Raw genomic sequence first — 144,179 nt, 5'->3', positions numbered from 1 at the left:
TGAGAAGCAATTGCTAGCTGCTTTTTCTCCAGGGAAGGAGAGCAGCATATGGTGTTCTGTGTGTGACACAAACGGTTAATTTCCACAGCTTTTCTGTAGTTTCAGCAACTCTGGGATTAGAAGGGACAGGTTCTTTACAATTCCCTCCAATTTCTCTGTTACTTTCCAAGTCTCTGCTTTTGTCCTGCTGATTCTCTTTCAGCGGCTTTGTTTTGCTGGGAGGTAAACACTTGGCTTGGGATTGAGGGGGATTTAGCTGCTTTGATTTTTTTTTTTTTTTTGCTGCTTATACTCGAGTCGCTGGAACAGTTATTTCAAATCTTGAGATAGTCTTAAGTGTTTCTATCCTACAGGTGTACGCAAACACCACACACACACACACACACACACACACACACACACTCACACCCTTCCATATAATGTTTATTAATGATTGTGAAACTATATTGGTCCATATGGACTAAGGATCAGCTGGAACAAAGACAAAATATTTGACAGATTTGGAGGTGGGGGGAAGGAAGAGGGAGGGAGAAAGGGATGGAGGGAAGGAAGGAAAAAGAGAAACTATTAATAATAATAGCTGCCATTTATCGGGAACTTTCTATGCACTGGGCACACTACATGCATTCGTTCATTGAATTGTCTCCAGACCTTTCAGACACAGGGGTTATTACTATCCCCATTTTACAGATGAGAACATTGAGGCCTAGATTACTCAAGACATGATCACAGATCCAAGCCAGATTTTTCTGACCAAAAAGCTATTCCTAATCATGATGTCATAATGCCTATCAATAGCACACGACTGCCTCATTTTCTCAGAATTCTGTTTTAAAGAAGATAATTGTATCATTGCTTTTTCATGGTAACAAGTCCTGAGGGTTACAATGATAATGATAATAACTATAATTGTTGGTACTTTTAGGTATCAGACCCAACCATTGAAACTTACATAGAGTATCTCACTTAATGCTCACACAAACTTACATGTATGTAAATAATAATATATATTATTCCCACTTGACCAATGAGAGAAGGAAAGGTAAGACTTTTTAAGTAAGCATCTTGTCTCAGGTCACACAACAAGCAAATGGCAAACGGGAATTCCAACCTAAATCATCTGATTCCGAAGTCCTAAAACTTCTCAGAGTCTGTTCCATTTTTTTCTTGCTGTTTTCTTAGGAAAAGAGCCCCAGAAGAGCACAGTTGTTTAATGATTTTCTAGTTTATCCGTGAGTACCAGCAATCTCATTTCTAATGCATATAGAGATTCATGCATTGAACGTACCGTATAAGTAAATTTGGAGAGATAAATGCTTCATAAAATGAGAAACAAGCATTTATTGAACTTCTACTATATGTCAGGCACAATGCTGGGCTCTAGGAATACTAACATTCAAAGGAACCCTCAGTACACAGATAAGGAGACTCTTAGACAAACACTCTCAATAAAATGTAGTGAGAACTGTGAGGGGCTATAGAGTGCATGCCCAGATGAGGGGCATTTAATGCAGTGCAGGCTCTGGGAGACTCTGGTGCCACACACTCATTGTTTGCAGATGCCCAAGTCTGCAAGGCTAACACAATTTTAGAGGGTAACCGTGTTCTTAGCAGTTCATGAAACTGATAAACAAAAGGTTCGCCATCGCCTCCTAAAAAATGGAACGACTCAGCCAGACCATCTCACAGCGTCCCCCCCGCTCCAACCTCCGCCCGGGCCCCCAGCCCTGCCCACCCACCCCATCAGGACTCTCTTCCAAGGATGCTGAGTAGCCAGCAACCCTGTGACACCTCCCTTCTAGCCTTAGGTGACTTGACTAGGTGGACAGCCTGACTAAAGATGGCCAGTAAGAGTCTCTCCCTCAAAACCTTGTACCACAATCAAATGCACCACTAGTAGTTCATTTCTTAATGTATTTTCTGCTCTCTGCTCTTTAGATCGTTCCTTATTCTCTGTGCCCCGCTCTCAAAAAAGACCTTAATTTTTCTTTTTGAAATGACTGCTAATAATATAAAGTCATAGTACCTCTAGGTTTGTATTAAAAAAAACAAACTTTCTTGACCAAAAAAAAAAAACCTTGTACCACAAGACCTGGAAATGATTGTCTTTGCTCATCTCCAAATTTGAAAGATGAGTGGCTATATTCGCCTGGTCCATGAGAAAAACAAGTAAAATAGAGAAACTCAGTAAGGGAAAGAGAAGAGCGAAGCAGACAAATGATGAGAAGTAGAGACGAGACTTCACAGCCCCTGGGAGACGGAAAGAGAGCTGTTGAAACTTCCTAATTTCCGACAAGTTTCAGTGGGGCTCACTTGTACTTCCCTTGGATGCTGGCAATGCCTCTGTTTTATTTTAATAAATCCTTTTATGTGTTTTAGCTGGAGTGAGTTTCTGTTTCTTCCTACCAAAAGATCCTTGACAAGAATACCTTCAAATCCTTCTCTGAGTCATAAACTTATCATTTTAATCCACCATTTCGCCTCAGCAATCAGACTCAGCCAGAGCTACTTATTATCCGTCAAACGCATTTAGCCTTTTGCTGCCTCCGTATGTTGCTTGATAGGTTCTCTCTGCTTGGAATGCCCATCACCTACAAGTTTAAGTGTCCATATCCCAGCCAGCCTTTGAACCCCAGCTGGAAACTTCCTCCATATGGCTTCTTGGAACCTTTCTGGTTACAAGTAATTTCTCACTCCTCCGTGGAGCCTTTTATGTAGGTTTCCTGGCTCTGACGCTTTCTTACTTACAATAGAGCTGTCAGTACACCCAGCTATTTTTCCTAGTAGAGTGTAAGCTCCTGGGTGCAGAGATTTTGTCTTGTTCTTTTCAAACGTCATCAGTGTTTATTTAGCACACAGTAGACATTCAAATGTTATTCATAGAATTAGAGAATAAATGAATGATTTCAAATTACCAGAAAGCATAATTAACTGAAAAATGTCAATACTCAAATTTTAGAGGGAAAAAAAAGCCAAGTAGAGAACTTAGATCATATCAACTATATAGTTGAAGTATAAATTACAATACTTCAGAGATTAGTACAAATTCAATCAGGTCTTGAACTTAATCTCTAAGGTTTTTTCCACTACCAAAAAATAGCCATGCCTATGTGATTCCGTACTTCATCCATCTACAATACTCCACAGGGAGACCTGAGGTTAATATCTGAGCCTTGAGATGCTGTATATTTTTGGTGACTAAAAGACAATCCTGGTAAAAAAACATTGGAACTAAACAAAGAGTTAAATTTTACTTGACTAAAAAAAAGAAAAAAAAAGGACAATCCTGTTATCCATTCACTATATAACACTGTATGTAATTATTTCTTATAACTATTTGCTTATTATCTCACTTCCACTGGAATATGAGCTGCATGAGGGAATGATTTTTATTTCAATCATCAATGTATCCCATATGCCTATAAGAGTGCTTGGCAAAGATGTGGCACACAATTAATAATTGTTGAATGGAGACTTCCCTGGCAGTCCAGTGGTTAAGACACTGTGCTTCCACTGCAGGGGGCACGGATTCAATCCCTGGTCAGGGAACTAAGGTCCTGCATGCAGCGCAGTGCGGCCCATAATAATAATAATCTCAAACAATCTAAAAAAAATTGCTTAATGGATGATTGAATGATGAATGAATAGGACATATAAAAGCAGGTAAGATGTAGCCTCTGCCCTCAATCAGCATCCAGTTACCTTTAGTGTAGAAGACATTTTGAGTACCCTGCTCATATCCCCTTTACCAACCAGTGCCCCCATTCCCCAGATGTGCCTGCAAACAGCTGGCAGCTGCCCCCTTCCCCTGAGAACTGCACTTAGTATACAGGAACATCTCTTCCAGAAAGACCTGGGAGGTTGCACACTAACTCCAGAGGTAGCCTGTAGCCAATGGCTGACTGATAAAGGGATCTAAAAATTATCCTCCCTTGCTTTGGTGTGGGAAAGTTCTGTGGTGTTTTCACCATCTAGAGTTCCCCATGAGATCAAGCTAAAGCTAGCCTTCAGCTAAATATACATCTTTATCTGGCTCTTCCTCGTCCTGCTTTTCTCACTTCTTCCCTTACAGGCTCACTGGAGAGCACTCCCTCAATAAATCATCGCCATAAAAATCCTTGTCTCAGGCTCTGTGTAAATTCTTGGGGATTATTTATTATCTATTATGTGCCAGGCACTATTTTTAAAATAATATATCTTTTTTTTTTTTTTTTCAATACGCAGGCCTCTCACTGCTGTGGCCTCTCCTGCTGCGGAGCACAGGCTCCGGACATACAGGCTCAGCGGCCATGGCTCATGGGCCCAGCCGCTCCGCGGCATGTGGGATCTTCCCGGACCGGGGCACGAACCCGTGTCCCCTGCATTGACAGGTGGACTCTCAACCACTGTGCCACCAGGGAAGCCCCTTAATATATCTATTTTGAAATCTAATTTAACTTAATCTTACCTTCACAACCAATTTTCAAGACAGTTATCATCCCTAAATTACTGATACAAGCTAAACATTTGCTTAATATATTCTATGTGGTCCAAGTGGAATTTGAACCCTGATCTACCTAACTCCAGAATCTCTGTGCCTCATACTATACAACATAAGTGCAGGAAGTTATTCATATGTTTTGGGAGCATTTTTAATGACAAAAAGAGAACTACATGAGATTTTTGTGGCTGATCCCCAGTTAACCAGAATATGCAATTAATCACAACTTCCTGATCCTTAAAATTCAAAGTAATCAAATAGTCTCTCCTTTCCCAGACTGGCTATCCCTTCACATTCTAATGAGAGTCTGACTTAGGAGTTGATATGTTAGGGAGTCTTTCAGTACTTTTCACTGCATCAGATCTTTAAGTAAATTCTTGGCCCCATGGGAAAGTAGATATCTGTTGACCTATTCTGTTGATTGATGGAGACTTTCAGACATTGAGTGATGTCTACCAAGTCCTCATAACACATCTTCATCAGAACCAAGCATTTCAAATTCCTTACCCATGCCTCAGATTTTCAGATTGTTATCTTGCAAAAATCCACAGCTTTCACCATTCCTGAGAGAGAAGAGTCCCTGATAAAAACCTGTTTTGACTCTAGTCTGATTCTACTAGTCAAGAATGGGGGGAAAATATGTATATGTGAAGAATAATCATCTTTCCAGGGCAGAGTTTACAGCCTCATAGACCAGATTAAATGGAATTGGGGAAAGATAATATGTAGAATTAAATTCTTCAAAGTATTTAAAATTAAGAGAAATAGATAATTCAAACATTTCTTTTCTACTGGAGATACTTGGACTGCTTTGCTTCCAGAGCCCATCTCTTTCAAAGGCGTATTATATTTTTATAAAGGAGATTTTGAACTTCTAAACACTTAAAAAATTTTTTTTGCTGGTTTGAAAAAGGAGGGATAAATAATAGGTAGAAGTATTACAAGCCAAATGTGGGCTAGAATGATAAAACACAAACATAATACTCATAGAATGGGAAATTATATTGACACTGTGGCTCATGGATGTTTCTGATGCTTTCAGTGGAACTATTAAAAAGGAATATAAGTTAGATTATGGAGTTCTGTATTCTTCTATCATGGGTATTTTTTGTTTCTATGAAAGCAGTGCTCTAGATCTTCAGACCCTATCTAGATTTAATTTGCACTTGGCAACAAAAGACTTTGTATCAAAGAAGAAAATCCAAAAAAGAGATTTCATATAGGTCTTCTAGTATAAAAAAAGGAGAATTGCAATGTAATCCCCAGTATAAAAAAAAAAACAAAATTTGTAACTTCATTCTACTAATGAGTATGCATTTTTACGTGTTTTTGAACATCTCCTTTCTCTACAGCTGAATCTCCCCAAACAAAGATTGGCAAACATCCATTTTCATTGTAATAATGAACACTTGGCTATCAACATCTCAAGTAATGATTATAGCGTGAAACACAAAAATAGTGTCATCAAGTGGAGAGACCAGTGCACTGGGCCTGGGAACCTGGATTCCAGCCCTATACAAACTAACTTTGTGATACTGGGCATTTACTCATTCTTTCTTGGTTTCGTTTTCCTCAGTTGCATATTGAGAAGATTGAACTAGACAATCCCTAGGGTTTCTTCCAGCTCTATCTTTATGTGAATTTGCATTTATGAAATTAGTTTAAGTCCTTTGGAGAAAGATCTGAAAACCTCTATAATCATTTTCCCAAATTAAGTGAATTATATTTCTCAGAGCATTTCTTTCTAGGTTACGGTAAAATGATGAAACATAGCTCTCTCCCCAGAAACGTATGTCATGTTGAGACCAGCTCCTTTGAAATATATTGGTATTATTGAAATCATGTTGAGGTCAGATACGCGAACAAGGAAAATGTGATGGACGTAGGTGAGAGGAAATTATACAAGAGCAAAGATCTGGGTAGTGACTCCAGACTAAAAAGTCTGGACAGACAACGTAAACCTAGATAAGTCAGAAGTCAAGTCCAAACAGATCAGCCAATGCAATAAGAGTGGAGCAAATACGGTAGGTCAGAGCAGACAATGTTCAGAGTCTGGGATCAAAGAATGGGTAGTAATAGCATTGAAGAACAGAAGACATCAAGGAGAGATCAGACTTTAAGGCATAGCTTATTTCCCCTCTATGCTATTTATATTTATAAGTAGCTGTGTCTATGGGTGCTCACTGTAGTCAGGATAATGTGAGAAGTTGTACTGATAGAGTAAGATACTGGTTCAAGTAGGAGATTGACAAAGATTTGGGAAGATTGCTTTCCATCAGAAAGCATCAGAAGATTCAGATGATCTAAGGATACTAGAGAGGAGATGAGATAAGGAAGGAGAAAGCAATATGTCTCTCTTAGACACTTGTTTTGTCCTGGCTCTGTATGGAAGGAAAACAAGCTACTCCCTACTTCCCTTTTGCTCTCATACCAAGATGAACCAGTAGAGCTAGCACCAGGGAACATGATCTGGGTAATGAAGGTAGGGCCGTAATCCCCACCCTCACAGAGGACTCCTCACAATAACCGGCATAACCTTCACCTCTTTCAGAGCAACCCCTTGGGTTATACACAAGAGAAAAATGTAGAAGGCCACTCTGCATAAGGACTCTCTTATCCATCTCTATCTGGCTGTGTGTGAAAATGCTCTGACTCATTCTTCATTCAAATAGAAAAATTTAAGAGAGCAGTTGTTATAGAAATACATGGCAACATAGAAGGTTCTGTAGACACAATAAAAGTTCCTTTCCCAAGAGAGAAATCTTCTTCTGTACCAACTGACTAGTTGGAGAGGGATATTCTGATTTATATTTTCAATAAATCTTCTAGCAGCTCTATGGAGAGTATACTTTCAGGGCCGTAAGAATGGAAGCAGAAAAACCAGTTAGGAGGCTTTTTAGGAATCCAGTGAGAGATGATAGTGACTTAGAATTCCAGCATTCACCTGTATCTGTTTTCCTCACCTTCCATGCACGTGGAAGAATTATACTTCCTTTCCCCCTTGCAGTTGGGTGGTGCTCCATGACTAGTTCTGGCCAATGGATTGGTGTAGAAATGGTATGTATTGCTTCCAGACTGGAGCATTTGATTTCTGGATGAGACCTTCTTGTGTTCTTTTATCCCCTCAAACTGTGGCTAGTAAATTTCCAGACTGTGCAGACACTTCAGTGAGGGGCCTGGAGTGTGGAGGAAGTGGAGCAGAGCTCCCCGCTGATGTGCAGTGGACATGTAACTGAGTGAGAAGTAGATATTTGTTGTTTAAACCACAGAGATTCGGGGATTATTTGCTACCACAGCATAACTTAGCATATCCTAAACGATATTGATACTAACGGTAGAAATGGTGGAAATTAAGTAGATTTGGGATGCAGTTCAGAGGTTTGATTGACAGGACTTTCTGACAGATTAGAGATAAATGGCAAAACGAAGAAAAACCAAGGATGACCACGACAATACAATAAGCCCATAGCTGGCGTTGCTAATCAGTTATAGCTCTTGTTCATACCGAGCTCAATTCCATTTCACAAGCCTTATTAACACAAGCTCTAGAAATGTACTAGAGTAAGAAGGAGAGATGAATGATACGACTGGCCTTACCTGGGAGAGTATGGTCTCTTGCATCTTCTAATTCTTATAGTCTTTGACTCTATTAGGGGCTTAGAGTCAGTTGGTTAGAATTTTTTATCATTGGGTTGGGATGAAGTGAACACAACCAAATTCATTTCAACCTCCCCCGACAATAAAACTGAGGACATTTCTATACCATTACTAACTTCAGAGAAAGTCAGGAAATAACTGAAGCATTAAAAGACATCTACCTCACAGGCTTCCCTGGTGGCGCAGTGGTTGAGAGTCCGCCTGCCTAATGCAGGGGACACGGGTTTGTGCCCCGGTCCAGGAAGATCCCACGTGCCGCGGAGCAGCTGCGCCCGTGAGCCATGTCCGCTGAGCCTGCGTGTCCGGAGCCTGTGCTCCACAACGGGAGAGGCCACAACAGTGAGAGGCCCGCGTACCGCAAAAAAACAAAACAAACAAACAAAAAAATCTGCCTCAATAAATATTTTATGAAAACCAAAAATCAGAAAAGAAGAACTGACTTCTTGAGTAACAACTATTGGTAGATTTAGGTGTTCAAAAAACTTACCCTAAAATACTTCACCCTAAAGCTATATTTGATTGAACTAGATTTAAAAGGGAATTGACACAACAAACTGGTGAATATAACAAAAAAGAAGCAGACTCACAGATATAGAAAACAAACTAGTGGTTACCAGTGCGGGGGAGAGGCAATATAGGGTTGAGGGAGTGGGAGGTACAAACTATTGGGTGTAAGATAGGTTCAAGGATGTATTGTACAATGTGAGGAATATAGCTAATTTTTTGTAATAACTGTAAGTGGAAAGTAACCTTGTCAAGTTGTATAAAATTTTAAAATTAAAACTAAAAAATAAAAGGGAATTTCAAAAGTCCTTCATTGAAAAACCTTGCCTTCATACAGGACGGTGGCTCTGACACTGATTATGTGACTCTGGACAAGTCACTCTAACCTCTCTGAGGTTTAACTTAGTCATTTATAAATCAGGAGTAATCATGAAGGTTGTTTTGAGAATTAAATTAAGTAATGTGTATAAAACTCATTGTCAACTACACAGTAGTAGTCTAATAGGTGGAATTATTATTATTTTTAAAGACTGAACTACAGGGGTTCTCTTTCTCTTATTTTTGAGCCCACGTAAAACCTGATAAAGCTACGAAGGAGACATGAGAAGTTTAAATCACTATAAATTCGAATCATGACACTGTGGCATTTTCAATATATCACTGCCCTCTGACCCTGCATATCAACTCATGCGGGAGAAATTAAATCACTATTCATTGTTAGTTATTAGAACTAATGAAATCAGTAGAGCATGCTCTCACTAATTCAAGCATTTGTTAAGCAGTTTCTTTTTTTTTTTTAATTTATTTGTTTATTTGGCTACGTTGGGTCTTTGTTGCTGTGCACAGCCTTTCTCTAGTTGCCGTGAGCGGGGGCTACTCTTCATTGTGGTGCACGGACTTCTCATTGTGGTGGCTTCTCTTGTTGCAGAGCACGGGCTCTAGGCTCATGGGCTTCAGTAGTTGTGGCGCACAAGCTTAGCGGCTCCGCGGCATGTGGGGCCTTCCTGGTCCAGGGCTCGAACCTGTCTCCCCTGCATTAGCAGTCGGATTCTTAACCACTGCGCCACCAGGGAAGCCCTGTTAAGCAGTTTCTGGTAATAATCACATAGACTAATCTTAGCTTCATTCTCCCCACCCCCAACAAACCCTACTTCTAAGAGGCTGATAGAAGGAACATATACGAACCTAGCTCCCAAATCACTCCAACACCAATTTCTCAATTCCCTAGATTTTAACAATGGAATTAAAGCATGACAGCTGAACACCAGAGATACAAGGTATTGATAAAAGAAAGGGAGCCCACCAAAAAGAATCTTTGAGTGACCATTAAGTTTAATGCATGCACATAACAATAGCAATTTGGTCATAAGGTTTGAAGACACCCTGTATCTCTATTACGGTGCTGCCATGAAAAATAAAGCAAACTAGTCTTGACAATAATTTAGAAATGTGATTAAATCCAATCATGGGTAGGTACAATTTTAAAGAGTTTCTCTAATTAGATTCTGAACAAATTCAACCACATCTTGACTTTTTTCCCTTTGGGATATCCAATAACTTAGATAAGACGTGTAATGTCTATTCTCTAAGTCATTAGTTTTAGTTAACAGCTAATTGAGTCTTAGTTTTTGATATCAAAATTCCTCTTTGTATCTATCTCCAGGTCTACACAGCACAAAGCAATTAAAAACTCAAACAATTATACAGTAAATCTAGGGAAGTTAACTAATAAGATACATTCAGACTCTGGTTCTGTTTAGAGTGTTTCATTCAAAATTACCTGAAGTTCTGTTTGTAGTATGAATCCACATGCTAGTTTCTTTTTTTTTTTTTTTTTTTTGCGGTACGCGGGCCTCTCACTGTTATGGCCTCTCCCATTGCGGAGCACAGGCTCCGGACGTGCAGGCTCAGCGGCCATGGCACACGAGCCCAGCCACTCGGCAGCATGTGGGATCTTCCCGGACCGGGGCACGAACCCATGTCCCCTGCATCGGCAGGCGGACTCTCAACCACTGCACCACCAGGGAAGCCCCACATGCTAGTTTCTGATTCTCCACTATGACAATAGTTTTAAGAAATATTTATTGAACACTTATAATGGGCCAGATAGTTGTGTTAGGCACTAAGAGTGCAAAAATGATTTACACTTTCCTGCCCTCAAGGTGCTTAGAGTCTAATAAGAAAGACACACGAACCACACTGACACAATGTGATAAATGCTTAGGGAGATGCACAGGTGATGCTGAACTTTCAGCATACCTTGGCTTCCTCAAAGAGATGATACCTCAGCTGAATTATAAAGATACACAAGAGTTATTCACACAGATGGATTAAAGCAGGCACCTCGGACACAGGAAACAGCCTGATCAAAAGAAATGTAGGCGAAAACAACTATACCTCAACTAAACTAAAAAAAAAAAAGTAGGAGCCACAGATTTGGAGACAATGATTTGCAATTCAGCTTGGGATGTGTTGTAGGAGGATGAAGTAAACCTAGCAGGCATCTTGATAGAAAAAAAACAAAGCTGAGAGGAGAGTTAGGGCTGGGAATGGAGATTTGGAAGTCATCAAATGACGCAGGAGAGGAAGACAGGGAAACACACCAAGGGAAAAGATCGTAAGGTGAGCTTGGGATCTTGAGGAGCACCCAGGCTTAAGGGGTGGAAAAAGGGGAAGAATTCATGACAGGAAAACAGAGAAATGATCAGAATGGTAGAAGAACCAGGAAAGAAACCCAGAATGTTGAAAGTTTCAAGGAGATGGCCAACAATGGCAAATAAACACCAAAATGCAACTAATACCAGCCTAAAGTAATATGCATTCCATTTAGCCATAGGAAGAACATTTACAATCTCTTAAGCCATTTCAATGGTGTCCGAGGAGTAGGAAGGGGAGCACGAGTTTAGATTGCGCTTCTTGACTAAGAAGAGGAATGAGCTGAAGGAAAGTTAAAGAAATAAGAGGGCATTCTAAACTAAAAGGAAAGAAGTACTAGAAAGTAAGAGATTGACTAAGTAGAGAAGACAGAAGATAGTGGAAGGGTTGAGGATGCTGTGGAAATGTGAAGGAGCGGGGAGAACGGCTTTAGATAGGCCGACGTTCTTAATATTTTTTACTGTGGCCCACTGTAAGAAATACATCTCACACAGTACACCCTCAAAGATATATGCACAATCATAGATGTAAAGCAAAGTTTATGAGACAATATTTGCCCTTATTACATATTGTGTACCCTGAAATTTTCTTTTCATTCTACTTTATTCCATTAAAAAGTGCTAGTCATACCCTGATAGTTGATTTCATGCCCTCCCGACACATCAGGGCCCACAGTTTTCAAGAACACTGGAATGAATGACTCTTCAATCTCAAACTTCAATCTCTAAATCTCTAAACCTTCCAAAGTTAGAAAAAAAATAAAGTAGGATAGAGATGAGGATAAATATATAGTTACACAGAGTAAGTTGAGGTATTTCAGTCCTCACGGCCTCACTTTTCTTTCCTTTTTTTTAGTTGAAGTATAGTTGATTTACAATGTTGTGTTAGTTTCAGGTGTGCAGCAAAGTGATTCAGTTATACATACATATATATCTTTTTTTTTCAGATTCTTTTCCCTTATAGGTTATTACAAAATATTGAGTATAGTTCCCTGTGCTATACAGTAGGTCCTTGATGTCTATCTATTTTATATATAGCAGTCCATATCTGTTAATCTCAAATTCCAAATTTATCCCTCCCCCCCCTTTCCCCTTAGGTAACCATAAGTTTGTTTACTGTGTCTATAGGTCTATTTCTATTTTGTATATAAGTTCATTTGTACATTTTTTAAGATTCCACATATAAGTGATATCATATGGCATTTGTCTTTCTCTGTCTGGCTTACTTCATTAAGTATGATCACCTCTAGGTCCATCCATGTTGCTGCAAATGGCTTATTTCATTCTTTTTCATGGCTGAGTAATATTCCATTGTATATATGTACCACATCTTCTTTAACCATTCATCTGTGGATGGACACTTATGTAACTTCCACATCTTGGTTATTGTAAACAGTGTTTCAATGAACACTGGGGTGCACGTATCTTTTCAAATTATGGATTTCTCCAGATATATGCCCAGGAGTGGGATTGAAGAATCATATGGTAGCCCTATTTTTAGTTTTTTTAGGGAACCTCCATACTGTTCTCCTTAGTGGCTGTACCAGTATACATTCCTACCCACAGTGTAGGAGCATTTCTCATTGTAGTTTCGATTTGCATTTCTTTAATAATTAGTGATGTTGAGCATCTTTTCCTGCTTCTTTTAGCCATCTATATGTCCCTTTTGGAGAAATGCCTGTTTTGATCTTCTGCCCATTTTTTGATTTTTTTTTTTTAATATATATTGAGTTGTATGAGCTGTTTATATATTTTGGAAATTAATCTCTTGTTGGTCACATCATTTGCAAATATTTTCTCCCATCCTGTAGGTGTCTTTTCATTTTGTTTATGGTTTCCTTCGCTTGCAAAAGCTTTTAAGTTTAACTAGGTCCCATTTGTTTATTTATGTTTTTATTTCCATTACTCTAGGAGACACAGTCAAAATGGTATTGCTAGAATTTATGTCAAAGAGATGGCCTCACTTTTCTTAAAGTAAAAATTGAGGTCATTAGTTGAGTCCAGGGAGAATGGAGCAGGGTGGAGGGCATAATGACAATGATGAAGGTATAGAAAAGTCACTGAGGAAAATGAAACAGGATGCTGAGCAGAGAGAAGGAAAAGGCTGCCCAGTGGTGCTGAGGACCCATTTAAGCCAGAAAGCAAGCATTTGTTGTAGCCCCAGTCTTGATGGTTCTACTGATCAGGTTCTTGGTTCCATCATGTTTGTCAGTTGTATTTGCTACTCTTTCACCAGAGAATCTGGTAAATTCTCAACAAATTGTTACTGAGTGAATGTTACTCTACCTAGGTGAGCTAGTTCACTACCTGAGTTGAAAATGTCATACTGGCCGTTTCAATTCCTGTCTCTTGTGCAGAAAAGATACAATGCACCCTCCTTAGATCCTCCTACCTCCTGCCACCCCCACTAAGGCTTCCCTTGGGAGCTTCTGCGCTCGGAGAAGTGTTGAACTGTCCAGTTGACAGCGCTGAGCATGGCACTTGGCACCCTGTAGGTGCAAGTTGTTTATTGATTGGCATCTAGCTTGTGATACGTTGTGAGAGTGCGCTGTATAACCAACTTTGTGTTTATGCTGTTTGTCCAACAGGACAATTCTATGCAATGAAACTGTGAAACAGTTCTCTGTGTTTGAAGCAATCTAGCTCCATTCATTCATTCAACAAATATTTATTGAACCCCAACTACATGCCAAGCACTAGGGCAAGCACAGGGATTGAGTGTGAACAAGAATGACAGGGTCCCTGTGCTTAGGGAGATAATATCCTCTCTGGGGGAGAAAGAGAGATGACTTTGTTTTATTTGGTTTGGTTTTTGAGTGATGGGGGAGGGGGGTGTGGACCGTACACATGCAGGAAGAGAGAACAGCACGTGCAAGCTTAAGGCTGTGATGACGTGGTGCATGATGCTGGCATGTTCCAGGAACTGAGATGAAGCCAATATGACCACAGCCCAGTGATGGAGAGGACAGGCACAGACTGGGGGTCTTGCAGGCATGTTAAAAATATCCATCTCCTAAGAACAAAGGAAAGTCATTTTGGATAGGGGAATGATGAACAGGTTGCCATTCCTGGATGTACCTAGGCGTCTGAATACTTAACCAATTGTTTATCCTAGTGAGGTATCTCTCAGCTGGCAGATCAGTCGCAGATCTGGTTTCTGTTTTGCTTTGTTTTGCTCTTGTAAGTATTGCTGAGCAGGGTCTGCAGTTTTGAGCCACTTCCCTTCCACCCTCACAATTTCATTTTAATTGTCTAGGAGAATCTTCTTCTTCTCCCCCTTCCAACTTTCAGGCCAAATGGTGACAGGAGTCTTTGGAAGAAATTTACATTATTAAGAGCCTGGGGTTTGCAGAGAAGATAGGACTGAGCACTCAGGAAGTTTTAGAGGCGAGCTTAAATTTCAGTATCACAACAGAAGGCAGTAGGGAAATTTCTCTTTGTCAGAGTGGAGGGGTTTGCCTCCACTCCAGTCCACAATGTTGACTTCATTCCAAAGGGGGAATCTGGGAACTTCTAACTCCATTTTGCGGTCTCAGTTGTCTTCTGGATTGCCTGTTGCCCTGGGAGCTTCGGAATTCACAGGAACAACTCCCTTCCCTTCCCTCAGCTCCAGTGGTGACCGCGGTTCTAGGCTGGGGTGCAGAGCTGACTCGGGGAAGTACACCAGGCTGGGTGTGGCAAGGGAAACTAAGTTCCCAGGGCATGCACAAGGTTTATGTCTGGTGTCTGCAAATCCCCAGGCAGAATAATTCATTCAAATGACAACAGAGTCCTGCTCAAGGTGGGTGCCCAAGATTCAAGCACAGCTGTACCTCAGGGAGGCCTGGCAGTCTTGCCCCTGTGGCCACGGACATGGGGCTGATGCACTGTGTGTATTTTATTCAAAATAACTGCTCCTTGACAAGGAGACCATGACTCCAGTCTTAAGCAACCACCTTCGTTAACTGTGAAGGATGGAAGCTATTGTCGCCTTAGGAGAAAAAGCAGGAGCTGTTAGTTTTGTAATTATCTCCACTCCATTTGCTGACCTTTGACTCCTGCCTCTTATGCATTCTGAAACTCACCCTCCCACCCTGCTAAATCAACCCCAGTTCTGGGAAGTTTCGCATTTTCCCCTCAGCTCTTTGGACCCATCAAAGAAAATTTTCTTTAATTTAAAAAAATGTTCTATGATTGCAATGAAATGCAATTAACTCAACAAACAGACCTGGCTTTGAGGCCGAGCTCTGTGTTCTACTATTTCAGCAATCTAACCCCATAGAACCTTAGTTTCTCAGCTATACAATAGGGGAGATAATAAAAGTCATGTTGATGGGTTGTTGGGGAGATTAAATTCAATGAGATGATGCAGTGATTGGCACATAGCATGTGCTCAATAAAGCATACACTATGTCCTCCACTAATCCAGGCAGCAGTGAGTCATCTGGGGATTGATCTTATAGAGAAATCTTGGACATGAAGAAAATCTGAAGTTTGTCCACTGCAGCTCAGTTCTGGGTCTTCTTTGGTGGTACAGAATTTAGACAGGATTTCCAGCAGCTCTAACTGCCTGGGTGAGGCGGTGTGGGTGGGGATGAACCACCTGCTGGATGCAGCTCTGCGTTATACCGATGTGCTTCAGGACTGCATGCCCTTCCAAGCAAATGGATTCATGTAATGGAAGTACAAGTATTCTTTATGTAGAGTCCAAATGCAGAGACAGACTAGTTCCAAGCCAATAAACTCAGGGTTCCAAAGTCTTAATTTCCTAGAATTTGGTGAAATCCTCCCATAAACTGCTGGTGGGTGAGTTTGGAAACAACAGGCTAATCAATCCCATGCTTCATCCTTGTCTGTAGCTAATTCCACAGCGTGGAACCTTCTCACTGGGCCTTGGGGATGCTCGCTTTCACAGCCCTCCATTGAGGTGACTCATAGCTTGTTTACTGAACCTTGGATGGGCTTCTGGGCTCTGTGCAAAGTGTTCTGGAAACAACCCCTGTCCTTAAGTTCCCTTCCAGTCTTCTGTTTGTGAGTAAAATTGTACTTCTCCTTGCCCCCAAACGTACCTGGTTCTTTGCTACCTCCAGACCCTGGCTTGTGCTGTTTCACTTCCGGAATACCATCTCTGTTCCCTCCTCTCCTCCCTAACCCTGTTATCTCTGCTTGTCAACATTCTTCCTATTTGATTTAAGCTCAGTTCAAATACCACTCCCCCTTCTTCCTCTGAATTCTCAGCTTAAAGTCCTCATCTTACTCAAAGAATTACTTGGAGTATCATTTCTCCATGTATACATTTCTCTCCCCTAATTCAGTGTAATATACTAGGGAGAGAAATCATCATTACTAGTCTTGGTGTCTCCCGTGACATTTACAGAACTTAACAGTGGACACTAAAGGTTGAGTGATTGATTGAGTCAATTCATTCATTCCACAAATATTTACTGACTGCCCACTATGGACCAGGCACTATTCTAGATGTAGAGGATACAGAGGTGATTAGATAAGCAAAGTCCCTGTTCTTGGGAGTTCACATTCTGTATGAATAAATTCCAAAATTGTTTAAAAAGTAAAGGCAAGAGATATTAAAACAACAACAACAACAAAAAACAACAACTAAAAAACCTTGATGTTATCACAAGACAAGAAACTATTGCAAATATCTACTCTCTTTGTTATTCCTATCCTGATTTTCCCATCGACTAATATTTGATTTAAACTACCACCTTCTATTGTTTAGTATTTGCTGGGAACTCTGCTAAGTGCTTCACAGAAAATATTTCATTTCATCGTCACAACAATGCTAAGAAACAAGAACTAGTAATCCATTTGAGGAAACCATAGCCCCTGAAGGCTAAATAGCCTACCCAGGCACAAGACCGTAAGGGAATGAAAACGCTGAGATTAGAACCCCACTCTACCTGACTCCACACAGACTATCTCTCAACCACTGTGTTGTATCAACCTTCAAACCTTAGCAACAAGAGTCTCAATGCCATAAACCACATGACCTACAGTTTGCATTTGTTGGTCTTCTGCTAGGCAAAGTTTCCCTGAAACCAGCCTTCGTTGCCAAAACTTTGCATGCCCCCTTCTGATATACGTTATCAACTGGAAACATTTTCTCCATAAATTTCAACAAGCTCAATTGCTACATTTAGAAAAACATGAGTCCAGTGGTTCCTTTCTCCAAAGATCATGTGTTGGGACAGCAGCCATTGTTAACCTGGGGTTCACCGTGTCACATGCAACAACAGCTTAACCCCTTGGCAGGATTGCCACACCCGTCCACCCAACATGGCAAACTACTCACAACGTGTCCATTCTCCACACATTGTCAATGATTAATTTATAAATCACATTCTAAAGCTCTCATGATTTCAACATAAGATGCCCCTATTGGGATTTGATACGATTCTATCCAATACCATCCCTGTGGGAAGCAGATCCAAACAGAATCAGTTGACCTTACAGGCAGATTCACGTAGTCCTTAAAATAAGGCGTTGCGGAGCCAGCCCCCAGTGGAGAACGACGGTCTTTCAAATTTATTATCTCCACTGACTACGTCTGGAACACACTCCTCATTCGATAAATGTCTGTTGAATAAATGAATGAGTAAATGATTTTTTGAATCACTCTGAAAATGATTTAAGGTAACATGTATAGTGTGGCCAACAGAACATTGAGCTTGCCGGTTTAAAAAAACTAAAAAAGAGGTTTTAATTCCTGGCTCTGCTACTTAAGACCTGTATTGTGTGCGGCATCATGCAAGTAAATGAACTGCTTTACAGTTGCTATAAATTGAGGATATTATTTGGCCCCACTGTTGAGAAGAAAAAATGGAATAACGTGGCAGAGCACCCAACAGTCTTGGTACATGGTAGGTCCTCACTGTTGTTTCTCTCCTTCAAAAAAGAAAATCCACTTGGCTGGGTTGCACTTTTCTGTAAAACATAAATGGAAAGAGTTAGATTAGATCTGGGGTGCACTCTTCTCTTGAAACTCCTTGTTATTTGGAGAAAGGGGTACGGAGTAGGGGTTCTATAATTTTAAAAAGTCATTGACGGGCCAGAGGCAAGTGCTGAGTTACTCTACTTGCTGGGAAGTCGGCAGTGGCACATTATCTCACAATGGCCAGGTTGTTGTGCTGCTTGAAATAGCTGCAGGCTTCACAGGAAGACTGTAAGTTAGTTGAACTTCATAATGGAGGGCGTTTCAAGTAACCAGAAGTTCCAATTATCCCACATCAGTGAATGTTACTCTCATCTTCCAGAGGTTTTCAGTCCAGTGATCTGATCTATCTCCAGATATCACAGAGTCCAAATAAGGGAGAATGAAGTAAGCAAGATCTCAAGAAAACACTCAAGAGTGTTTGAAACACGATAATGTAATGTCAGCTCATCTGACTTGTTCACGCATTTCCATAGGCTCTGCCATCAGGTAGCTTCAAGAACTGTAGGTAAAGCTCAGGGCGCTGGTTCCGGGTACAGACCAGACTCTCAAGAAATGTTACTGCCTCTCCTCACTTTTCTCCTATAAGAGATCCTCATATCACAGACACGGTATTTGGGCAAAAGCTAAAAGTTGATCAGAGAAAGAGGAATAAGAGAGTGCAGGGCAGTGGCTTCAGCAGCTACCAAGCTAGTGGCTTTGAGCATGTTTTTCGCCTGTGTAACTGAGTGACAACCACTTGCAAGTTAATTGTCTCTTTCTACCCTCTTATTGGTTCTTTGAGATAGGTATTGTTATCCTCCTGGTGACAGATGAGGACAACGGCTATCAGAAAGGTTAGAAAGTTCCCCAAGATCACACAGCTTGTGTGTACTAAAGCCTGATTAGAACCCAAGGTCCCTTTGACTGCAGAGTATGGTTCTTATCTCCATACCTCCAGATCTTCAGCTCTAAAATGGCATATTAGTCTTTTCCCATCTCTAAATATCTAGCAATTTATTATTTAATTCATTCAAAAATATTTGAGGTTCTACTATGCTAGGTAGAGTTGGGTGATATTGGGAAGAATAAAACATGAAATTTAAGATCTATGTGGACACACATAATAATAACACAAGATAGAAGTAGAGACAGTCCCCAAGCGGTTTTAGAAAAAGGGCCCAGGGACTTTAGAAGAGAAAGGAATTTGTCTTGCTGAGCAGGCCAAATGAGACTTCCTGGTGGAGAAAGAACCTGCTCTAGACCTCAAATGTCTACTCAGAGTCCAGAGCAAGAGACTCTTCTACTTCCCAGGGACTGAAACTCCTGAGCTTTTTCTGCTTCTCCATTAAAGTTGAGAGAACCCCTCTGTGAATTGAGAGCTTGATGGTATTTTGGACAATTTAAAAGCAAGAGAACTCCGAGTGCCCATAATAAAGTACACTTCAAAATGCTTGCTTTAAAAGGCCATGACATTTAAGTTTCAGTTCACCTAAATTCTTCAATTCATCATCTTTGTCATTTGTTCCACAAATCATGGACACATGGACATCCAAATAATACATATATAAAGCTTCTCCTCTTGGTTTGGGAGGGTACAGGGTTTGGATTTCAAACCCTTGACACTAAACAGAGCTCTGCTTGGGTAGAAGTCATGCTATGGCAACAGCAAACACAAGGACACTCAGTATTTGCCAGGTGTGGTTCTAAGTGCTTTACATATATTATGCTCATTTAATATACACAGTTACCCTATGAGGCAGATACTATTAATATTCCCATTCGCAGATGAAACTCCAAGAGGTTAATTAATCTGCCAAATGTCATCCAGCTAGTAAGTGTCAGAGCCCAGGAATAAACTGAAAAAGCCCCGTTCTGGAGAATATGCTCATCACCGCTATTCCACATGGCTTCCTTCTATGCTTACCCAGGTTGATTTACCTGGTTTAAAAGTAATAAAGGAAGAACAACTAGCACTATTCTAATATTTGGGGAAAGCCAAAAGTGTTTTGTTGTTTGTTCATCTTTTTGTTTCACTGTAAACTTTTGGTTCAATGCATAGTCATAGTGGTCTCAATTTTGTAGGCTTAGATTTGAAAAATGATTGTTAAAATGTTTGTATTGCTATTTTCCTAACTATAAATGTAAATCAAGGTCATTGTAGAAAAATGTTTAAATACAGAAGAGACGAAAAAGAAAACAAGTCACTTATGAAGTAACCCCTGTTTACACTTTGGGGTATTTTGTGGTCAATTATTTTTTCCTACGTAGAGCTTTAGCTTTGCCTTCTAGAAGTGCCTATTGAGGATCATGGTATACCCAGTTTAGTTTCTTGACCTTTGTCCATTTTGTACCTTGTTACTAAAAATTCTTCTGAAGCCTCAGGCTTCAGAAGAGGGCAGAAAAATATTCCACCAATTGGATATCCTATGGCTTATTTCATCAAACCTCTATTTCAAGCATTCAGACTGTTTCCATTTTCCTGATTAAAATAAATGCTTCAATAAGCATCTTTGTACATTTTTATAACTGATATTACTTTCTTAGGCTTTGTTAAGATTATATCAGATTTGCTTAACTAATTCCACAAATACTAAATATCTACAATGTGCCAGCTGCAGGGCCTGAGGACACTATGGTGTTACTGAGTCAAAGGGGAGGAATATGGTTAAGAATCTTGACATGTGGCTCAGGGCTTCATTTGAAAGGTTGTTTGAGTCATTTATGCTACGTGAGCTGTTGAAGAGTTTGCATTTCACTGAATCCTATATGGATTAAGAAACATATTTTCCAGTTTGAAAGATGACAATTATGTTTCATTGTTGCCTTTGTATTTCTTTGATTTTGAGTGAGGTTATACTTTTTGGTATATTTATTATTCATAAATGTTTAATTTTTAAATTCTTGTTCATGCCTAGTCTAATTGAAGAAATTTCTCATTTCATATTTCTTTATAGCTTGAGAAAATGCAAAAATACTGCCTGAAAGCCTTAATGTTGCCTTTTAGTACCCATAAAAGTCAAGGTCAGGCTTTTGATGCCTTCAGCTCTCAGAAATCTGGGTTACTGGAGAATATCAAAACTGGGCACACTGTATGAACTGAGGGCTTAGAATTACCTGGGCAGAGATAGTAAACAAATTTGGGCAGAGGTATAAAATCTGTCTCCTGGCTGAAGGAAGTTAACTGTATTAATAGTTGGAGTTCTTCTTTCTACAAAATAGTTTTTAAATCCTAGTTTTGTCTCTAAGGTTAATTGTTACTTAATATAATAGCATAAATTAGCATAGTCATGTCACTTAATGGAACATGTGCATTTCACTGAATCTTAGATGTATACAGTATTTCAAAGTACTTTAAAAAGATTTTCACAATCTATTGTCAGAAATGATGTCCATTTACCTTTGCCATATTCCATCAGTTAGAAGTAACTAGGTCCAGCTCACACTTAAGTGGTCACACAAGGGCATGAAAATCAGAAGGTGGAGATTGTTGAGGACTGTCTCCGAGGCTGCCACTCACACTCTCTATGTTTTACAGTTTTATTTTTTCATAACACTTATCATTAGCTAAAATTATTTGCTTATGTTTTTATTGTCTATCTCCCTTCTCTAAACCGTAGCTCCATAAGGGCAGGGGCTTTGCCTTGTTTGCCACATTACTCCCAGAACCTCCACTGTAATTGGCACATAGTAGGTTTTAAATAAACATTGTTTAGTTACTTAATTAACTTATTTATTAATCTGATAGACTACAATGGACTGGGAAAGCAGTATTTTAGTGGTCAAGGGCAAAGTCTGTTAAGTCAAACAGACCTGACTTAAATTCCTGTCTTTGCCACTCACTAGCTGTGTAACCTTGGGCACATTGCCTCAATGTCCACATCTGGAAAATGGGGATAACATTATGTACCTTGCTGAGTTATTGGAATTCACTTTAATCATATATAGAGATATGCAATATCATATATATTCACTTTATATCATATTGTATATATGTATTTTATTGTATTTATTTTATTTTGTATATATACACATATATATTTTAATACTACATAGATTTTATACCATATATAGTATATATTTTATATAGTGTATATATTTTATATTTTTATATTTATTTTATATGTAGTATGTATGTGTGTGTGTGTGTGTGTATATATATATATATATATATATATATATATATATATATATATATATATATATATATAAAGACTGAGAGAGAGAGAGAGAACTTGGTACACAGTAAGTGTCCAGTACATGGTCATTATCACTACAATTATAACAATTCAAAAGATGATTCTCCTGACCTGTGGGTAAACTCAGCCCAGCAACTGATGCTTTGCACTGGGCTCCTCTGCTGTGAACAGCTGCCTGAAGAGGATGGTGTGTGTCACTTCCTCACACCCACCCAGGGTCTTGTTTGGCCAAACTTAGCCATAGAGAAGGAGAAGTTGAGGGCGGGCATCCCAAAGGAGAGATCCACATTGTGTGGAGCTCATTTCTAGTTACTCCCCAGCTCCTGGCCTCCGCTCTCAGGTCGAGCTGCTGACCTTCACGGTGAGTTTGTGCCAACCCCTCCACACCCTTTCACTCTGGTACCCTAGTAACGGAGGGGGAGGCCCTGCCCTGAAGTTTCCCAGTGCCACCTGGGGTTTGGGAGCTAGCTGCGCCTGACCCCAAAGGAGGGCAGGGCTCTATAGGAAACCAACCCTCGGCACATGTCTTGACCATCTGAACTAAAGCACCAGGGTCACAGTCTGATGAAACAAGAGAAGTCAATCAAATTGGGGTTAAAATTTTCCACTTACAGCAAATGATTCAGTTTCACACTAATCAACAACAATACATACACACATTTATAGTAATAATGTGTCCATTATGTCTTTGTCCAACTACTCCACAAACATTCATGTAGTACCATGTACCAAGTGGATTCACAGATGGGAGAAAGGATATTATAAAATCATGACAGAGTGCTGCAGGAGCTTGGAGGGAACACCTAATTCAGATAGTTATAAGGGAAAAAAAAACATTGAAATGGGTTTGGAGGAATAAGAGATTCCTTCCTTCAACTCATACTTATCTTACTTACTCTTACTCTATGCTCTATGCTCAGGTAAGTGCAAGGTAATGGAGAAAAACAGTGAATAAGATACAGTTCCTGCCCTCAAATTGCTCATGGTGCTGTGGGGAATCAATCGGTAGGTGAGAAGTCTCCTGGGAGTAGATGGGTGCAGGACTTTAGGAAAGGGAAGTCCATGGCTTGTTTGGGAGACAGTATGGTAGGTTGGCTAGAATACATGAAACGCAGGGTGAGGGGAACTTGGCGGGAGTTGGTGGGAGGCAGCCTGAAGGGAGAGGTTTGGTTTCGATGTGAAGAGCCTCATGCCAAGCTAAGGAGTTTCCGCAGTATTCTGGAGGCAACATCAGGCTGGAGAAGGTGTGTGCAGAGGGATGATGTTACTGGATCCATGTCTACAAACACCCCTCAGGCACTTGTGTTATGTATAGGTCGGGGAGAACCATTTTCCAATTTTCCAAGCAAGAAATGACTGGGCCCTGACCTAAGACATGGGCAAGTGCAGAGAGAGAGAGATGGGGAGGGATTCAAGAACTAGATTACAGGAAGAAAAACTATCACATATTGGGAAATAACTGCCTATTCTCAAAGGATGTTAGAGTCCTTTTGAATCACCTACTCCATCTCTGTTTCACGGATCAGAAAACATTCTTCCAGGAAGGTCAATAATTTGCCCAAGCATACAGATGCCAGCTTTATCCAGTCTGAAGTGACATCAGTAATTTTGGTTAATGCCATATGTATTAGTTTCTTAGGACTGCTGTACCTCAAACCAGGTGCCTTAAAATGACAAGTTTATCACCTCACTTTTCTGGAGGCTAAAGTGTGACTGAAATCAAGGTGTCAGCAGGGCTGGCCCTGCTCCCTCTGAAACCTGTAGGAGAATGTGGTTTCCTGGCAATCTTTCGTGTTTCTTGGCTTGTGGATGAAGCCCTCCAATCCTCTGTCTTCGAACTGCATCCTCCCTGTACATGTCTATCTTCACATCATCATTATCTTGGAAGGACACCAGTTATATCTGATAAGGGACCAGCTCTACTCCAGTATGACTTCACTTAATTTAACTAATTACATCTGTAATGAACCTATGCCCAAATAAGGTTGCATTCTGAGGTACTGGGGGTTAGGACTTCAACATATTTTGGAAGGGGGACACAATTCAACCTATAGCACCATATCAAGTTGTCCTGACACAAAATGGCACTCTCTTGGAATAAATTGGCTTCACCTTGCCTAAATACAGGAAAGGATCTGCTAGGGCCTATATACAGAGGTCCAATCAATCAAAAACAGGCAGGTCTGGACTCTTGGTTAAAGTGCAGGTGCAATTTTACCCATTTCTAACTTCTCTGCTTGGATTTGAAATGATTGTAATAACGGAGATAGGTCAGGAGATCTCAGATTTCTGTCTCATTGTATCCCTACTCAGTATCTCCATTCTGCTGTCCTCATATGGGCTGATCTTTCACAAATCCCTGAGCTTTGCCCACAAGCTATCAGTTTATCTCTCTGTAAAGTGGGATGAAGGTATCTTCTCAATACCTTCTCTCTGGTGCAATAAGCCTTGAGTGAACAGAGAATCTAAGACATTATATCTTAGACAAGCAAATGCATATTTCAAGAGAAAGGTCCTGTTGAAATAATAGAATGTTACCGTTTCTGTAATCTTCTTGACTGCTGACTAAAGAGGAACCAAGTAGTCTAAAATAGCTAATTCGGTCTCGCCCAGGAAGTACACCCCCCCACCCCGACTTCCTCCTGTCTTCTCCTCCGGGCACCACAGCTGCTCTGACCTCTAACCTGCCCTGGGGCTTTCACATCCTCTAAGACTTCCAGTCTGTCCCAGTCGCAGAACGCTTTTCTAAACTCTGGGCACAAGAAGCATGTGCCCTTCAGGGATGTTTAGATGAAGAAGGGGATGAACAGGATGGGTTCAGATACTTGACAGTTCCATCTTTCTTGTCAAGAGTGCCAGGGCTTTAGAGAAGTATTAGAAAGCCCACCGCATTCATCTCAAGGCTTCCAGAAAAGTGAAACTTAGATCACAATAAAGCCACCTTCATTTGGAGTTTGGGGTCATTCAAACAGAGCCTGAGCTGAAATTTAATTTCGTCCTAGCAGTAAGGATTTGCTGAGCAAATTAATGCTAGAGTGTAAACAAGGCTTCCCAAGTACGCCTAAGAGCCTGTAAGGGACGACCCGCTTTCAAGGCTTGGAAGCAATCTTTTTCATGGTAATTACAAACCCTTCGGTATTTGTGAATGCGGGTCCCTCTGGGATTTCTATTTGCCAACAAGTTGTTTATTTCCAGTGTAAAGGGGGCGGTGGGTCTATGAATTATTGAGTAGCTACAACGCGCCTGCCTGTGCTCAGTGAGAGATTGTTCCTCTATATCTTCACAGCCATCCTTGAAGCTAAGCATTGCCCCAGTCTGCACCTGTGGAACGGAGATTTGACCGCAAGGGGCAGAGCCGGTAAGTAGTGGAACTGGGATTCAAACTTGGGTGAATCTGATCTCCAGAACCCATATGCTTTCCTCCAGCAGAACCACCCTTTGAACATGTTAGGTCTGCTTTTCTCTAAAATAAATTCCCAGAGTCAGTCTTCTCAATATTTCAAAATGGCTTGCCCCTAATTAGCCCTAATTAGCTAGCTTTTCTCAACTCTGTCTTCATTTCAGTAATGAGGAAAAAAAGAGGCAGTCGTCCAAGAACCAAGCTGTCGAAGGAAAGAGAGGTTACGGCAGGTCTGGCCTTATAAAATCCTAGTCCGCGGTGCTTCCTGAGACCTATGGCACTGAAGGAGACAAGGTGGAAAAGCACTCCCTCTTTGTTACATATATTTTGCTTTTGGAAAGATGTTTCCACCACTTGCAGGAGAGATGCCTCTGGCCTTAGTGCCGAGTTAGTGCAATTGTCCTCCCGCAGTGCAGGCTGGGTAGGTGAGGAGCCGGCCTGGGAAGTGTAAGAAAGAGACTGGGATGCTGCGTGAGTAGGTTTAACCTTTTGCGCCCTTTTCCGAGTCTGCTGTCACTGTATACTAAGGTCAGAAAAACTAATAAAATGCCAGAAGATAACTGCATGTTCTCAGCAGTACCACAAAGCTCTACCCTCACCAGCGTGAGCCGACTTCTGCAAGTCACCTCATAACCTTCCCACTTATTTTTAAAGCATACACAAAACACATTTTAGTGCAATTAGAGAACTGGAGCTTTTGACCCAGAAATGAAACAGCTGTTGACTTCCAGTCTGCCTGTCTCCCGGCAGAGAGGAGACTTGAAAAATCAGAAGCAAGTTCAAACTCTATAAGGTACAGTATTGAACTTCATATGTAGCTCATGGGCCCAGAGCTGCCCAGCAGCACATAATGCATGAAACGAAACAGGTTTCAAACAATTATAAGGCATGACATATAAATCAAGCCTTTAAAATATTTATTAATGCTGCATTTTTAATTGCCAAAAAGTACTCGCCGGAGAGCATAGCTATGACTCTTATTACCCATAGGACTGGCTGTTTGGACGCGAATAATCTTAACTGCTTGCACGCCCATTGGTACCCTTACAGCTGAGGAGCCATTGAGTCTCAGCTTCAAGTGCAGAGGAAGTGCAAAGAGCGTCTGCACTTCAGAGCTCAGCTTGCTTTGCTAGGAGACCGTTGAGCAGAATCCCAGCACGCTCTGATTCATTCTGCCTGCTGATTGGCGGTTCTCCTGGCCGCTGACGTCATCCTGTTGCTGGGTGGAAAACTTCTGCCGCCCCATCCTCGACACTGACTTCATTCAGATTGTCCTGAAGGGGACGGTGTACCCAGCAGTGAAATCAGATTACAGCTCAAATGGAATTAGAAGGTCTTCTTTTTGTGTGATCGTTTCAGTTACCTTACGCCTCTTAAATGAGAGCGTGCTTCCCCCTCCCCCATAATCTAGCAACCCGTTTTGTGTGGCAGTGTCTCCTCCAGGCCACCCAACCCCCAGCACCCTCTAGAGCACCATTTTCCCTTGAGTGCAGATGGAAGGTGTTTTAAATATCTCCCAGTTGAGGCTGGCTTTCTGACTAGTTTACGTTTCCCTTTATCAACAGATTTGAAGTATGTCCTTCCTTGCCATAATGATTGTGAAGTAGTGCTTTGGACTTTCTATAATAAACCCTTTCTAGCTTTCATTTATTCTCCCAGTATTCTGTGAGGCACAGAAAACCAGGAGAAGTGAGGGCTCACTTGTGTATTGCCTTTTACAGATTGCAAAGCCCTTTTTATGTGCATCATCTATTTGTCCCTCACAGCAATCCCATGAGTGAGGTACTATTACCTCCCCGATTTTGTAGATAAGGAAACAAGCCTCCAAATATTAAATTCTTTGCCAGCCACATAGCTCATAAATGACAAGGTGGGGACTCAAACTCAGGCTTTCTGACCTTCATTTCTGAGTTCTTCCCACTCGGACATAGCATCTTCTGGTCCTGGGAAATTAAGTGGTTTGCAAGAGCCAGTGCAGAGTAAAGAGCTAAACCAGTGCCAGGACCCACCAATCCCCCCTCTCCATACAGGGCCTTTTCTTCCAAACCTCTTGCTAGATCTCAAGAGGTTTTCTTTAGAGAGGTTCTTAGATATACATTTATTTTAGAAATTTCTAGGCTTTCACAAGCTTTTACTTATTAAGTGCAGCTTTGAGGGGGAAAAAAATAGAAGCCTAATAATTTAGATGCACATTTGCATACATTACATAATGCTTCTATAAGGGGTAAGAGTCTCTAGTTGCAGGCTTATTTTAACTTTTAATAGAATGACTTTGACAGAGCAGAAATAGCAGGCTTAGTACCCAGCTCAGGTGCTTAGATGTCAGAGACATTTTTGCCCTGGCAAGTGGGGCTCTTCCTTGTCTCTGAGGAGACACTGGATTTCTCTTGTCGATCTCCAGCTGGGATGATTAACTGCTCTTTGCTTGGCTTTCATCTTGCCTGGCACAGATTTCTCTTTCATCGCAGTCATTGCTCCAAACCCTTTCTCTCTTGAACTTTTCATACCCATTTGAAATAGTTCAGCTTCCCTAAGTTCCTTTTACATAAGCAGAGCAAAAAAACATGGAATCCCTGTTTTGCTCAGGTGAAAACAATTCTCCCTCCCCCATCCTTATTTTTCAGTGAGACAGAATCCTTCAACAAAGGCTGAAGAGACAAAAATGTTGGAGGAGGGAACGTGGGAGTGAGGGGCACAGATGACTCAGACACTAAAGTGTAAGTTTTTATTTTCTCTCTCAATCTCTGTGGCTGCAGCCCCCAAACACATAGCACTAGGACTTATGTTTCACAATTGACATAGCTGATTTCATGGACTTTACATGCTTCTATCATTTTCCCAAGAGTTACCTTTTTCCCTCTGGGGACATTGTGGGACCATGTGTCCCCCTCCATCCTCCTGTCTCTCGCTTGCTGTGTGTGACTGATGCACACACGTCACTCTCGATTTCAGCAAAATGCTCTCTCTGAAACTGGCTTCGTTTCACACTGCTCAGATGTTCATGTTTTCACTGCCTGTGAAAGTACAAACTTATTGATTTTTATCTTTCCGGGTTATTTTAAGGTTACAAATAATTTTTCATATTGAAAAATAGAATCGGTCTCATGGACACTCCAGAGTGAACCTAGACAGTTCTGACATCCAGATCTCCCCTCTCTGTTCTGTGAACACAGCGCACCTTCGCTCCTGCTATCCTTTTGCCTTTAATGTATGTCTTTAAAAATGCACAGTTAAGACAGTAAATGTTTGGGAAAAAAATCCTTGGCCACATAGCTAGTTGATGGCAGTCAAAGCTAAAATGAGATTCCAACCTCACTTAATTATTCAACAAATATTTTCTGCTGAAGTAATACATTAATGTAGGCTTAGAATTTTGTATAATATCCATCCAATTCCAGAGCTTTGGACATGAAAGTCCTCTCCTGGGATCCCAGGAGTTAGAGTCACCCCCCTTCTCCCATTCCACCCATCCCCCTGCTCAGCCTGTCACTCTCCATTGGGAGGGTCATTTTGTCTAGAAAGTGATAGAGAGAATCAGGTTCATAAGTGTACATCATGTCCTAAGCCAGACAGTCTCAAAGGGCACTTCTAGCACAGCATTCTAAGTCTCTGGGCCCTTTGCAGAATTGTGTGTGCTGGCTTAAGGGTCTGGGTGCTGGAATCAGGCCTCATTCAAACCTCAGGTCTGCAACACTTTAGGAGCCTGGGAGGAGGGACAGAAACCAATATAAATGTGTAGGCAATTTAATCTCCCCCATTTATGTCATTTTTTTAATAAGTCAAGAATAGTCATATACATACCTCTTATAAATGAGGATTAAATAAGATAATGCCTGTGAAATCCATATTACAGAACTGGGATGTGGGGTGTAGAAAAGTCCCAATAAATGTTACCAAGAATGTTTTTAATTTTTTATACCATTTTTAAAGGTTACACTCCATTTACAGTTATTAAAAAATATTGTCTACATTCCCCTGTAGTACAACACATCCTTGTAGCCTATCTTACACCCAGTAGTTTGTATTCAATACCTCCCTCTCCTGACCAGTAACCACTGGTTTGTTCTCTGTATCTGTGAGTTTGCTTCTTTTTTGTTATATTCACTAGTTTGTTGTATTTTTTAGTTTCCATGTATAAGTGATATCATACAGTATTTGTCTTTCTCTGGTTTATTTCACTTAGCATTATGCCCTCTAAGTCTATCCATGTTGCTGCAAATGGCAAAATTTCATTCTTTTTCATGGGTGAGTAATATTCGTGGTGTGTGTGTGTGTGTGTGTGTGTGTGTGTGTGTGTGTGTGTGTGTGTATACCACATCTTCTTTATCCATTCATCTGTTGATAGACACTAGGTTGCTTTCATATCTTGGCAATTGTAAATACTGCTGCTAGGAACATTGGGGTGCATGTAACTTTTCGAATTAGTGTTTTCGTTGTTTGTAGGGGATATATACCCAGGAGGTGAAATGCTAGGTCATATGGTAGTTCTATTTGTAGTTTTTTGAGAAACCTCCATACTGTTACCCACAGTGGCTTTACCAATTTACATTCCCACCAACAGGTTACCAAGTACTTTTGTCAAACTGACAGAATTTCAGATACAATAAGAAAAAATCAAGGTAGCAAGGTATTAATAAAAGAAAATTTCAAAAATGAGTTATCTGTAGTATCCCATGGTTAAAAAAACACAAGTGTGGGAATTCCCTGGTGGTCCAATGGTTAGGACTTGGCACTCTCATTGCCAGGCCCTGGGTTCAATCCTTGGTTGGGGAACTAAGATCCCGCAAGCCGTGCAATGAGGCCAAAAAATAAATAAAAGAAAATATGAAACATGCAGGGATTATATGAAAAGCTATACATTTGTCTAGATGATTAACATCAAAAAGAAGGATTTTTTTATTTTTATTTTTTTTTGGCCTCACAGCATGTGGGATCCTTGTTCCCCAGCCAGGGATGGAACCCGTGCCCCCTGCCTTGGAAGCGCAGAGACTTATCCACTGGACCGCCAGGGAAGTCCCTGATTGTTGTTATTAATAACCTTTGCCAAATTAAACCATGGCTGTTATTATATTTGGTATACCTGTTAACCAAAGTTCTGTTGGCAAAATCCAGCCAATATGTTGGGCACCATACAGTATTTTTTTTCCTAGAAAGAGTCTTCCTATCTTGTAGCTAGAGATAAGTGTACTCTTTATAAGAATTCATAGCACTTGTGAATACCCACATCACAGTATGTGTGACATCGCATTTTAATTTTGTTACCTATCTGACTCTCAGTATGGGGCTGACATACCCTGCCCATGAAATTGCAGGATTAGTTATGTGCAGAAGGGGTTACACATCTCTTTTCTCCAGATTTCACTGCATCACTTGCAGAATCTCTAGGATAAACGAAAGACACTGAAAACTTCTATGAAATATCAGGAAATGTTCCAGAAAGCAAAGGGTATGATACTGTGGCACCGACTCTGGGGAATGAATGTGAGGCCTTATTACTGACCCGTGTAGAGCTAAACTGGCCACAGACCTGGGAAAGGTCTGCAGGGCTAAACTCTATATTTCAATCCTTGAAGTGTATCAAATAGCCTGGCTGTTTCTGCAAATTCATAAAAAGTTATGCAGGCTAAGTCACTGAATAAAGTGTGTATTGAGTGCCCACCATATGCAATACACTGTGCTTGCTGTTGGGAATATGGTGCTGAACAAAACAGCAGTCCCGTAATGATGGTCAGAGAGGTAACAAAATTAAAATACAATGTTACAAATACTGTGACACAGGTATTCACAGGTGCTGTAGGTTCCCATAAATAGTGCACTTTAGCTACAAGATAGAGAGATTCTTCCCAGGAAAAAATACTATAAGGTGCCCAAGATGTATTGATTAATCAGTCAATAATCACCCCGAAGGGAAACTCTGTTACTACCATGCTAAGAGGCTTAAGGTCCCTCTGACACCTGTCACCAATTTTCAATGTAGGGTCTTAAGTTTTCTTAAAAAGAGGACATATTCATCAGATGGGCATGTGGCATAAAGTTGGGAGAGAGAGCTAGAAAACTGATGACCAAAGCAAGATTCAAAAAGATATCGCAGGTTGGGAGGATGGCCTGAAACCAAGAAAAAATGTGAAATTTTGTATAAAAATATACATAAGAACAGAAAGAGGGAAAACTGGCTCAGAAGCAGCCTATGTGGGAAGACTTAGGGAATGATTAACTGGAAGTTCTTCTTGGTCTGACTGTAAGCTTCTTTAACAAAGCAAAACATCATTACTAAACTATGGTATCCTTGAGGGCAGGAATCACATCTTAAATATTGAATACCCCTCCCTTGCCTTGCATAGGACCTAATACAGAGTGTGAGCTCCGTAAAACTTTCTTAAATGGAGTCAAAACTAAAGAGCCCAAAGTAGTAGACTCCACGAACGAATGGACTTTGGTCAGAACCATCAGGAAAGACTATCAGCTCTCCCCCCATGTACCACCTTCCTGATACCGCTCTGGGCTTTCTCCTCCTAGTTTCTTCTTGCAATAAAAATCAGAATCCTCTGCATGATTGACGAGTTGACCCCATCTCCCACCTGACCTCCAGCCCCACCTCACAGGACCTTCCTCTATCCTCACATGCCGCTCCAGCACTTTTCATTCCTCCAAGGCCCCAGTGGCCCTTCCAGCCTGGTCTCTGATGGGAGATTCCACCCCACCCCCTCATACATATACACACGTGTTCCACTTGCTTCTCCTGGTTCACCCTGGCTTTTCACTGTAACCTATGCAGGGAAACCTCCCCTGAGCCCCCAGCCCTGGGCATGTCCAAGTTCCTGATATGTCCCCTTTCTAGCACTTATCACCATCATCATCCAATGCTGACCATGGAATTCTTGTTTCAGATCTGCCTCCCATGCAAAAGTGTGAACTCCATGATGGTGCAGACCTCAGCTGTCTTGTGTCTTCACCACTAAATCTCAGGTACCAAGAGCAGTATTTCTCAAGCTTTAATGTGCCTATGAATGAATGAATGACCTGGCGGATCTTGTTAAGCTGCGGATTCTGATCCAGTAGGTCTGGGGTGGGGACCGAGAACCTGCTTTTCTTCCAAGTGATGCTGATGCTACGGGTCCTCTGAATCACTTTGAGTAGCCGAGTCTTACAGCACAGCTTGTCCCTGTGTCCTCACTGCCTTTAATCCATCCCCTTCTTTCCATCCTTACAGCTATTGCCTTAATGGAATCCTTTTGCATCTCTTATCCAGATGACCTTATCTCCCAGCTGTTCTTCCTGCCTCAGTTTCCTAGAGGTCCAACGCCTGGATCTTACACCTTCAAAGTGTCTTTCTAATACGTAAACCCATCATGTTGTCCCTCTTCTTTAAAAACTTTAGAGATTCCCTGTCACCTTGTAGGAAAAAAGTCTAAGCTCCTCAGTATGGCATTCAAGACTCTACCCTGCCTACCTTTCTGATCCTACCTCTTTTGTACCCCAATCTCATATCCCACACTCCTGACCTATCAAGGCCTTTGCAGTTCCATGGACTCACTAGGCGGTTTCATTCCTCCCTACCTTTGCTCAGGCTGCTGACTCTTCCAGAAATACCCTCCCCCAGCTCCATCTGCCTGTCAGAAGTCCACACTTATACTCTGAATTACCTCCCCTTGGTAGGAAGCATTTCCAAGGATTCCCCTCTCCAAGGAGAACTGGCAGCTCCCTCATTTTCTTACCAGGTCCAAGCTCGTACTGCTCACCACATGACAGGTCAATAAATTGAGAGACAATTTGTTGGGGCAAGGAGTAGGGACTTTATTTGGAAAGCCAGCAGGCCGAGAAGATGGTGGACTAGTGTCCCAAAGAACCATCTTCCCTGAGTTAAATTCAGGCTTCCTTAATACTAGAAGGAGAGGGGGTAAAGTCCTGGTTCCAGGATGTGTTAATTTCTTCTTTCCTGTAGCCATTTACAGGTGGGCCTGGTCAGGAGGTTTCCTGTGGGCTAAACAAAGGTATTTTAGCTTAACGCTCATTATATGGGAGGCAGGGTTCTCAGAGATGAGCTATTATGTATACCTTAAGCTACAGGCAACATCCCTTTAGTGATTAACTTGTAGCAAGAGCAACAGAATACGAAGGTTAAAGTAATTTGTTCTTCCCTATTACAATTTGGGTTTCACTGTAGCTGTCTATGCTGGACTATCTGATTTACAGAGCAGCCTCCTCCTTCTGGGCAGTGAGTCCTCTGAGCACAAACCTGTCTCCTTCATCCGTGTTACCCTTACACCTGGCACATGGGACACTTAAGTCATGTTTAACACATATGAATGGATGTTATCATGCTTTGCTCCAGATGCCGTATTTTAAAGGTGATGTTTGACACAGTGGAGTCCTCCTAAGGAGGGAACACCAGTACTGGTCCAGAATCCCCGTGACATGAGAAACAGTTCAAAGAACAGTCTAAAAGTAAATCCTGAAGAAAAGATGTGCCTGCACATTGTAGGTGCTCAATATTTATTGAACGGATGAACAAATGAGTCATAATAGCTCTCTTCATATGGAGCTGTCAGGTAGAAGAGAGCACACACGCATCCTGAGTTACCTGTAGCTCCCGAAGCTCCAACATTATATCTAAGGCAGAGATTTCGGTCCATTAAAATAATGAATTTCCTAACAAGACCAAGATGTACCAAACCGCACTTCCTCTAGGAGCCACCTAAATGATTTCTTTCTTTTACAAAGACAAAAACAAAGTAACACAACACATTCTCTGGACCAGTTAGAGTTATTTTTGTGGCAAATGACAGAAAAAAGTTAAGTTGTGGGTGATTTGTTGCCTCTAATGATGTATGTCCTCAGGACCCTCTCTCTCCTGCCCTCTTTCCCTTTATCTCCCCACTCCCCACGTTCTCCTCTGTTGGCTTCAGTGTAGAGACTCCACACACAGCTCCAGCTCACTTCTCCCCAAAGCAAAGAAAGGACACGCTCCTCTGACAGGACCAGCTGGAACTGTGGCTGGACAAAGCCCAGTGGCCCCGGAAGACGGTTCTCTGGTACACACAGGATCACCTACCAGGGTAGGACCCAGTGTACCTGGGGGAGGAGAATAAGATGGGACTGAGGGTGAAGGAGGGGGCAATTTCCTAGACTAACACTGGCTAAGAGTTACCCGAAGTAAAAATAAAAGCTGGAGGACAAAAACAGCACTTAGCCACCGAGGCCTGAACACTTGTCCCTATTCCAGAACTTATAACTGCATTCAGTATTACATTTTCCCATAATATACTTTCAGCTGACAAACACTGGTTATTAAAAATTCCTGAGCAATTCAACCCACATTTTACTAACCTAAAAAGATTTCACTATTCTATAACATAGACTAGAAGACTTTTTCTGAGTTGACTTTCTTTATTCATTTCTTCAAAAAAAACGTTGTTACTGTATTGAGGATACAATGAGTAGGAAAACTGTCCTCATGAAGGCTGTAATCTCGCAGAGAAGGCAGCCAAGTAAAATGACAATCACAAAGCAGGTGACAAGTACTTTAAGAAAATAACTCGTCTCCATATTGTGGTATTGAGATAGAAAAAGATAAAGCGAAAGTTTCATCACACTCCTTTATGACCAAACATCGTTTTCTTTGTTAGCACGACTAGCTGCCTCTCTGAGTTAGGATGTCAGCTGGCAGAAATGTTATTTTGGCTGAAGTAATCTCAATGTTTCCCCGGCATAGCAGCAGAAGAAAAGGGATCTTCTTGCTTGGAGCGCTCAGTTTCAAAGCTGGAAGAACTCATGGATGTAACATTGCAGTCGTTGGAAATCAGCACCTTCAGAGCACAAAAAGCAACTGATCACTTCACATGAAATCGGCAGCTCCTATCAGTGGCTGGGTCTATAAAGAATAAAAAAAGGAGGAAGTGAGGAGATTAGCAATGTCTTGATTCCCACACCATTTAATCCCTTGTGCCACCCATACTTCCCACTTAGTCATCAGTTTCACTTATTTTTCTCAGATTGATGTTTTGAACTTCTATCATGATCCCACAAACTATATGACCTCTCAGATGTCACCTTGGCTGTGGACATCCTTTTCTCTGTCCATAGTGACATGGCATACTACTCGTCTTTCAGAATCTGCAGTAGGTGAAAAGGTTTGGGTGATACCCTTTTCTCAGGCAGAGAATAACAACATTTTCTTTTACTTGCCGCTCCAGCCTTGATCATATATTTCAGGTTATTTAGGTTTTGAGTGATGGCAGTGGTTGCTGAATTACAAAGCTCATCAGAATTCTGATCTCTGCTTCTCACCTTGCTTTTAAAAATTTTCCTGACGCTTATGAAAATCTTAGTTGCTGTTGTTAAGTAGCAACTGTGTTAACACTGAGTTAAAGAGACATCTAAAATAACTGCTCTGGATTCTTTTGCTATCCCTTCTGCAGGAGGCACAGATGTGGTGCACTCAGGTGATCGAAGAGGCAATGGGTTCCATTGTAATTGCTGTGGGCCCAGCTGGGCTGACATTTTAATTTCTGTCTCTTTTGTGGCTCCCGTTATCCTGGGGGCCAAGGTAAGAACGTGTCTGGAATCACAATTTGTGGAAGGTTAGTGAAATTCTGGAACAGGGCCAGGACCATTCAGTGCTTGGGATGGATTTCTTGGAGTCTCTCCAAATGTATGGGTTGTCCATTAGTGCCACGTGGCCAGACCTGAGTTTAGAATAGAGAGTTAAGACAAAATTACGCTTACTGCAGCCTGGTTGTACAATGGAAAAGAACAGAACGGAGATGAGTGGTCTGGAGAGAGTTGCTTCAGTGCTTTAGAAAGCTAGCTCCACAGAGGAATGCTCCCTGGGTGTATAAAGGGTTTAGGGTGCTTAGAAAGCAGTTCTTAAATAAATATAAAAGATGAATTACAGGGAAAGTAATGGCTAAGACTGAAAAGGCTCTGGTTTGGGGAAAATGTTCTGTCTCCCAAAAAGAAGGTAGTTCTATGTAATGAATAAAAGCATGGCATTCTGGTTCAGCCTGGGTGGGTGTCCCAGCTTCACCAGTTATCAGCTGTAAGACTTTGAGAAAGTTAACTTCTCAGAAAAGCAGCAGTCTTGTGAAGTTACGGTTAAATGAGGTAAGACGTATAAAGTGTTTCAGCATAATGCCTGACACATAGAAAGTGTTATTTCAAGCCTTATAAGGAGACAATCTAAAATGTTGTAATCCAGTGGCTTGTAAGGTTTTGGGGTCTCAAACTACCTTGGGAATTTGATGAAAACTATGGATCCTTGTTCCTCAGGGGAAAAAATGCACATATATAAAATTTTTATGCACGGTTTTAGGGAACTCAGATATACAAGGAAGTACAACCCTACACTCCAGGTTAAGATTTTTTGTTCTAGGGCTACACTCATTCCCAAAAGAGACTAAAGACGTCAGTTTTATTTGTTTTTTATATTTTTTGATGATTTATAATTGTAGTCTCAACTTTTTCGAATTGGAGGGAATTTTATCTAGTCTGAAGCCCCCTTGACCCCTGCTTTTTAGGAATAATAATATTAAGGTCCTAGGAAAACTTGGTGCTTCAGATAAACAGGGAATTCTTTATCAATTTCACATTTCTATAATTAAAAAGCTTAATTTTCTCTTTATCAGCTACCCTTCATGTTCAAGATGCTCCTTAAAATTTAGTATACTTCTACTCCATTCTTAGTCCTGTTCTCTGAAATATATTTACAGCCCTCAGAAGCTCACGTTCATTCAAAGCCCATGGTATTTACAACGATCTTTTCTTTCCCTTGTGTATATTAATTAGCATATTAAAATCGACTCTGCTATACCTGTTTGATATTGTGCTATTTGGTGGAGAAGAGCCTTGCTGAAATGCGGTACTAGAGTAACAATTCCATCGGGTGGGAATTCAAATTAACAAAGACTTATCGGGCACCTACAATGGGACAGGCTCCATTCTGTGCACCTGGGATGCATGAATGAAAGGAACTCAGACAGAGATGTGTGCCCTCAGGGAGCCTACAGTCTACAACGAACATGATCTTTGCTTTTGGAAGGATTTGGCTGGGGTTGAGATTCTGTGCGTGGGCAGGACCAGAGCTAACCTGAAAGGTTATTATCTACATGAATGTCACCCACGCCTCCATCACTGTTCCTCAAGGATACTTACCTTCATTTGTTTCAACAATAGCTGACTCAGCACGGGCAGCACAAAACACAGAATGGCCAAAGTGTGCCTGGGCAAATCCCACCATCCCTTCCCCCTGGCCAGAGCATGAACTACATCAAGCAGCAAATAGGCCATGCTTAGGTAAGTCATCTCTAGGCTTTCCACTGCAAAAATAGTTTAAGCTCTTCTCCTTTGCTTCCTGGAAACTTTGGGTGACTTTTGAGGGGAATGTGAACAAGAGAGCAAAGGTACTGGGGTTGGTAGTTTGCTCTAGTGAGAAGGGAGCAGAAAGTAGGGCTGATGATACGGGAAAGAGTCAGATGAAATAAAAGGGATGGGAGATTGGAACATGAAAAGTTGGAAGTAGGTCAGATAAGTGACATGCCAAAGGCAAGAGACATTAAAAGCCTCTGAAAAATCATGTGATCTTGTTGAATCTGCTTCTGGAGAAGCAGAGGTGACACGAAGTTGGTGTAGCTAACATGTCACTGGGACCCATGGGCTCTGAGGAAGCCACCTAATCTCACTCTGAAATAGGGTAGAATGATGTCAATGAAGCCCCGAAGATAAAGAGCAAATAGAACCAAGCTGAGGGGGCGCGGAGCTGGCAGGTGGAGCTAGAGCCGCTCTTCACCCCCAGGTCGTTGTCCTGTCTTGGGGCTCAGATGGCTGGTCTTCACTCTGAAGATACTTTGGGCAGCTCCAGGGCTACAGAAATTAGGCCACCGACACACCCAAGCATCTGCCTTCCCTTTGCTTTTTCCACCTAGAAAAATCTTACCGCTCCTTGTTACCCTCCACATCTAGAACCTTATCCTCGTCTGGCTAAATCTACTCCTTAGTTCTTTGAAAAAGGGGAGAAAATCTTATTGATGCTCTCAGGAGGATCCAACTCAGACTTTGCTTCAGGCCCTTTTTACCTGAGATGTCACTGCACAAGCAACTAAGAACTATAGTGAAAAAGCAAAAATTATGTTCATGACATCTGAGGAAGGCGAAATCAACCTAAATGAGTTACATCATTTGTTCAAGAGAACAAAATCATTGTCTTATGACGTGGTAATGCGGTGACTTCTTTCTCGTGCACTCAGAATCTTCAAGCCGCAATATTTTTGTCAGATGAATTGCTTATCTCTTCTTCCAGTGAATGCTATGATAGACAACAGTATAAATATCCTGTGTCCTGGGCCCTTGGTTTTGTAAACAATCATGAAATAAATAAGGCATTTTCCCTGATGACCAGGGCAGACTCATAAATAGGTTTCTATAAACAGAGGGCAATTGTAAAAGGCAAAGAGGAAAGAATCCATGGCTTGGTCCATGCTTTATATATCCTGCCCATTACACCTCCCAGAAGACCCTCTCAGCCCAGACCTATATTTAAAAAAAAAAAAAAAAAAAGACCTATTTATAGTATGGTTAAGTTCTTCTAGAGTCATACAGAATACATGAGGTATATTATCTTTTGTGATTTTGTCCATCTCCCTAAAGATAGTTACCTCCTGTAGAGTAAAACTGAGAATCATCAGCTATTAGCTAGTAGGCAAAGCTCTTGATGGCAAGAGCCAACGCACTCTATCTTAGGACTCCAGCTCTTAAATGGGATAATACGTCCCGTTCATTAACTGGCAAACTGCAGTTCTTCAGCTAAAAGCTTAAGGAATGGGACTTCCCTGGTGGTGCAGTGATTAAGAATCCTCCTGCCAGTGCAGGTGACATGGATTCGATCCCTGGACCGGGAAGATCCCACATGCCATGGAGCAACTAAGCACGTGCGCCACAACTACTGAGCCCACGCGCTGCAACTACTGAAGCCTGTGCACCTAGAGCCTGTGCTCCACAAGAGAAGCCACTGCAATTAGGAAGAGACCCACACACCGGAACGAAGAATAGCCCCTGCTCGACACAACTGGAGAAAGCCCGTGTGCAGCAATGAAGACCCAACAAAGCCAAAAATAAATAAATAATTAATTAAAAAAAAAAAACAAGGAATGATTATGACTCACTATCTCTAGCTTAGCAAAAAAGAATTTGTTGGGAATTCCCTGGCAGTCCAGTGGTTAGGACTCCACTGCGCTTCCAAAAGCAGGGGGCTCCAGTTCAATCCCTGGTCGAGGAACTACGAAGAACTAAGATCCTGCAAGCTGTGAGGCACGGCCAAAAAAAAAAAAGAATTTGTTGAGAGCAGGACACATAAAGGCATATATCCATGCGTGTGGACGCATACACTCACCTAATACGCGTGAGAGCCCAAGTCCCAGAGAAGATGGTCCTTCTTCATCTTCATCTAGAGAGAGGTTACAATGGGGGTTACATTGTGGTCATTTAATTTCTCCAGACACTTAGGTTCTTCATTTTCCCACAGGCTCTCTGACACAGAATTCTCTATCTTGTAATGTGATTGAACAGACTAACTAAAAGAAGACCAAAATGTACTTTGTGAACACAAGTGCAATAAAGATGCTTTGATGATCAACCTTGCATGTTATCAAGTACTTGAGGCCCTTGTAAATCAAAACAAACAGTGGTAAATGGCATCAGGGAACCCAAAATATTAAAATTCAAGTAAATTTCAATTGCTACTGAACAAATATATTATTGTTGTATGAAAAATTTAAAAAATAATAATAACTAACATTTATTGAGTGCTCATAATAGGAGGAACACTGTTCTATGCACTTTACAGAAATTTTTTCATTTAATCCTCAAAAAACCCTACAAAGTAAGTACTAAAAAATGAAATTTGAAGAGTTTTTGAACAGCAACTTGATTATACAATACCGAGATAGAAAAAATTTCACCTGTACAGAGTTCTTAGGTAATACATTTCAGGTCACAGCTGAAGTTCCACTTGTGTAATATATTTCCATTTGTTTCCATTCCTCAGCATTCCAATTCCCCATAGACATGTGACTCTCTAGATGTTCATGTCTTCTTGAAGAAAGAGAAAATGAAAAGCGACAGGCCTTGAGTATACAGAAATAACTGTAGAGTTATTGCATCAACAGCAAGTCCAACACGACCACAACCCTTCTAGTATGGCCCAGGGAGAAGCACCACTTCCTTTAATTTCCCATCCACAAAGTTTCCAAAGTTGTGGCAAAAACAATCCTCACTGGTCAGGTGAAGTACCTCCTTTATTTTCCAAGGTCTTAGCAAATCCTAAGAACTATTTTACCTACAAGATAGAGAATGGGTTCAAGGGTGGCTGAGCTCAGAATAAGCCCAATATAAATGAGAGAGAGAGAGAGAAGGAGAAGGGGAAAGGGAAGAAGAAGAAGGAGAAGGAGAAGAAGGAGAAGAAGGAGGAGAAGGAGGAGAAGAAGAAGAAGAAAGAAGAAGAAGAAGAGGGAGGAGGAGGAGGAGAAGGAGAAGGAGAAGAAGAAGAAGGAGGAGGAGGAGGAGGAGGAGGAGGGAGGAGGAGGAGGAGGAGGAGGTGGGAGGAGGAGGAGGAGGAGGAGAAGGAGTAGGAGACAGAGAAGGAGGAGAAGAAGGAGAAGAATGAGAAGGAGAAGGAGAAGAAGGAGAAGGAGAAGAAGGAAAAGAAGTAGAAGAAGGAGAATAAGAAGAAGAAGGAGAAGGAGAAGAAGGAGAAGAAGGAGAAGAAGGAGAGGGAGGAGGAGGAGGGGGAAGGGAGGGCGGAAGAAGGAGAAAGAGGGAAAGAGGGAAGGGGAGAGGGAAGGAAGGGAGGAAGGAGGGGAGAGAGAGACTTAGAAAGGGAAGGAAAAGCAGCGGCTCCTGCAGAGACAAGGCATGTGAGGCACAGGAATGGAAACCAAGAATATTCCAGATCTGTTCTGGTTAGCTGAGTTGAGCTCCTCCAAGGCTAGTGATTGGCCCTACGGAAACAGATCACTTGTTGAGGCACATTCCTCACCTGGCAAGTTGAGTCAAATTAAAGCATTTATACCTGTTCATATTTATATGCCTGGTCCCCTTTGTATTTCATAAAGACCACCACAGTGATCTTTAACCTGCCAACTGACACAAAGCTGCCCTTATTCACTTTATCTTTTTCTTGACTAACTACTTAGTTCTTGGAAACATTCAAGGACATTTAACTTTGACTTCTGTTTTTACTTTTTAAAAAAATCTTTTTTGGTTCAAAAACTCTAGAAAATCATTAAACTGGGCCAGCAGGCATGAGGTCTGAATGAAGGATAAAGGGTGGAGAGGGAGAAAGCCTTTTGTCTCTCAAAGTTTTCTTCACAGGCAGTTGCTCACATAGACACATTAGAATCACTTTGACATTAAACTTGGAGAGAAGCAGTTCGGCTAATAGATTACTGATCTCCATTCTCCAACTGGGAACACAAAATGTTCTAAAAAGTTTGAGAGCAGACTTTTTAATGAAACGTATGCTTAATGAAACGTAAAAGTTTTCTATGTGCAAAAAATCAAAATGCGGTTTTCTGGCTCAGCGCATTCCAGTTCTTTCTTTCGAATGTCTGACTTTTCACATCCATTTACTAATGAGAACTAAGAGTAATACTTCATATCTGTAAGTGCTTGACATGTAAGGGAAGGAAGACGGTTTTAGTCTCTTTTGATTGAAAGAAACAGGCGCACTCAAGTTACTTCACAAAATTAGTGGTGGACGGAGATTCAGATAGGGGAACGGGCGGTTACAGGGATACATGGCAGGGACCAGAACTGGAAACACCCGGGATCGAAGGCACTTCTAAATACAAGTGTCTTAGTGTCTTCGCCTTCTTTCTGTGCATTGTCTCTATGCTTCTTTTCCAACCAGCTTCCTCAGCCTTTACTCTCTCTCTGTTCTGCCCCTTCATAGTTTTAGCGTCCATATGGTTCATGGCACCCTCTCACAATCTGACTTTGCTGCCAGCTGGCCTGGTGCCTTAGTTTCCAATTGCTGAATTTCCCAGAAAGGCAACTGATCGGCCCAGATCATCATTTTAAGCTAGTCCATCCAGATGGCTGGCCAGGTCACAGAATGTCTGTCTTCCAGCAAGCTTCTACCCCTTGGTCCACTCATCTGAGACAAGGGGCAAACACACAGTATAGAGCACCACTGTGTAGAATGAGGCCACAAGCAGAAAGGTTTCCTTAGAGGAGAATCTGGATGGGACAGGTTGAGATAAATATCTCTAGTTCGCTGGCAGATTATGTGGAAACCAGTTCATTCACCTTCTTTCTTAGAGGAGCTAATCTCAGCCAATCACAATGGACCCAGATCATCCTTGATACAGCATGTAAGAGGAGCATTGGCAACTTCTTTCCTCTCCCCTCTCCCTCAACTTTATCTCCATTACATCCATCACTTTACCTTCATGACTAACCAAGTGCCTAGGAATCATCAGACTTATATATCAAAACATTTGGCATTTCAACTTAAAGTGTCAACAAAAGAATTTTTCACATCCCAGGATCATTTAGTTTTATTTTAGAGTAACATGCCAGTGGGCAATAAAATATTAGAATAGGGAATAATGCGTATTTCTTTTCCTACTCCCATAGCATTTATCTCAGTAGGAATCCGACTACTGGAGGTGCCCACACTGTATTTGGTGGATGTTGGGAGATCTAAGTCAGTGGACCTCACAGTTTGGTAACCTATCACAGAGAATTAGTTCAAAGAATATTTACAATATTCTGAATGTACAATGCCAAGGCAGGACTGAATAATACTATAAACACTGGCATCGAGCAAATCTGGGTTCAAATCTCAAATGTCTTGTAATAACTGTGACTTTGACCAAACTTTTAATCCCTATAAATCATTTGAAAAATGGAGATAATAATAACCATTTCATAGGCATCTTATAAATATTAGGTAAGGTAATGTATATAGGATATTGCAAAATGACTGGTACATAGTAAGCTTTCAGTAAGTGATAGTGGTTGCTTTTATCACTATATCTATTATGATTATAGTATCATTACCATGGATGTTGTGGGGATTAGAGAAAATAGGTTAGAGACATGAGGATTACCTTCAAATACTTTAGAGTCTTAAGAGAGATAAAATAGATGTACCTCTTAGAAATGGTGCCTACATTTGACTTGCACGTGCACGGATGGAACTCATCATGGTGGTGGCCTGAGTGAGAACTGTCAAGTGTGAAATAATGATGTTAAATGATATTCTTTAATCTGGAAAAAGAAGTTAAATAGGGATAGTGCCTCTTAGAAAAAGAAAGGAGGATGGCTTCCAGCATAAAAGTTTGTCTACTGTACTGTAAGAAGTCAGGATTCATAGGAGTTTTATAACTGGAACAGGAACTATATTAAAAGGAGAATTGAAACAACAAGATGAGAGTTGCAGATGGAAAGGACCTACTGGCTGGAATATGGGGGAGTCACTGTCAGAAACAGTGGACACCCCGCCACTTGGGTTTCCATTTTACTTCCTCAGGGAGGCCTGGACCAGGTTAGATTCCCCTGCTCTATGTTCCCTTCCTGTGTTTTCCCTACTATAATACTCATTACATATTGGCATTACTTGTTTGAAGTCCATCTTCTCTGCTAGATTATCTGTTCTGTAAGACCCTGACTCTCATGTTTATCACTTTATCTCCATGGCTAGCCAAGAGCCTGGCATGTGGTAAGTACTCCACAGACATATGTTGAGGAAATTAATGTGTGACTGCAGGAATGAATTGAGTAATGAACATGGAATTAAAAGGTGATCTCATTATATACTCTTCTGTATTGTTCTCTAGTATTTATAAGGGTTAATCCTATCCTCCTGTTGACATTGTAAATTGCATGGAGACACAGCAAGAATTCTGTATCATGTGTCTCCATCACTACCACTAAGGCATCCAGTTACAGGCATAAATGCTCAAAGGAGCTTTCTGAGTTCTTTGCTAATAATTCTCTTACCCTCTATTCTCCATTTTCTATTTATCTTCTACACCAATGCAGAGATTATACCCCAGTCTCACTATTAGATTATAAACTTATCTTTTGTTATTTTTTGTCGCCAGGACTTACTACTTGCTGAGGGTCCAATAAATAAATGAGCAAATAAAAAACTATCTGTACAGCATGTATTTCACAGCATACTCTTCCAAAGTTGCAGCCTTCCAGAATCTTACAAGATGCTATTGTGATTCCAAGCTTGCAGCTCATGTGGGAATGCCAACATTTTATCTTTGAAATTGCTGTGTTTGTTACATTTATATAATTGTTGGAAGTTGCTTCTTGCGAACAAGGCAAATTTTACCTTTGCATGAAAATCATTTTACAGTTTTAAGACAACTTGGGAACTTCATTTGGTAAAAATATGTGTACTCACTTTCCAGTTAACAAACTCTAATACATCCAACCATTTCATCTAACAAGGTTTTTCAAGCACCTCCTCTTAGGTTCCAAGTACTTGAAATACTCAGATGAATAAGACTCATCCCTGAAGATGCTCCAAGTCTGTATGTAATTGTCACTTTCAGAAGGTCTGAAAGTGGAAGTATAGACTGTTTCCTTCTAAAGGTCCCTTCAATCCCACCTTGGTTCTACATGTTGATTTCCTGCAAATCCTTCACAATAGAATACTATGTCATCTAAGATACCCGAGTCTAAAAATTATAACTCTTCTGTGCTCTTAATTGGATCGTACTCCCAAACTCCTTCACTCTCATGTGGATTTTTGTTTTATTCATCCACTTTCTTTTCTAACACCCAGACAGCCAGCATATTTCACAATGATCTTTCCTTAAAATATATAAAATTATTTCTCTATCTCAGTTTCCTTACATCTGAAAGAAGGATACTGAGAACTGGGGAGAGTGAATTTAGATGATCAAGGAGACGAACAGACTCACAGAAGAAATAAGGGAACAAAGGAAAACCAAGGCAACTTTGGGGATTTTTGAGACTAGAGTTACTTTTACTTTCTCCGTGCTTACTTGCAGAATTCTCCTACTTCTCCTATCTTACTAATCCTGCTTGCACTAGATTCTCATGGAAATCCTAAGACAAAACAAATTCACAGAATTTTAGAGCTTGGAAAGGTCTTTGCAATTCTCAGACACGGATTAACCACAAATTTAATAAAATTTAAAATTTAGTGTCCATCACTAGCACTGGCCCCTTCTAAGGCCCTTGGAGAGGCCAGAGCAATGTGTTCACGTGGTCATATTCTTAATTAAATTTCAAAAGCAAGCTATTTTAACCATTATTGGTAAAGACCACAGTCTCTTTTCACTCAAGTTACCTCTTTCAAACTCTCCTTCATGCTGGAAGCATTGGGAAGCCATGTGTATTTTTGTTATTCTGGCTAAGGGAAAGTTAAGATGCAGACACCTTTAGCTTGGGTTTGGTGGGTTGTAGAGAGAGAGCAAGATCACAGTCATTTCAGTGTGTGGTTGCTGTTTTGAGTTGTCCCAACGTAAGAATGGGTTCTAGGAATATTTCTATCGGCAACCGGGCCAATTCACATACATCAGATCACAAAGATGTAGGTTGGAGGACGTTTCATGGTGCCTAACTATCCTAGGGCACTCGACTAGAGAAAAAAATTGAATTACCTTTCTATTTTCTCCATAGAAGATAACATTTCAAAAATCATTGTCATATGAAGAGGAAATCAAAATATACTGCCCAAAATATGTAGGGAAAAAAGTAATACAGGGTTGTGTCAGGTAGTTAATTAATAGAGATTTGTTATTTATTTGGATTTTGTGATGTTTATAGTATTTTCAACTTTTTAAAGTTTATTGATTCTATTGATGATTTTAAACAAGTATTTGCTTTCATAAATAATTTTGCATCCATAGTTTTATATTCTTTTATTAAGTAAGGTCCCCACATTATATAAGCTTCAATTTTCCTACAATCTGGATTTGGCCCTGACCCTACTTAATCACCCTTCCACATTTAATAGATAAGAGAACTGAGACCCAAAATCACATCGTTTACAGCACTACTGAACTAAACCCTGGATCCTCTGACTTTCTGTCCATTGCTATTTCTACTACCCTACATTACCTTTTGAGAAGTACCTTGAAAATCAAAGATCTTCACAGAAAAAAAAGAAACAAATAAAAAAGATCTCCTGACCACTGTATATAATAATAGTAAATATTTATATAGCATTTCTTATATGCGAGGCATTGTTTTACATGTTAATCTTCAAAACAACTCTATGTCTAAGCTAATATCAATATCCTCTTTTCAGATGACAAAAATCAAGACATAGAACAGTTAAGTAACTAGACCAAGGTCACACAGTATGTAGAGAACATAACATCCTTTGTATTGTGGCAGCTAGCAGCAAACATTTTCTGAGGGCTTGCAATGTTCTAGTCACTTTGCTGAACACTACAGTGCATTAATCTCATTCAATCTTCACAATCACCCTTTGAGGAGGTAGCATTATTACTCGGTCTTACAGATGAGGAAACTGAAGCCTAAAGACGGTAAGTAACTTGCCCAAGGCCATATATCTAGTAAGGGGCAAAGTCAGTGCTCAAATCCATACCTGACTAGGAAGAAACACTCTCATGGTCCTTCTACTATTGCCACATTCCCCTTGGTCCCTTTCTCCTAAAGCTACAATTAGAATGGGGATGCGGGCAGACTTAGAATAAGGAGTGGGGTGAAGAGTGTAAAGGACATAATAGTCCCTTCTTAGACAACTGTCCTTCCCATTTTGTACACACACATGCACACACACACACACACACACACACACGTGTCAGGGTACCTAGCTATCCATCATGATATTCCTTTTTAAATATATTTTTTTATTGAAGTATAGTTGATTTACATATCATGATAATCTTTACATCTGACCCCTTTCCTCAACGTTTGCTATAGCCAAGAGATGACGTTTCTTTTCAATTCATATTCTATAATAAAGTTAAGAGGGACAGTCAGCAGATCAGTAATTTAGGTATTTAGGTGCTGGAGAAAGTTTATAGAGGTGGCGAATCCTTACAAGGATCAAGAAGATAATGTAAATAAAGTGGCAAAATAGAACCCCAAAGAGTGACAGAGATGTTGGTAAACTAGAAAGTGCATGTCCAAACCCAAAGAGCAGGTACTGGGTTCCAGTAGATGGTTGCCATGTGGCAGTATGAGTCCAGTGTGATCACATCTGACAAATTTTCAGGAGACGCCGGAAATCTAGAGTTGGGGGTGGGGGGCAAAATATCCTAAATTATAAATATTTAAAGTAATTCAATGTTTAAAAAGCACTGTGCTGGCTAACATCCTGCAGGCCAAACAAATAGCAACAAACCCACGTCTGAGGGCCTCGCTCGCCTTTGCAGTCTGCTTTACATGGGGTTAAATGCAGGAAACTCTGAAATAGGAAGTTAGAGGAGAAAGCCGACAAAAATTTGGATGTTGGTGGAATATTTGTTCTTTGAAAAATGAGCTTTAGTAAGAATAATTTTCTCAGTGGAGGTGGGCGATGGAGGGGGTGGGACGGGAATGGGCACTCAAGCAGTGGCCTTTTTGGATCAGATCCTCATAATTTCTCCTTTGGAGTAGTATTGGTCTTGGACCGCAGGAATCTAATTAACAGCTCAAAGGGAGCAATCAATTTATAATTGTGTGAAGTACAAATTCCTTTGTGCACAAAACAAATTACAATATTTGCAAATTTGTAAATAATGCAGTACTTTCCCTGAAATCCAAAGGCTTTGGGTGCTCCCAGGGGAAAGAAAAAGAAGTCTGAGGAGGCAAAACGTTAGAAAATGACCTATTGTCTCAAGAAATGGAATTTAAAAAATATCTTAAGTAATTGATTTTTTTCAATCGAATCCTTATTTAGGAACTATAAAGGGGCCTGTTCTTAGGTCAGTAGAATGAGAATATCTAGAGAAATAAACAGTTTCAAGTCCAAAAGTCACAGCACGTTACTAACAGGGTATCTTCTTTCAAAAGCACCGAGCATAAAAATGTGCCTCAGCCCTCCCTCCCTACACCCTTGGTTTGTGGTAGGAAGTTTCATTTTATAAAAGAGATAGCAAGTCCCGGTTATGATCATTATGTACAATGTCAGAGAAGGAATTGGTGACAGATAAGCACACGAATCCAATCTCTCTGCTTTGCAAAATAGTTGTTTTGAGCCATTCAATTCACAAATATGTACTGGGATCCTTTTATAAGTTCCTGTAGCTGTTATTAGAGATTCAAAAGAGATGTTCTAGAAGAACTTATGGTGTACTGAGGAAAGTCAAAGTGAAAACTCCTTATTTTCTCCAAGATTTTTTAAGCACTTCTCTTCAAGTTGGTTGAGCTAGGAGTTGGGAGTGGATAAGTGAATGGAGTCCATCCCTGCCCTTCAGGGGTTCACCAGTCTAATGAGAACATAGAATTTGAACCAATCATTTCAGTATTGAGCTTGATGCTAAGGAAGAGCTACAGGAAAGCACTTTGGATGCTTTGGCAAGTGCTTATTTCTACCGGGAGATCTTTCAAAGAGAAAGAGATGGAGGGCATTCGAAGTAGAGTTAAGTGGACTATTGACTGGCCTTCTATAGGAGGATGACAGATCAGATTTGTGCTTTCAAATGATTCTCTCCCCTGTGCTCTTATTCACTGTGAGTTGGTTGCAAATTGGTTAAACCTTTCCACAAAATCTTTTAGCAAATTGCATCAAAAGCCTTAAAACATATTCATATCCTTTAGGTTAGAAATTCCATATCTAGGAATAAAAGATGCTGCCAGAAACTTATATATGAGGAAGCTTATCAGAGCATTATTATTTATAATCATGAGAAGCTGGAAACAACCTACATGTTCCATAGTGGAGTAATGGTTAAATAATTTACGGTACATCCAAGCCATGTGATTTTATGCACAACTAGGAAAAAAAAGTCACATTGAAAAAAAATAGTTCAAAACAAGCAAAAACTATTTTTAAATGATGTGAAATGTTTCGTGAAGTGTCATTCTCATTTTGTAATTAAAAAATTAAGAAGTAGTGCTCCACATTGGTTGTTAATTTTCACCCAGATCTTACTTTCCTAAAGTTCTTTCTTGTTTTAGATCAACCAGACAACAAAAGGGGCGGAGTTTTTCCTTGCTCTGTACAAAGTTCAAAGAATGGGCTTTTGTTTCCTTCCCTCTTAACTAACAATGTGATCCAGGATTTGCAAGTCACTTATTCTCTAAGTTACAGTCTCCTTCTGGTATCCAGGCTAGCTGGGAAAGAAAGGGAGGTCAGGTGAGGAATGGAAGAGAAAGGAAGTGTCCAGAAGTTGAACATTACCGTGAGAGGGGAGAAGAAGGATGATGGGACTGAGGGTGTGAGAACCAGAAGAAAGAGTGGTCATTGTGTATTGAGAATGAGTTACTGGATTGGAGATTTCAGGGGTGGGACACAGACACATATACCGTGGTTCAATAGAAGAAATGTTACAGTGCAGTACATGGTTGACTGCCAAATAAATGACAGTATAGACAATGTTACAACAGTTTGGAGGATTTGGTGGAGAGGGCCATCATTTGGTCACATACATGTATATGACCATGGATCAATGAAGAGATTCCTCTAAAACCTCCTTTTAGCAATTTTTGTTAGACGGTATAACTGTATAGGGCTGGCCTCTCTTGGCCTCCCTCTTGAGAGATTTAGTTATGGAAGAACTTAAAGGACTGCACTGTGAAAGAATTTTAGCTATTAAATAGAAGGAAAGGATATAAAAAGTATATGATAGAAAATAATTTGAAGTTAAAATACTGTTTGAGAAAACTCAGTCTCTGCACAAAAATTCACTTCATCCTTCAATTTCTCCTTTCCTTTAAAATGTATTCACATAAAATCTGCTTTACAAGCCAGGAACATAACTCAAGATATTTACCATTAAATGGGGACACCTATGTGTTTCAGTTCTTAGGACAACTGAGACTTCCTTTCTCCCTGGATTTCTTGGTTCTCTGCGTTGAAGTGTACGTAGTAATTTCTCCCTTTGCTGAATCTTCTTGCTTTTACAGTTTCTTCTAACTGCATGTTATACACCTTCCCCATGCCATTGCTATTCTAGGCTCTATAAATCTGCACAGCACCAAGAGAACTTTAGCTATCACTAGTTAAATGGATCAACACATTTACCCAACCACATAACTTAGACCCTTTGGGGGTTTTCCAGTCTATTTTAATCTATTTAAACCTGACACTGGCAGATTTCCATTTCCTTTGTTCCTTGTGTAGACTTGGTTTATGCCTGTTGGTCTCTAAAAGGGACAGAGAGGAGGCAGCTGTCGAAAAATGAGGAGATTGGCAGTTTTAACCACACAATTTGGTCTAATAGCTTTGATATGCTAAACTTGCTAGCTCCTCCAAGTGTACCTTTCTGATTTTGCATCACAACACTACACTGAATCCCTAAGGAAACCAGGGTAGTTTTTTAAAAAGAAAGGGAAGAAAAGAAAGAAATGCAAACCAGTGAAACCGTTCTTTTAAACCATCTCCACAGATTCATTCTGCCAACTGCAGGCCTTCACAAATCCTCGTACACCAGAGACCTTTAAAAAAAAGAGAAGCAGAGAATACCGATCGTGTTCTCAACAGCGAAAACAGGTGATGTCATAACGCACAGTCCTATGTGGTCCCGGCCAAGGCCGGGTGGGGAGCTGGGGCGCCAGTGCGCACGGAGCTCCGCGCCAGTGGGCAGAGCAAGTTATCTCCGGGGTCCGGAGGACACCGGTGAGGACCGGGCACCAATCAGGTTCTCGCTCGGAGCCTGCCTTTGTTCTCACTGGGGAGCAGGTTTCGGGGCGTCTCGCGCCGTCGGTAACCAGCATTCGACTAGCATGCGCGCTGCTAGCTCCTCGGGAGACCTCGCTCCCCCACTCGCCTGTCCCCCACACCCTGCCAGCCTGAGCTTTCCCCAATTACATCTGCCTTCTCTCCCCAGAGCGTGAACGCCAAAATCCTAAATCCATTCTTAGCTTCGGAAGAGGCAGGTCCAGCCCAACAGTTTTAAATGGCAATTTGTTCTCTGAACCTTCGCTCCCAGGCAGAGCTCCATGCTCTGCGTTTATCTAACCAGCTACCTCAGAAGGACTTTTGGGTGGAAGACAACCCTGTCTCTTTGGCCTTTTCGTGTTGGACAAATAAAGGAATTTTCGTTGCTGAGAGACTGCGAGAAGGGGCTTTAGATGCAGGAGGAAACCACTCACCCACAGGTTTTGTGTCTTTTCTTCCCTCTAACTCGATTATTGGTGCAAATATACTTAAACATCTATCCCCTACCCGCTGCCGAAGCCTCAGGTAACTGGTCTTTTGCAAAACAGGGCTCACGATAAATGATGCATAAAGTTCTTTGAGATCCTTGGATGCAAAGTGCTATGTGATTGCAGTCTTCTTTACAGCTAAGATTTTGGTTAAGAGAAAGCCTAACCACTGCCCTGACGGTAAGGACGTTTTAGCTCCCCCCACCCCCATCCTCTTTCTCAAGAAATCAGGAAATATTTAGCTCAGTCTTAGACCCACTAGCGAGCTCTAGCTCCCAGTTATTTATCTCATTCCCTCACCATTTCTGCAGAGACCTAGAGCAGGGGCTGTGCCTTGTCTTAGGGGAGGGGCTGGACTTCACGGGGTTATTTGCATATGACACACCCCCTTCCTCCTATTGGTGGAGCAGCACACTGTATTCCCACCCACCCCACTACCTAACTAACCCGCCATCTCCCTTCAGTTCGGAGCCTCGGAGACAAACTTAACTTGCCCAGAGATTCAAGGCGTCTTCGGCCTCTCTGATTGGCCGGTGCAGCTCCCAGCCGGGCTCTAGTTGCTCATTGGCTGTGGGCTAGCGCCCGGGGGGCGTGGCTGGAGCGGTCCGATTGGCGGGAGGGGGCGGTGCCCGAGCGTGGAGGTGGTGAAGGTGGTGGGGAGGCGGGGGCGGGGCCGCACTGAGGCGCTGCGGCGGCGGCGGCGGCGGCGGCGGCGGCGGCGGCGGCGGCGGCGGCGGCAGCAGCGCGGCGGTGGCGGCTGCTCGTCCTAGCCTGGCGGGGGCGGGGGTCTGGAGGATGGGGGCGGGTGGAACAACGGGCCGGTGAGGAGCAGCCGCCACCGTCTCCGCCGTCGCTTCGGTAGCCGCCGCGGTGGTCGCTTCGGGCAGCCGTTCGCTCTCGGGGCGTCGCCTCCCATCCCGACATCCCGCCCGGAGGACGCTGAGGCTGAAGCGCGGCCGGCGGCTGGGGGACGGTCCGGCCCCTCAGCTGCGCGGGCGGCCGCAGTGACAGCCCGGCCCCAGCCCGCCGCCCGCCCTCGCCCTCGCCCTCGCCCTCGGTGCCCGCAGCCACGATGAACCGGGGCAGCAGCAGCCCGTCGGCCGCCGCCAACTACCTGCTCTGTACCAACTGCCGGAAAGTACTGCGGAAGGTACGGGCTCGGCCTGGGGTCCGGCCCGAAAAGGGCGCTTCCTGCCGGCCGCGGCTCGGGCTGCTCGGCCCCGGGGCGCACTCTTGGAGCAAGGCTCAAAGGGATCCCGGGGCACCTTCCCTACGCCGAGACCCAAAAAGGGGGCATGGGTTGAGAGTGGAGGGTTTAGCCTGCTGCTGCTTCTGATGTCTGCCGGGACAGACGCTAGTCCCCAGGGGTTGGGGATTTGGGGCCGCGGGGGGGGCGGGGGGACCTGTGGTCTGTTCCTCCGTTCACCTCCTTACCTTGCCACCCCCGGCCTGCTCCCAGGGCGGAGGGAGGGACGGACCTGTTCGATCCTTCTCCCAGTGCTCTTGATGGAGGTCGGTGTGAAATCAGAACTGCTTGGTCTGGTCCAGAGGAACCTGGCTCCCTCTTTGCTGTGCCTAACTCTTGCGGGTGTTGTTTTTGTTTATTCGGTTGCTTCTGCCTTCCTTGCACGCTTTCCCCGAACACTCCCTTTTTACATTCTTTGGATGGTCGTCTTGTGGCTGCAGTTCGATCCTGAAAGGAACTGGTAAAGCAGCTTGAACTTTATGCCCATGGGAAATGCTATTCGACGTTACAGTTTCTCAAGCTGGGGTTGGGGGAGGTGGAGACTGAGGTGGACGTGAGTTATCCCTTTTTAGCACTTACTCATCCTCAGCCCCCCGGTGTTGCTCCAGAAAAATCAGACGCACAATCAGCTTATTGCTTCCCAGAGTGACTGATAGAAAGTTTACTCCAGTATTGTTTAGCTTACTTGGCTTAGTCGCTCCGTTAAGGGGGGTGGGGTGAGGGGGCTGTGAAAAGATGTCGTTTTAGACCGAGAAAAGCTTTTAATCAGACTTTAACAGCCGCCACTGGGTAATATTATAATCAGTTTATTCTTCTCGAGACTCTATTTTTACATTTCATTAAGTGGAAACAGTAGTTGAGGTGCTTCTGTTTGTCCAGTACAAATGAATTAAAATTGCTGAGCTGTGCAAATGCGTCGGGACTGAAAGACTAAGATGAATACTGCACCGTTTTTAGTCAATTTCTCTAAATACAGTTCAATTGGGATTGTTCTTTATATATTAAAAAAAGAAAGAAAGAAAGAAAGAAAGCATGTAAGTAAGCAAGCTCAAATATTTGCGCTCTTTGTCCAAAAACTGTTTTTCTTCCTCTGTGGGTCAGGCCAAGTGCCAATCAAAGTTGTTTTTCAAGCCTCTTTTCCCTGCAGTAGGGCTGCTGCTTCCCCCCCCGGCCCCCCCCATTTTATTTGAGAGCACGAAGAAAGCAAAGGGGTTGCATATTTGAAGTTAATCAAACAGTGAAATATGCCTTAAATTGTGTTTATCGGATATGTTTTTCTTGAAACAGATTTTTATTAAATGTGCATGTTGAGTATGTGCAGTTATTTTTTTCCATAAACTCTGGGATCAAATTACAGTTGATACTTGCTCAGCTCATTGTAGGGCAGCTCGTGAGAAATGTAATGGATCAGAAGCGCAGAGCAGCTTAGTTGAATGTTAACTCTTTCACTTCTGGGCCAGATGGCATCTGAACTTAGCTTTTTAAAAAATGATGATGATGATGATTTTCCAACTTTAAAAGTGATGTTATGTCTTTAACATGAAAAAAAAAGTGTTGTTGAGACATGTTTGATTAAACTAAAGCCTGGTTTAAAAAAAAAACAGCTAATTTTTTTTTTTAACTGAATAAGGGGAAAATGAGCTGTATTGACTTGGATTTTTTTTAATGGCTCTGGCAATTTGGTGGACTAATTAAATTTTTGGAGGTAGTATTAAGTTTCAAAATCTATTTTTCTTTTGAGAGAACCATGGCTGTGGATCCATGACCCTTTGCTAGCTTTCAAGACATCTTTATATCTTTCTCTTAGCTTTTAAGAAACTATTTCTATTTACCTAGAAGGAACATCCTCATTTCTAGCTATTATTAAAAGACAGAGGTAGTATATGGAAAATGGATAGTCACCATTTTCATATCTTATAATTGCTATGCACACCTCTGCTAATTCCCAGTTTTCAGTAACTCCAAGGTATTTAATATTGATTCATGCAGTAGCATGAAATAACTTTAGATGGAAATGGGATTGTTTGAGCCAGTTATGGCATGACTTGGCAGACATTTGTAGCTTTTTAAGAGTGCCTTAAGTGCTCTTAAAAGATATCGTTTAGCATTTTAAGTTCTTCATCATTCTAAAAATAGCATGTAAGAGTTTTCTAATAAAGAAATGGTTTTCTTTTTGATAGAAAGTATATAACTCTAAGCAAAATTCATCTATAATGCTCAAAATGGGATTCTCTGGATTTATCTTGTGTTTTCCACTTAATAAAGTGTTCAGTAATAACCGTGTGAGTCACAGCATTTTGAATTTTAGTTCAGTGTAGTTCATGATGGAAGAATGAAAATCATGCACATCCAGTGTGAATTACTCTTTGCTGTTATAATCCTAATTAATGATGGAGGAAGAGTTACCTTTATTTATGTGGCATGACACCTTTTTCTCTAAGTGGCTTAATTTGTTGCAATGTATTGAATTGGGGGGGAACTTCAAAAAGAACTGGATTCACCTTCAAAGAAAATAATTTGCTTCAACCCAACATCTGAAAATTTAATTGTATATTGTATGAGAATTACATTTATTCTTAGAAGTACCTTCATAATTTTGATTCAGTGTCTACCAAAAAAAAGAGACTTTTTTACGTATTAAATATACCTAATTTGGTAACCTTAGGTCAGTAAAAAGAATGGAGAGGTAAACCACATAGGGAAAGAAATGAACAAACAAAACTCTCCTCAAATCTATAACTCCTACTTATTCTAACTTGCTCTGTTATCAAAAATAATTCAATAAAGGTTTTAATAAAAGAGGAAATGTTTCTATTTACTTTGGAAAAGTTAATGAGTTGTGAAGTGTAATACATTTTACTTGAAGAAATTCCACTGACAACTAGATAAATTTCAAAGTAGAGTGCCAAACTGCATTAAGAAAGGTAGGTAACTCTCAGTCCACTCATCTTCCAATAAATAAAAGGGTGCATATTACAATGTATTTTGAGTATTGAGCAGTTAGTGCTACTGAAGTGAATAAAACTCTGCACTTTAAGTTAGAGGATTTACCACTTTATAATTCTTAATATGTTTAGGGAGTTCCAGTGATTTATCTTTGTTGGATACTGCACTTTTTCCCCTTTGCTTATATGATCACTTATTTTGACAACTTTTTGATGAGTGAAGAGACTGGGAAAATAAAATGGGAAGTATTAGTTTAAGTCATATGAACCTCATTTTTATAGTCAAAATTGTCAGTTAATAGCAGTTTTATATGGTTCAACCAAAAGAATCGTATTGCTTTGACTGTGGATGAGTAGCTGTATTTTTCTTTGGTTAATCAAGTTTCTTATGTACATATTTTTGATTGTCAAAAGTAGTTTTTTATTTAGTTTTATCTGAAAATGAACTAGACAGAGACCAAGCAGTGAATTTATGACAGCAAGCCATTATGCAGTGGTTTTCAAACTGCTTTTTACGGAGCCCTAAGATGCTTCAGTGTTCAAAAATACTTGAGTTGGATTAAATTTTAAGTACTTTTTAAAATTATAATTTAAAAATACAACCACCCAAAAATCTTTTGTTACGAGACTATTCTTGTGCCGACCTTGAATTAAAATTTATTCTGCTCCCTTTGTACATATACTTGAACATTTTTGTTAATAAGACATTGATCAGAAAGATTGTCATTGATTATGAAGGCACTGGCCTTTAAAAAAACTTCCTTCCTGTGCATATCTACTCATGTTCAATTTTCACTTGTGAGAAAAACTTATCAGTAATTGTTCATTTATAACTAAAACACTTATAAAAACGCTTTTGTGTATTTATGTGTTTCATAGTTCAGATTCAATATAAGGTTTCATTTGTAAAGGGATTCTACTGCTTCTATAACCTCCCCACCACCAAATAAATAAACTGCTAAAATATAACTGCAAATGTAGTGATACTGGGAGTCACAAGATATGCTCATCATTAGGTCTTTGATACGTGTTTGAATTTTGGGCAAGTTAGTTAACTTCTTGCAGCCTAGTTTTCTCTGTAAAATGTACATCATTTCTACTTGCCTTTCAGGTTGCTGCATAGCTGGAGAGAGGTAATCTGTGTTAAAGTACTTTGTAAGCCGTAAAGTACAACTACAAATATAAGAAAGACAAGTCTATGTATTTTCCCTATTCCTAGAATAGGTCTCTTGTGTGTTGTGGCAATATATTTCAATACATACGGAGTAATTTGGTTAGTCTTCACTTTTCTGTCTTGTCTAATGATTGCCTGTAAGTGAGAGGTAAAGATATTATGCTTTTAATTAGCGTGATCAACATACCGATTTTTATTTGCATATTCTACCCCTCCCGCTCCTTAAATAGTAATCCAACGCATTGATTTTGATGTTTCAAATAATTAAATAAAGTAAAATTGCCTTTTGGACACCTCAGCAGATGAGGGATATTGGTATTAAGTTTGAAAAGACTAAGAGTTAAGGATGATCGTGCTTAATAGAAGTTGGGGCAAATCTAGGGTAAAGCAAAGAATGTTTAATTATTTTAATTTAGGAGAAGAGCCTGGAAGTAAAAACATGTCTCAATCTTTTTCTCCCAATTTCTTCATCCTCTTTTTCCCCTTTGAAGGGACTGGGTTATAACTTATGTTTGGGTAGACCTTCACAATTTTTACAGTGCTTTCACATTATCAGTTGATTCTCATAAACTGAGAAAACTTAAAAGGCATGGACTCTGTCATACAACTCGTATGAAGTCCATTTAATTTTTAATAACACCTCTGTAATAAGCTAAAAACTACATTCGAATTGTCCCCTGTAGTATTGAGGCCATCAGGGAATATCCATCCCCCCCATCCCCCAGCTTCAGCATCTGTGGAATGCCTATAGGTACCTAAAACTCTCCAGGTAACATTAGTTGGAAATGTGACTTTTAGCCACTCTTTGACACATTATTGCAGATCAACTGGAGGGGAAAGAGAAGAGTTAGCTGGCTATTTTTATTATCTCTTTAACAGTAGTTTGGTTAATTCTTTAACGAGGTAAAGCACAGTTCTCAAATATGATCTTCAGACCCTGGGAGTATCCAAGATCATTTCAGCAGGCCTGGGAGGTCAAAACTATTTTCATGATCATACAAGACTTTATTTCTTCTTTCACTGTGCAAAAGCAGTGGAGGTAAAACTGTGCTGGCCCCTTAGTGTAACTCAGGGTAGTGGCACCAAACGATAATCACTGTTAAATTTTGTTAAATCCTGACCCTTGAGTGATGAGAAGTATACTATGTGCTTCTACTGCACAGCAATCTGGTTGTCTCTAGGGAAAGAATCTGTGCAGTTGTTTTAGTTGCAAGCTAAACTAGCCACTTTTAAAATGAACCCCATTTTTACTTAAAAGAACACCTGTTAGGCAAACTTTGGTTTGTCATACTTGGGTATTTGATAACAATTTTCTTAAGATTGAGTAATGTGACCCTGAAAATTTAAGGAAAAACACTGACAATATTTATTGCCAGTGATAAAATTCAAGCTTTCAAGGAATAATTCGAATTTTGGAAAATGTATATCTGTCACCATTAGCCTGAAAGCTTCCCAGTTCTTAAAGGTTCTCCCTTTGAAAGCAAGGGTGATTAATGGGTGTGATTTTTTTTTATAGTATATTATATTACAAAATGTGTCAACGTTTGGAAGATCTGCATGACTCAATGAGCCAGTATCTTTTAAATGACCAATGCATGAAGACATTGCTACTCAGGACCTTGCTTGCCTTCTCAGCTCAGAACCAACCAATTAGAGCACAATGGACATCATCTTTGCCATCTGACCATTCTTTTTACCACTGCCAATGAATATTGTCAGTTGTTTTCCTTGAATTTTCAGGATCACTTGACTCATTTTTGAGAAACTGTTTATCAAAATCATGCATGGGTAAAAAATCCATTCAAAATACAACATAGACAAATGAATTTTAATATAATATAGAAAGTGAAGTTTACTGATTGGGCTTCAGATTCCACATTGTGACTCACCTTTCAGAAGCTCTACTTGTCAAGTTTTGGTGTAGTATCAAAGCAGAATATTCACAATTATCTCTTGCATTGTCCAACTAAATATCTGTGTGAGGCCAGATTTTCCTTCCATACCTTCAATCAAAACCTATCACGACAGATTGAATACAGAAGCAGATATGAAATCCAGCTGTCTTACATTGAACAGACATTGAAGAGATTTACAAAAATGTAAATCTCTTCCATTTCTTTTGTTTTGAAAATAAAATTATTTTTATAAAAACCATGTGCCATGATAACATGTAGTGGATTTGTTATTATTTTAAATGAATTAATAGACATTCAAAAATTTCTGTTTTAACTTCTACACTAAATCCAATAGTAAATATTGACAGTTATAACACACACATAAAGAGAAGCTCTTTGGGAACCTCAAGAGGAGGTCCTCTTTGGAGTTCCAAGACCAAAACTTTTGAGAACTGCTGAGCCAGAGATCCTGACAGCAGTGTATGTTGCATATAACATGTAATTCTTTAGAGTGTCTATGGGGGAAATAAAAGGCTAATATCACTGGCAGAAAATGTCGATAAACCCAAACCAGTCATCTCTGTTCTATGTGGGGATCACTTGCAGATGCTGCCTAGCACCTTTCAGTGACATCTCAGAAGCTTCTCTAGTACCACAGTACAGATGGTCCTTGATTGAGGAAGGTTTGACTTACAATTTTTTGACTTTATGGTGGTGCAAAGGTGATAGGCTTTCAGTAGAAACTGTATCTTTGAATTTTGAATTTTGATCTTTTCCTGGGCCAGTGATATGCTTTATGATGCTCTCTTGTGATGCTGGGCAGCAGTAGCAAGTGGAGCTCCCGGTCTGCCATGTGATCATGAAGGTAAACAGCCAATTCACTTACAACCATTCCAGACACATACAGTCATTCTGTTTTTCACCTTCAGTACAGTATACAATAAGTTCCATGATGTATTCAACACTTTATTTTAAAATAGGCTTTGTGTTAGTTGATTTTGCCCAACTGTAGGCTAATGTAATTGTCCTGAGCACATTTAAGGTAGGCTAGGTGTATTAAATGCATTTTTGACCTAGGATATTTTTGATTTATGATGGATTTATTGGGATGTAACCCAATAAGTGGAGTAAGAGCTGTAGTAAGACTTAGACTAGCTAGAGATATCTTTCTGTAAGTTTTGTGAGCATCCCTTTACCTGGTAGAAACCGGGGATGGACAAAAACAAAGCTCTTTGGCTCTAAAGGAATGCTCTCCTTAGTACTTACTATGCAACAACTAAAGAATGGTCAGATCCAAAGATTATGTCCATTGTGCTCTAATTGGTTGGTTCTTGGCTGAAAAGGAAAGAAAGGCCCTGAGTAGCAAAGTTAGCCTTTTTTTCTTGAAAGCTGAGAAGTGTGGGAGAAGCAACAGAAGAAGGGACAAGAATCAGAAGAAAGAGGAGTATCAATGTAGACTACTGATAACTAGATTGTTTCAATAAAGAACAAGAAAACCACTACTGTAGACAGGAGATAGGACAGCTCTGAATGTGGAAATCCCTAAATATTGCAGCCCTCTAAGGTATAGGGCATTTTCCACTTTGTGTGTGTGTGTGTGTGTGTGTGTGTGTGTGTGTGTGTGTGTGGTTGGGAGAGGGGGGGTTACCCTGTACACAAAGCTATGGCAGCCAACAACTACCTGTAATTCAGTGTGGTGTTGAAGGCATGGGCATAAGGATCTATCTGATTACATCTGGTGAGACCTACGAATGACTACCAGTAGCTGACCTGTCCATTAGACATCACTGTGGTAGGAGTGGGGACAGAGGGAGGAGGTGGAATTCACAATACACAGTACATACGTTGCCAAGCCAAAACATTTAGTCATGTATTGTGTTAACAGTTACGTTAAATGTATGAGTAGATGTATAAACTATTTGAAAATATCTATCCTATACCATCTAAACCTACAGTTAACATGTAGAATTTCTATTGTTCAAACTTTTTCTTAACAACTGTGACATCTCTAAAAAGTCTTTCCTAATCTTCAAACGTTTTTCTCTTCTGTCTTCTGGACTGCCATGCTAGTCAACTATACTGCATTTATTGCACTTTGCATGTTGAATTATAATTAAAATTTATATATATCTTTCCCCTACTAGGTTGCCTCTTATTTGGGATCAGGTTAATGGAAAGTTTATTTTTAGCAAATATTGGCAGTAGATTTATATTGAATACAGTATAATCTAGCTAAGAAAATGACAACTCTTTTCTCACTTTCCAAGATTTGTCTGTTCTTTATAGCCATATTTTGTCCTCTTTATTGATAAGATTTATCTGAACACTTTGAGAAGTTTAATAACAAAAATTATTTTTTCATCTTTGTGACCATGAGAATGTTTCGATTAAATATCATACCACTTTTTCGAGGGAGTTCTGATAGGCAGCAAGAATGTTAGTTCACTAAGAGGATCAGGACACTGGCCTTAGCAGTTGGTCTGTCTCAGAAATGTAAAATGGCCATTGCTTTGATAGGTACACATGCTTCATCTCCTGGAATCTGCTAGACTTCTCTAAGGGAAGGCTACTTTAAAGGAGTAACCTTTAAACCTCAATTTCTCTGCAGGTCTCCTCCTGAGGTTTGTTTCAACAGAGAATTCTGGCTAAGCCTTTCCCTCTTCTACCTCCCCCAAGTCTTTTACTTGGATCTCCTTAGCCACCAAGGAGATCACCCTTGGTAACTGTTAACCAGAGAATTCTTCATAGGCCTGGACTACCTCTTAGCTAGCCTTTACTTTTTAGATCCTTCCAGAAGTTATTTATTGGTCTATGGGCCAGAATACGGACTGCCGCGCTAAGGGACACATGAATATTATGGGTTATTCAGTGGTGGGTTGCATTTTGCTGCTCAAAGCTAATAAGGAATGACAGCCATTTTACCTATGTTTCACAAAGAACGTATTGAACATAGCATATGCGTAAGTATGATCAAGTGTAAAACTGGCTGACTAGGGCCATGTTATTTCTTGTACCAGAGATTTTTTAAAGTATAGACTTGAGTAAGACTTACTTTCTCTACTAATTAATAGCTACTGGTACTGCAGGTATATGTTCTCATTTCTAGATGTATATTTTATTTTTACATCTTCCTATATTGCAAAGATGGAACTAGGCAGTTGAAGAAATGAAATCTTTCTTTTTGTTTAGATATATGCAGAATTAGAAAGGTCAAATTTACCTCACAGGTAACTAAAACTGGATTTTTTGGAAGATTATGGTCATTATCTGAGACTGTAACTCTTAGTTTTGAAATGCATTTTATAATGTCAATAACAATAGTAGCTTCTATTGAATACCACCTATGTGCCATGGACTGTGCTAAGTATTCAGGCTCTACATGTGTATTATTATATTTAATCATCACAACAAACCTATAAAGAATTATTATTCACACTTTATGGATGAAGAAACTAGAGCTCAGAGAGCCTTAGTTACTTGCTTAAAATCATAGTACCAATAAGTGACAGACTCAGGATTTAAAACCAGTCTAACTCCAAAGCCTGGCTCTTTATACAGCTATAAACACTGCATTCCCTTGTACTCCACATGTTTTCTTTATGTACAAGATTCAGAAAACGTAAAATTAATGAAACAATAGGACCTGATTACTTGAGATTAATAGGAGTGATTTCAAGTTCAGATATTTTCTACTACTTTAATTTTACATGAAAAATGTAATTTTTTCTCTTTATAAGATTAAATCAATGAGAAGCAAATTGAAGTTCTCATTGGACAGTTTTGACCTATCTAGTTCATTGTTTTATCTATGTAAATCTATTGTTAATTTTGTGACCATTCTTATCCCAGGATATATTTTTCCTAATTTCCCAGCAAACTTTGACCGACTCCTTTTGCCAGCCAGCCATACATTAGTTCAATAACATTGATTCATTCAATAGTGCTATAATGTCTGTGACCAACGACACTGTCTAGAAACATTTTACGTATTGTGTCTCATAAAGAGGACCTCTAGAAAACATTCTCACATTTTGGTAAATTTTTTTTTGCAGTAACAAAGAGTTAATTTATGAAGATAAGAAGTAGCATGAATGATTATTTCCACTATTCATTTTATTTAATTAATTAATTTTTATTTTTGGCTGCGTTGGGTCTTCGTCACTGTGTGCGGGCGTTCTCTAGTTGCGGTGAGTGGGGGCTACTCTTCGTTGAGGTGTGTGGCTTCTCAGCGGCAGCTTCTCTTGTTGCAGAGCATGAGCTCTAGGCATGTGGGCTTCAGTAGTTGCGGCACACGGGCTCAGTAGTTGTGGCTCACGGGCTCTAGAGCGCAGGCTCAGCAGTTGTGGCGCACGGGCTTAGTTGCTCCGCGGCATGTGGGATCTTTCTGGACCAAGGATCGAACCCGTGTCCCCTGCATTGGCAGTCAGATTCTTAACCACTGTGCCGCCCGGGAAGTCCCTCCACTATTCATTTTGGCTTCCTGTGTTAAGGCAACAATGATAATGAAAGAAAACGAGGAAACCCTGGGACTTCATCCTTCCACTGGCCTTCCCCTGCCAACACTCCTACAGTACTGTGTCTACAGAAGAGTTTTTTGTCTTACAAAGGGAGAGAGATTTGTGGGAAGACGTGGTTTTGCTATTTGTTAATTGGAACTCTTGAGAGTTTTCTATAGAAACACAGTTAAGATATCTAGTTAGGTTCTGCAGTACTATTAATGTAACTAGTATTCTTAATAGCCATTTGCTGATTAGGCTGGAAACCTAACTACTAGGTATAAGATTGTTTCCAGGGGAAGATACATTGTGAAATCGTAAGTAACTGCTTCACTGGAGCTATCTTTCCTAACTTGTATGCTTAACACTAAGAAGGGTAATGATTTTGACAAAAAATATGTTTTAATATGTTCACTCTGAGAATATGTTTGGTTATTGGTTGTTGTGTCTAATAGGAAGACTGCAGTATCATCCAATATTCAAGCAGGAGTTGATGGAAGGGATAAAAATTGGATGATAATCAGGATGTTGAGATAACCAAGGGCCAGTATCAAGCTGACCTATCTTTGTTCACTTTGTGCTCAGTAAGACTCTAGTCCAGAATGGTGCATTTTAAGCTGTTTCTACTACCCATTGTTGTCTTTAAGGTAATATAAATGAAAAAAATAATCAATTTTAACTCCCCAGCAAGTTTCCTTTTTATTTGAAATTAGGAATTTAACATGTGTATCTTAATTCTTTTGAAATAAATTAATAAAGAAAACAAATTAGCCCAGCAAGTTTACTCCACTCAAAAAGAATTAAAACAAAACAAAAATCACCTAAGCTAAAGGTACCTTAGCACTAAACCCCAAGTGATGCTCAAATTCTTTTATCAAAGCTTTTTTGTATATTACTTGAAATTAATGGATTCACAGATGGAGTGTGGAATCCTATTTGTGTTATAGTTTTATTTTTTTAAGTATGACATATAGTTAATAATCTTGTGAAATATCAATTGTTTTATATTGTACAATTATTAAAATGACTACAAGGTCTAGGTTCTAATTTTCTTTACACAAAGTATGTTGATTATTGAGCACCCAAGATTAACATGAACTTATAAGTATTCTTTTGACTATGCTAGAGACCTGTTTAATATTTAGTGCCCTTAAAAATGAGGGGAAATATATATTTTGGTAAATAGGATTGTAGAAACAATTTTCCTTTTTTGGTAAAAATATATGGATTGCCATTTTACACTCATTCTGTGTCTCAATGCTATCACCCTTTAATGGCTTTCATATTCTTAAGCAGGCAAGAAATATAAAGGCTGTAAACATTTATAAACCACTCACAAACTTTGTGAATATCTTTCATTCATTTATTCATTCAACAGACATGAAGTGCCCCTGCCTGTTAGATGCAGAAAGAACCCCAAGTGAGGACATCAGGGTTCTTGCCTAAGCAATGTGATGAGTTGCAACACACACCTGGATCTCACAAAGAGATCTTCAAGATTATGCCCCTCCCCTGGCAGATAGTATAGATCATGTTTGGCAACTGTTTCTATAAAGGGGTAGATAGTAGGTATTTTAAGCTTGCTGGCCCAAAGTAAGGGCTAAGTAGCTGTCTCTGTGACAGCTACTCACTTCTGCCTCTGTATTGTGAAACCAGCTATAGACAATTCATTAAAGAATGGATTCGGCTTTATTCCAATACAATTTTATTTAGGGGTCCTGAAATTGTAATTTTGTATAATTTTCACATGTCATAAACATTCTTTTGATTTTTTTTCAGTCATTTAAAAATATAAAACCCATTCCTAGCTCCCAAGCAGCAGAAAAAGAGGTGGCAGGCCAGATTTAGCCAGCAGTCAGAAGTTTGCTGACTTCTTGGTGTAGAAGCAGTGCAAAGCATTTTGCATCAGAGACCTCGGTTAGGTGACCTTTCTGATAGGCCTATTAAAAAGTTTTTTCTATGTAATTCTATCTACTTTCATTGGTGTACAAAATTAATCAAAAGCCAACTATGTAATAAACATTACCATTTGTAAAAACATCTAACTGGAATGACCTGCCTATTTAGTACCTGGATAGAGAGCATGTAATTTGGATGGATCCAAAGTAAAACTTTAAAAATCTGTAGATACTGAATATACTTGAAAGCACATTTGTCAGGTCATTTAGCACCTATAAACAGAGTGTTTTTTACCTCTTTTGAAATTGTCACACCTTGTTTGAGTTCAGTGGAAGTGCCATTAGTATTACAGAGGCTAACATTTTAATTAAAGTTACATTTCGAGAGTTTTCCAAAATCTAATATGAGTTGTTTGGATTGATATGTCACAGTGCACAACTAATCACTTAAGAATCTGTTTTTGTGCTGGCCAGAGTCCCCGTGTTAGTATCACAGAGCTCTGTTACTCATACTATCTTTGAGGTCTCACATGAAGAGAATATACAGTAGCTCCATAGACATTCCTATGACTACAGATTGGCAGTGCAACAAGCATTGTAGTTTTTTTTTGTTTGGTTGGTTTTGGTTTTTTTGCGGTACGCGGGCCTCTCACTGCTGTGGCCTCTCACTGTTGTGGCCTCTCCCGTTGCGGAGCACAGGCTCCGGACGCGCAGGCTCAGCGGCCATAGCTCACGGGCCCAGCCGCTCCGCGGCATGTGGGATCTTCCCGGTTCGGGGGCACGAACCCGTGTCCCCTGCATCGGCAGGCGGGCTCTCAACCACTGCGCCACCAGGGAAGCCCTGTAGTTTTTATAGTAAATAATTTTAAAGAGTTGAACTCTGTCTTATTCCATTAAAGTCCTAATTCCTTATCTACCTTCCTCAACCAACATTCACATAGCGGCACTCAAGAACATTAAATGAAATGAACAGATGCTCCAGAGCTGACAAGAGTAGTACCTGAATGCAGAGATACGTGAATGTTGGTATTGGAGGGTGTGTGTGAGGGGAGGATAATTCCAAGGAAACAAACCCCTTTCTGGTGAGTAGAAGTGATGGCTATCAATAATTTAAACCTGGAAAATCATTAGCTATTCAAAATACTTTTTATGGAAATGAGCTTTAAAAATTTCACACTGAGCATTTAATCAGTGACTATAACATGGCACCATTTATCCAGGTCCCACATTTGTAAAAGCATCAGTATATGATATTTTCCATGCTTGAGATCTAATGATACCCAGAGCAATGACACAGCTAGTGCAACGTGCAAGATTCAAACCTAGTCAGTCACTCAGAATTTTCATTGAAATGAAGATCGCTAACTATGCATTTTAATAATGTGTCCTCCAAACTACATCTGGTAGGGAGTTCTACTGACCAACTCTTGTTACGATTGCATATGGTTATGATGATATATGGGAGAATTAAATGTACATAACCCATGTATTGATACGGATGATCATTCTTGTTCTTCTATCTTATGAAGTAATCACAAATCTGATGCACTTGGTTTAAAAAAACAAATTTCCATAATGTCTAAGCAGCAGATATTAATGGAACACATTTTACTTTTAATTGATGTTAAACTTCTCAAGGTAAGTACATGACATCTATGTGTTTTTCTATTGCTTCCTTTACTAATGATCTGGATCAAAGCTATTGCAGAGAACATATTTGTCACAATGGCAAATGGAAAGATTTGATAATTAATGAATACCTGGATGATAAGTTCATTTAACTTCAGATATTTTTAAGGAACAATTTCTTACTGAGTAAGAAACTAACTCAGGTTCCTGCCATCAGTGTGCTACAGGGTGTTGAATCTTTTAGAGTGCCAGTAAAATTTGAACATGTGTGGCAGTGTGCATTTAGTAATTTTAGCATTTAACAAACCACTGTGTTTCATGAAAGGTACTCTGATGTCATGAAAGTGAAGTAATTTGTCCTCTAGAACTCCTAACTCATCCATCACCTTTTTTAGTGACAGGTATGCATTTCATGACCATAAAAAAGGAGAGGAGTGCACTGCTACTATAAAAGGCCATTTCCTTTTATTCTGTCTTTATAGTCATTTTAATGCATTTTAGTGTTTATGGGTAATTAACTATCTGACAGAGCTGTAGAGCACTTGAAAACTAAAACATAATGTGCTGTCAGTTTTGGATCAATCAATCCAAGATCAAGGATTTCTAAAAATGAAGATGTAAGTCAGTGGAAAAGCTAGATGGGGCTCACAGAAACTCAATACATATATATTTTCTGGAGCATATGTAATTGTCATAATTGACTTACAGTTATTTCTAAGAAAATTTTACATTCAAGTACTAAGTTCCTCTGCACAATTTCATAGTAGATACTTGTTTTTCAAGGATTCACAGGCGACACAAGCCATTTATTGCTGGTCGGGGGTTATTTTCCTGAATGTCATTGTAACCTCACAGCAGTTATCCAACCACTAGATAGCAGTTTTTTAGGAATTAACATAGTCTTGATTGAATTAATAGCCTTTCCAAATTGCTATGATTTACTGTTTTCCCCGAGGGACTGAAGCTATTGTTTTCTTTAAAATGGTTCATTTTGGGAAAGATTGAAGTAATTTTTAACAAGGAATAACAATTCTCTAATCTAAGGAGTTTGTTTAAGGTCTAGGACAACGGTTCTTGAAGTGTGGTCCTGGAGCTTGCAGCATCAGCATCACCTGGGACTTCGTTAGAAGTGCAAATTCCTATACCCCATCCCAGACCCGCTGAATCGGAAACTCTGGAGGTGGGACCCATCAATCTGTATTTGAATAAGCCCCCCAGGTGATACAGATGCACTCTATGGATTGAAAATTACTAGTCTAGGATTCTTATCTAAATACGTCTACAAATCAAAATTTACACATCCATTTTATGTTCAGTATGCGTTATCAGTTATTTGAGAAATATGGTAAAGGAGGAAATTGTTTCCAATTAAATTGATTCTAAAGCTCTACTCTTTAGAGATAATAATGGCAAGTACCAGCTCTAGAATCAGGAAGATTTCTTTTGCCTGTTTTAAAAATACAGATTTGAGACTTTCAGGTACAATTTGCTCTTACCTTGAGAAAAATGTTATTACATTGTTGCTAGATTCTGAACTTCAGCTTAAGGAAAAAAAGAGATGGGTTTTGGAAACTTGTTTATGACTGAAATCAAGTGAAAATATCTCCTGGAATTGCTTGTCTACATAAAAATAGGTGTTTTAGCACTAACACTGGTAGACTCTGATGGGTTTTATCATCTTAGGTGACTTTTATTGCAAGGAAGATTGATGTTTTAAGTTTTCATGGAAAATAAATTATCTTAGACAGTTTTTTCTTAAATAGAAGGAGAAATGAATATATGTGTCTTAAAGACAGATTTAGAATTGCCACATTGTCTTTTTAAATTATTTCGAGTCTCTTAGATAAGATTAAATATGTATATAAATTATGAGTGTTCTTTTTTACCTGTAAACTGGTAGCTTACTCTTCAGTTACGAATGGGATGTCAGGAAGCCTGAAAATTAAAACAAACTTAAGGAATGTATATTACACATGGGCCCTAGATAAAAGGATAAAAGATTGCTCTTTGAAAAGGAAAGATAGTTCCAGTTAGTTGCAGTTCATCTAGGATAGTGAATATAAGTACTTTCATTTTGTTGCATCTAATTTTGAGGTAATGGGAGTTTTCTTCATATTGTCTCTACCTTAGTACTAAAATTTAACCTGTGTTGCTCTTACTCAGGAAAAATAATGGACTGTATTAAATTGCCCCCTCCTAACCCACTCCCAAATTTCCCTTATGTGTTGGCTGCCCAAGAAGCATTTTTAGTGACTTAATTCTAAACCATGGAGATCGATGCCTTTTTATTGACCACTTTTTTATCCTCCTTCTGTGAGGAAAGGACTAATGTAGTACCTTAAATAGAACTGTCTCCATGGCAATGGGCAGTCAGCTTTTGACTTTGAGACTTATAAAAAAGGAAATTTTAAAAGGCATTTTCATGGTCTAAAATAGCAGTACAGCAAAACTAAGGTATGAGACTATTTCCTGTCAGTTATTGCATGACTGATTAAGCTAGCATAACATCTTTCTTTACATAGCACTTTTTGTCTGAGTATTTCAAAATGCTATACAACAATTCCTTCCCTTAATTAATGAGTGATAATTGTTATCTTCAGATTAATAGAAAATTAGAGGAGCTCAGATATAAGATTAGAATTGGGTCCCTGAGAGAAAAGGGTTGCCTAGGTCTGGCTGTATTTTTTTTTTTTTTGCGGTACGCGGGCCTGTCACTGTTGTGGCCTCTCCCGTTGCGGAGCACAGGCTCCGGACGCACAGCCTCAGCGTCGCGTCCATGGCTCACAGGCACAGCCGCTCCACGGCATGTGGGATCTTCCCGGACCGGGGCACGAACCCGTGTCCCCTGCATCGGCAGGCGGACTCTCAACCACTGCGCCACCAGGGAAGCCCTGGGCCATTCTTGATTATAGTTAAACAGAATTATCTCTGAAACACTGGAAACAATGACAAGATTAAAAATAAAAGCTTAACAATTTCTGCCATCTTTTTCTAACTGGTTCCTACAATTGGGGTTCTGTGCATTACTTCTCCTGTTAAAAGACTTCCCTGGCAACCGCCTCCCTTGTTGCCTCTTGCATCCACACCCACTTAAGAGGTAAAGCCCTGTAGTTCTCATTGTTGGGCCACCTAGCCTTCCTTAAATGTCAGGAGTGTGCTGTATATTAGAGGTTAAAGAGTAAGACCACATTATCCTTTGTAATCTTCTTTTGTCCTTTTCTTTTCTGTATTCATTTCCTCCTTGACTAAGCCTTATCTTAGTATGGGGTTAATTTCCAGTTGAATCATCTCTCAACTTAAAAGTATCATCAGTAAATACTTAATACTCTGATGTTACCGTTAACAAGGGAATTGATTAAACAAATTATGTGACATAAATGCAGTGGAGCACTAGACAACTCTCAGGATGTAGATCTATGTGTTGATGTGAACTGATGTCCATAATAGGTTATTGGGTGGAAAAAAAAAAAACCTTTATTAAGGATATTAGGTTTTTCCTTTTTTTAAAAAAGATAATACAGAAGGAGAGACTCCAAAATAAATAGTATTTGTTTCTGGGTGGTGAGGTTACTGGAAATTATTTTTACCATCTGTTTCTCTTCATTGCCTTTTGTTTGTTTTAACAATAAATATGTCTTTTATAAAAATGTAAAGACTCTCAGCATTTTGAAATAATAGAGTAGAACAAATTAAGTAAGGGATAGTGCTGAGAGCAAATCCAAGTGAGATGGTAAATTGAAGATGCCTTGAGATGAAAACAAAAGTTCATGCGTTTAATAGATATCCATCGAAGCTACAGATAAACTGCCAAGGGAATAATAATGTGTGTGTAGGTGGCTAATGAGAGCTCAGATATGTAGTCATAGATGTATACAATCTGAAAATGAATGAAGGTATCGTAGCTGTTTCTATACCATATTCCTTTATGTTATCATAGCAATCATTCCAGGATTTCCCTTTAGGAACCTTATGCACTTACTAATATTTAATCAGAAAACTAGTTTTTTCTCTTTAACTTAGAATTCAAAAGATAGCTGCAATTGTATTCTTTTGCTTTTATACTGTATGGTAGGTGAGACATTGTATTTTCAGAAGTGTATCAAATCTGTAATTTGAACATTATATATTAATCTAGAGGTGTTTTCAATTAAGGCCTAAAGATAGGAAAAGATGCTTAATTTGTGAAATAATTTAATTTACAGTTACTTAATTGGTATTTATGTTCAAGGGTTTTTGAAGAATACAAAGGTATACAGAATATGACCTAGATTTTAGAGAGCTTACTGTGTGGTTGGAAAGGAAGACCTTTTCTAAATTATTATGAAGGGAGGTAAAAAGGAAAACATATACCCTTTTGGCTTTTTATAGATAATCATAGATTATTATTTATCTTTAACAATTATGAAGTCATGAATAAAACTTCAATCACCCAAATATGCTAGTGTATCGACAAAAAGGTTAATCAAGTATTAAATATCAAATACTTGTTCTTATTTTTAAGACAGAGTGATGTGATCTTGATGACTTTCTGCATTTTTAAGGATTTTTTTAAATCTAAATTTTAATTCTTGAAAATGAGCATCACATTATAGAGTATCTGTAACCAATTATTTTGTAAATGAGTGTTTCTCACTTAAGTAGCTTTATTTTCTAATTTTGTTTTCCATTTTTAACTGTCTGGGTCATTTGTTGAGCAAAATATTGAATTAAGCGACTACTGTGAGTCAATAGTTTTCTAAATCCAGTCTACTCTATAAATCTTTTCTTTGACTTGTTAGATAATGATTAAGCACTTTGACTAGTTACACTGAACTTTATGAACTTGATGTTGCATAATTCTAATAATAGCAAACACATGTAGTAGATAATATGGCACTGTTTTAAGAGCTTGACAGGTATTAGCTCATATAATGCTTTTACTATCTGTTTCAATAGCCTTTTATTCACCCCATTAGTGAGGAAGGGATTCCTAGCTTTGGGTCATGGGGATCACCAAAGAAACAACGCTCAACACTGGACAGGTGAGATCAACAGTTTATTAGTTACATATACCACAGGCCAGGGAAAGAAAACACCGCATGCCACTCAGGCCATAGGGAGGTTGCACTCAGGAGTGAGCAATCAGGGGCCCTGGGAGGGAGGTTTTGTAGTATCAAGAAAGTGAGGTACCTATTGGTTCCTGTGGGAATCTGTGATTGTCTTGCTTGAGTAATTCCATGGCTGGTGGGGAGGGAACTGAAACCTGCCACTCAGAGATCAGCAGGAATTGCACCTGGTCCCTTTGATAAGAAGGGTTATTTCGCCAAGGGACCTTATCTGCATGAGCAGAGTGGGGAGAGGAACTTGCGTTTGAGCCATTTGAGGTCTTCCTGATTTCATCAGATACCTAGGCAGCACGTAATATTGAGCCTTAATTTTAGGCTTTACACTATACGACCCTATGAGGTAGGTACAATTATTAACCCCATTTTGTAGATGAGGAGATCAGGTACACAAGCTAACTTGCTTAAAACTATGATGACCACACCTCCAACCATTGTCTTATATGTTTATGTTCCCTCAACCTAGATAGAAATTCTCAATATCCAGAAATAAAAGGAAGGCATATAGAAATTCAATGTTTTACACCCATTTCTATCTCGTAAATAGAAGTGAACTGCTTTTGTGTTTGTTTACTAGTTGTCATGAGTTTTCATGCATGTGCCCTGATGATTTTATTTCATTTCCCTTTATAAACCTATAAACTCTGATATAAGTGAATACCTTTGCATTTCTTGATTGAGAGTTGTTGGATATAGTCATAATCAAGAGAGGTAATAGATTCGGGTTTTGTCTTCTAAGAGCCTTTAAAAGCAGAAGAAATATTAAGATAATTTGGATTTTATTCTGTCTAGCATGGGAGGGAATGGTCTACTGATCTACTGTTTCTATGAGTAACTTAGCTATATTTCTTATAAATATTAAAAAAAACCTTTGGGTGATAGAAATTTTGCTGGTTTACTTGATTCCAACTTTGGAATTTGCAAATGTGATTTTTCATTATATTTTTAAAAACATACTTTAACTATACAACAGAAGGTAATTGATGGTTATCTGCGATATATATCCTGTTTTATCACTCTAATGATATCAGAACATCTCATTTTTCTTGATAAAATTGGATATCTTTTTCTGTGGATTTGGTCTTCAAATAATGCAAATCTAATTATAAACTGCCTGAATTAACCCTGGTTTTGTTTTTACTTTTCTTTTTTATTATGGCTAAATCTTTTATATAAGGAAGATAAATATTTATTTATAGAGTATTACTTATCATGAACTATATGACAATTAAAAGCAGAATTTCCACACTTGAGTTTTTCTCATTGCCTTCACCTTGCCTGTGAACTTTGTCAAATTAACTTTTTTTTTTTTAAATAAAAACAATTTCACATCTATTTATTAAATAGTCTTGAGTCATCTGGTCCATAGGGATAATAAACTTTTTTAGTATTCTTTCTGTCTTAATGAGAGCTGTGCTTCACTGATGTAGTGTCATAATGCAACATGCTGTTAATTCTGCTGTAACACTTATGCAGATTTGTTCCAATTGATGTATTAGGGAATAATTTGAGCATGATGGTGAATTTTGCATTTGCTTATGGGCAATTTCATCCAAGAGAAATACTAGGTGAATTCAGAAAACCACACCTAGTTGACCTGAACTGCCTAGGAATACCCTAAACACACATGTTGCTCAAACATTCACCCTCCACCTCAGTTCACCAGTGTGTTTTGAGCTCTGTCCATCCACATCTGGTGTCACAACTTTCCATCCAATTTCAGATCATCTTCCTTCCACTGCTTCATAACTCACAAGCTGTAGACCCTCCAGCACGCACTTCCATAAACAATCTTCAGATCTTTTTCAAGGTAATGGGCCATATTTACTGTAATGCTTATATATTTTTTAGCAATTTAATGTGTGTGAAACTTTGATACTATTTTTTATTAGGTTCTTTTTTTAAAGTGTAAAACTGATGCACTTTTTTTAGTATTGTGCCCTTAACTTCATTTTCCCCATAAGCCTGTAGTTTTATTGCATGATTTTGCACAGTGCAGTGAATTTTTAGGGGCACATATATTGTGTTATAGAAGAATGACTGTAATTGTAAAGGTTATCTTCTTTTTTTTTTCCCTAAATTACCCTTGGCTTTTAGTTAATTCATTGTAATAGTGTGATTAGTTTAGTAAATTTACTAATTATAAATGTGATAAATCAGGCATAGAAACTCAGTAGATTTTTTAAAATAATTAGATCATTAGAGATCACAGATATCTTTAAAATATGTCACCTGTGAGGGCCCCAGAGGGAACTGTCATGTACTCATCACCTAAATTCATGGTTAAAAGCATAATTTATTATTGTAACATTATTAAAATTTATGTTTGGGGGAAATTATGGGGAAAAGGAAATTACAAAGTTGTAAAAAATCATGATCTCTAGTACATTTATATTTATGCATCTACATATGTATGCTTAGAAAAACATTGGAAGGATAGAAATCACCATGTTAACAGTGGTAGTTTTTGTATGAAGAAATTATGAAGAATTTTTGTTTGTTCTCTGTGTTTTTCTTTATTTTCCATCATGAGTAAAAGTTAAGCTTTATAATGAGAAAAAAAGAAAAACTACAGAGGGGGGAAGAGCACACAAGTTGTGGGGTGCAGTATAGTACTAACAATCATGCAATTTAATTTTTAATGAAGCTCTTAGGAAAACATAATCCAGAATGGAGGGAAATTAGTAAATCTTGCCAGAAATTCTGTCTAAAATTTGAATATAGGGCTACTTTTCATTTTGTGCCCACTATATTCTTGACACAGTACTAAATTTTTTTTCTTCATACCTTATCTCATTTAATCCTTATAACGTATCTTATGAAGTTGAGATACCATCCCCACTTGAAGAGAGTAAGTTGAGGCTTGAAGAGATTAAATATTTACCTGCTGCCTTGGATGCTGCACTATTATCAATATAATGCATTACTTTTTCTCTGAGGAAATGTGTGTTTTTGAAACACTTCTGTTTATTTTTTATTTGTAATAAGAAAAACTATCATATTGTTCTCTAAATTAGAAAAAAGCACTTATTTGGGGGAAAAATGTTGTTAACTTTTGTAGAGAAGGGCCCCATTGCCTTAAAATCTTGTAGAACATTGCCACTCAAGGCTTATGAATCTGTATTTCGTGTTTTGCCGCTAAAGGAATAAATGTTACTTCAAGGCTTATCCGTGAAATTAAACTGGGCCCTCTGTTCCATATAGCATTCTTATTTGATATTTTCATGTTTTTCTCTGAGAAATCAAATAATAACATTAACAAAATACAAAAGAAATCGTTGGCTGTCGGAAATGCAGATGTCCCTTGGTACCTTGCAATTATTTAAAAAGTATTTGCCAACTAAATTCTGATGATTCAATAATCACACGTCTATTCAAACTGTTATTTAAAATAATTGTATTCACATGGGTAAGAGAGTCAACTTCGTTAAGTTCACTTCTGCTCTTGAGTATAACATAAAATCACCATTTGATTCGTCTTTAAATCCTCTAAAAACTATCATTGGACTAGTTTTATTGATTTGGAAATGTATTTTCTCATATGAACTTAATCGTTAGGTCTTATAACCACTTATATAATTGTGCTGAGAAAACTCAGAGTTGTTCCCACTGTAATACACTCCTCTTAGAGAAAAGATAGTTTGGAGCACAACTAGGGAAAAAAATTCTTTGCTTTAGAAAGTAAAATTAAGCTTTGAAGGGCAAACAATAAAAACTCCTGGGGAAGATCTGCAGCTTCAGCTTTTCCATTTGTATGCTTCTTTTTGGACCCACTGCCATACTTGGAGGAAGCAAAAGCATCTTCTTCTCCATGTGGAGAAGCAGCAAGACACCCATTAGACAGCCAGCACCAGCTGCCAGCAATTGAGTGAGGCATCTTGACCTATCAGGCAGTCTGTACATGCTGGTAATTATATACATGTTTGGCATAGCAATGATCATGTGGCTCTTCTTATAGAGGAGAAAAATCTTGTATGTTTTGGAGGCTGCATTCTAGGGAAGAAACAGCTGTATCTGAAGACCTCTGAGATTATATAAACTCCCTAAAAATACGTTAGGGAAAATTAGAACTCACAAATATAGACGGGCCTAGTAATCCTTAATGCTGAAGCTAAAAATCTGTAATACATTTTTAAATAGAAATATCTGAGAACAACAAGTCCGTACATCATTTTGTGATGACTTTGAAAAATAATTTATGGTATTTATAAGAGATTATAAAGATTATTAATCTTATCAAGATTACTTACAACGCTTTCATCATTCACATAAAACAGCTTATCATAATCCCTTGATTTATTTGGGGGGAAAAAGAAACGAGAGAAAGAAGAAAACCTTTAAGCAACATGGATCCTGACAAGAAATAGATTTTTTTATTTTTAACTTTTTTGGAGTATGGTATGTTTTCTTAACTGGATTATTGAAAAGAATCTTAGATATACTTAAAGTCATTCTGTTTTAAATATGTATACATTATATATATATATTTATCTATAATATAGGTTATCTTCTAATCTTGGCTTTATAACATTTTATCGAAAACTCTTTTTTAGTTTATTAATAGACTATAAGTAAAATGGTTATTTTTAAAATAACATTTATTTTAAACTAGTTAAAACAATGAGAAAGTAATTCTAAAACAAATTGGTTATTTTGCTTCTGAAAACTTTCTACCAGCATTTAGAGCCCCTCACAACATTGTGTATTACCAGAGAATGTTAATGCAAAAAGGCCCTTAGAGATCATCTTTCTCATTTTTTATTTTTCAAATGAGAAAAGTGATGCCCCAGAAACTGATCAAAGTCTCTCAGTGCTTGAGAAGGGAAAAGAACTCAGGTTTTTCATACCCTTTTCATTATATTACCTTGCCTATACCATTCAGTTACATATCATTCTGTTTATTATTGTTTGAGGTATATATGTCTAATTTCACCAGCTAGGTTGTAAGCTCCTTTTAGGTAGCTTTTATATTGATACTTTGTATATTCTTAAGAGAGCTATTACATAAGCTGTTTAACAATGAAGAATTCAGTGCATAACTGAATGGTTATGGATGGTTGTTTGATTTGAATATGTGTTTTTAACTTAGAATGCTTAGTGCGGTGTTCTGGTTCCCATTAGATGTCCTTTTAATGCTTAAAAATTAGTAATGCTTAAATCACATGAATGATCGTTATTTATTTTGAGTTAACCAGAAGACAATTCAGTATGCTAACACTGAAGACTTAAGTACAGGCCATCCTTAGTTAAAATAAGTTGTCTGTTAAAATAGAATAAGAAAGAACAGAACATTGCATGGATAACATCTGTATGTAAGCTAACCTGGAAAGTGGGAGGAACTATCAAGAGAATGATAAATTAAAGAAAGTCTTCTTGATTATTAGAAAATAATTATTTTCACAGATCTCAATTGTAACATAATTGCAGCATGTTCCTTCAATCAAAAACTACCTTATGAGAAATTTTTTGCCAAAACAAATTCAAAAGCTTTGGATGTTGTGAAACAGCGGTCCCCAACCTTTTTGGCACCAGGGACAGATTTCATGGAAGACAGTTTTTCTGCGGGGGAGGAGGGATGGTTCAGGCGGTAATGTGGGCGATGGGGAGCGGCAGATGAAGCTTTGCGTGCTCCACGGCCACTCACCTTCTGCTGTGTAGCTGGTGGTGGAGGACCCCTGTTGTAAAATAATTCTATTCATTTATAATAGGTATGTGTGTGTGTGTGTGTGTGTGTGTGTGTGTGTGTGTGTGTGTGGTGTTTTTTAGGACTACCATGAGTCCAGAATGCCAAGAAATGATTTTTAAAGTGGTTTTTGTCCAAAAATTGTTACTTAGTATCATTAAATGGGTAATAGGCTCACTAATACATAGGAAAATTGTGATCAATCAACATTTATTGAGCACCTGATTTGAATTAATTATTCAAGTTAATTAAGATGGAACACTTCTTTTATAATCAAATTGGTGATAGAGAAGATAAAGACATGTGTAAAGGTATGACCCAGAAAGGAGACAGTTCACTGGATTTGAATGATTCAATATAGTGTATGTGGGAACTCAGTTGGGCCTCATGAGATGAGTGAGCAACATTGTAATAAATATGAAGAGGGGACATGGCATTCCACATGGAGGTTCAGGGATGAAGGAACAGAAATATGCAAAGGAATATTTCGGAGTCAGCAAATCAGTGTAGCCAAAGTGAAGTGTTCAATTCGGGAACACTTGGAAAACAAACACTGGAAAGCTAGGTAAGGGCCAGAATGTTGAAAACCTTACCTTCTTTGTTTCTACTGTACTTCCCCCAATCCCCATCCCCCACCCCCACCCCCACTGGGGATAAAGTAATAGCCTAAAATCAGTAGTGGTGATGGAAACAGAAAGCATAATAGAGTCACTGAAAGAAAGTTTGTGAGCAGGTGGTATTAGAACCTGGTATGAAGTTATTAAGTGTTATGGTGTTATGCATGATAGGAACTTTGGGTCTTTAAGTGCAGATTAAAATGATAAAGCACTTGACTCTTGCCAGCAATTTCATCTCCCTGAACCCCATATCCTTCCATATACCTGCCTTATACACGTATGTCTCTGGATTATTAGAATCAACCTCAATCCAAGCTGCCTCATTCTCCTGATTTCTTTTATACCAGTTGGTGTCACCATTATTCATCCATCCATTCATCCAATTCCGAATTCTGCAAGGCATCCTAGACATCTCACTATCCTCATAGCCAATCAGTCACTCAATTCCGTTTATTCTACCTCCTAAAAAGCTCTCAACATAATTCCTTTTCTTAATCCATACTGCTTGGTTAAGCCAAGTCATCTCTTTCCTAGAACTTATAGTAGCCTTATAATGGGCTTTATTTCCTCCAACTTCCCCACCCCAGTCCATTTTCCAACTGATGTCAGAAATGCTTTCTCAAAAGACAATATCCTTTTAATATTGTCTGTCATTTATATGAATTCAAAACTCTTGGCATTCATGATATGGCTCTTGCTTATGTCTCAAGTCTTATTCCCTGAGAAATATTCAGGGATCATATAGAAACAGCATATGGTTCTCCAAATGTATCATGTCTTTGTATTTTCTTTTCTTTTTTTTTTTTAACATCTTTATTGGAGTATAATTGTCTTTGTATTTTCTATTCCTTTTCTCCGGGATGTTGTACCCTCATGGACCTAGCCATCCTTTTCTAGGTAGTCTAACAAATCTTTATTTCTTCGTAAAGAATTATCCCATCTGGAGGGCAATTTTGAACCATCCTCTTGCAGAATTAGGCTTTCCTATCTTGGTCATCTCCATTAAAGCTCCTAACAGGTATTGTAACTGTGCATCCAAATTTATTCACCTTGTGTTTCCTTGAGGTCAGCACCTATACTTTATTTATCTTTATACTTCCAGTTCTTAGCCCAAGACCTTCCAGATAACAATCTTTAAAAAATCAAAAAAAATATTGAATGAATTAATAGTTCTTCTTTATAAAAGTTACAACGCTTAATCTTAGTAAGGTTTAAATATACATAACACATTTTTTCCTCTTTAACTTGTAAAGTACCAAAACTTTATTGTAATAATTGCCATTTATTAAATGCCTGTTGCATGTCAGGGACTTTGCTAGGCACCTTTAAAAAACTATCATGAAAAATGTCACTCTACACAAAAGCAGAAAGAACAGTGTAAGGAGCCTCCAAAACCTATCACCAAATTCAGTATTGGCAAGATTTTGCTACTCTTACTTTATCAATACTGTGGTGGTGTTATTGTTGCTGAAGTAATTTAAATTAAATCTCAAAACTCATTTCCTTTTACCCCTACATATGTTAGTATGCATTTCTAAAATATACAGACACATTCTTGTATAGCTACAATGCCAGTATCACACTTAACAAAATTAGCAATAATTGCTTGATGTCATTTAATACCTCATCTTATTCAAGTTCCTGCCAATTGTTTAATGTCTTTTTCGAGGTAACTCTTTCTGAATTAGGTTCACCATTACATTTGGTTATTAGGTCTTTTAAGTCTCTCTTAGGAGTATCCTCCTTTTATTTTTGTTTTTGTTTTTCATGGCTTTAACTTGTTGTTTTCAGCTGTCCTCTAGAATATTTTGTAACCTAGATAGTTTTCTATGCTTCCTCATGTCATTTCACTTGCTCCTCTGACCTTCCATTTCCTATGAATTTGAAGTTGGGCCTGAAGGCTTGATTAAGTTCAGGTTCAAATTATTTTTGTATATAGACATTTTCCTCATCCTATTTTATGGCTGTATTGATAGGTTAGATTCCTGCAAGTGGGATTGCTGGGTCAAAGGGTAGATGAATACGTAGTTTTTCTAGACATTGTCAAATTCCTATCGGTGGGGAGGGGTTTGTTTGATTTTGCATTCCCACAGTTTTTGGGAATGCCTGTTCCCCTATAGTTTTGTCAATAAATATGTTGCCTAACTTGGATTTTTGTCAATCTGGTGTGTGAAATATAATATTTGCTTTTCTTTTTATGAGTTACTTCTGTGAATTGCCCATTCTTTGTTCACTTTTTGATCTTGTTGTTGGTTTTTCCCTCATGATTTACAGGAGCTCCTTGTATAATTGATACATTAGCCATTGTCTGTGTTAAATTGCAAATATTTGTCTTCTGATTTTGTTTATTGTATTTTTGTACCATACAAAAGGTTTTTTTTTTTAAGTGTGTGTGTGTGTGTGTGTGTAGTTGAATTAGCAATTTTGTATTGTTTCTGGATTTTGAGTCATCATTAGGGAAGTTCCATTGGTTTGTCTATGTGCTAACACAACTCCTTTAATTATAAAAGTGCTATGTTTTACTATATGGCAGAGCTTGCACCCCTTCTACATTGCTCTTCTGTTATAGGGTTTTCTTGATCGTTCACGCTTAACTGTTTTACAATTAAGTTTATTTTACAAATAAGGAAATGAACACTTCCACAGAAGTTCTATGACCACGTAGTAATGAGAAAAGTAAAAAATAATAATTGTTCTTAATGGTTTCTTAACACTTTGTCTTCACGTGAAGGTTACTTTTAGCAATCCTTTTGCAACTGTAACCGTTTATAAGGATACATAATTAAAAGGAGGAGAGACGGGAGTGCATTGGAAACATTTATTTCAATCAGTGGTTCCCCAAGTGTGGCAGTGGACCTCTAGCTTTTAGCACAAATCAGAGCAGTGGCATTACACTGAAATAATAATCATTATTTAACTCAACAGCCTGTATTCACACACACACACAAAAAGTCAGTTTCACTGAAGAATATCCTTGATGAAACAGTAAAACTTATGCATTTTATTAAATCCTGACCATTGAATACTTATCATTTTAATAATCCCTGTTTCAAAATGGAGAATAAAAACAAAGCTCTTCTCCATGCCAAAGTATGGTGGCTGTCTTGAGGAAAAGCAGCTGTGGGACAGAGTTGTGAGCCAAACTAGTCATTTTTTTGAACACCATTTATTTTTATTTATTTATTTATTTTTTTGCGGTACGCGGGCCTCTCACTGCTGTGGCCCCTCCCGTTGCGGAGCACAGGCTCCGGACGCACAGCCTCAGCGTCGCGTCCATGGCTCACAGGCCCAGCCGCTCCGCGGCATGTGGGATCTTCCCGGACCGGGGCACGAACCCGTGTCCCCTGCATCGGCAGGCGGACTCTCAACCACTGCGCCACCAGGGAAGCCCTGAACACCATTTTTATATGAAAAAATGACCGACTCATAGCTATGGTTATTCAGACTTGGGTATTTAGTGGATACTTTTATAAAAATGAACAAAGTGAATCCATCACTCCCGGGAAAACAACTGATAGGATTTATTGCCAATGATAAAATTTGAACTTTGAGGAGAAAAGAATTTTGGAAAACAGGTATCTCGACCATGAGCTTGACCGCTTCTCAAAACTTAAAGATTTTTCTGATATGAACAGTGCTGACATTAACACATTTTATTTGAAATAATATATTCGATGTGTCAACTTTGGAAAACCTGTCAAATGCAGTGATCCACTATTTTCTAAATGACCAATGGTTAATAATACAAAATCTTGCATGGATAAATGATCCCTTGAAAGTATAAGATAAACCAATGGTTTTTTTTTAATTTTTTAATTTAATTTTATTTATACAGCAGGTTCTTATTAGTTACCTGTTTAATACATATTAGTGTATACATGTTAATCCCAATCTCCCAATTCATCCCACCACCACCACCACCACCCTGCCACTTTCCCCCCTTGGTGTCCATACGTTTGTTCTCTACATCTGTGTCTCTGTTTCTGCCCTGCAAACCGGTTCATCTGTACCATTTTTCTAGGTTCCACATATATGTGTTAATATATGATATTTGTTTTTCTCTTTCTGACTTACTTGACTGTATGACAGCCTCTAGATCCATCCATGTCTCTACAAATGACCCAATTGCATTCCTTTTTATGGCTGAGTAATATTCCATTGTATATATGTACCACATCTTCTTTATCCATTCATCTGTTGATGGGCATTTAGGTTGCTTCCATGACCTGGCTATTGTAAAAAGTGCTGCAATGAACATTGGGGTGCATGTGTCTTTTTGAATTATGGTTTTCTCTGGATATATGCCCAGTAGTGGGATTACTGGGTCATATGGTAATTCTATTTTAAGTTGTTTTTTTTTTTTTTTTTTTTTTTTTTTGCAGTACATGGGCCTCTCACTGTTGTGGCCTCTCCCGTTGTGGAGCACAGGCTCCGGACGCACAGGCTCACGGCCATGGCTCACGGGCCTAGCTGCTCTGTGGCATGTGGGATCTTCCCAGAATGGGGCACGAACCCGTGTCCCCTGCATTGGCAGGTGGACTCTGAACCACTGCACCACCAGGGAAGCCCTATTTTTAGTTTTTTGAGGAACCTCCATACTGTTCTCCATAGTGGCTGTATCAATTTACATTCCCACCAACAGTGCAAGAGGGTTCCCTTTTCTCCACACCCTCTCCAGCATTTGTTGTTTGTAGATTTTCTGATGATGCCCATTCTAACTGGTGTGAGGTGATACCTCATTGTAGATTTGATTTGCATTTCTCTAATAATTAGTGATGCTGAGCAGCTTTTCATGTGCTTCTTGGCCATCTGTATTTCTTCTTTGGAGAAATGTCTATTTAGGTCTTCTGCCCATTTTTGGATGGGGTTGTTTATTTTAATATTGAGCTGCATGAGCTGTTTATGTATTTTGGAGATTAATCCTTTGTCCGTTCATTCATTTGCAAATATTTTCTCCCATTCTGAGGGCTGTCATTTCGTCTTGATTGTAGTTTCCTTTGCTTTGCAAAAGCTTTTTAAGTGTCATTAAGTCCCATTTGTTCATTTTTGTTTTTATTTCCATTACTCTAGGACGTGGGTCAAAAAAGATCTTGCTGTGATTTATGTCAAAGAGTGTTCTGCCTATGCTTTCCTCTAAGAGTTTTATAGTGTCCAGTATTTCACTAAGGTCTCTAATCCATTTTGAGTTTATTTTTGTGTATGGTGTTAGGGGGTATTCTAATTTCATTCTTTTGCATTTATCTGTCCAGTTTTCCCGGCAGCACTTATTGAAAAGACTGTCTTTTCTCCATTGTATATCCTTGCCTCCTTTGTCATAGATTAGTTGAGCATAGGTGTGTGGGTTTATCTCTGGGCTTTCTATCTTGTTCCATTGATCTGTATTTCTGTTTTTGTGCCAGTACCATATTGTCTTGATTACTGTAGCTTTGTAGTATAGTCTGAAGTCAGCAAGTCTGATTCGTCCAGCTCCGTTTTCTTCCCTCAAGGCTTTGGCTATTCAGGGTCTTTTGTGTCTCCATACAAATTTTAAGATTTTTGTTCTAGTTCCGCAAAAAAATGCCATTGGTAATTTGATAGGGATTGCATTGAATCTGAAGATTGCTTTGGGTAGTATAGTCATTTTCACAATATTGATTCTTCCAATCCAAGAACATGATATATCTCTCCATCTGTTTGTGTCATCTTTGATTTCTTTCATCAGTGTCTTATAGTTTTCTGAGTACAGGTCTTTTACCTCTTTAGGTAGGTTTATTCCTAGGTATTTTATTCTTTTTGTTGCAATGGTAAATGGGATTGTTTCCTTAATTTCTCTTTCTGATCTTTTGTTGTTGGTGTATAGGAATGCCAGAGATTTCTGTGCATTAATTTTGTAACGTGCTACTTTACCAAATTTATTGATTAGCTCTAGTAGCTTTCTGATGGCATCTTTAGGATTCTCTATGTATAGTATGTCATCTGCAAACAGTGACAGTTTTACTTCTTCTTTTCCAATTTGTATTTCTTTTTCTTCTGTGATTGTCGAGGCTATGACTTCCAAAACTATGTTGAATAATAGTGGTGAGAGTGGACATCCTTGCCTTATTCCTGATCTTAGAGGAAATGCTTTCAGTTTTTCACCATTGAGAACAATATTGGCTGTGGGTTTGTCATATATGGCCTTTATTATGTTGAGGTAGGTTCCCTCTATGCCCACTTTCGGGAAAGTTTTTATCATAAATTGGTGTTGAGTTTTATCAAAAGCTTTTTCTGCATCTGTTGAGGTGATCATATGGTTTTTATTCTTCAGTTTGTTAATGTGGTGTATCACATTGATTAATTTGCATATATTGAATAATCCTTGCCTCCCTGGTATAAATCCCACTTGATCATGGTGTATGATCCTTTTAATGTGTTGTTGGATCCTATTTGCTAGTATTTTGTTGAGGATTTTTGAATCTATATTCATCAGTGATAATGATCTGTAATTTTCTTTTTTTGAAGTATCTTTGTCTGGTTTTGGTATCAGGGTGATGGTGGCCTCATAGAATGAGTTTGGGAGTGTTCCTTCCTCCTTAATTTTTTGGAAGAGTTTGAGAAGGATGGGTGTTAGCTCTTCTCTAAATGTTTGATAGAATTCACCTGTGAAGCCATCTGGTCCTGAACTTTTGTTTGTTGGAAGATTTTTTAATCACAGTTTCAATTTCATTACTTGTGATTGGTCTGTTCATATTTTCTATTTCTTCCTGGTTCAGTCTTGGAAGGTTATACCTTTCTGAAAATTTGTCCATTTCTTCCAGGTTGTCCATTTTATTGGCATAGAGTTGCTTGTAGTAGTCTCTTATGATGCTTTGTATTTCTGCAGTGTCCGTTGTAACTTCTCCTTTTTCATTTTGAATATTATTGATTTGAGTCCTCTCCCTCTTTTTCTTGATGTGTCTGGCTAAAGTTTTATCAATCTGTTTATATTTTCAATGAAGCAGCTTTTAGTTTTATTGATCTTTGCTTTTGGATCATCATGTTTTCGTTGTCATTTGTCTCTAGGTACTTTCTGATTTCCTCTTTGATTTCTTCAGTGATCTCTTAGTTATTTAGTAACGTATTGTTTAGCCTCCATGTGTTTGTGTTTTTTACGTTTTTTCCCCTGTAATTTATTTCTAATCTCATAGCATTGTGGTCGAAAAAGATGCTTGATATGATTTCAATTTTCTTAAAGTTACCGAGGCTTGATTTGTGACCCAAGATGTGATCTATCCTGGAGAATGTTCCATGCACACTTTAGAAGAAAGTGTAATCTGCTGTCTTGGGATGGAATGTCCTATAAATATCAATTAAATCTATCTGGTCTATTGTGTCATTTAAAGCTTGTGTTTCCTTATTAATTTTCTGTCTGGATGATCTGTCCATTGGTGTAAGTGAGGTGTTAAAATCTTCCACTATTATTGTGTTACTGTTGATTTCCTCTTTTATAGCTGTTAGCAGTTGCCTTATGTATTGAGGTACTCCTGTGTTGGGTGCATATCTATTTATAATTGTTATATCTTCTTCTTGGATTGATCCCTTGATCATTGTGTAGTTTCCTTCTTTGTCTCTTGTAACATTTTATATTTTGAAGTCTATTTTATCTGATATGAGTATTGCTACTCCAGCTTTCTTTTGATTTCCATATTCATGGAATATCTTTTTCCATCCCCTCACTTTCAGTCTATATGTGTCCCTAGGTCTGAAGTGGGTCTCTTGTAGACAGCATATATATGGGTCTTGCTTTTGCATCCATTCAGCGAGCTTGTGTCTTTTGGTTGGAGTATTTAATCCATTCACGTTTAAGGTAATTATCAGTATGTATGTTCCTATTACCATTTTCTTAATTGTTATGGGTGTGTTTTTGTAGGTCCTTTTGTTCTCTTGTGTTTCCCACTTAGAGAAGTTCCTTTAACATTTGCTGTAGAGCTTGTTTGGTGGTGCTGAATTCTTTTAGCTTTTGCTTGTCTGTAAAGCTTTTGATTTCTCCATTGAATCTGAATGAGATCCTTGCCGAGTAGGGTAATCTTGGTTGTAGGTTCTTGCCTTTCATCATTTTAAATATATTGTGCCACTCCCTTCTGGCTTGTAGAGTTTCTGCTGAGAAATCAGCTGTTAACCTTATGGGAGTTCCCTTGTATGTAATTTTTCATTTTTTCCCTTGTTGCTTTCAATAACTTTTCTTTGTCTTTAATTTTTGTCAATTTGATTACTATGTGTCTCGGCATGTTTCTTCTTGGGTTTATCCTGCCTGGAACTCTGTGCTTCCTGGACTTGGGTGGTGATTTCCTTTCCCATGTTAGGGAGGTTTTCGACTATAATCTCTTCAGATATTTTCTCGGGTCCTTTCTCTCTCTCTTCTCCTTCTGGGACCCCTATAATGCAAATGTTGTTGTGTTTAATATTGTCCCAGAGGTCTCTTAGGCTGTCTTCATTTATTTTCATCTTTTTTCTTTATTCTGTTCCATGGCAGTGAATTCCACCATTCTGTCTTCCAGGTCACTTATCCGTTCTTCTGCCTCAGTTATTCTGCTATTGATTCCTTTTAGTGTATTTTTCATTTCAGTTATTGTGTTGTTCATCTCCGTTTGTTTGTTCTTTAATTCTTCTAGGTGTTTGTTCTTTAATTCTTCTAGGTCTTTTTTAATCATTTCTTACATCTTCTTAATTTTTGCCTCCATTCTTTTTCCGAGGTCCTAGATCATCTTCATTATCATTATTCTGAATTATTTTCCTGGAAGGTTGCCTATCTCCACTTCTTTTAGTTGTTTTTCTCGGGTTTTATCTTGTTCCTTCATCTGATACAAAGCCCTCTTCTTTTTCATTTTATCTATCTTTCTGTGAATGTGGTTTTTCTTCCACAGGCTGCAGAATTGTAGTTCTTCTTGCTTCTGCTGTCTGCCCTCTGGTGGATGAGGCTATCTAAGAGGCTTGTACAAGCTTCCTGATGGGAGGGACTGGTGGTGGGTAGAGCTGGGTGTTGCTCTGGTGGGCAGAGCTCAGTAAAACTTTAATCCGCTTGTCTGCTGATGGGTGGGGCTGGGTTTCCTCCCTGTTGGTTGTTTGGCCTGAGGTGACTCAGCTCTGGAGCCTACCTGGCTCTTTGGTGGGGCTAATGGCGGACTCTGGGAGGGCTCATGCCAAGGAGCACTTTCCAGATCTTCTGCTGCCAGTGACCTTGTCCCCACAGTGAGCCACAGCCACCCCCCTGTCTCCAGAGGAGACCCTCCAACACTAGCATGTAGGTCTGGTTCAGTCTCCTATGGGGTCACTGCTCCTTCCCTCAGGTCCCGATGTGCACACTACTTTGTGTGTGCCCTCCAAGAGTGGAGTCTCTGTTTCCTCCAGTCCTGTCAAAGTCCTACAGTCAAATCCCGCTAGCCTTCAAAGTCTGATTCTCTAGGAATTCCTCCCTCCGTTGCCAGACCCCCAGGTTGGGAAGCCTCATGTGGAGCTCAGAACCTTCACTCCAGTAGGTGGACTTCTGTGGTATAAGTGTTCACCAGTTTGTGAGTCACCTACCCAGCAATTATGGGATTTGATTTTATTGTGATTGCACCCCTCCTACCATCTCATTGCTGCTTCTCCTTTGTTTTTGGATGTGGGGTATCTTTTTTTGAGTTCCAGTGCCTTCCTCTTAATGTTTGTTCAGCAGTTAGTTGTGATTACGGTGCTCTCGCAAGAGGGAGTGAGCACACGTCCTTCTACTCCGCCATCTTGAACCAATCTCAAACCAATGGATTTTTATGTAACAGAGTAAGAAGTTTATTGATGTGGTTTCAGATTCTACATTCCAACAAACTTAAAAGCTACTACTTATCAAGTCTTAATGTAGTATCTGTGAGGCTGGATTTTCTTCATGTTGTACAACAAACAGATTGAATACAGAAGTGGATATAAGAATCCCGTTTTCTTTAATTAAGCCAGATATTTACACAAATGTATAATGATGTTACTCTTCTTAGTAAATTTGTTTTGTTTTGTTTTGGAAACTGTAGTTTCAAAAACATTCATTTGTGTTAAAATGTAATGGGTTTATTCTATTTTTATTTTTAAATGAATTAATATTTAAATTTTTTCTTTGATTTAATTTCTAATGTAATAATTATTGATAGATATCACTCACATTAACAAAAGCTTTTGGGGTCAATATTTTTTAGCAATATAAAGAGGTTCTGATATCAAAAAGTTTGTGAGCCATCTACTTACATGAGCATAACAACTGGTTTTAATTCTGATTATAACAGGTTTTAAGTTTACCTGTATACACTAAAGCACAGTTTTGTAGTCCTCTGTTAATAGATTTAGGGATTGACAAAATAGAGATGAAGAGATGAAGTTCATGAGACAAATCCTATTTTCTATTCTAGGCAAAAATTAAAACACAATTGTTCCTTTCAAACTTCTATTCTTTTCAATTGTATTGAAACTGAAGTTTAATATAATTCGATATAAAACTGAACATACTTTAATTTGCTCAGTTGTGTTCCTGGCAGGCTGTGTGAAAGGTACTTTCTCAATTTAAATGAGAGCATGAGTTCTTGTTATTTTTGACAACTCAGTGTATAAAGAAGTACTGGTTTTTCAAATGGCTAAATGCTTGTTTTGAAAATCTCTAGAAATCAATTGTATTTAATGTTTTTTCCCTGATTCCTCTAAGCTGAGCAAGTGACCTGTATTTTGTTAATCATTGGGTTTTGAAAAACCTGGAAACTGTCCCGTCATTCTGTTTTATTAGAAAAACTTAGAGGCCTTTTGATTTTGTTACAACATGGGTGGTAGATACTAAATACAGATGTTTGACTTAAGACTCTACTTTTCCTTCATATACCAGGTAACTACATTCACAGCATATTTTTTGTTTCTCCAAAAGACTAGTAGCTATCAGCCATATACTGAGTAATATTAGAATGTTCTGTAGCCATAATTGTCTCTAATAGGAGTCTTAATTTCAAAAACTCCCAACTTTTATTTCTTTTAATCTAATTGGAACATAATTTTAATAGGTAAAGCTTTCTAAAATTAAAAGCAAGTTTTACTATTACACATTACAGACATTAAAAATTGTTTGAGGGAATTCCCTGGTGGTGCAGTGGTTAGGACTCTGCACTTCCACTGCCAGGGGCCTGGGTTCGATCCCTGGTCTTGGTGAACTAAGATCCCACAAGCCTGCGGTGCAGCCAAAACTAACTAAATGAATAAAAATTGTTTGTATGGAAGTAAAGCACTTCTTAATACTTTTGTGGGACCTGGGGAGTGATCTTATAATTAGTGGTAGTAAAGTATATTGTCTATATGTTAATAAGGAAGCATTGAGTTAGGTAGCTATTATGAAGTTGCATTATCTCAGGTACAAGGCATAGTTCTCTTCTCATTTTCTTGGCCTTAGCCCAAAATTTTACAGCATGTTCAATGAGTATATTTTGTCATTCTGCATCTCTAAAGAAAGTGCTTAACACTTAAAAGCTTTTATAGGAGTCTTTGTTGCTCAAGATCAGTGTCATGACATGCAATATTATTACTGGTTTTTAAGAAAGTAGTACAAATTATAGGAAGTGTGCAGGTCTTGCTTGTTTTAACAGCATAAAAAGATAAACAAATGGAGAAAAGTGAATATTTGTCACATAGGGGGCCCAGACGGTACAAGGAAGGTAATGGATTGATGTCCAGGACTGTGGTTATTAGTTTAATTTATTGGTATTTCTCAATAAGAGTGCAGAGAACTGCCTCGAGTCCACAGGATGCTCTTCCCTGCTGAAGGAAGAGAAAAGGGATGGAAGAGCCTGTACCAGACTCCTGACTCCTCAGTTTAACTCAACAAATGTATGAGCGTTTACTATTTTCATGTTGCTCTACTGTAATGCTATAGATACCATGTTAGAAATGGATCCTGCTCTGTAAGGAGCTTACTTATGGTCCGAAGGGAGTGATAAGATAATGATATATGTTAATAGCTATAAGAGAGAAACAAAGTATGATTGTGAATCTTAAGAAGAATAGATTTAAATTACTAGAAGAGCTTGAGAGTTGGTGGGAGTGGAGGAAGACCAAAAGAGTTGGTATTTGAGCTGGGTCTTAGAGGAAGAATGGGTAGAATTTCAATAGAGATAAAAAGGGAGGGCAGAGCCTCAGGAAATGCTGGTTCAAATCTATCTAAATTCCACAGGACACAGAGAAGATCTGCCATGTTAGAAATACCAATTTTTAATTTACAAGTAAACCTAACTTAATTGATTTACGCTACTCTGTGGTATTACATGGACAGTGGAAAATGAGGTGTATTCTTTGCTACTTGCCTCTGGATGGCACTGGACTGGAGCATGATTTTAGGTTTACTTTCAGTTTAAAGGATTAGCTAATGTGTAGTTTAAACGCTATCCTAGGCCCATATTTGTTCTTCTTTGTAGGTTTGTGTCACTGTGTGGTTGTAGAGGGTACTTGTGGTCCTTTGTTTTTAGAAGTTTGCTATTTCATAGACAGGATGTAAATATGAAAACTTGCCTGCACTTTGAACACGGTCACCCATGTGTTCTAATGAGTAAAATTTAAGGGATTTTGTTACTAGCCAAGGGGAAGCTCATTTAGAAACTCAAAGTTTAGAAACTTTGCTCTATGGATATTCATTTTTAATTCTTTTAGTGCTAGGATGAGGTCCGTTTATCTTTGCGTACTTAATTGCATCTACTACAACAACTACTGCTGATTTCTACTAGTAATAGTAATACTCATGGCTACTGTTTCCAGAGTACTCAGTAGGTGAGTTTGTTTATCTTTAGGCCCACAAGTTAGTAAAACAAAATTTATCTAACTGTTCCTACCGAATGGCACACCAAGGTTTTTTGGTTTTTTAGTGAGAGTTGCTTAATTCATTTCCTGCAACTCATTTTTTGAAAAGAGATTCTGTTATTCAAATGGCCACTGTGTAGAACTTTCAAAAATGGACCTGAAGTTTACCTGACACCATACACCATACTAAAGTTGAAATACTCCAAGATGAACAAGGTACTGTCCCAACCCAATAGCACCTGACAGCTTAGTAGGGGAATGAGGAGGTAGGGAAATTGATAAATGCAGTACTTTTAGTGGAAATGTTTTGAGATTTCAAGTTAAAAATCTTACTCAGTGTGTGTTGTTGAAGAAGGCTGAAATTCATGTTATTAGTGACAAGATCTTTGCAGTGTTTCTCAAGTGACTATACCCAGTGGTGGAGCTGTTGCAGGAAGGGCTTGGTAGCCTTGGTTTTAATAGCTTGGTTAGAAGGGGAACTGAAATCTCAGGATCTTGGAGACAGGATTCCCCACTTACGAAGGGGAATTTCTAGTGCTCTTAAGAGCGTCTGCAAATTTCTGCCACACCCTACATGTGGGGCTGGGCTCCTGGTGCTGTTGGGGTCCCTATACCACTCTAGCTCCAAGGAATGGAAGCGATGTTGTGTGATTTGCAAGATTCTTGCCCTTGATGCTATTGCTGTTTTCTGCTTACCAGTCTTTTCTCACTAAATGACCTTAGATCTCAGTTAGTTATTATAATACATATCTTTATTGTATTGAAGGTCAATACATATTTTAACCTAGAGTAGGAGAAGTCACAATTTTATTAAATAGTCTTTTAGGCCATTTTGGGATGGTGGGAAGTAATGTATATTCCAGGTAATGACAGACATTTAAATTTGAGTTTACTATAAAATTAAAAATCTATTACAATTAATCTAATTTAAAACCCATCCTTTTCTCATTTAGGGATAGACAGTTTTTAGAATATCTCTGTGTTCTTTTCCATTTGCCCTTTCCTTCTGAAATATGTAATGTCATCAATTTCTATAAACCCAGTCATTATTCCTGAGATTGTCTGCTAAGGAATAAAAAGACGACATCAGCATTATTTCTTAGCATAGAGCCACCTACCCATCTCTGCCCTTTCTGCAGTGGTTTCTGCCAAAATGGAACATCTAAAAAGAATAGAAGGAGAGTCAACAACTGTAATTTACTGTTTGTGTTGATAATTGCAGTTAGCTTTCTTATGGTCACAATTAAAATTTTTATTTGGGGTATGTGTTTTATACTTAAGATATTTTGTCATTACAGTATGTTAAAAAATGTTGACGTTATTAAACTATCTTCTAAAGATACCTTTAAAAATCTTCAAAAATTGAGGGATTAGTATGTTAAGTGGAGTCAAATTTCTGCTTTGCCAGAATTTTTTATATGTTGAACACATTTTTTTAACCTCTTAATGTCTGTATGTAAAGTTAATTATACACATTACTCTCAATATTATTGTCTCCCATAGATATAAATTCATAAGCAGCTTTTACATTTTAATGGATAGAATTTGTATGTTTTTTGCTTTTCCATTTTTAATGAAATAAACTAAAGAAGATAAATGTAAAAATTAAATTGAATAATTTATTTTAAAGATATTTAGTAGCTTAAAATGCAGCAATTATTTCTCCTTAGCAGTTGGCCTTTTAGGGGCAAGTAATTTGCTGATTACCTCTAAAGTCTCATAATTTTAAGAATTCCTAACGTCCACGTAATTTTCTAGTGGGATTAATTTATATAAAGTGATCTAGTAAATTGCCTAGCAGTTAAGTGTCAAAATAAGCAATTTTCTAAATATAATTCATCTTTATCCTTTTAGTGTTTTGTTTTCCAGCACATAATTACTTAATAGGCATAATTTTACCTGATGAATTTCAAGCATAACTTCTTTCAGCTATAATAACACATCTGAAAAAAGAAACTTTCCTTAGGTAGCATTCTTGGGATCACAACCCTTGTAAAATAATCTCTTAGGACACATGGAACTGATACATAAAAAGTATCAGTTCTTATTTTATAACTAGTTTTTCTCTTGATTAAAATTGTAGGATTTTATGGAAAAAAATTTAAGCAAATACTGTGACTGCTATCTAAAATATTTGAAGACAAATCACAATTAAATTTACTATTGTTTAAAATTTCTTAAATATTTTATACCCCCTTTTATTTTTAACATGAGTCAACATTTTAGAGAATTTCCTTTCTTCTTTTTAAGTTAGTGACTTGAAAGTTGTCATCAAATTAAGACTCTGGGGGCTCCCCTGGTGGCGCAGTGGTTGAGAGTCCGCCTGCTGATGCAGGGGACACGGGTTCGTGCCCTGGTCCGGTAGGATCCCACATGCCGCGGAGCGGCTGGGCCCGTGCGCCATGGCCGCTGAGCCTGCGCGTCCGGAGCCTGCGCTCCGCAACGGGAGAGGCCACAGCAGTGAGAGGCCCGCGTACCGCAAAAATAAATAAATAAATAAATAAATAAAGACTGAAGAATGGCATCTGCCAGCTTTTCTGCCATCGTCGTTAATTTGTTGGTTTTATTGGTTTTGCAGTCTTACTATCCAAATAATTTTTATATTTCTATGAAGTTACCTTAATACTTGTTTATTCTGCTTATGTTCATTCCTGAATTTTTAACCATTTTGTATCTTTGCATTATCCGAGTAGCTGAAATCAAGACTAATCAATGCTACGGAGCAGTGCTGTACCATAGAACTTTTGGCAATGATAGAAAAATCCAGCTTGGTACCCACTAGCTACATGTAGCTATTATACACTTTAAATGTGGCTAGTGCAATCAAGACACTTAGTTTTTAACTTCTATTTAATGTTAATCAACTTAAATTTAAAGAGCCACGTGTGACTAGTGGATACTGTAATGGAAAGTACAGTTTTTTAAAAATCCAGGACTTGTTTTTTGGTTTTACTTTTTCACAGAAATGAAACAAGGTTTATGATTTCAAGGTCATTGTGTAAGATTCACTAGTATGATCAAAGTCACATATTCCCCAGGATAAGATATTAGCTTTATACTTAAGAGAGGAAAACATGGCAATATTATTCCTCAAAATTAGTGTAGCTATGGGTTATTTTCACTTCTAATATAGAACAGCCCTGGAATTCTTCTATTAAGAGTAGCATCTGTTGAGAAAGTATATTACAGCTGTTACAGTTTGGGGTGTTTTATTATGCTTTAGGGAAAATTGACAGAAGAAAAATTTAAAATGAAATATTATTTTGTCTTGTACTTTGCGAGTTTTTTTTACATTTTTATGTGTTATCTCCTCAAAAGCAAGGGCCTGGAATTGACATGATTCTCAGCTGTGAGGGGAAAATATTTCTCAGCATAAGAGACACTCTTATGGTTGAGATGGAGCTGGGGAAAGGGTAACTGAAAGATTTTGTTGAGAAAAGGCAATTATAGGATTTAGCGGCTGTTTGAATGCAGATTCCTAGGATGGAGAGTCAAAGATAACCCTCAGAGCCAGGGTTACTGGTGTCGTGTGGTGATTTATAACTTATAGAGGAAAGTGAGGAACAATCTGTTTAGGGTAGGAGATTAGTCTGAAACATGTTGATTTTAAGGTTCCAAAATGCCCCAGCAGTTCAAAATGCCCCAAAGCCAGATGGAAGGGCAGAGCAGAGCTAGCTCTGAGCTCAATAGCAAAGATGCAGCAGTCAGTCGCAGGGCTTGCTTGTTTTTCACATCACATGCCCTTCTCTCTCCTTAATCTGCTCCACCCTCCTCCCCACAATATAGTGAAGCTCAACAGTTCAGTAGAGTTTTGTTTGTATCAAGAAGATGGAAGCTATGGACGAGAACGCTCACTTGAGAGAATGAATGTCAATGAAGGAAGTGCAAGGGCTGTCTAGGAAGAGTGTAGAAGTGTTCAAAGAAGTCAGTGTATTGGATGGTTCAGTGCTAGGAAAGCTGAGCAAGGGGAGAGTTGCCTAGCAAGAAGCAGATGTGAATTGTCCATGGAGGTGAGAAGGCCAGTGATTGCAGGGGTAAGCATCTCAGCTGGGATCTGAAGAGTGTGGGCAGCTGTTGTTCAGTGGGTGTAAAGTTTCAGTTATGCCAGATGACAAAGTCCTGGACATCTGTTTTCAGTACTGTACTGTGCACTTGTTAGGAGGGTAGAGTTCATGTTATGTGTTTTTTTACCGTAATTTTTTAAAAGGGGAAAAAAAAAGTCCTTGATATCTTTTTGCAGGCTGTAATATGTGCAGACATTGAGACAAAGATTCTCAGAACTGGCTGATTTTGGGTCTTTTTTCTTTTCCTGAATTGTTTCTGTCTGGATTCACTTTCAATTCGGTTGAGCGGATTTCTGCAATTACATTAAGATGCTTGGTTATGGGATTCAGTAGGTGTGACCATCAGACCAAAAACTCTGCAGAGCAGTCATTTAACATTTCAAAAAGGCATTAAAATGCCTGAAGATGTGATTAAAAGAAAATCAGATGTAGTCTCAAGCAGCGTTTCTGTGATGGTGGAACCTTCTGTGACGGAGATGCCTGCACAGGCCTGTACAGTAGGAGCCAGAGCCACGTGTGGCTGCTGGGCACTTGAAATGTGACCAGCATGATTAAGCAACTGGATTTTGAACTTTATTTAATTTTAATTAATTTAAATGTAGTCACATGTGGCTGATGGCTGCCACATAAGGCAACACAGGTCTGGAGACTTCAGAAAAGTGAATCAGGACATAAATAAAGTAGGAACCCAGTCCTTGGGCATTTTAAATTTGAAATAAAAGCTGAGGAAAGGTATTGCAGGGGACCAGAACTCCAGCTTATGGTTGTAAAGGGAATCTTTTGGATATGGTGCTATCCTATTTCTTTTGTGTTTTATCTTATCAACTTTAAAAAGATACAGAAATAGAAAGTAGGTGGGGAATAAACTTTCAGGAAAATGAGTTTTAAGTAGAATTTACAAGCTGCCTTGATTGTTAAAAAAATTTTTTTTCACCTTCATATAAATATGCAACACGGTCAACTGAGACAATAGTAGAGTCTTCACCAGAAAATATGCTTCTTTTACAGAAGCTGGAAGTAGACTCATCCTTTCAATAGTGACGCCATTTTAAAAATATAACTGAAGAAGGATACATGCTGGTATAACTTTAAAATGTTAGTTTTCCCTTCTCTTCAGTGTATAAATAGCTCTCTTAGGTGAGGCCACGTCATCTATCCCCTGGGCTATTGCACTAGCTTCCCAACTAGGGTTTTGTTTTGTTTTGTTTTTTGTTTTAGGGTGTTTTTTTGTAGTTTTGTTTTTTGTTTTGTTTTGTTTGTTTGTTTGTTTTGTTTTTGTTTTTTGTCTCTGGCCCAGGGACCACATCACTCCCAGAATTGTATTATTAAAAACACAGATCTGATCACAACTCTGCTTCAGGAATTTTACCTCAAATATGTATACAATTAAAAGTTTCAAACACATTTTTGAAGGCTGTTTTTCACTTTTGAAGTTAGTGGGTTAAGTGAACATTTTCTCAGCTGATGAAAATAGAATTGGTAAAACATTGCCATTAGCATATGGGTAGTATGCAACAAGAACTTTAAAGATTTATAACCTAAACCCTAGTAAATCCACATCTGGGAATTTTTCTAAAGAAACCATCTTAAATACCACAAAATGTGCCCCCAAATCTCTTTATACAAAGATATTCATCATAGCATTATTTATAATAGTGAAAACTGTATATAACTTTAATGGAAAATGACAAAGTAAATGATAATTAATAAAATGATATCTTCCCATATCACTTTGTATATGCATCTGCTATGGACTATATCATATGATGTAGTTAATGCATTTTTGCCAATCTACTCCTTTTTTGTGTCCCCACTGTGCCTAGCACATTGTGAATGCTCAGTGAATATTTGCTGAATAAATGAACAAATGAATGTTGACACAAATGAAATCGTGTCAGTTGCTTCTTATCAATTGGTTAAAATTAATAGATGTTATATTCTTTTAAGTGCAGTAGTGTGCAGTTCCATTTGTGATGAAACTGTATTTCAGATTTAATTCTCTGCTATTCCAGAAAATATTTTTGTAGGCAAAATAACTATTTCAGACATTTAAAGGTGAATTCAGTTGATAAATATATCAAATAATGATTTTTATAAATAACTCATATTAGTAATAAATCATTCTCTTTCTCCAAAGTCCCTTTGTACACTTTTAGTTTATTTTTCTCTCCCTGTATTTTCTCTGAATTTTATGTATTTTTATGCACATAAATAAAGGCCTCCACTTATCTCCCTGTTGATATTTTTCCCCTCAAACCTGTGATTTATCCTCACAGTCAGTTCCTCTGGCTGCTTTGTTTATTTGGAATGATCAGTTGTCAAGGAAATTGCTTTTCACATACTAGCGCATTAGGCTATACTATATAGAGAGTATTTGAAATTTTATTTTCTATAATTTACTAAGGCTAGCAAAGGGAAGAAATCTGTTATTTTCTTTTAAATTATTTTTCCAGGTAAATCTAGATGATAGTTGATGCAGACAAGAAATACCAATATTAGAAATTCTAAATTATTCCTTTTTACATGGAATCCTCTAATGTACTTCACCAGTAGATAGAGATCTATTTGTCATCACTTCACAAATATAACCTAGATGCCTACTTCTTTCTGAAACATTAGCAGTTTGAGATGATTATTATTTAATATATTTATTTCAGTAGAACCCTGAAATTGTTGAAGACTGTGTGCCAAGCTCCCAAGGGCAGGGACCATATCTGTTTTGCTCGCCCTGTGTCTTCAGTCTATCACAGTATCTGATTAGGTTCTCAAAGAATTGTTGAATGTCTGACTGCTTCCTAATGAAGTAAGGGATTTAAATAACTGTTTTGTGTTTGGTAGGCTCTTGGATTGTAAGGAACAAAAAAAAATTCAGGTCACCTTGTGGAGAAAAAAGAGAGAGGGGGAAGGGAGAGAAAGAAGAGATGATTAGGCTCTTCTCTTGCGAATCTGTAGGAACTCTAGTGGTTTTCCCATAGAGGCTGGTATCTGTTGATGCCACTCTGCTGCTGCTTCATTGTTTTCTCTTTGCCTCTGCTTCTGAGAGCTATTTTGTATCTCTTCTCTGTCGGATTACATTACTTTCCTATAACTCTAGTACTCTAGAATCTTACTGGTCCAGCCAATTACCCTCAGCTCTGTCTGGGTAGAACTTTTTTCATCAAGGCACTCGTGGGCTGCAGATCAGTTTCTGTGTTGATTGGTCTAATTGGCTGTGGCCAGGACACAAGGTCATGTGAAATAGTTATTGCCATCCTCAGATAGGAACCACCTAGAGCTGCTTCCTCATTTTAGCAGTTTCCTGAGGAGGGCTTGGTGGCAAGCTTAATATTAACACTCCTTTCCAGCAGACATCTGTTCCCATGTTCTTCAGTTTCCCAGTCTTTATAATATTTATAAACCATGGCATAGTCCCTATTTTTATGTAATGACTTTGGAGGGCTTCTATTTCAGAATCTTAGACTATCACTTTTATTATAGAAAATTAAGTAGCCATTCCTCCTATCTCTTCTCCTGGTTAAAAAGGATTTCAAAGCCTGAGAGTTCTTCATCATGCGTACCGAGAAGGAAGTTAGTCCCTGATTGAATGGGGACACCAAAACAATTTAACAAAAAAATTAAAAACTTAAAAAAATAAACACTCAGACATACCACTGGCAATCTAGCAGTTGCTAATACTAAATAGAATAGCAGTGGAGCAATAAGCATTGCTATAGTCTACATTTCTTAGATTAAATTAACCTCTGCTTCTCCAAGGTTTACATTTTTCTTACTTAAAGCTTCAAAACTTTATATTAAATATGCTTATCCCTATTTTATTCAGAAAGAAGAACACAAGTCAGATCATTGCTTTGGGTAGTTGTATGTAATCCTCTTAGAATTTAACCTTTCCTTTAGCTTTCAAATTGAGGTCTAACAGTGTACTAGTATACTATTAGATACGATTTTATTAGGGAGGTTGATGGTTTTCAGTCACGTCAAATATGGGCTAAAAAATCTATGGTGCTGTAGAGTGTTACTGAGGGAAATGACATTTGGGGAGCCTACTGTGTGCCCAGCACTGTGGTAGGAGCTTGTCTGTCCCATTATCTTGTTCATGCAATGGCCATATGGGGTTTTTGTTGTTGTCGTTTGTGTTTTGCGGGGTGGGTGGAGGGAACCAAGACCTAACACTTACTCTGATTTTACATAATTCTATTTATTTATTCCATTTATTTTAGTACCTCAGCAGTCAATCTGCACCGATTTAACTTTACATAGAAAGTCATCATTAATACATAAAACTTTTCTTTTAAAAACAGGATAAAAGAATCAGAGTATCTCAACCCTTGACAAGAGGACCAAGTGCCTTTATTCCAGAGAAGGAAGTAAGTTGATGTCTTAATATACATAAAGTGTGATTTAAAAAGTAGCTTAATTATGTCAAAGAATATCTCCATTTTTTTTAACATGGAAGTAAACCTGTGTTTTGCTCTTATTTCTTATTTATATGTCAGAAAACCACAGAGGTATTTTCATTTCAACTTCACTTAAAAGACTGTGCGTGTGATAATCTGCCTTTTTATTTTGGAGTTAGGTAGTACTGCAAAGTTAGAATAATATAAATTTTACCATATTTGATTTCAAATATAACTTTTCTAAATAAAGCTGCTAACAATAATAAAACAATATTATTTTGAAGGTTTAAGGTTTTAAAACGGCTAGTGTTTCATGGTGATTATAGGTTACATAAATGTTAAGAAAAGACATTTTGAAATGAAAAAGTGAGTTTTCCAACTAAACCTGTTGAAGAAAACATGATATTATATCACTAGTAGTTAATCTTTTCATTTGGTTCTAAGTCTCTGGTGGGACAGAATGTCACAGGATCTCCACTCCAAGCTGCACCTTTGATGAGGGTGGGAAGTTAAGATGGTAAATGTTGAAAGAAAGGATGTAAAATGACACAAAGGAGATTATAATCAATACAAGATTTCTGTACCTATTTAATGGGTATATATCTCTATGAAAGATCACAGCAATGTTTAGGACCTGTAGATTCCTAGATGCCTCTAAGTTATACTTGGGCTAAGAAAAGTTTAAGGACCACTAAATGAGTTTTTCTCTGTTTCAAGGAGTTATTAATTCATATTAACTATGGTGACATATACTGATTTACTATTGGCTGCAAAGATATCATTTATCTTAAAGCACCAGCATTATTCTTTATTGTTCAGAAATTAGTCAACACATATTTATAGAGTACCTATTATGTTTCAGGCAACGCTTAAAAGAAGGGATGAGTAGAATATGAATAATAACACATGCCAGGCCATTGCCACAGTCAGCAATTCCATCATGTTCATTTGCCTTTTTAGTGACCTTACCATCTACATGAAACTCCAAAGTTAACAGTAATGTTTCAGGAGCTCAGTGACTGTGGCTGATCTAGGTGGTGACCATTCATTAGAGAAACTGCTGTGCTTGTCCTATTTCCCTCATAGAGCACAGGGTTGCTCTTAGCGGAGTGATTGCCTCATATATATATAAAGACTTCCTGAAACACAGCCATTTACACAGTATGTATTTGAAGACAATCTGGTTTGCAGAAGCAGCTGCTGTTTTCAGGCTCTGTTGCATCATATGAATCTATTAATGTATTTTAGGCATCAGTTAAACAGAAGAATCTGCTGCTGGAAAACAAAACAAAAACAGCAAATAGTCTGTCCCTAATTATATGTAGTTTATCTTGATCCTATCATATTTTTAACTATCATCTTGGTTCCCTGTAGTTGACAAAATGGGAGGAAATGGGCAAATGGAAATATATCTGGTTTTATAATGAGCCAAAGTGGAATTGCCTCTTTTTTACACCATTGTAATTAACATTTCCTCACAATTTATACTTTTCAAACATTACATTTCCTTTGGGATTAAATTTTCCTCAGTCAGTAGTGTCTTTGTATAATTTGTACTTATTTTCAGACTGTGAAGCCAGCCCTGAAAAGTAAACAGAATTTCTTAAGAGCAGTGTGGATCTTTGGAAAGACCATGAGTCTGGACTTCAGGAGATTAGATTTTAGACCGGGCTGTGCTATTAAATAGCTGTATGAGTTGAATTTAATCTGGAGTCTGTTTCCTTATCTAAAATAAGGGACACATTCTTCTTAGGTCTAGAACTCTAATTCTAAAATACCAATAAATAATGAACCAATCTGAGAAATAACACATCTGATGTGTATTAATTCCCACAGAGCATGGTCCTTCTAAGAGGTGCTAATAAGCTCTTAACACCTTCGGAGCCAATTCTTGGTATGACACCCGAGCTGTCATTGTTTATAAAGCTATATGTAAATAATCTATTTTTGAGAAAGCTCTTTTGATTCTCTCCAATGCAGCATGTTCATTGTAATAATTTACTTTGTTTTTAGTAATTAATATGATGGGCTCAAAATAGGAATTCTAGTGTCCTTATTAATTTTTCAATTAACACTTTCCTATAAATTATCATATTTTTCTTTGTCCCTAAAAAGACTGCAGAAAGCTTTTTTATGTTGAATAATGAAAAAAGCAAAGGATCAGTCTGAAAATACTTGTCTTAAGATACAGTGATTAAGTATCTTCATAGGCTATTGAGATAAAATTGTAAATATATGTAATCAGATGCCAGTGCTTTTGCCTCCCCAGTTTTGCCTTATGTGCCTGGCAAAGCAGATGGGAGCTTCTTTTCTCCAGTTTCATAGCTGTGTGTATAATGTTTGATAATTTGACATTTGTTGTTTAATAAATTGTGGTCCCAGAGCCAAAAATGCACGGGCTTTCTTTTTCATTTCTGTTTCTAATATGAGCAACTACATAATTTCAGTGTCTGTTAATATAAAAAGAACATTCATTTGCTTCAATCGTGGCATAATGTATGTAAACCAAGGGTGTGTTTGCAAAAATCATGATATTGCTTTGTTTCTTGATTGGAAGGTTGTCCAAGCAAACACAGTGGATGAACGTACTAACTTTCTTGTGGAAGAATACTCTACATCCGGTCGCCTGGACAACATCACCCAGGTCATGAGTCTGCACACGCAGTACCTGGAGTCCTTCCTGAGGAGCCAGTTCTACATGCTACGCATGGACGGCCCCCTTCCTCTACCGCACCGGCACTACATCGCCATCATGGTGCGCTGTGTTCACGTGACATCATCCTCACTTGGTCCCTCTCCCTCCTAGTATTATATGTGTGTGCACAGCTAAGTATAATTAGGTAGAAATAAGAACTGAAAAAGCCTGTGGACTTTTGGATCCCAAGTCCATTGGATACATTTTGAATGCTTTAAGCCACTCAATGTACTGAATGTTTCTCATTTAATTATTAGTAAAGTCATTTTCCATGTTTAATCTCTTATAATTAAAGATGCTTGTAGGGTCCAAAGTAATATCTCTAGTAGCCCACAAGTTTTGTTTTTGCTCTTGATAGCTTTGTTTTATTATTAATATAAAACAGGTTGTTTGTGCCATTTTAGTCATTCTTTACAAGATGAACATCACTAATTTGGCCAAATAAGAGGAAAGTATCAGCCAGCACCAAAGGAGGCTCTGGATAAGAGAAGAATTCTTAAGTGAACTCTTACACTTCTAAGTTTAGTAGTTGGTACAAACTAGTTAGCTAGTTAATGTTTGGGGGGGAGAATTATAAATTGGGGTGATAAGCAGCAGGAGTAATAAGGGTAGAAGCAGTGCTACAGTTGGACTATTGCTGGAGGAAAGAAGAAGACAAGATGCAAGTGCTATATATTTGGAGAGGTTAGTGCAAAGGCTGGGCTGGCAGAGTGAGCAGAGCCGGCCAAGAGTTAGTTTTTATCCAGTTTAATTTGTTTATGCTCTCACTGAAGTTTTAAACAACAAAAAAGGGCTGCATCCTGTGTTTTATTAAATGATGAACTTGACAAAGATTACTCAGCTTAAGGTTTTGATGACAGTAAGGCCGAAAGCCAACTTAGAATGGTCACCAATGAAGAGAGAAATAAGATGTAGAAAATAGAATAAAACAATACTGTTGAACTGAGAAGCAGCCTTGAGGAAATGAGAGGTGAAAAGTCTGTTTTGCGTGGATTTACCAACTTATCAAGGCTGACGCTGGCTTACATATGAAAGAAAGGGTCAGTGAGCTTCAGTTTCACCTCAATAGGAGGATGGGCACAGATAAGGCTGATTCACAGTTATCTCAAAGGGAGTACGAGAAATACTCAAATTAGCATACGTTCTGAATTGGTACAGTACCAGTTAATGAGATTTTATTGCTTTTTAGGTAGAATACAGTTGATATCATTTACCATAATGAAATGAACATGTATTTCCTTAACATAAATAGAAAATGGGTTCTAGGTTGACCCGTACCACTTCTGGATGGGAAGTAATTGGCTTCTTGTGACATTAGCTTATATAAAGTATCAGCTTTATGTATTGACTCAAGAATCTATGACCGCATCGTGATGAAAGTTTTAGGAAGAGGATTTTGTAAGAAAAGAATTAGTAGCTATAAAAATTAACTCTATCTCAGTGATTGGCTTAGTCATAGTAGAATAAGACCATACCATGACTATTTTATCCACTAACTTTTTTCTTTGTGTTTCAGGCTGCAGCTAGACATCAGTGTTCTTACTTAATAAACATGCATGTGGATGAATTTTTAAAGACAGGAGGTATTGCTGAGTGGTTGAATGGTTTGGAATATGTACCACAAAGACTGAAAAATCTTAATGAAATAAACAAGCTGTTAGCACACCGACCCTGGCTGATCACAAAAGAGCACATTCAGGTACTGAGTGTTTCTTTCGGGGGAAAAAAAAATAGTTTACTAACGATTCTCACTAAGAGTTAATTCTTTAGTTAAGTATTTTACTTAAGACTTAATTTTAAATACTTGCATATTAGGAACTTGAAAAATAAAAAATAGTGTATTAATATGTGTAAAAAAGATAAATTTAGAAAGTCAGTGGGTTTAATTTAAATGTAAATGAATATTTCTCTTCAAGTAATCAGTAATTAGCTTATACTAGTGCTTTAGTGAGTAGCTATAAGAGAAGTTGAATCCTATTTTCAAGCAGTAGATAGAACAAAGAACATGCACTAGCAGGATAAGATACCTGGGTTCTAGTCTCCTAACTTTTTTACCCACAAGTTTGTGACCTTTAGTAAGTTTACTTCTGTGGGCCTTGGTAGTTCACCCTGCTATAAAATGAGGGACTTAGATTAAATGAGTTCTAAACTCTTTTCTAGTTCTAACATTTCATAATTTTAAGATTTTGAAAACGTGGTTTTGCAAATAAAAATGATTTGCTCACTGGTGTGTGTATGCTTACATGCCTCTAGAAACTAGAACTTAGATAAGAGAGAGAACTGTGATTGACTGGAGCACTTGCCCTTCAAAAGGAGTGTCTGTGAAAGGCCTCCAGGGTGAGGTTGTTGTATAATATGCTTAGCACTGTGCTTGGCACTTAGTCACTATTCAATAAGTAGGAGTCATCATCTAAATCACTATCAATAGAAGCCTTAGGTATTTAAAATCCCTGCTTCTAATGCATAGAAATGTCCTTGGTTTTGTTTTGTTTTGTTTTGTTTTTTCCTCATCTTGTTAGTTATTTACCCAGTTAAACCAAACTTAGCTTTTGTCAATATGCATACTCTCAGACTTTTATTATCTATTAGGGGTTGTTTATAAAAATATGAACAAAGTTATAGCAATTTGAACGTGTAAGGGAATGGAGATATAGTCCTGAGCTACAATATAGCCCATGCTTAATAATTAATAGAAGACAGTGGAGCCCCATGAACATTGCACTTTTCAAAAAGTTTGAAAAGCAGAGAAAAATATATGTATACTCGGATTATATAATACTACTTATAAAAATAAAAGAAGATATGTAAAAGTTACATTAGAGTGGTAGAATATGATTGATTTTCCCTTTTTTTCCCCTGAGCTTTTGGTCATATATTAAATTTGTATGTAGTTAAATAATGGAGAGTAAGGCAAAAGCAGTTTTTTGGTTTGGGGTTTTAGCTGTGAAGTGAAACAAATGAAGGTTTTACATTTGTGGTGGGGTGGGGGGGTGACGGCACAGCAGGACATATCCCCACACATCCACTGAGAAAGAGACAGACAGACAGATAGACAGAGATGGATGGGAGAGGATCCCTGACGGATTAACAGCTGGAATTGGTATTGGAGGGATTACTGCTTTTAATGGCTTCACTTATGATTCCATCATTCATCTGGAGGATCCAGTAAAATAACGTATAAAAAAGTGCTTTGATATTCTTTATGTCCTTTCAAATGTGAGCTAGTATTCTACAGTTTCTCTCATCTGCTATAGGTTCTTCCTCCGTCAGAGAAGATATCTAAAAGATAACTAAAAGTTAACTTACTGAATAAATTTTTATGTGATTTTTAAGGTAGAGTCTCTACCTTAAAACCATAAAATGAATGATTTTGCTAGAGAATCTTTAAAGTCCCTTCCCTACTTAAAGTAGCTTCAGTGTTCTTGGATTCTCTAAAATACCTTATTAAAATAGCATAATATGTAAAAGTGCTTTGGAAGCAGAAGTTCCATTGTATATATAAGGAATTTCAGAGAAGCCACGACATACTTCTGCTGTTAGGTTTGATAGGTTTAATGTAACATTGTTTGAGCAAAGCTGTATGTTTAATATATGAAACATGTTTAAAGGGAATTTTAAGTATTGTAAATGGACATGTGAAATTTTATAGATTTTTCCATACTTTCTAAAATTGCTTTGTAGCATTGTATGATTTTTCACTTTTACTCTGATTTGCTTTTTCATTTCAGAAACTTGTCAAAACCGGAGAAAATAATTGGTCTCTGCCCGAACTGGTACATGCTGTGGTCCTACTGGCACACTATCATGCCTTGGCAAGCTTTGTTTTTGGTAGTGGCATCAATCCAGAAAGAGATCCAGAAATCTCCAATGGATTCAGGCTAATATCAGTCAACAATTTCTGTGTGTGTGATCTCGCTAATGACAACAACATAGAGAATGCATCTCTAACAGGCAGCAACTTTGGGGTTAGTTTTCTTAACTGTTTTCTTTACTACTTTGCCTTTAACTTGCTACGTTAAAAATATCTAGAGGGCTTCCCTGGTGGCGCAGTGGTTGGGAGTCCGCCTGCCGATGCAGGGAACACGGGTTCGTGTCCCGGCCCGGGAGGATCCCACGTGCCGCGGAGCGGCTGGACCCGTGCGCCATGGCCGCTGAGCCTGCGTGTCCGGAGCCTGTGCTCCGCAACGGGAGAGGCCACAACAGTGAGAGGCCCGCGTACCGCAAAAAAAAAAAAAAAAAATCTAGAGAATTTATCTGATTAAACAGGATATTATGTACTTGAAATATTTCATATAATTTTTATTACTGTAAAAATTTAACCTGTACCTGAAGTTCTGAATTGTCTTAAGGAAGCTTTTAAAGCAAATAGATTACAAATCGTAAGGCTGCCTCAATTTTCAAAATAAGTGTTAATGTAATTTAATATATACCAAATTCTAGAATTCTAGATTAAATAAATCCATTCATATAAACTTTTTGTATTTATAGCTGAAGCAGAAACACTACACTTCTGAAAATGTTTGATTTTGTCATATGATTTTCTTTGGAGTTACTGGAAAACCCACTTAGGAACTTAATAACTCTGCTAGTGCCACTATGCATAAGGTGACATTGGGAGATGGAGACAGTGACTGGAACAACTTTTAATATTAATAACACCCAGTATTATCTTCTCTGGCTCCAGATCGTCGATTCTCTAAGTGAGCTAGAGGCCTTAATGGAAAGAATGAAAAGGCTTCAAGAAGAAAGGGAAGATGAAGAGGCATCTCAGGAAGAAATGACCACTCGCTTTGAGAAGGAGAAGAAAGAAAGTCTTTTTGTGGTCTCTGGAGATACTTTTCATTCATTTCCTCATTCAGGTGCTTTTTTATTTCACTGTCTTTGCCTTTTAGTTGTTCTTAGAACCCTGACAGACCACCTTCAGTATTTTCCATATGGATATGTCCAAACGGTTTTACTACCACGTTCCTTTAATTTAGTTCTCCTCTGCCTGACCCTGATGCCATTGCTTCCCCTCTTATGTTGGTGTATCTTTGAATATATTTCCAATTCAGTTGAGAGGTATTTCAGTTTTGTAGTTCATATTCTATCCTGAATAAAATGTTTTTTCAGAGCAGACCAGTTGCTTATAAGGTTAGATAGGAATATCTAATCCATCCTACTTTTGTAATTTTTTTTAATGATAAGTAAAATTCTGTTTCGACAGATGTAATTTGTAAGAACTATCTCTGCCTTTTTTGTGGGTGGGGAGTTATGTGGGAGGATTGTTCTCACACTGCCACTTTTTTCCAGATTAGTTCTAAAACTATACTGCACTTGCATTTGCATTTCTTTGGAGAAACCTTTGGAATTTTATAAAAATATATTATTTAGGTCATTTTCTTAGATTAAATTTGGAGGAATTCATTCTGTATTAAAAGCTAGGCTTCTTTGCTCTAGTCTTAAGAACACACTTTTTTCCTAATACTCTGAGAGACTTTGAAATAGGAGGGAAACTTTCCAATTATGACTAAAAAAGATATTGAACACCACATAGTAAATGTTATTAAAATAGCATAGACTCAGTAGACTTTGAAAGCTTAAACCCTTCAAAGTCATCAATCTACATAACATTTATTTTTACAGTTCCCTTGGTTTAAAAGAGGGCTTCCAAATGACTAGTCATAAAGCTAGTCAGTCTCATAAATCCTGAGGGTAATTGATTTGGCTATGTTTGTTAAATATAACGTTGACCAATAGCTCTCAGAAGTTTTACCAGGAAGAACAAGAACCCCTTTTATCATTTCCCCAGTGATTTTTATTATGAAAGATTTTATCTACCAAACTGAGTATATTTAGTAATAATTTCTCAGAGCTTCTAACCAGCAGGAAATGCCAAATATAAAGAAGCTTATTGTTTTGGTTATTGATTTACTGTTCATACTACAAACATTTATTGTACCCTATGTAATCTCAGCAGGGTGGTAGGTACTAAGCTTTCCAGGCTAAATAAGGCATGATTCCTGCCCTCTGGGGGGGCTCTCATTGCTAGTGGGAGAGAAAGAAATAATTACAATACATGACAGAATGTGAAGGGTATATGGACCCAGTCGTGGTGGGGGAGGAGTGTGGACAGAAGGGGTCCTAGAGGAGGACTTCCTCCAGCTGCCTGGCTGGAAGCTAAATCTTAGAGACTTGAGTGCAAGGGAGTCTGACAGTGGCTTGGGGATGGGGAGTTGGTGGTGAACGGCATACCTGCCTGAGCCAAGGCACGGTGGTAAGGAAACAGGATGCTGGGTGCAGAAGCAAGTGGTTCTGCATTAGGACGTAACTCACGAGGTAGGTAATGTGAGGAGGAAGCTGATTAGGTAGGTAGAGGCCTTATCATGATGACCTTTCTAACCTTAAAGAGCAAGTAACCTGCCCTATTTTGGACATGTTGAGTTGTGATGTCTCTAAAGCTTCCAGTCTGGAGACATCTAGTACAGTGCTTCTCAAACTTTAATGTGCACTTGAGTCACTGAGGAATCTTGTTGAAATGCAGATTTCTATTTGGTCCATCTGGGCCAGGACCTGAGAAGCCTCATTTCTATCACGTCTCCAAGTGATGCCCGTGCTGCTGGTCAGCAAACCACACTTGGAGCAGCAAGTGTTGAGCAGGAGAGGGTTTTAAGCGCAAGATAAAGTTTTGGAAGTTATCAGCATATATTTGGGAGTTAAAATCAAAAGCGTTGTTTATAAAAATCATCCAGGGAAAACAAATGGGACAAAGGAAAGTAATGAGCCTTCTAGGTAAACCAATATTTTAAAATGTAATTGTATTAAGGTTAGTAATATCTATTCACTTTTAGACATTAATTTTTGTGTGTATGTATGAAAAATTTTAATATACACCTCTTATTACTGAAAGAGTAAGTAGACAAAAATCCAGAGAGTATTTAAACTTATTTAGCACACTTTAGCTAACTGATATATATAAAACACTATATCCCAATCTGCAACATATAGCATTTTTTCAAGTGCACATAGAAAATTTCCCAGTGTCAACCATATACTGTTAATAAAACAAATCTCAACAAATTTTGAGATTAAAATTTCATGGAGCATAACTTTTGACTGTAATGGAAGTAAGCTAGAAATCAGTAACAGAAATAACTGGAAACTTCTCAAGTGTTTAAAAATTAAGCAGTATACTTCTAAATAGCACAGAGTGAAAGAAAAAGTTACAATGGTTAGAAAATACTTGGAGCTGAATAGCGGTGAAACATGGCATAGACATTAATTTTTTAAAGCTTCTCTAAGACCATTAGAGCTTAAAGGACATATAAATGTTTTATTTCTTTTAGGTTTCTTTTTTTAGTATTGAAAATATATTTTACCTTCTTGGACCCTTGAGCAAGGACTTCTAGCTTCTATAGTGAATTTTGACTAGCAAGTCTTAGACCCTAGCCAAAAATTATGTTCTGGTTTTAACAGAAAAGGCTGCATCATTTATAAATTATTCAAGGAAATAAATTGTTTCATTATTAACTCTTCACCATTCCCAGTACTAAATTTGCTGGTCACACAAAGATAACAGAAAAATGACTCAGTATGTGGCTAACTGAGTTATTTTTGTAGACTTACTACGTTTTAAAATGGAAATAGAAATTTATTTTTCCCTATAACAAGTTTCTTGGTTTGATCAGTGTGATAAAAGCATTTTAGATTCCATGCAGAGATTCTAAGAATAGTTTTTCAAACCTCTTGGAGAAAATAAATGTTTAAGTTGTTCTACAAGGGGAGAATTCTGTAGCTTGATAACAGAATTAACTAGCTTTTATTGTTTTTTTTTTTTTTTTTTTTCCCAAGGTAGAATGGTGCTCCATTACTGTAACACAGTATTTTCTGTAGTATATTAGTAGCCACCTCTTAGGAGCAGAAGAATGCAAGTAATATGTAAAATAATATTTTGAGTCCAGAGTTTGAAATATTTGTTTAGATAGAATTAAGATTAGAGTTTTATATTTGTCGATCAGACACATTTTTTTTTTAATTTAACTTCTTAAGGTAAATTTAGGAAAAAAATATTTGTAGTGTGAGAGAACTTTGTATATTTCCTTCTATGGACAAAGTTGTCTAGAACACAGATCTTGACTGACTCCTAATTTGAAAATGAATAGATGGATATTATTTGTAGGATAAATTCTATCATATTTGGTTTTACTCTTTATTGTTTATTTTAAAATGTTTAAAGTTCCTGTGACAATTTAGAAATATATATGAGCAAAACAAAAGCTAAGAGCAAAATCAAAGGAGCCAGCTGTGTAATAGTCAACTCCAGGATCGATGTCCGCCAAATTAGACCACCTGGCTGTACAGTGTAGGGGGAAGATCACTTCAAGAGAGGAACTATTTTATAGAACTGATAAATAAAATAAGTTTATAGAACTTATTTATCAGAGACTTACTCACTGGTCTTGGTTTAACCCGCAAGACTCCTAGTTTTCATAGCAGCCTCAGTGATTGCTACTACATTTTTGGCTTCATTTATATTTATTATGTGAGGAACTGAATTCAGGAAAGCATAACGTCGTCCATAAATGTTAGGAGAGAATGCATCGAAATCACCATTTTTTAAGTGTTTCTATTTATCTGAACAGAGGCTGGAGCACAAGGAGACAGGGCAGTGGTTGTGGGGTTGGGTGGGAAGAAGCCTGAGCTTTCTCTTTGGAGAACTGCAAGTCACCTAAAAGCTTCAGATCAGTTTAAGTAGTTTAATGTGTACAAGTTTCCCACATCATCTTAAACTAACCCACACTGTATTCGTTACTGACACTCAGTACTGATAATGGTATTAGTAACTTACAGTTAGTTTTATTTCTTAAGTATATATTTCTTAAGTATATATTTATTTTCATATTATTTCTTAGGTATATATTTCTTTTCATATTAATGAAACAATGAAAAAATAGATATTAAGTACATAGCATAGTATCTGGTATATGGTAAGTACTCAACAAATGCTAGTTTCTTCTCTTTATGTGTAATAAGTTACGTAAGATTTTAATAAGCTGCTTCCTAGGTTGGGTAGCCTGGGCACTTGAGCTTTCCTGCCTATATTAAGCACCCTAATTAGTCCATGCCAAGGGAACTAAGGAAGGGTCAAAACTCATGAGAAAAGAATAATTGCTAGGATTTTCATGAATAGCAAAGATTAAAGATAATTCAGGTACTACTAGTCTATTAGGTCTTTCAGATGAATTACTGTAATTGCACTTGTATTTTAAGCTTCTCAAGACTGTCCACTTGAGGATTATAATTTTTATTATGTCACAAAATTGTTTCATTAACTACTTATTTAATATTTACTTATTTATTAAATGTTAAATTTACTTAATATTAATTAAAACACTTATTAGGAAAATACTGTTCTTTATGTGGAAGAAACTAGTGTTTTATTTTGAAAAATATGTGTTCATTTTCTAGAGTAGAAGGTAGTAAATAAAGGTTGTTCATTCCCTTTTAGTGGTTGAAATCAGAAAAAGAGTAATTATAAAGACAGACTAACCTAGGAAAAAAAAATAAGTTAAAAAAGAATTATCTTTAAATCAAATTAACATGCATTGGGCATTTACAATTTTTCAGTGGTAAATTTTTAATATTATCAAGTATACAGAAGTCAACTGTCTTAAAATATTATTATAGTCTTCTGTCTTTCTGAATGCCATTTTGATAATATTCTAATCACAGTCTCAGAAGCACATTGTTGACTTCATATGTTGTATACCTTGTTTTCATGTACACAGAAAAGCGCATGTATCTTAGGTGTAAAACTTAATGAACTTTACACACAAACTGATCCTTCCTGTTTAACTAGCACCTAAATCAACTCAGGGAATAAGAGTGGTACCCAAAAGTCTACTTTCCTCCCTATTGTGAACCCTTACAAGTTCTCCCTGGATGCCTCTTTGTAAGCTAAAAATGAACTCTATTGAACTAATTTTCACTGTGAATACATCCAGATGAAACACCATCTGATTTTAATAAAATTCATCTTAACATTAAACTCAATTTTAAGTGGTCTTTCACCTCATCCCTTCTCTTTCCCCACATCCTACTTCATCCCCTGGAAAGATCAAAAATTTTTTTAAGCTTTATATTCAAAGGCCTGTGCTATCTTCCTTTTCTAAATAAGTAAAACACATGTATTGATCCTTGACTACTACTATTTAGATACTTAGTCAATTTTTTGCCTGGGTAACTACAGCTGAATGTTACGATTGCCAATATTTGGTAATGAAATTGTATTCAAAACGTCAGGTAAAGGTATTTTATGTGAATTTAAGCCATGTAGTCAATATTGTCACTTTGGAAAGCCATGGAAAAGCTAAATGAAAAAGTGGAGGAAAATGAAGCTGATTCATTTGTTCTAACTCCGTATGGTTTCCTTAACACTAGGTTGTTCATTATTGTCCTTAGATTTTGAGGATGACATGATTATAACATCTGATGTCTCCCGATATATCGAAGACCCTGGTTTTGGGTATGAAGACTTTGCCAGACGAGGAGAGGAGCATTTGCCAACATTCCGAGCTCAGGTATGAGATGCCTTTAATTCAGAGAAACTGGAGAAGAGATACTGTCATTTTAATTGTGAAATGTTGAAATGTAAATAAATTGACTTCTAAATAAATTAATAGAGCATTTCGATAGAATCTGTAAATATCTTTATTTAACCTAGTTTTTGGCCTTGTCTAATTTGATGTCCCAGTTGATGGTTTATTATTTCAACATTAACCCCCTTAGAAGGCAAAAGGAAACTGCTTTATTCAGTTACTTGCATTATTACATGATAGTTGTTTAATGTCCTTTTTTGGAGAGGGCAGGGAGGAAATTGAGTGATATGTTCACATTTATAATAAAAAGGCATTTTGTAATAAAATCATGTACATCAGTAGTTACGGGCTTAAGGGCCAGCCCCTCCCCAGCCCTAGAAAAGAGCCATAGTAGTGATGTGGTTCATAAAAAGAGAATGAGTGTGAATAAAGACAGACTCCTCCATGCTTGCTTCATATGATCTGCTAACCATCCGTGTCACTGAGTAGGTTTAGTCACATAGGAATATTCCAAGGTCTTCTGGGGTCCTTCCAAATGACGGCATAGTTTGCATAGTACTTGACGACAGGAGGTAACCAGAGTTCATCACCAGTGTGCCAAACCCTGGACCCACCGAGGAAACAGCACAGCACTCCCATCTACAAACTGATGTGAAGCATTCTTGGTAAAGCTGCAAACTTGGAATTAGTGAAAGAATTACGGACTTTGAAATATCTCCACTTACTTGCTTCAGTAGTTACACTTAAAAACATAGACTTTAAATGGAGAGTGACCATTTTGTAATTGGAGATACATTTTATTTTTTTAGGACTATACCTGGGAAAATCATGGGTTCTCCCTGGTGAACAGACTTTATTCTGACATTGGACATCTTCTTGATGAGAAGTTCCGCATGGTCTACAATCTCACGTATAACACTATGGCCACCCATGAGGATGTTGACACAACCATGCTGCGCAGAGCTTTATTTAACTATGTTCACTGTATGTTCGGAATCAGGTATGGTCATCATGGAGACAGTTTTATATGTTTCTAAGTGAAAATTCTGGCATGCATCTTACTTCTATCCCATTGAGAAGTATATGCTTCTGGGGAGAAAATATTACATGTGGACTTCTGATTTTTAAAAATTAATTCTGTCTTATAGAAAAGCATTTTTCTTTGTTTAGCTGTTACAAATCTTAACATGCATATATAACTATAGTAGTTAGAATCTACTAAGAAGGGAAAAGAATATCAGTAATCATTGGGGATAGGAGAGAATCACTCAATTTGAGAAACCTTACTGGACGAACTGGACATTTAAAAATGTATATATTATGTCCCTTTAGATGGGACATAGTGCTGGGACAAGAAGTGCTGGTTGGTTGGTTGGTTGGTTAGTTTTTGGAGGAATGGTAATTAAGGTATAAATAAAACTAGGGTAGAGTCCTCCCTCATAAAGCTCACATAAGAACACTGAAACGGGGCTTCCCTGGTGGCACAGTGGTTGAGAGTCCGCCTGCCGATGCATGGGACACGGGTTCGTGCCCCGGTCCGGGAGGATCCCACATGCCGCGGGACGGCTGGGCCCGTGAGCCATGGCCGCTGAGGCTGTGCGTCCGGAGCCTGTGCTCCGCAACGGGAGAGGCCACAGCAGTGAGAGGCCCACATATCGCAAAAAAAAAAAAAAAAAAAAAAAAAGAGCACTGAAACGAAACTGTAAGTCAATATAAATTAGTGGTCTCTAAATTTAGAAAATTAGAATTGAGAGGACAGGGAGTCAATGAGTGAACGAGACTGAATGGTCTAATCAGGAAAGCTCTTTTGGAGAACATCCTTTTTGAGCTGGGTTTTGAAGACTTTTATGGAGAGGGATTTGCAGAAGGAGAAAATCCCCTTCAGTCAACTGAATGAATACATTCAGTTGACTGAAGAAAATCCTCATTCAGTCAACTGAATGGATACATTCAGTCGACTCTATACTATATCCTTTCTGATATAGTATCAGAAAGCCTTTATGGAATGGAATTAAAATTCAATTTGTTAAGCAACGTGGTTTCTATAACTTTTTAAAAGATCCCAAATTTCCTGAAAAATCAACTAATAATGAAATAGTCCACCTAAAGGACACTATTACAATGGTAAATAATAAATCTGCTATTTGCCCATTTACCATTCTAGAAAGAATCATCACACTTTAAAACAGATATTATACCAACCTAATTAAGAAAAATAAACACTAATAGATTTTAATTCAGTTGCAATAAATATTTATTATGTTCAAGACAATAAATAACAGATATTATGGTGATTATTTTTCTCTGTTGGATGCTACTAAATAAAGTTTATATAAAATCCTGGAGGCTTTTTTTCTTTTTAAACTAAGCGTTATGTTTGGGTTAGAAAGTAACGGAAAATATAGAAGAGAAATCCCACAAGCTCCCACTACTACATTTACCCTTGTATCTGCCTCTGTGCCTGTTTGCTCTTTCTTCTCTCATATTGTGGATGAACTGTCTGTACTCCTATGCTCTTGGGCATAGAATCCCATCTCCTCTCATCTTCAGAAGATCCCTGTTCTAGCAATTCTCCCTTCTCCCTCCTGCATAATCAACTTTACTCTCTTAATCAGATCTTTCCCATCAGTATATAAACATGCTATTATTTCTCTCATCATCTCAAAAAAACAAAAATCCTTTCTTCATCTTTCTATTCCCTCTGGCTATTGCCTCATGTTTCTGCTCCCATGCACAGCAAATCTCTTTGAAAAAGCTTTGTGTGTCTACTGTCACCATTTTCTCATCTCCCATTCTCTTGTGAACCGACTGCAGTATCAGGCTTTTACTCCTGTTATGTCAACAGAGCTGCTCTTACTGAGGTTGTCCGTGACCTCTGCATAGCTCCTTGCCATGGTCAGTTCTCAGTAGCATCTTCTTTGACTAGTCAGTAGCATTGGACGCAATTGATTATCCTCTCTTCCTTGAAATGGGAAGCCCTAGACTCCTGCCTTAGGGCTCAAATGTCAGCATCTCAGAGAAGCCTTCCTGCCCGCTCTATCTAAAATCACAATTCCCCTCCCGGCCTCCAGTTGCATTTTATCTCCATAGCAGTTATCACTATCTGATACATTGTATGGTTTTCTTTTTCATTTCTTTCTTTTTTCTCCAGTAGAATTTAAATTCCACGGGTCCAGTGATTTTTGTCTATTTTGTTCATTTGTGTATCACCAGTGCCTAGGGGGGAGTAACATGGCACATAATAGACACTCAGTAACTATTTGTTAGGTGAATTAACAAATGAGCGTTTGGTATTTAATTACTAGATAATTATTGTGTCTTGGTATAATTTTAGAAATCAGAAATTTTGATTCTGTCATTCTAAAGCTTGTTGTCATATTGCTTATAGGTATGATGACTATGATTATGGAGAAGTTAATCAATTACTTGAACGAAGCCTGAAGGTTTACATTAAGACAGTGACCTGCTATCCTGAGAGGACTACCAAGCGCATGTATGATAGTTACTGGCGTCAGTTCAAACACTCAGAAAAGGTGTGTTTCATGACTAAACCTTTTATCGTAGACAAATATTCAATATAAGAAGTCATGATTATGAAAAAATTATACATGAAAATATTAATAAATTAGCTCCATCAAAGAAATGGAAGTGGCATTATCTGCCCATCTGTTTTTCTTTCCGTGATTTTAAATTAGGGTTTATTAACTAAATTTTGGTTCTGTGTTTTGTCCAGTGTGCTGTATAAAGTAAAAGTTTAGCATTGGCCTTTGAAAGATTGGATCTGAATATTGATATTTTAAAAGGACATTTGGGAAACTGTCCACCATCCTACTAGTAAAAATCAAACCTTCAGAGATGTTGTGTGAGCTATAATTGTATATTATTGTATGCCCAGAAGGCATACCCATTTAGAGATTCCTTCACTCTAGCCATTACAGTTAACCTCTTAGAACAAGGGTGTCTCACTCCAATTTGGTAATTTGGTATTTTGACAATATAATGGATTTGGATCTTTGAGCCAAATATGTTATTATATGAGGATATTTCTTTGGATTGAAATATATAGGAATCCTTATTTAAGACCTAATAAATGTTAAGGATCTTTACCAATATACTAGTACAGTATAAGTATGGCTATAAATCCTAGGTCTTTGACCTTAAAGGCCACGAATCTTCCATTTATATCACAGTTTCTGAGCTTGAGAGTAAGAAAACCTTTTCAGGGTCCTAATATTCACTCAATAACCATATGACTTTGATAAAGAATGTTATGACCTCAATCCCTAGCAGACTTTCTTGAAGTCTTAGAGCCGATCACACATCATGTAAATACCCATTTGCCTCCAGCATCTCTCCGAGATGGATCGCTATGGTCTGCTTATATGTTTGCATTAGATTTTCTCCCTTTACTAGGTGGTATCTAGAAATTCTCCTTACTCATCAAGAGAATAGATCCAACAATACATCTAACCTATAGAAAGATATCAAAATAATCTAAATATATCACAACATATTTCTTTGGAAACATTTTGAAAATATGTGGGTATATAATTTAACCTATCGGATGAGCTGTGTCCCCCCCAAAAAAGTTAGGTGCTTGTTCACAGCTGTATCTGAAAGACTCTAGGCAAGCTGTGCATATCTGAGTAACAGACACTAATTCCAAACTGCTTTAAACTTCACATTTTCACTTTAATATCTCCCAAGTACAGGCATACCTCAAAGATATTATGGGTTTGGTTCCAGACCACTGCACTAAAGTGAATATCACAATAAAGGGAGTCACATGAATTTTTGATTTCCCAGTGCATAAAAAGTTATGTTTACACTATATTATAGTCTATTAAGTGTATAATAGCATTATGTCTTAAAAAACAGTGTACATACCTTAATTAAAAAAATACTTTATCACTAAAAAGTGCTAACCATCATTTGAACCTTCAGTGAGTCATAATCTTTTTGCTGGTGGAGGGTTTGAAATGTTGTGAGGATTCCCAAATGTGACACAGAGACACAAAGTGAGCAAACGCTGTTGGAAAAATGATGCCGATAGACTTGTTTGACGCAGGGTTGCCACAAACCTTCAGTTTGTAAAAAACACAGTACCTGTAAGGTGCCATAAAGCAAAGCACGATAAAACGAGGTATGCCTGCAAATCGTAAGAAATGTTTTTAAAAGCTCTCCAAGGAATAAGCATAGGCTATAAGAAATGTGGGGCTGAGTTTTAGCCATATAAACTTTTACAACTGGAAGAAAGTATAATTTGTAGGAAAATTGTGATTTGTAAAAATCAGTTTTATTTTATAACCCAAAAGATTGACTGGCTTTACATAACATCGATCCTAACAAAATTATTGGACTTTTTAAGACTTTAGGGGTCATTTTTACTGCTCACTTTTTTTTATAAACACAGTTTTCTTATGAGTATTACATCACGTACCCGCATAAATATGCCCAGGCATGTGTGTTTGTACATGTGTCTGTAATACCCATGAAAAACATTTGTGAATGTCTGATATATGGAAAAAAAATTAAGGTTTTTTCAGTTGTTTATGATGGTCACTAAATTGGTAACACTTTCATTTTCTAGGTTCACGTAAATTTACTTCTAATGGAAGCACGGATGCAAGCTGAGCTTCTCTATGCTCTTCGTGCCATAACTCGGCATTTGACCTGAAGCATCATCCAGGGAAAATGTCATATATGTGTAAAGACCTTTTCACATAGGCTATACATCAGAAGCTGTTTGTGATGTAGCATCAAACATTATTCAATTCTCTAGTGTCAAAGTTTTAGCCGTTTTTTTGGGGGCGGCTGTAATGTGCAATGATGTATTTTCTTTTTCTTGATGCTTAACATGACTAACAATTGCAAAAATAATACTGAGGAGCACTACTTGGCATTGTTTATAGTTGGGTTTTTGGATACTGATCATAAGTCATGAACCTGGTTTGTTAATGCTTAACTTCAGTGCTTTGGGGTTTGTGTGTATGTGTATTTTTGTTCTTTCCTTTTTTTTTTTTTTAAATATGGAAAAGCGCTTACAATCTGCTCAAGCAATTGTTTTTCAGATATCGGAATTCAGCAATGAATGACCTCCTCTGGCCATTCTAGAATTTTAATGTTGTGTCCTAAATCTGGTGGAGGAGAAGCATGCGCTGTTGAACTAAGCTGCTCACAGGACACTCATCTGTGTCCCCAGGAGATTATTTGTCAGGCACTGTTTATTTTTTTTTATTTGTTTATTTGTTTGTTTGTTTTTACTGCTATTGGCGATAACATGAAATGTGATACAGCCATTGTCCATAATTTAATGTGAAATTGATCATGATGAATTCTATAGCATGCTACTGAAATGCCAAATTCAGCTAGTTTCTTTCTCTTCTGAAACAGAAGTTTCCGTTTTCCATATCAGATGTATATATTAAAAGTGGAATTATGCACAATCCTTTCTATCACTGACAGTAATCCTCAGTCATCAGAAATAATCAGTGCTTGCAGGGCTACTTACAGTTCACTTAGTTGGCACATATAAACATGTACCCACATAAGACTGACCAAAAATTTTCTTTGCACATTTTTCTTTTCTCATAGTGTTTTCTATATTGCAGTAAGCGGAGGAAGGTTATAATATACCTATATTTTTTCCTGTTAGGCTTTTAGAACTTATTTTCCATGGTTTTTCTTATGATAGGTTAAACAGTTTATTATTCAAAGGTAAAAATTGTGTTTCTATGCATTAATGTGATTGAACGACAACAACAAAAGAGTGCAATATGTTAAAAAAAAAAAAATACTCAACAGACTTTCCCCCTACTATGTCACTGCAGAAGTGTCCTTTTAACACAGAGCCATAAAGAAATTTGGTTCAGATTTCTTTATCGCCCAAGGCTTTTGCCTTCCTGGGGTTGAACAATGTTCCTTTCATAATGCCAAAGCATCCCCTTCCCCAGAAAAATCTCTTTGGACAACTGGTTAAAAAAAGATCTCAAGTCTTAAGGGAAGAAAAAGCATCCCAAAAGTCACATTTTTGCATTGGTTTATGTTGCTTGATTAGATTATCTTCACAGAGCACAACATTATGTGTTTATAGCTTTAATTTATATTATGTTAATGAACCAGTGAAGTGCCTAAAGAGATGCTTACAGCTATCCAGTAGGACACAACTGCACTGCTTAAACACTTTTTGGTTAACTAAGGGTGACTTGAATTTTACACAAACATGCTAATTGTTTTAAAACAGATCCATTTTTTCATAGTGAATAAGATAGTTAAAATTTTCCGTTAGAGTTCCCACAAAGATTTCATTTTAGACTTACTTGTTATCTAGGACTTACTTTTTTTCTCTCATGAAAGAATTGTGGACTAGTGTTCTGTTCAGTCATTTTCCCCTTCCATTTATCATCCTTTTCTGGTACGATCCATTAGGTTGCTTTCTTTTAGGCTTTGTTCTAGATAAGAAAATAGAAAGATGACTGTAAACCTATGAATATGAGATAGTTCTGCATTTTTAGATTCCAAGATTTTGTTTGAAATCTTCCACGTGAGGAAAAAATTGCTAATTTTTTTTAAGACAGGGTGGTTTATTTAAAGAGATTATTCAAAGAACTCATGTCAGATCTAGTCTGTTTTGTTTATTGTGTATACCATATGTTGATTTTATGCCATATCACATTATATAGATATGTGTTAAATACGAAGAAAGTCTTTAGGGGAATGGCAAAATACGAATGACAACATGCATGTCCATTTGACTTCCCTAATTTTAGAACTTTCAAGTTGAGGATATCCTTTACTCTTGACTTTTTTTTTTTTTTTTAACTAGAATTCTTTCAGTTAATATCCCTATGTTTTTGTGCAGGTGACCTGTATTACAGGATAAAAAATGATTTTTATATATTGAAAAGGAGGAGAAATTCTCACAGAACACCATATGAGCTTTAGACCAAAAGGGGAAACAAGGTTTAAGTAACTAAAATGGCCACTTAGTTTTTGTTTTCTGTGTTCCCCCCAACCCCCGGAAATGTAGGTAGTTGGAGTTGGGTTATGGAAATCTTAGTGCCTTTACTAGATCTCTTTCCTAGCAAGGTTTCGTATTAGCTCAGCATTGATCTGTCTCATCACTAATCAGGAAAATCAGTTGACTTGGAACTATAAACAAAGACAAAACAATATATTTATGAACCTCACTGAATCAGCCTAGAAAAGTTGACTCTGAAGGTGCCAAAGCACCTGCCGAGATGCAGCGCGCACAGCCTTCCAGGTTGTGAAATCCATTGTACAGCGAGTTTGCTGTGAACTTCAGCTAATGCAAACTTGAAATTCTGATGCGGTTTTCCAGGGTGGTATTTTTTCAGAGTATTGAATTTACTATGTAGTAATTTATAGTATAGCTTTTTATATTAAAATGTGATATTTTTAAAAGAGATATCTGGTTCAATTGGTGTATTGATGTGACTATACGATCTGCTAACCCACCCCTTGGGCTCGCATTGTGCCAAACTGAGATTTGCAGGTGTGCGTGAGAAAAGCACACGTGAATGGGAAGCCTCTAACTCCGTTGCTTATTATTTTCAAAATAGTCTAATGATCCACTGCTGTATGTGTTCAGTGGATAGCCGTTTACTTTTGAATTTCAAATTTTCCCACTTCCAGTTATAACTCAATTTCTCAGATCACCTTAGGAAAATCTAGCTACTCTCCTCTCTGAAAGTAAATCTTGAACCCGATCCCTTGACTGCGGGAGTGGCCAGGCAGGTGCCTCCTTGGGAGCCTTCTGATGAGGCTTCCTCAGATGGACTTGTGATAATTAGAGGAAAACAGGCTTTTGAGACGGGACAACTTATTATTTCTTCACCTTTTTGAGCTAAGGATACTATCTCAGTCTCAGGAAGAATCTTTGTCCCATTTGGGGTACTTTTTAAATAAAGAATGGCTAGTGTGGAATCTGGGGCATGGCCTTGGCCTGTAATTATGACTTTAAACTCAAATAATATTGACAGAGCAACACAGGACTGTCTTAGAACAGAAAACTCGATGTCAGCTTTATATCAGAATCATATTTGAACCAGAGCCCCTATTTTAATTGTATTATAAAGTCCCTTAAATTGGGATTGACCTATATACACTAACTAATATGTATACAATAGATAACTAATGAGAACCTGCTGTATAGCACAGGGAACTCTACTTCATTTCACTGTACAGTAGAAACTAACACAACATTGTAAAACAAATATACCCCAATACAAAATAATTAATTAATTAAGTCCCTTAAAGATTTTAAATGCTTCTAACAGCTAGTTAACATTATTCCTGAGCAACTTTTTTTCCCACCTTATAGAGTTTTTAAATCCAAAATCTTAGTTCTTTATGCCACAGCAAAATGAAATTATCAACGAACAATTAAAGATCTGTACTTAAAAATAGTTCACCACTTTCATGCAGAGCGCATGCATATATGATGGTAAGATTCTTTTAAACACTAAGGACAATTCGTGAGGGAAAAAAATTTTCAGTGCATATTATAAAAATGATTTGCACTGAGCTAGTAAAATGAGGTTTTTGTTTTGTTTTATGTTGTGTTTTAAAGACAATTCTAAATCATTCCTCTGGAAAGCAAGACCTTAAACTCTTCTCTTTATCTAAGGGGACTTTTCTTCTTTTATGCAAATAGACGGTCTTGCATGAAGCGAAAATTATGCAACAATAATGTTATATAAATAGTAGAGGAAATCTGCTAACAGTATAATTCAACAGTAAACTGAAAGGTATATGGCTCCTCTATTCAGATCGAGTTTTAAGTTACCTAATTTTATAGTCAGAACCTATTCTAGGTGGCCATAATCATAAACTGTGTTTCCCGATTATATCCCTCTGGAGACTGAGAATCAAATAATCTTTCCTTAAAACAGTACTGTAACATGAATGTATTCATCTCAGTCAACAGAACTTCAGTGCCCCCTGTATATGGGGCTTACTTCCATGCTAATTTGGCTTCGTTAGTAGTATCCGCTCAGGTGAGACCTAGAACAAAAATATCTGGGGTGAAATGGATCATAGAGGTAGAGGTACCTGTCAAGGCAGAAACCTGTGAGGAAGGAAGAGTCTTTCAAAGAACACATGGACCATAATTCTAAGAGCGTGGATGCCGTCAGCATCACACACCTAATCTAAAGGAGCACTTCCTATTGTGGGAGCTTCTGCCTACATTCAGCCCGTCCTTTCCTGCCTGCTTTCTCTTCCTCCAAGTGCCTCGACCTCTACCACGCTCGCTCTCTTCCCCTCCCCTCAGCCCATCTTGGTCTGAGCGCCTTTTCACAATCCAAACGAAACATCACCAGCCACCTGCTGATCGTCACCAGCATTTACTTTTCCCAGTTACTTCTTCTCCATCCATGAGGAATACGACTTGTCCCAACTCCCTCGAAATCCCTCTACCATCTAGCTATATTTTGGCTAACCTTTGCCCTGGACACCCTCCCAGATCTAATGCAGCACCACGTGTAATCTCGTCCATCCCATACTGTTCTACCCTTTCCCAGCTGCCAAAATATCTTGCTCTCCTCTACCTCATCCCCAAAGAGCCTATAAACTCAGAGTATCCAACCTTTTCATGGATTCACTCTCCGTTGTTCAGTAATACTACTTCCATATTTTAAATAAATCATAGAAGATTTTTGCCTTCTATCAAAGTAGGAATCTTTATATTTATACATGATACAGAAATTGAACTATTTCTACCATGCAGAATTTAGCATTTAGCAGGATTTTAAAGTGATTGAATTGCCATCTTAACCTGGATCTATATTTGGTTAGTCCAAGTTATTTGAATGTAAAGTGAAAATTCTCCAACAATCCAGATTGATCTGTAACCTATCAATGGAACAGGAAATTTCTGGCATACAAATGGGTGGTGTTTCAGACATTTGTTTTATTGGTGTCATTTGGGCCTTGAAACACATTTCCAATAGAAGGACATATGATAAAGCATGTTTAGGTGGTCCCACTGGATCACAGAAGACCATTTGATTTATAATATAGATAAAATACCATAAAATTGGCTACATAATGGTTTGATTAAGCTTCCCTAGGTTAGACTAAGCTTCTAACCCCTATTCCTACCCTATTCTCATGCGGGAAAATGAGCTACGGGATGAAAAGGGAATGCACTGCCTTCGTAGTCCTTACAACCATGGCTGCACTTCCGGTATATCTAGACAGTATCATTAAGGAACAGGAAACGCACAGAAGAGGAAGAAGCATCAGTTCTTCCTCTCTGGCCAGTGCCTGCTCAGTGTGGTCCATAGATGAACACTGTCAGGCTTCTAACGTGGGGCGTGTTTATCTATAGACCTGAAGACAAACCCCCCTTGTTTGAAAGTACAGATTATTATGATCTACAGTGGTATTTGGATGGCCTTCCACGCCCGTTCATGAACAACCCAACCTGATAATAGAGTCTTGTCAATTCCTTTAAGGGCCCAGAAATGAAGAGATGCCTAGTTAAGAAATGAGACTTGAATGATGGAGACTGAAAGGATGGTTTTTATTAAATCATATGTCATGAAGTGTTCATTCTAGCTTTAATTATGACTGCACCACCATGAAGTCCAGAGTTGAAAAAAGAAGGAATATGGGGGCGGTGGGCGGGGGGATGCCTATCTGATTCTTTTCAATGCTTGTGGAAATCTTTGAAATAAGAAAATGCATACTATAAAATAGCCATTAGAACAAACACCCCATTTTACAGTTCATAGGACAGCATCAAATGTTAGTAAGTCTAAATATGATAAATGTAATTTTTGGTATATAAATTTGCTAAAACAGTCTATTTTCTTGCACCCCTCAGTTTAACCTCTTAAAAATGAATGTATAATTTTAACAGAAAGAATATCAAAAGGAGAGACACTCTCTAGTCTTTAATGTTAAAATATTGTTTATGAATGCTGATTAGCTTAAGTATACGCATTATGACACTTACTGAATGGAACTGATCATACGTCTCTTTCTTGAGTTAGTCTTTACAGATTGTCAGCTGACTCCCAAATCTGATAAGGAAGGATCAAAAGGTAGGATAAAGGAAATGTATCAGTTGGGTAGCCAAGAAATTTCCTTCGTAATGTTGAGACTGTTTTCTCCTTTCTGAATTTCACTGGTTCGCTAAAATAAAGGGTAAGCATTAAATGGTACCCTTGTTCATCAAGGAAAGAAAGTCATCCCAACTCTATATCTACTGCACATAATTTCCTTTACATCCATATATCTTCCCTAGAAAGAAAATGCAATTTTTCCCTTCCTCTTTCTCCTCACATTTACTCTTTTCAGTCGGATAAGATAGACACAGAAAGCAAACCACAAGCCAGTTTGGCATCTTCTCCATGCTAATAGAATACTCACAGCCACATGCACAGTTGGAGCAAGGTTACAAAGAACCCTGTCAGGTCAACTTGGAATATGGCCTTGCTACTGGGATTAGCTCCTTCAAACCTGAAAATAACTTTCCTGGTCATGGAAGAACTGGATGTATCCTTTAGCTTAAGAAATAGGATTTGAACTTGAAATCTCTTTTTTTTTTTTTAACCTGATTTTGCAGAGCAGCTACATCATGAATGTATATATTAAGACTTTGTAGCTGAATTGCACATGAAATCAGATTGCCAACTTCTTATCTTTCAATTTTAGACATCATTTTATCCTTAAGTTGTGAGTGATATATGTAGCATGCTGTGAAACGTCTGTTATAGTTCTTTAATTCATCAGTATTAATACAGAATTATCTTTTGCGTTCCTTGGTACTTTTTATTCCATGTAATCAGAAGCTGTGATGTTTTGCCTTTGTAGTCCTGTGCTTTGTTACTGTAATTTTTTTTTTTACGAAGCACGTGACTTTGGACTAACGTGAGGCGGATGACGTGATCTTTAAGACTGCTATATATCTATCAGTCTCTTACTATATAAGGTTTTCAATTAGAATAAGCTTTTATCAAATAGATCATTGATGCAATTTAGGATTCACACAATTTTCAGTGTCAAATGGCGGTCATACATTTATAGTTTCAATTCTGAAAATAGCAAACTTGCTAAACAGCCACTTTAAACTTCTTCTGGCAAATCAGACCCTGCTATAGATATAGTCTAAGTTAGTTAACCATATAAGGCTTTTCAACTATTATGCCCTCCACATAAGTCAGCAGTTAAGAAGATTATAGAACCCATGAAAGCTTTTTGTGTGTATAACTAGGTTTTATTTTTCTTATGTTGCTGATTCTACAGTTCTGACTAAAGCTGACCTGAATGGATCAGTTTTTGTGTAATATTCTAGTGCTTTAATGCCTCTTTTTTTTTTCTTTTTTTTTTTTTTGGAGGGATGGGTAATATTATTTGAACAGATGCAGAAGGAACTGTTGGTGAGTCAAGGCAAACACATTTGAAATAAAGGAACTGTGTATTAACATGTTAACAATTCATAACTGCACTTTTTATGACATTTTGAAAATCTATTTATAGGTACAGAACAATGGGTTTTGTTAAACTGTATCACATTTATACTTGCAGAAATTTATTTCATTGTTATTAGTAGGAATTTTATTGGTTCAATAAAATTGGCAAAACTGAACACTGTTTGCTTTTATATATATATTTAAATTAATATTGGAGTAGCATTCTTGCCTAGGTTTGTTTCTGCTTAAATTACTGGACATGCATTCTGAAAGACATCAGCATTTTAAGAGTCATTTTTTCCCCCTTATTTGTTCCTGACCCAGTTTTCTTGTGATATTTCTTACAGTCACTTGATACTGCATTAATAGAATACTGCAATAGTGTAAGTTGTGCAAAACGTACAGTTATTGTTACCTTTGAAAATGTCCATTGTGATCTCAGCAATAGGCAAATTAGTTTCACTATTATCTCTTATTAACCAAAAATAGTAAGGTAGAGTGAGGAAAGGGGCATTGAACCTGGGGTCAGAGCTTGAATTTAAAGCTCGTTTTTCACATTCTACTAGCTTTGTGACCTTAAGGAATTTGATCTCTAGGAACGTCGATTTCTGTCCCACAATCTGAGGGGGATAATGCCTTCTTGAGATGGTTGTTTGAGATTAGGTGAAGTGTAATAATATATTTGAAATATGCAGTACAGTGATGACTCTGAGTGCATAAATGAGAAAGCCCAGAGAATACTCTTGTTGCTAATTGAAATAAAGAGTTAGGAAGGAGAATTTGCGGGGAGGGGGGTTTATACATGTGTAATGTGAGGTGACAGTAAGACTCCCAAGTAGAAATGTAAAATAGTCTTTGGGAAAGTTATAGAGGATGTGCAAAGCCTTTTGTGCAAGGTATTCCAAGGAGAGCCCTTTTTACTTCTCGTAGCTCGCTGATTACATAAAAATTCATAGCAAAGGCCAGAACTCTCCCTTTGTGCCATGTGTCCAGCTGTACTGGGAGATCAGCAAAAACCAGCTTCTTGCTAATTAGAGTCTGCCTTTTTCAATAATATGTAACCTCTGGGAGAGATAAAGGACAGGACACATCAGACCAAACTCAGCCAACAGCTAAGTTTCCACTTCTCCCCCAGTTCAAACTCCAGCTTTTTGACCCTAGCTCCCTAGGAATTGATTAATAACTTTGAGCCATTTTTAAAAGTAAAATGAAACTCCTTGTTTATGTGTGTATTTGATCTTTTCACATATATGATCTCATTTAATCCTCATAATAACTTTGTGAAGAAAGGATGACATTTTACAGAAGAGGAACTGAGTCTTGAGAGCTTTGCCCAAGAGTTGGCACTTAGAATCAGCACAGTGGGAATTTGAACTCTGTCTTTCTGATGCCACTTTTATACTAAACTTCACTACCTTAATTCAGCCTAAGTTTCTTAGGTTAATGATATAAATGACTATGCTCTCAACAGGACATTTTAACTGAAAAATAAAAGGATAGTCCGTGCTCCAAACAAGAGGTTAGATAACTTACCTCTCTGGCTAACTTGCAACTTTTTTTAAATTTTAAAAAACATTTTTTTTCCTCCAGTCCTGAATGGGCCTTACGATTTAAAAGACGCTCCCCGAGGGAGAGGTTCACAGACCAATATATAAAAGCAGGACTTGTCAATTTAAAGGCCAGAAGTCTCTCCAAAGAGAACAATAAGCCTGATCCTAAAGAAGACTCAGGAAAGCTTACAACCGTGTTACTTTTTTATTTTTAGGACCATTCTGTATGGTGGAAGTTACCAATGCAAAGTCATAGTTTCTAATGTATTTAATTTTCTTCTCCCATAATCTCACGTACTTGAGATGTTTCAAAACACAGGTGGGCCCAAATCTTTCCATAGAACTCTTTTTTAAATATATAAACTTACTTACTTTATTTATTTTGGCTGCGCTGGGTCTTCGTTGCTATACACAGGCTTTCTCTAGCTGCAGCGAGCGGGTCTACTCTTTGTTGCAGAGCACGGGCTCTAGGCACGCAGACTTCAGTAGTTGTGGCACGCAGGCTTCAGTAGTTGTGGCTCATGGGCTCTAGAGCCCAGGCTAAGTAGTTGTGGTGCACGGGCTTCATTGCTCCGTGGCACGTGGGATCTTCCCAGACCAGGGATTGAACCCGTGTCCCCTGCATTGGCAGGCGGATTCTTAACCACTGCGCCACCAGGGAAGTCCCTCTTCTTTTTTTTTTTTAAATTCATCCATAGAACTCTTTAAAAGGAGTTTGAGACAAGAATTCTTAATACTCCCTCTTACACTGGCCTGCTTCTAAAATAAACATAAACAAACCCTTCATCTTCACATCAAGAGGAAACTCAGGAAGAGTCTCCTGGTGACAGTACCTTCACCGCCCACTGACTGTCTCCTTTATTTGTTGAGGCAGCAGCGCCAGCCACTCCACACACACCAGCTGCTTCACACATCAACCACTTTACCGTGGCCCATCGCTAACTCCCTCCTGCCCTGTGCTGTGGCCACCAGCTCCGCTCAGGCTGGGGCCAGGTTTTCCCAGAGACAGTGGGAAAGCACCTCTTAGGTCTGGCTTCCTGCCCCGGGGCTGCTCTGAGTGCTTGTGGCAGGGTGCCAGATGGACCTGCCTCGACACTGATCGTGCACAACCACAAGTGAAGGGAGTTAACAGTTAACCCCTGAGCAGTGACTAACTAGAGACAAGGGATGAGTGTTTCCTTCTTTCCGTCTCCCAGGTTGCAGTTCAGAGACTCAGAGGGCCTGGTGGAATCGAATACCAGTCTACTCTTTCCTCCTTTTCCTATTTCACTCCCCCGGTCCTCCACTCCGGCCACTTGATCTCAAAGAAACCTTGTTCTCGGGCCTTGCTTCCTGGAAGTCCACGCCAAGATAAGGCAGTGCAGTGCAGTGCTGGGGTTTATCGAGCAGGTCCTAGAATAAATTCAAATCTCAACTCCACCATCGGGAACTATCTGGACTTGAACAAACTACCTGGTCTTGTGGTTCCTCCGTTTCCTCATCTGTAAATACAGATAACAGTAATGACAAAGAAGACATAGCCCTTGTCGTTAAGAAGGGGGAAGTGTGGGTAAGAAGAGGGTAAAACAGGCAACATCAGACAGCATAGGAAAGAAGATAATAGTTTGTAATGTGGGGTCGTAAAAAGAGCCATCATTTATCAAGTTATCATGTGTCCTATCTAAACGTTAGGAACTTTAAATACATTATTTTATTATAGCCCCCCTGCAAGCAGGTATTATCCCCATTTTAGAGAGTTAAAAAGAACCTTCCTTCCCAGGTAATGAGCATTAAGCTAAAATACCTTTGTTTAGCTCACAGGAAACATCCTGACCAGGTCCGCCTGTGAATGACTGCAGGGAGGAAGAAATTAACACATCTCCTCCGGAGGCTGATGGGAGCCAGGACGTGTTTGACTTTACTCCCTCCCCTTTTAGTATAAGAGGAGTCTGAATTCTAAGTCAGGCAAGATGGTTCTTTAGGCCACGAGTCCACCATCTTCTCGGTCTGCTGGCTTTCCGAATAAAGTCGTTATTCCTTGCCTCGACAACTCGTCTCTCGATTATTGGCCTGTCGTGCGGCGAGCAGTACGAGCTTAGACTCAGTAACCAGATGCCAAATAAAGAGGAGAGTCGTGCATTTTTGTCTGCTGTTAACAGTGATGGATTTTAAAACAGTGAATATTGAAACAGGCACTTCTAGAATTGCTACGATTTGGACTTGCAGAGATTGAGGAACTACGTGTTTAGGCAAGGAGGTCGGAGGGAGCAAAAGCCTGCTGCAACATGCAGCGCACGTGTGCGGGACCTACATTAGAAGATGAATTTGGAAATTGTAATTTGGTCAGATGTGCAGGGTCTGAAAGGTCAGGCTAAAGGACTTGTATTTATTCATTTGGAAAAGGAGATGAAAGCCATTTTCAATGGGTCTTTAGCACAGGGATGGATGTGTCCCACTTTAAAACAATAGCATCTCCTTGGCAACCAGAGCCCAACTAGAATTTCAGGGCAGCATGGAAACAGGATCTGCAAGGTAACTGTGATGCCTTCTTTGGGACGTTTTCTGAATATCTTGAATAATTTCCTGAATACTTTTGCACATCCCCCTGGATGATGTACTCCAGGCCATGACTGGTAAAGCTTAACATACTCGAAGCAGACAGTTGCCATACAAGGCCTTACCTTCCCACCTACGTGCGCAGAGACTCCTTCGATGCCCAGGACCAGTGTGAGACCCTTCAGAACTTGGTGCCTTCTAGCCATGCGATACCTAAACGGGTAACGATTAAGTGATGGATGTGGTAGATTGTTTGTATAAATGGTACCATTTGATGTCCTCCCTGGACCCACACGCTTTGGAATGTGACTTTACAGCTTATCTTATTAAGAGGTAGGGTCTGTTTCTCCACCTCCTTGAATGCGGGCTCTTCCTGTGACCAAGTTGGCCAACAGCGTGGCAGAAGTGGCATTGTACAAGTCTCAGAGCTAGGCTCTAAGGCCTTGCACGCTTCCACACTCTCTCAGAATTTGGGCATGCCTGGGCTAGCCTGCTGGAGGACTAGCCACTTGGAGCAAGCTGAATTGCCCCAGGGGTTCTGGCCAAGGTGTGGGAAAGCCCAAGCAAGATCGTTGGAGTCATTTAGCCTGACTGCCAGCCTGACAACTGACTGCTGACTCAGGGGGGTGCGTCACCCAGCCCAGTTCAGATCAGCAGAATCACCCCGCCAGCCCACAGACTCACGAACAGCATCGTATTGTACACCATTGAGGTTCTAGGGTTGTATGTTACACAGCATGGCTGTGGCAGTAGATAACTGATATCACATCAGTGCTGGAGGTGGTTAGCACTTCATCCACAGAGAAACTGGATTGGAAAAATTATTCTTATATCACAGTCTATGAAGGATAGCCTTGAGAATAGTTGTAGGGATTTTCATTTCTAATCTCTAAACTAGAGTCAGCGTCGTTGGTCACAACAATCAGCCCTTTGCTCATCCCTGTCCTCAGAATGTCCATCTTCACGGGGTGAAATGTATCACATTCCTGTTAAGCTTGTTCTTAGGTCTTCATCCTCAATATTTTGGATCCAAAGTATGACTGTACTCATAACGGGGCTGGTGAGGTTAGGGCCAAAAAACCCAAACTTTAGAGTATAAGAGTCCCTGAGGAACTTGTTAAAAATCCAGGTTCATGGAACCATCCCCATTAATTCCGATTTAATGAATATGGGCAGAGACCAGGGGTCTCCATTTTTTTTTTGGAATTTTTGAATTTTATTTAATTTATTTTTCTATACAGCGTGTTCTTATTAGTTATCTATTTTATACATATGAATCTCCATTTTTAAAAAGTATCTCTGGTAACTGGGGGTGGCATGGTCAGACTTTGAGGGGAAAATGGTTCAGGTTACAAGACGAGCTTTCCAGTTCTGAATGTAATAAAACTATAATATGGGATCATGCAACCGGGTAATAATTGAAGTCTGTGAAAAGATAAAAAGCAAACCAATCCACAGAAAGACAAGTGGACACAGAAAGTCATCATGAATAAGGTACAAGGAAAAGAAATATTTTTCTCCTGGCCTTTCAGTAAAGTTTCCTGCGCTACTTCTATTTCTACCTCAAGTGAAGTTTAGGCTAGATTAATAGTTCTCGACCATGTTGCACCTAGAATCACATGAGGACTTTAAAAATACTGATATCTGAGAACCCCACACCCACCTCGAGATTCTGGTGGACTTAGTCTGAGGAGCCAGCAAGACATTTGGTTTTGAAAAGCTCTCCTGGTGATTCCAGCGTCCAGCACATTTTGAGAACCAGTGGACAAAATTAATAACACCTCCCACCAAGTAGATCTCTTCCTAACAGTGGAAAGCATCACAGCCCAATTTATGACCTCCGGGCAGAATGGAGAGAAGACAGCTGGATTAGGCAGAGAAGAAAAGGAATTCTCATCTGCTTCTAAAACCATACTTCATGGCAGAGTCTTAGAAGTGCTGGGACAGTGAACACGGAAACATACACCCAGTTCACGTGACCCCAGGAAAAGAAGGCAAGTGTCGACGCTTGCTTGTGGGCAGAACAAGTTTTGCATACTGAAGTCATTCTAGATGTCTCTGTCTCTGCAGTGTGTACACTTAAAAGTGTGGCATACAGGTTACATCGGGTCTTTGATAATTAACTCTCTCTCTCTAAATTTGTGGTAAGAATGCTTGTCTGGTATTTCAGATATTTCTTGAATGCGCAGATCCTGTGTGACGTACAATAGTCCCATGAAAATAAGACTTAGGGGAATTCTTTAACAACTAAATGGACTCTGGAAGATTACAGGTCTAAGCAATGGTTCTCAAGTCTTCTCCCTGTGCATCGAAATCTACAGGGAAGCTTCTTAAAAACAGAGATTCCTGGAAACCACCCGAACTTACTAAATCAGAATGGGAGGTCAGGGGTCAATACAATTTCCCTTTTTACAAGTTCCCCACACAAATTTTTATGCACTCAGTACCACAAGAGCCTCCTTTTGAGAACCATGTATCTTTGGGGACAGGCCCCCTTAGAGGGTTTTTACACAGAGTTACACAGCCTTAAATCCACTTTGACTGTCTCCACCCTCTCTCCATGTTCAGTATATGACTGGGAAACCAAAGAAGGCTGCCATGTTATCAAAGCAGCAAATCAAAAGGCATCCAGAAGAAGCTGCATCAAAGATGGGTTCCTGGGCTTCCCTGGTGGCGCAGTGGTTGAGAATCTGCCTGCTGATGCAGGCGACATGGATTCGAGCCCTGGTGTGGGAAGATCCCACATGCCGCGGAGCAACTGGGCCCGTGAGCCACAACTACTGAGCCTGCACGTCTGGAGCCTGTGCTCCGCAACAGGAGAGGCCGTGATAGTGAGAGGCCCGCGCGCCGCGATGAAGAGTGGCCCCTGCTTGCCACAACTAGAGAAAGCCCTCGCACAGAAACGAAGATCCAACACAGCAAAAATAAATTAATTAATTAATAAACTCCTACCCTCAACATCTTCTTTAAAAAAACAAAAACCGCATACGCCCTTAAAAAAAAAAAAGATGGGTTCCCCACGGTGAAAATGAGCTCCCATTATAAACTTCGGTTACAAATGTCTACTGAAATGGAACTTCTCAGTCAAAAGGCAAAAACACTCTTAATGCTCTTGATACACATTTCTGAATTGCTTCCCAGAAAGGTTGTGCCAGTTTACACCTTGCCAATGTGCATGAGATGCCCATCCCTATGGTCACAAGCACTTCAGATGAACTGTAGCTCCTACCTAAGTTTGCCCAGCGCTGGCCTTGATGGGATAAGATAGAAATACACTGTGCCTGGACCAAGGAGTCAGTGAGGGGCAAGGCTCAGACAGCCATGGGACTTCTGAGCCAGAGAGAAGGACTCTGACCCCCTGATTGATTCTCTGTGGTTTTCAAGAGAAGTGTGGCTCTCAGCCCGGAGAGGCTGTGGGGGCCCCAGCTGCTTGGCAGAAGGTTGGGGGATGCTGCCTATGGAAGCAGCTCCTCTGGGCCGAGGCCAGGGCTGACTCCACGGAGAGGGCCCCCAGGTGGGGTAAGGGAGTGACTGAGAGGGTGGGAGGTCAACAGAGGCAGCGAGGTTGAAGGCTTCAGAAGACCCTGTCCTCTAACTTCAGGTGACACAGCCAAGTTATCCCTGGGTCCTCTCTCTCAGCTTCCTGGTGCTGCCATGGGACTCCAGGCTGCTTGGGGCTGTGCCTACCAGACTTCTCCTAAAGCAACATACCCATGTCTCTGAGGGGTAGATTCTAGCCAACTCCTTCCATAGAGCACTTTCTATGTAAAACAGTATTCTGTACCTAGAACCCTTTTTACTCAGTTCTGGTGGGCCCCAAAGGATTTAGGAGTTGGCGACGTGCTCCCATATTCCAAAGTGAAATAATGGCTCATGAACCCAGGAGTAGCAAGAGAGGTCCTCCCACACCTGTTTGTGATCCTTAACCTCAACCCCACTCCTGGCTAGAGGAGCTGAGGTTGAAAAGGCAGGAGGAGATTTCTTTACAAAGAACTATGTTTGAGCTCCTCACAAAGACCATTCGGAGGCATTTATACACATCTGGTGCGGTTTAAAGAACCCCATGGACAGTGCTCGCCTCCACTCTAGAAGAAAGCACACAGGCTAGATTACGACTCAAGTTGCCCAGGTTGGCATTTGGCAGGGGACGGTGCGTGAGCACTCTTAGACCAGAGGAGACCTTGGAAGATAAGCTGGCTGGAGCCATCTTGAAGGGACACCGTCTAAGAGGGGGCCTGCCAGAGGAAGGTGGGATCACAAGAGGACACCCAGAGAGTGCATGTCCTGAGTCAGCCCCCGTGTTGTCAAGCCTGTCTCAAATTGTGTGTGTGGAGGAGGGACGGATGACGTGATCAGATCTGCATTTCAAGAACATTCTGGCTGGAGCATGGAGAATGGAGGGGACCAGAAGAGCAGTAAGAAGGCGTGTTAATAAGCCAATCAGGTGAAAGGAGCAGGTAGCATGGACCAGGACGGGGACTGCAGAGATGGTGAGAAGTAGCTGGATCTAGGAGATGCGAAAGAGGTCAAAGTGATTGAATTGGGGGGAGGGTAAACAGGAGGAGGCACCCACGACTCCTTGTTTCCTGATTTGCCCATGTGGCTGCCTGATGGAGCCATGGACTCAGAGAACCCTGGAAAAGGACCACGTTCCAGGGAAGAGACCATGCGTTTTGCCTCGGTCATGGGAATTCGGGTGACTTGAAGACACACAGACAAAAATGTTAAGTAAGCAAATGGAAGCTTTGGGCAGGGGTGAGATGGCTTAGGAAAAAGAGTGAGACGTGAAGGCAGCCTAAGAGCCCACCTTGAGAAACTCAACAGTCAAGGCCAGGACGAGAAGAAGGCACCAGTGCCGGAAAAAGAGGAAGAGAAGGAGCTGCCAGAGACCTGACCAAAACGCCACGTGCTGCACCTGTTCTCAACGCTGGCTGCACAACAGGGAATAAAATAGATGAGTTCCCTGCCCGCACAGAGTTTACAGTCAGGGGCAGGGAGGCAGGGAACAGTAAGCAAGAAAATTTTAACATTATAGAACTAGAAATCGGAATAAATGTTGTAAAGGGAAAGACAGGGAACAAGAGTGAATTGTGGGGCAGGGAAGGGTTCTCGGAGGAGGTGACATTTATGCAGATTAGCTCACCCACACAGGATGCTAATTTGGGGCAGCTGTCCTGGGGCAAATGTCAGCGGGATCCCAGGCGATTTCTTAAACCCTTGGCATTGGAGGCGCCAGTGCACAATGAAGAGAGAAGTGTTTGGAGAAGGGGAACTCCCTGGTGCCTGTTATCTGCTTCCCCACTGGAGAATGTTCTTCCCTCCCCAGCTCCTTCCCTGCAGCTGCCAGGGGCCCAGCGACTAAGTGTCTTCAACTAGTGAGTGTCTCCCCAAAGAACGGGAGAGGACCTGCAGAACTGACCCAGGACACAAACGCCCGGCCATGAATGGGTGGGAGAGAAGCTGTCACAGCCCCTGGTCCAGTCGGAAGGTGTTTGGGCTCCTGTTCAAGGCCTGAGACCTGAAGACCTGGCTGGCACTGGCCACTAAGGGAGCCAAGTCCTTGTTCAAAGCCAAGTGCCCCAGAGGGTGTCAGGTACCACTCAGCCCTGCCAAGCAGTCTGCAAAGAAATGCTAACTGGGGTTGCCATGGTGATTGCTGTGCTACCGGCACGCGGGTGGGGTTGAGGGGTGGGTGTCAGCTGGCAGTGCCTCTGGGGCCTGAGCCTTGGGAAAACAGCCCAAGAGCTCCACCACCCGCCTGAAAGACACCCCGGCCTAAGGGTGCATTTACACACCCAAAGCCCCTGTCAGACTGCTCTATTGGATTTCTTTTAATTGATTTCTTTCAAAGTAAACAGTATAGTATTATTTATATACAATCCCATTAACTAAGCAAATGGGAAGCCCCGTTTTAAGGCAGCCTCCTTAAGCGCTGTGAGAAAGCGCAAAGCCACAGTGAAGAGCTTAGGCTCTGGGGTCAGACAGACGCAGGTTCAAAACCCAGCTCCACCACCTGCCGGCTCTGCCCCCTACCGGTTCAGTGACAGGCAAATTCCAAAACTTCCTTCTGCCTTCCTTTGGTTTTATAGGATGAGATGACAGAACCTTCTTTGCAGGGGTGTTGTGAGGATTCAACGAGATGATATCTATAAGGGACTCGATAATAATAGTAATGATAACAATGCTAACATTTATCGAACACTTCAAGTACGTTGAACGTGGTCAAAGTGACTCACCCGAATGAATTCATGACCTAGCTCATGGAACTGGAGATTCTTAGGTTGAGATCCTGAAGATCCTGTCCCAATCTTAGCCTGACCCCACCTTTCTGGACTCCTTTTATGATTTTACTCCCTCCCCAAGCCATACACAAGTCCTTGGCTACAGCTGCGCCGGCCTCTCTTCTCCTTTTCCAGCCGCTGCCTTCTCTCACGCCTCTGACCATGCTCCCCCCTCCCTGGGTTTACTCGGCGCCACCTTGGTCTACCAAACTCCTACTCATCTTTCAGGGTGCAGTGCAAATGTCACCTGCTCTTTGAAGCCTCCCCTGCCGCATCCAGGCAGTCAGCTGCACCCTCGTCCGTGCCCCCACGCACTTCCTGCACACCTTCTGAATGATAATAATAAACACAGGTGCCAAGAACCATGCTGAAGTCCTTTATTTTAGCTCATTCGATCCTCACAGGCACCCTATAACATAGGATTGGTAATGAACCCCGTTTTAGGATGCAAAACTTAAGGCCCAGAGAAGCTAAGTAACTTGCCCAGTGCCACGTAGCCCATAAGCAGCAGAGCCAGGGCACAGGCCTTATGACTCCAGAGTCGGTGCTGGTAACCGCTGCACCAGACCGCTTCTCCCTGCCGCTGGGGGCCCAAGCCCACCTCCTCCAGCAGGTGGGGAGAGCCAGAGATGGCGCTGCATTCATTTCAGCAACGCTGCCATCCAGCATAGCAGCTGGCGCCCAGGCACATGCAAACTCCCCCTCCATGCAACCCCACACACACTAAACTAGACTATTTAAGGAGAAACCACTAATCCAGTAAACTCACCCATGTGTCCTGGTCTCTTTTTCTTTCTGCCCTTGATTAGGAAACTCAGCTCTGAGTCCTGTCCAAGGGGCCCAGTAGAGTCTCTTTGAAGTTGATGAATAATAAAGAGCTTCTTCAAGTTTATTGAATTAAAAACAAACAAACAAAAAACAGCTGTTTTTTTCCCCTGGGGAGAAGTCTGGAGCCTAATGATAAAATAGAGACATATTATTTGTCATGACACCTTTTCCCATTGAAAGGAAGGGAATCCATTTCTAAAGAAAAGAGTAATAACAGAATTCAAAAGGTAACCGGGCTTCCAGAAGGGTCCCTCTCTGTCCGGGCAGCTCCCAGAGGCAGCTGTGAGGCCAGAGGAAGTCTTAAACAGAGAGTTTGAGAGGGCACCGATGGCCACGAAGTCATAGCAGTAGCCCAAGGCCCCAGCCCAGCTCAGCACCTCTCAGCCAGCGCTAGCTGGGGTGGCCAGGAATCGCAATAAGGGGAGAATATTTGAAAAATCTTTGGAGTTAGAAAGACTGAAAAGTTGCCCAGCCGGTGCTGGTCCCTCTGTTTGTTTGTTTGTTTTCCAAGTCTAGTGTCTAATTTGGGTGTTTCCAGGATTCTAGCCCTTTCCTCGTTGGAAGCAGATCATGTCTGGGGCCAACCGGTCCTTTGCTCCAAGTCACCCATGTTCCTTGGGACATTTTCCCCCTTAGAAACAAAAGGTGGGGCTTTGTCAAGATTCAGCGGCATTCCTCTCAAAGCCCCAAGGCTGCCTCAGTTCAGCGTGCACAAGAGGAGGCCTTTGAAGGTGCGAGGGCTCATTTCCTAATAAAGCAGGCCAAGAAAGAACCAACATCTTTCAAATTCAGGTCCTAATCAGCTCTGTAAAAAAGGGATTTTTAAGCCAAAGGCTTAAATTTGGACAAAAGCCTCAGATTCGAAAAATGCTTGAAACTAGAATTGGGAGGGGCCGGGGGTGTGGTAAGGAAGCATGGGAGTGGGGAAACACGGGTACACGGCTTTGCCTTCAGTCTGCAGTTACTAAGTTCACGAGTTTGTACCTTCCCGGTCCCATTGCTCAGTATACCCTGAGCACACTTTGTACCAAAACTCAACATGGAAATCAGAGTTATATGTCACAGGGTTGCTGTCCTTGAGTGAGTCACCATCCCACCAAGGACAGGAGACCCAAAATAAGCAAACATCTGCATATAAAGGTCTTGGCACATGGTAAGGGTCTCTCAAAGTCACTTCCTGGCCTCCCTTCGGGCTGCTGGAGAGGACAATGATGTGACCACTGGTGGTGTCTCTGGGTGGAAAGGAGCACACTCTCACCTGGGAAAGAGAACGTTCACTGTGGATCTAAGTGCCCAGGAGGACTGGTGAGGTGGGAAATGGCCAGGGGGTCCATGATGAGTGAGAATTGGCTGGTGGGGGGCAGGGGTGGGTGGGCAGGAGGAGGGTGGGAGTGGAGGGCAGAACTCTTGATCAGGGGCGCCGATGCCAGGCACAGTGGTTGGGCCTCGCCTGAGTTTCACATGGGAGCCAGACTCGGACAGCCATGTATGTGTTATGTGTGTGTGTGCGTATGTCTGTTTGCTTGCTTGCTTTTTCCTTTAATATTTTATTTAAAATACTTAATACGGGCTTCCCTGGTGGTGCAGTGGTTGAGAGTCCGCCTGCCGATGCAGCGGACACGGGTTCGTGCCCCAGTCCGGGAAGATCCCACATGCCGCGGAGCGGCTGGGCCCGTGAGCCATGGCCACTGAGCCTGCGTGTCCGGAGCCTGTGCTCCACAACGGGAGAGGCCCGCGACAGCAAAAAAAAAATAATAATAAAAAAATACTTAATACTATTATAATATTCTGAATTTGAATGTCTAGAGTGGGGGAATATTTGCTCTTTGATTTTCAATTTAGTTCCAGGCCCCGTTCCTATTACTCATCACTCAATTCATACATTTATGTCCCCTGCCCACACTCCATAGAAGCTTATGGCCTCAGCCCTATAGCTAACAGGGAAATTGGACATCTTCAGAATGACGTAAATGGTTGTTCAGAACTGTCACTTGCATGTAGAGTTGCCAGATAAAATACAGGTGCTCAGTTAAATCTGAGTTTTAGATAAACAGAAACTTTTTTTGGGGGGGGGCATGCCACACGGCATGTGGGATCTTAGTTCCCCAACCAGGGATTGAATCTGCACCCCCTGCGTTGGAAGCGTGGAGTCTTAGCCACTGGATGGCCAGGGAAGTCCCCTAGATAAACGGAAACATTTTAATATGTCCATACAATAAAAATTATTCGTTTTTTCTAAATTTCCAATTTAACTGAACATCTCGTTTTTGGTTTTTGCTATATCTGACGACCCTACTCCTATAGCATATGTCAAATTAATGGGAAGAAAGAGAGGATAAGACCAAATGCAGAAGTTGTACAGCCCCAGAAAGAGACAGATAACAGCTCCTATAATAGGGCAGATGGCTGGATTGGAGATGAACAATGTTCTGAAAAAAGAAGGAGCAGAACATGCAGCCTGGTTAGAGACATGGGGCCAAAGCAGAGAATAACCCAAGAGTCACAGAAATGCAATTCACGCTATAGCTCCACCACACGTGGGTAATCAGACGAGATGCTCCCAGCCTCGGTTTCCCCATTACCACCTCCTAGCCTGTGGAGAGGAGTAAAAAGATCATGGAATTGCTGCACAAACAGGAGTTGTTATCACAAAGGCCCCAGCCCTGTTCTTCCCCACACACACCACTACTCCAGCCAGGCCTCTTCCATGCTATCTCTGCCCAACTATTTTGAGCACAGGGTAAATGTCCCCTTGTTCCATCTCCCCGTTGCCCACTCTTCCACATGGGTACTTGTAGGACTCAAGTGTTTCCTGTCCTTGGCAAACTGGATGACCTTTCCTTTCCTTTTTTTTTTTTTTTTTTGCGGTACGCGGGCCTCTCACTGTTGTGGCCTCTCCCGTTGCGGAGCACAGGCTCCAGACGCGCAGGCTCAGCGGCCATGGCTCACGGGCCCAGCCGCTCCGCGGCATGTGGGATCTTCCCGAACCGGGGCACGAACCCATGTCCCCTGCATCGGCAGGCAGATTCTCAACCACTGCGCCACCAGGGAAGCCCTCCTCTGCTTTTTAATGAGCTGTTGGTAAATGTTTATTAGGGCAGAGGGGGACACAGTCCCACAAGCCAGAAGCTCTGACGATCCAGGTCGCCATCAGCCCATGACCAAACAGCCTCTGGGTCGGAGCGAATGTACTTGGACCTACACTGGGTTCCTCTACCAGGCAGAAACCTGCTTTGCAGACGACACAGGGCAGTGGCCCTGAAACTGACCCTCCCCTCCCCACCTTCTGTGACTTGGGACAGATCATGTGGCTTTTCCATCCAAACGTAAGGTTTCACTTTGTTACTGGATGTCCTTTTATTTTCGTTGTTTTTTTTTCCTTTCTTCATATCCATGTTACAACTAGTGCTAACACTGCAAGTGTCTAAACAATTTCTTTCTGAGTTATACTTGATGGAGACATAAGACTCTCTCTCTTGCTTGGATTCCTTCAAGTCACTTGCCCCACCATCAGAAAGCTTTGCCTTCCTTACATACACGCCCAGAGAGGGGCTCAGGACGGGAGCTGCACTTTTCCTTGGCCTCTGTTGCCACCTGCAGGATCATTTGGGGGAGAGTTCAAGGACGCTGGATGGCGGCACAAAGAGAAGGCAAAGGTAGCGTGGAGTCTTTGGGCTTCACCGGTTGTCAAGAGGTTTCATAAGGCACGACCTCATCGCCTCTCTGGCGCTCCAGATCCAATATTTAATTAGCTGCAAGGCTTTGCGCAGTCACTTCTGCGAGTCTATTTCCTCATCTCTGAAACAGTATTTGATATCCATAAAATCGCTTTGATAGTGATTATTGGGGGGTCACTCATTCATTTATGTGTTTATGAAGCAAATACCACATCGGATACAAAGACATGAAAAATAAAAAAGATTTCCTGGAGGAAATCACAGTCTTACCGTGGCATCAGTCAAACACATAGGAAACTGTCCGTTGTTGTGAGAGAGGTATGACCAAAGTGTCGTGGGAAGTAAGTAGTGACTAACTCCGTCTGGTGCAAGCAGGGAAGGTTTCACAGTGGAAGTACCACACGAGCTGGATTTGGAAAAACAAACTGCAGTTGACCAGAATTCGGAAGAATGCACAGGAGTCATCCACCATATAAAGAAGAGGGGAAAGGACATTCCAGACAGAGGGAGCAATGAACCAAAATGCTTTGACGCAGCTTGCTCTAGAAAGTTCCCAAGGAGTGAATGAACTTTCGCATCCTGCAGCAGCCTTGGTAGGAGAGAAGTGTGAGGAGAGAGAATTTTTCTAACTTCAAAGCCAGGAGGCAGCCGCTCACGCTGCCTGTGGCAAGGCCCAGTCCTGGCAGGAGTCTAGGATGCAAAAGAGGAAGAGGAACAGACCATTCAAGGCAGGATTGGGAGGTTCGCTCATGACCCGGGCACTCACCACGTGGCCTTGGCTAAGTGACCCATCCTCTCCATGCTTCAGTTTCCTTATTTGCAAATGGAGATGATAATACCCACCTCAAGAGTGTCCTTGCAAGATGCAAGCAAAATCAGTAACCCAGTGCCTGACACGGACATACGCAGATACATAAGCCAGTGGAATTACTATCAGAGGTGAGCCTTCAGGAAGTTATTTGACCTCCCGAAGCCCACGTTCCTCACCCATAAAATGAGAATAACAATGTTTGGCCTGCACGCATCAGGAATTTATTGTGACGATACCATCAAGAAATATAAGCTGTAAAGTTCATATAAACCTGAGTTACAAACAAGAGAGAAGAGGATGAGATCATCGAACCTACTTTTTTTTTTTTTTTTTTTTTGCAGTACGCAGGCCTCTCAGTGTTGTGGCCTCTCCCGTTGCGGAGCACAGGCTCCGGACGCACAGGCTCCGCGGCCATGGCTCACAGGCCCAGCCGCTCCGCGGCATGTGGGATCTTCCCGGACCGGGGCACAAACCTGTGTCCCGTGCATCGGCAGGCGGACCCTCAACCACTGCGCCACCAGGGAAGCCCTCGAACCTACATTTTTAAGGTACACTGAGCGCCTGCTACTTGTGAGGCATTTTCACTTTTGTGACCTCATTTAACTTTTCCTGAAGACAACCTTCTGAGGTGAGTACCACGTTTATTTTCATTTTACGTGTGATGCAAGTAAGAGTCATTTACCAGATGGTAAATGGTTTGTCCATTTACCAGATGCTCTCTGAGCAGGCCCTGTGCCTGAGCCATGAGCCAGAGAGGATCATGGGAGCTGTGATGTGCACGATGGTGCCTCGGGCTCAGGGCTGGACTCCTGTGTCTCACTCATCCTCTCGCTGATCTCTCCATCCTTAGGGTTTTCAGCACCACCTATATTTATCCCGACAACCCCCCATTTCCATCTCCAGCCCAGCCCTCCCGAGACACGAGTGTCTGCCTAGCCAACCTCTCCACTGGCTTTTCTAATAGATACCTCACCCTGAATATGTCCAAAATACAGCTCTACTCCACCTTTCCTCCACAGTCTTCCAGTCTCATTCAGCAGCAGCTCTATCCTTCCAACTGCTTGGAGTCACCTTCAATTTCCTTCACACCTCACAGGAGGGCAGGAATTTTTTTCTACTACTTTGAAAACTACATCCAGAATCTGAGCACCTCTTTCCACCCCTGCCCCGAGAGAACCTCCCCGGATCATCACCATGGCCCTCATTTTGTTGTTACCTCCTATTCACAGCCAAGTGTGATCCTTGTGAAGAGTAAGTATCCACCTGTTGGGCAAAACCCACGAATGGGTCCCCGTATCATTCACATTAGAGCCTATAAAATGTCTGCAAAGCCCTATACAATCGGCCCCCTTCCAACAGACATGCTCTAGTTATTATATGTATTGCTTATTGTCTGACTACAAGCTCGGCCAGGGGTCCTATACTGGCACATAGAAATACGCCTTGAACGGATAAAATGACTGTACAAGTGTTTGATTACTTATAGGAAATGCTATGAACAAGACGTGCTTCTCTAAAAGGAAATTCACAGGGAGCGAGCCAGAATCCAGCTGGATCTTACAGCTCCAAGCCCAGAGCTCATCCCCTAAGGAAGACAGTGTACAACCCAGTGCCTGGCACAGAGCAGGGGCTCCCACAAGCTAGCTGAACTGGAAAATGAAGGGATTTCAGAAAGCAGGGAAAGCCTTCCCTCACCCTCTTGCAGAGGCTGCTCAGCCGTCCTGCTCTCTCTTTTTCTGTCTCCCTGCATGC

General features: G+C 39.3%; 2 protein-coding genes across 3 annotated transcripts; one reads left to right on the top strand and one right to left on the bottom strand.

Annotated features, from left to right (window-relative positions):
• Window positions 1–34,733: 34,733 nt before the first annotated feature.
• On the bottom strand, window positions 34,734–53,934 carry LOC117199758 (uncharacterized). Its single transcript, XM_049713832.1, has 7 exons — window positions 53,931–53,934; window positions 53,260–53,375; window positions 51,313–53,215; window positions 40,756–40,888; window positions 40,188–40,241; window positions 36,092–36,489; window positions 34,734–35,675 (listed from the first exon to the last, which is right to left on the bottom strand). The coding sequence occupies exons 1-3, from the start codon at window positions 53,932–53,934 to the stop codon at window positions 52,667–52,669; spliced, it is 669 nt and encodes a 222-aa protein (XP_049569789.1). The 3' UTR covers window positions 34,734–35,675; window positions 36,092–36,489; window positions 40,188–40,241; window positions 40,756–40,888; window positions 51,313–52,666.
• On the top strand, window positions 53,117–126,921 carry SESN3 (sestrin 3). Of its 2 annotated transcripts, none has more exons than XM_004265458.4 (10): window positions 53,117–53,255; window positions 99,936–100,001; window positions 102,589–102,786; window positions 104,243–104,425; window positions 106,455–106,691; window positions 107,411–107,585; window positions 113,167–113,285; window positions 114,113–114,303; window positions 116,692–116,836; window positions 118,894–126,921. In XM_004265458.4, the coding sequence occupies exons 1-10, from the start codon at window positions 53,178–53,180 to the stop codon at window positions 118,978–118,980; spliced, it is 1,479 nt and encodes a 492-aa protein (XP_004265506.1). In that variant the 5' UTR covers window positions 53,117–53,177; the 3' UTR covers window positions 118,981–126,921. The 2 variants fall into 2 exon arrangements, with proteins under 2 accessions (XP_004265506.1, XP_033276232.1); XM_033420341.2 differs by having other exon boundaries at window positions 113,146–113,285.
• Window positions 126,922–144,179: the final 17,258 nt, after the last annotated feature.

The sequence above is a fragment of the Orcinus orca genome, chromosome 8 (genome assembly GCF_937001465.1).
Source record: "Orcinus orca chromosome 8, mOrcOrc1.1, whole genome shotgun sequence".
Lineage (NCBI taxonomy): Eukaryota > Metazoa > Chordata > Mammalia > Artiodactyla > Delphinidae > Orcinus > Orcinus orca.
This window is presented reverse-complemented; position numbering and strand designations above follow the sequence as displayed.

What these genes read in the sequence shown, in the direction of transcription:
- SESN3 (XM_033420341.2), top strand. Translation starts at nt 53,178, where the DNA reads ATGAACCGGGGCAGCAGCAGCCCGTCGGCCGCCGCCAACTACCTGCTC. An exon ending in GCCGGAAAGTACTGCGGAAG is followed by an intron (nt 53,256 to 99,935) that starts GTACGGGCTCGG and finishes TTTTAAAAACAG; the next exon opens with GATAAAAGAATCAGAGTATC. An exon ending in TAACAGGCAGCAACTTTGGG is followed by an intron (nt 106,692 to 107,410) that starts GTTAGTTTTCTT and finishes CTCTGGCTCCAG; the next exon opens with ATCGTCGATTCTCTAAGTGA.
- LOC117199758 (XM_049713832.1), bottom strand. An exon ending in CCGGACCCCAGGCCGAGCCC is followed by an intron (nt 53,216 to 53,259) that starts GTACCTTCCGCA and finishes CAGAGCAGGTAG; the next exon opens with TTGGCGGCGGCCGACGGGCT.